A 144179-nucleotide genomic window follows, 5' to 3' on the forward strand; every position below is an offset into this window, starting at 1 on the left:
TTCAAAATCTTGTGTTGCTACTTAACACAATATCTCATTTAGGCTTGATTCATTACATCTGGAATAATAAAGATTATGTTATCTGTTAAAACTGCCCAGATATTTAGGTTTCAAGAAGACGATTCTCTTGAACAGACGAGTTTTGGTACTCTCAGCTTATGTAAGAGAAGCTCATTTGGAAGACTAAATGGGGAGTCCAAGGAAGCATGTTGTCATAGATAATAGACTAAGGAATAAGATTACTTCTATGCCGAAGACCGAAAGGGTTTTATGTTTGATTAACCCCTTGTTCTGAACTTATGGGTATTTGAAATGCAAATGCTTAAAATTTGGACATTTTTAGTCTACTTCTGCTGTACAGAGTGTCAAAATCACTACATGTAGGTAGCTTTGATACTTTATCTCATTATTTTTGCTTAACCATGTTGGTTCTGACTTTATTTTATTTGTTTAACTTTTAAGGCTTCATATGTTTCATTTCTTTTGCTCTTTCTAGTAAGTTTGTTTTAATTCTCGGGCTACTCATGTTTGATAGTAGAACTGCAGATTATGAGTCTTGTTAACTTTTTAAGAGTTTTAGATTTTCTGATGATTTGTTACGACCATGCTTTTCCTGGTTTGAAACATTTTGCAGATCATTATCTGAATATTTTACCACTACTTTCACATTTTTAGTGATGTAGTATATTAAATGTAACTGTGATTAACTAAATCAATCGTTAGCCTGCTGTTCGAAACTTGAACTGTAATGTTTGTACTTCTTCCATGCAAATGTGAGATGGGTTCTTTTTAGTGATTCCTGCGTGCACTTTACAGGTACCGACTGTATGAAGAAAAGGCTGATTGGATTGGATTATTTATGTAACTGATGTTGGCCAAGATGAGCACTTCGAAATGTTCTTCATAGTAAGTTTGAACGTTTGGTTTCTGGTTTGTGTTCTGTCCATATCATTAGCACTCTGTTCTCATTTTTCCTGTATTAGAGTTTAAGTCTACATAGCTTTATTGACTGGTCTTTCAGGCTACCAGACAAGCTAGTTGGCTTCCAGGGAAAGATGATGGATAGCCTAAAGCTAGTCATGTAGAGTTTGGGCTTGTTTCGGGAGTGGGTGGAAAACAAATCCGTAGTCAAAGTTCTGGAATGGTCAAACTAGTTGATTTACTCGAGATTGTTCAGATTGTGAAGGATTTACGCTCTGAAGAACAACGTTGGTTTCTGTTGTTATTATTAAGTCATTTTATTTTTTTGTACTTAGCTTATTGTTACATTATGAGAAGGCAAGGTAGTTTGTTGATGTATTATGAGAATGTTGTATGAATTTTATGTATCTCAACTTTGGTTGTTAATATATTGTGTTTTTATATTGTGTTTATTAAGTGTTTCAATAAATTTCAATAATTTATAATTTTTAGAATTTTGAGTTGCTTTTACATATTGAATTTTTTTTATGTATTTAAAAAAAATATTAAAAGATATAAATGACCTAAAAATTTGTAATGCATTTACATATATGAAAAGATGACATTTATAAATGTCATTATAAATCTTATAGTGTATTTATATATATGAAAAGATGACATTTACAAATGTCGTTACAAATCTTATTGTGACACTTTTTTGTCATTATAGCAATTATTCATGACATTAGTGGTGTAACTATTTTTATGTTATAATGACACTAGAAAATGTCACAAACCTTTGGACGACATCACTATAGACGACATTTTAACTTAATGTCACTATATAAAAAATGTCAGGATAAATAGTATACAATGACACTTTTAAATGTCATTAAACGCATATTTTCTAGTAGTGCTTGTAACACACGCTGCCATGCCTTTTCATCAATCGATTTAATGTAGACATGCATCCTAACTTTCCAGATAGAATAGTTGGATCCATCCAAGATTGGAGGGCGTTGAGCAGTTCCTGAATAAGGCATCTCCATTGTGATGTCCTGTCAAACACAAAAACAGAATCACACTTAGTATCGTCAAGTGAATGTCTCTGACGCCAATTGTAAGGTTTGGACAGTCTGAAATCACAGAAATACCAGAAAACTTTTCGAGTGTGTGTTATCTTTCAGTGTTGTCAACACTTCACGATAACACTATGCAGCAGAATAATGAACTAACAGTAAAAGTAAATAACACACAAATATTTATGCACAAGTACTAAGTACTTGTACTATGCCTCATGGCGAAATAATCACTAGAAAATCAAATCAATTTACAAAAACCAACTAGCGATTGTTTTACGAAAAATCTATTTTTTTCAACAGATTGAGAAAATAAACGACTTCTTAAAAACTAGTAAAAACTAGAATAAAACATCAATAGGAAGTTCTAAACCGAAAAACAAAAACCAAAGAAATACTTTCTGAACAACACTTCACTCGTGTGTTCTTCAGTATTTCCAACACTACTCGGCAACACAACGTAGCAGTAGTATCTCTTCAGAAATTTTTCAATGATAGATCTTCAACACTCTAGAATTTCTTCAGTAATTTCTCTATGTATTTGCTTTCTACGTTTCACTCTCTTGATCTCTCTATCTCGTTTATCGTCTGTTGTTCTTTTTTTTTTTTCATCTGATCGGTCCAAGCACTCCTATAAATAGATCTTCAATATGTTTTCACAAATAAGAACCTACAAAGCTTGAAAACAATATATCATCAGAAATCAAATATTTCGAATCAAAAAAAATAAAGATTACCAATTTTAAAAATTGTCTAAGAAAGACAAAACTATAACTATAGAATTTGAATGCAAATAAAAAAATAATTTAAAAAACATGTGCACAGCATGTTCTTTCAAGTATGAAAACCTTTCATTTGCCTGTATATTACGAATTTACTATAATTCTTGCAAGAGTTCATTAAAATAATATATATCAAATTAAGAAGAATTATTAATTTGACTTGGAAACAATATTGAATATAGAAAACGTCAAGTGGCCGTTAATCAAGAAAAAAAAAAGTCAATACGCCATATTTATTGAATTTAAATCTCATATATACATTCTGAAAGAATCCATATTTTTATAGAGAAAACAATAATTCAAAGTCAACCGTAATTTAATCAATGCGCCGTCTATCTATCTTTTGTGCAAAAGGCATAAGGCAAAAGGCCAATTTGATCTCGTAAGTCGGTTTATATGTTATTTTCGAGCATTTCAATTGATAAAAATTTGGTGTTGGTGCCTCATTTTTCCCCCCACATTTAGTGTTATTTTAGGTGGAGTTTTCTCATGATGAACAAAATATATTAACAATATTCCAAGTCAATTAATTAGTATCGACCGAAAATATAATTAAATGTGTGGAAAAACAATTTATTACGTTATATATATAAAACCAAAAATATCAGTTTGCCCTCTGTAAAGTACATAAATCTAGGTCCATTATTTGTCTTACATAATGCAAACTATGAAATTAATTTATTTTATTGAATTTAAATAATGGAATATCCCCTTGTCCAGTTATTTTCATATTAAGGAGTGTCACATCAAATTAATTTAATTTATTAGAAATACAATAATAATCCTATAAATAGAAATGTTTTTGCAAAACCCTTGCAAGCAAAAAAAAAATGGCATTTCTTGAAATCTTCCTACTAAGTCTGTTGTGCATCGTTTTTCTCCCCTTTTTTCTTTCACGGAAATGGCCTTTTTTGCAAATGATGCCAACAATGTACCTTAAACCCCACGAAGTTTACGACAAAATCACACATCTTTTAGCAGAAAACAATGCCACTCTTCTATTCAAAACCTCCTGGGTTACAAAGGTCGACATTTTAGTCACCAGTGATCCAGCCAACGTTCAGCATATCATGAATTCCAGGTTCCCAATCTACCAAAGAGGATCCGAGTTCCGGAACGTCTTCGATTTCCTCGGCGAAGCAGTCTTCAACAAGGATCTTGATGAATGGAAGCAAGAAAAGAAGTTCACTCATGCATTCTTTAAAGAAAACCAGTACCACGATTCCACTCCAAAGATAATTCATCATACTTTGGAGAAAACCCTAATCCCAGTTCTTGATCACATGTCACGAGAAAACCAAGTGTTTGACATGCAAGAATTGTTCAACAGGTACATGCTTGATGCAACATGCATCATGGTCGTGGGATCCGACCCGGGTTCTCTTCGAGTCGGGTTTCCCGAAAACCCATTGTTGAATGCCATGGATGATATCGGCGAGGCTGTGTTCTACCGGCATATCTTGCCCGAGAAAGTGTGGAAGTTACAGCGGTGGTTGAATATCGGAAAGGAGAAGAAACTGGCTCATGCTGCTACAACTTTTGGTCGAATACTTGATGGTTACGTATCCGAAAAACGCATCGCACTCACTAAGAATAATCAAGAAAGTGAATATTTTGATGTGCTGAAGTTTTATTTAACTAGTAATGATGATTTCATGAAAGGATCCAGCTCCAAACAAGAAGAAAAATCTTTTTTAGCTTCAAATCTAATGACCCTTTTCTTTGCTGGAAGAGACACTTCTGGAGCACTACTAACCTGGTTCTTTTACCTCATTGCAAGAAACCCTTTAGCAGAAAACAAGATTTTACAGGAAATCAAAGGAGTTCTACTCGAAAACGCTTCGAAAAAGCACATATTCTCCAATGTGGATGAACTAAGCAAACTGGTTTATCTCCACAGTGCCATATGTGAGAGCCTGAGACTTTTTCCAACAGGTCCATTTCTTTTAAGGGTTCCAAATCAAGAAGATGTGCTCCCGAGTGGGCATAAAGTGAACCAAACCACAAAAGTCATGCTTTGCTCTTATTCAATGGGGCGAATGCCGGAGATATGGGGAGACGATTGCCATGAGTTCAAGCCCGAGAGATGGCTATCGGAGAAAGGAGGCATGAAGCACGTGGCATCAAGTAATTTTCTGGCTTTTAGCTCGGGACCGTGGACTTGTCCCGGCAGGGAACTGGCTTTTACTAGAATGAAAGCTGTTGCGGCTACGATTCTGCATAACTTTCGTGTATCTGTTTTGGATGGGCAGAATGTTTGTCCGAGTGTTTCTGCTATTCTTACGATGAAGCATGGCTTGAAGGCCAAAATTTCCCACAAATGGATGTAAACGTAACTGGTCATGAATTAATCTTAAAGTTAGTATTATATGTTTCTGTTAAAATCTTCAAATGGAATAAATGCTCTGAACACTATTTTCCCTTTTTTTTTTTTGAATAAATTTATTTTTCGTTTTTAATTAAATAAATTCTTACAATTATATGTTTTTTTTGCCTATTTTTCTTTTTTACTATATATTCTATTCACCCTCGATATATTTTGTTCGACGCATGTCATGATAATTAGTAAATATATATATATAGAGTTTTGATCCCACGCACTTTAAGGTACGTGGGGGTTTCACGTGAACCCGTGCCCAAAATAAATCCGATTCTCTTTAAATTTTTACGGTAGGATCGTCTTGAAAATACGAATCAATCGATATATCATATGATAAAAAGTTCAACCTCAGTGTTCGGAAATAGGAAGATGATCGGAAATTGCATATTTTAACCTAATTTTCGATCATCGTCCCATTTTCGACTACCGAAATTAAAATTTGTATCATATGATATATTGTTGGATTCGTATTTTTGAGACGATCTAATTGTGAAAATTTCAATACAATAGGAGTTGTTTTGGGCATGGGTGCACGTGGATATATAGAGTTTTGATCTCAATCACCTTAGGGTGCGTGAGGTTTCACGTGCATCCGTGTCCAAAACAACTCCGATTATCTTGAAATTTTTACTGTAAGATCGTCTCGAAAGTGCGAATCCATCAATATATCATATGATAAAAAGTTCAACCTCAGTGTTCGAAAATAGGAAGATGACCGGAAATTGCATATATATATATATATATATGAACCATATAATTTTTCTCAAACATAAGATTATTAAATGACGGATTTTTTGTTTGCTAAAAAATGTTTAGAAACATGAATGAATCAAGATATGTGTAAATTGAGAGTGAAGAAGGCATTATCATGATAAACAAATTAAAGGCACGTGAAAAAAAATCCAAATTAAAGCATCGATTTATAGAGAGAATTAACACTTTTATACTTATGATAAAGTAATTAATGCACTATAAGCTTAATTTAATTAGCAAGAATAAAGTAAATCGTGAAAATCGCATGTTTGTTGTTTCATATAATCTAAATATAATTTTTTAGTTAAGTGTATTTTTTTTACATAGTAAAGATGAATTAATTTAAGCTCGTGACTCATGCTGGCCACATTATCAATGGGCCCAGATTAAAGCCCAAAAAAACGGCCCAAATATGACTCAAGCTCACATGTGCGACGGCCCTCTTGGGAAACTATGGTGGCTGCTTGCTTGATTCTGTGTGTGTGGCACTCAAAAATCTGAATGGAGCTTCGCACATTCTCCACGCCTTCATCTTGTGCCGGTAAATCATAAATTTCGTCCTTTTCAAATAATTTTCAGCTTGGATTACCCGTTGTTGAGTTGAATTTCTTGTTATCAAGGAGTTGGATATTTTTTTGCTGTGGCGTGTCTCAGCATGCTAGCTTTTGAGATGTAATGGTTCATTTTTTAGGGATTTAAGAGAACAAGCTTGAATAGAGCTCCCTTTATTCGGGTTATCCTATTTGTTTATATCATGTTTGTAATGGTGTTTACTGTTTAGATTTGATCCTGTTGGGCTTTTGTGTGACATTTTTATGCAAGTCATATTTTTTTTTCCAGTTCTGAACTGTTGAACATGTATTGGGATGCTGTTTATATGTCTTCTTTACCGTCCCATTTGGTCATGTAGGCGATGTATTCTCCTGGTTCAGGAATCGCGTGATTTTGTGGAAGAAGCATCGCTTTTATGGTCTTGATATGAGTTTGAATAACAAGAATGTATATATGGAGAATTATGTGAAACATGGAAAGAAACATTGTTCGCGAAAACACGGGAGTTTCATTTTTTGTTTGAGTTCTGATGATGTTCCTTCTGCACCTTCGAAAGTGGAGTTGCTCAGCAGCAGAGTGATCTATTCAGTTGCTCCTGCCATGGGCCATAACAAGGTATGAGTATCTGTGACATCGAATTTTTAGTCGGTGCTGATTATCTTTCGAAATAGATTTGTGGAGATCGTGGTGTCTTTTAAACATGAAGTGGAATTAGAATCACCTGGAATTATATTTGTGTTCTTTAAGTATTCCAACTGAAATTAAATGCCGATGTACAAGAGTTATTCATCTAATGAATGAGTGATGTCTAGTTGTTCTTACTTCTTAGTTCATCAAATGCCACAATTTCTAGCTGGTCAATTGCTATTTTCAATTCACTGAATTTATATTTTCTTTTACCTTATGAACTCCTTCCTTCAGGATGCTCATCCTGAATGTAATTCTAGAGTTCCTGCCATAACCACTGCGCTTGCAACCATGGGGTTGACTCCAGAGGTGCGAAACATTTGCTTTTGCCATTTTCATAAAAAGTGCTGCCGATAATTTCTTATATTTCATGACACTTCTTTCTATGCATGCCACATGGTGATTTTGATGCCCACATTCTCGTGGCACAAATTATTTGATCTCAATGAATCAAAGTATTTCACGATATTCTGAAAACAGGAAAAAAAATTACTGTTAAACTTCTATTGATGTCAACATTTGCTCCAACTCTTTAAACTTTAATATTGAAAAAAAAAGGATGAAAAATTTGCAAACATCCCCTACAAAATGTAAAAAGTTTTGAGGAAAATTACAATCATATGGTGTAACTTAATTTTCTTCAACCAGGTCTTCACAAATCCCTTTGGGAATTTTATATGCTTTGCACATCAATTTTGGCAGTGGTCTGGGTTTGATAATTGCATTGCTTGTCTGGTTTACGGAAGTGTTAAAGATTTTGATTTGCTTCGAGGAGGGAAAAACTCCCTTTCTTTCAAGCGAAGCCTACTACTGTAGCTTTCTGGTTTTTTCTCTTTTACTTTTAATCATACACCTTTAAATGTGCATGGAAGCAGTTTAATTTAAATGATTTCTTTGATTACTGAAAAGCATTATTGTCACATTATTTTGTTTTGACACTTGATATAACACTTTCTTGTTCATTATTCTCTCTGTGCTTCAGTTCAGGAGCTCAGAGATTATAGAACTTCAAAAATTCAAACCTGCTAGTTCCGATGATATAGCTAGCGCTCATGAAAGGGCTTATGTATCCGGACTTGAGAAGGTATGAATACTATAACTCTTTTTAATTATGTCTCTTCTTGGTAGCATTTTTTTTTTGTGGGTTGTTGAGTGACTTTATTCATATGTAACTATTACATTTGGCTGACGAAAGTTTTATACTTTACATTGTTTTTAATATTTCCATGCCAAGACTTTAACTTTCCTAAAAGAAATGTCTCTGATTGTTTTCCATTTTGTAGTTATATTATTTGCTCACTGGTTGCTTATTTTGATGTTTTTGTCAATGAAGTTCTGAATTCTGATGTCACTCCTTTTCCTTTCCCTTTTCACCAGTACTAGTCAACTAACCGGTAAATGAGAAAAAAATAACGCTTGTTTAAGGCTTCATATTGGGCTTCAGGCTTCAGTTGCCTTTGGCATTCTGAGGTCGAAAATGCAAACTATAATTCAAACTCGACTCTTTTGTGTTACATGTGTGGACTGATTTAGAAATGGAAAATGTTTTTTTGTCCATTTTGTCTAATTTTGGGTTTAGTCCACCAAGTTTCAAAGTTTGGTTTTTGTACATTAATTTTTAATTGTCGGTTATTTTGGTCAAATTGCTAACGTGACATATAACAATTCGGCAATTTTTTATATCACGTGAACATTTTCCTGTGCCACCTCAGCATTTTGTCCAAAATAGCAAAAAATTAAAAATTAGTGTACCAAAACCAAACTTTGAAAACTTAGTAGACCAAAACCCAAAATTGGACAAGACAATGGACCAGAAAAACTATTTTCCCGTATAGAAATTTGATTGTGTGATTTTGTCAAAAGTAAGATGTCTGGACGGTTGGATAGTAAGAAGCCAAAAAATGGGGAGCTGAAACCAAATTACGTGGCAATAACTTTTGGATATTAAAAAACTAATGACTTTGTTTTCCTGTTCTAGTCATTTTTCTTCTGTCTTGCAGAAGCTTTAAGCTTATTTGTTTCCTTAATTTTTAATGATGCTGAATATAGTTGATTTTTTTATTTAAATATTATTGACAACAATTCAAAATATAAATATTATAGATCCTTGCGGATGTATATCCACGGATTCATGTTTATCCAAGGTCTCAGACAAGTGTTTTTTTTAATTAAAAAAAAAACAGACAAGTTTCAATTATGCCTAAAAAATAGATAAATACGGCCATTCATGGAAAAAAAAGGGGAATGTGGGGGGTTTTTGGGGATTTTCTTTTTTTAAGCTGGGAAGATGTTTGTTACAATTATGTCTAGAACCTGAGAGAATTCGTCCCAAATTTAGGATTTTGGTGTCAGGCGTGCTATAAATCATTGGCGATTTTTTTAATAATCTAAAAAAGTTGCAATTATTAATTGAATTAAAAATTGGTATAAATCATTGGCGATTTTTTTAATAATCTAAAAAAGTTGCAATTATTGAGCTGCCTCAATAATTTATACCAATTTTTAATTCAATTAAGGTGGAATCTGATGTTTGAGACAAGTATTCTACAGTCTACTGTGGATTATTTTTTAAAAAAGATTTCTTTGAAAATATGGCTGTATATATTTTTTTTCAATTGAATCTCTCGGTGCGTGAAAATTTTACCATCTGAAATTCTTTATCGATGGTCTATAGGCCATGTCGCAGGCCTCTGAGCAAGGGCTCATTTTGATTGAAGGCTCTGGACCAACTTACGCTACCTCCACGGTGAGGACACATTTTTGAAATAATAAGCATTTTTTACCTTTACAGATAAGTAGCAGTAATGTTTGAGTGTGAAATATTGATGGACATATATTTTGATGCAAGAATGAATTTGGCGCTATTAAATCATTTAAAATTATTCATGGCTTGGAAGTGCATCTCGTAGCATGGGAATTTCTTTTGCTTTGACATTCTCTATTTACAGACCTTCCAGGAGTCCTTATTGGCAGCTGGAGCCGGACTTTCAATAGTGGACGCAGTGGTGATGTCTCAATCTAAGGCGTCAGTCACTTTGTGATGGTCTTTCACTCACATTTTTATTTTAACTACTACTTTGTGTATAATCATCTGAGGTTTGAATTCATGTCCCAACATATGTATGAATATGATATCATTTGCAACCATTTGGAAAACTTCTCTGATTATTTCATGGGCTAAATAATGAAGGTTGCAGCATCAAAGATCAGGGAAGATCCTCCAGTTGGTTTTGCTTTGGTACGACCACCCGGTCATCATGCTGTTCCAACAGGACCCATGGGATTTTGTGTTTTCGGAAATGTGGCCATTGCAGCTCGCTATGCCCAGCGTGCACATGGGTTGAAGCGTGTGTTTATCATTGATTTTGATGTGCACCATGGGAATGGAACCAATGATGCCTTCTATGACGACCCTGACATATTTTTTCTTTCAACTCACCAAGTAAGCACTTCAATTTGTCAAACCACCCTCTATACCTTTTGTTATTTTCAGTTTTTTTTATCAATAATATTGAAGAAATGTAGCTAGATGACTACTGAATTCTTTGAAATTTGAGTTCTTTTCCCCTGAACCACGATTCCTAGAGTTTTTGAGTTGTCCAGGATCAAGCAAATGAGGGGGAAGTTTGGTTGTAAAGGTGATTCTGTCTTTGCTTAAGCAGTTGATCATTTTCAAGTTCTATGGTTATGAAGGTTATTATTATACTAATCTAAGGATAGTTCATACATAGAAATATGGAATCATAAAAAGTCCATCAATTCGTAGAACGCCTAACCCAAATCTAGAACTTTGGTTACGGTTTCATGCCTAGGATACAAGAAATGCCCTTGGTTTGAAAAATGGTTACCCTCTATTATTTCAAGCTTAGTTATTTATTTGAGTGCATGGACTTTGAAAAGAAAGCCATGTTCATACCCATGTCCAAGACTTCGAGATGACACTTGCTGCGACTTCTCAAAATGTATCCAACACTCAAGGGCCCAAAAGTTAATAAAGATGGAAAACTGAAGGGCATTTATAGCTTTTGCTGATAGATCTAAAGCGATTGACACGTCTAACATTGAATGATTAATTCCTTTTACATTTTGTAACTTACATAGGATGGGAGCTATCCAGGTACCGGCAGAATAAATCAGATAGGCTGTGGAGATGGCGAAGGATCGACTCTAAATCTGCCTTTACCCGGAGGATCAGGTGATGTAGCCATGCGAACTGTCTTTGATGAAGTCATTGTCCCTTGTGCTCAGAGGTTCAAGCCAGATATAATTCTTGTTTCGGCCGGGTGAGTATCCCCTTGATGAATTTCCTCATAAAAAGTGTCACATCTCGTTCTCATGTTTATGATTCACTCCTAGTTTAAATTCTTTTCATATATAGTTTTTGCTAATTTGCTGTAGAATCTTCTCTCCCGTAGGAGATATCATGGCAAGTGGCTAAATTTTGATGGGCACATGTTTATCGAACATGTCTTGTTTTCTTCATATAAAAAATATAAGGTTTAGATTTTCTCTTGTGATATTCTTGTTATCAAACTCCATTGTCGAAGTTGTCATGAAAATGGACGCAAATTGTAGACTTCTACTTTATATTAGCTACAGGTTTGAACAAGTATCTAATCAAACATTAGTTACCTGCATCCTATCAAGTAATGAAAAAGTAATCCTATGAATTCTGGAACTCGTTTGTTGTTATGATTGTGAACCCTGCTACATGTCGTTTTCCTTAACCGCCCTTATCGTTTATGCGCAATATTTGTGTCCAGATACGATGCACATGTGTTGGATCCACTAGCCAGTCTACAGTTCACAACAGGGACATATTACATGCTAGCCTCAAGCATCAAGCAACTCGCTAGAGATTTGTGCGGCGGCCGGTGTGTGTTTTTCTTAGAGGGAGGCTACAACCTGAGTTCTCTTTCTCATTCGGTTGCGGACTCGTTTCGGGCGTTTCTAGGCGAACCGAGCCGGGCTTCGGAGTTTGACAACCCTGCATTCCTCTATGAAGAACCTTTGAAAAGGGTGAAGGAAGCAATTCAGAAAGTCAAGAGCATTCATTCTCTGTGAAATTACCTGTCCAGTTCCTTGAAAATTAGCAAATATCTTTTCTTAAATGTATTTCAAATTATGGTTCACTCTATCATATATTTATTTGAAAGGAAAACTGCATATTTACCTCTTTATTATTTTGGTATGTCAAATTTCAGTTTTAAATTCGCATGTTCAATTTTTGATAATTTTAATTATTTTTTATTAGAAATATTGATGTGAGATTGATATATCATCATTTTGGTGCAATATGAATGTTACTTGTCGTTAAATCAGGAAAAAAAATTAAAATAGTAAAAAAAGAAAGAAGAAAAAAGATAAGAAAAGAAATATATAAATTAAGATTAAAACTTGATAAGTAAAATGCAAGATTATAAAAGAATCCGTTTTTCTTTTATTAAAATTATCCACTACATTTGACTTCCAATTATTCCATCAGACCATATCCTAGGATTGAAGACTATCATCCATTAGACACACGTGGCAGCCAAAGCCAAAGAAGGAAAGTTGACATCACTTGTACGTGGCAATCAAATCTATTTACCAATCATTCATCAAATAAGTTCCGTAAATATCTATTTTGGTTATTGGTCTGGTAAGTTATTATGACTCGGTTTTTAGTGCCATAAGTTTATACGAGTATTCCGACGTACGTATTGTGTTTATACAATCTTTTTTAATTAATTTTTTTTATATTAACATAAGATAATTTCATAATTATAAAAAAATAATTAGGGTTGATTGTGCCATATCAACATATTATTGTGTCTCTATTTACAATATTCTTAATACTAGTGTTTTGTTGTATGTATTGCGTGCTAAACAATTTATTTTTTATGATAAAATTATATTTCAATCAAAATTGTCAAATAAAATATTTGTACTATATATTAAATATAAAAATTAAGAGGAAAAACATGAGAAATAGTTAAATGAGAAAGAAAAAATATTGAGATATTGAAGGGAGGCGGTTTATGATGTGTATTTTTTTTCTTTTTATTTATTTATTTATTTTATATTAAACATATCAAGACCAACTAAAAGTTTTTAACATGATAGTAGTAATAGATAGATAATAGTAATAGATAATATATATTTTTATTTATTTATTATCCGATGTAAACCAAATTAATAATATCCAATATCAGGTTCGTCCTCATGACGAAATAAAAAGCTAAACATATAAAAGAATTAATTTATTGAGTAAGACCAAATTTATTGACTTATCATACTAAAAGCTATAATATTATAGTCATAATGCTGATTTGCTAAAGTGTAATCTACATTTGTAGTGAGAAAAAAAATCGGAAAAAAAATTTAGTGAGGCAAAAAGTAATTATTATTCGTACAATTTTTTTTATAAACATTTTTCTTTTATGTGTTTTATCCTGCTATTTTTGTGAAACAAATGATATATATATAATTGATAATTCCAAAATTTTAAATTTTATTATAATTATTAAATCATTTATCTTCTGTATCTTATATTTTAGCGTTCGTCTTTGTTCTAAGCTTGTCACAATCCAAGCTCGGAAGACTAAAATATCGAAACTCGAGAAGTTTGTTCATTGTTTGAGCTTCGTATTCACTCTCATCTTCTTGATATTTAATTAATTAATGGCGTTCTACGTTTCAAAATCTGGGAAATATTTGCGCCATTTCAATCAAAAAATTGGTTACCTCAGCTATCGGAGTTCTTGTTTTTCCCATGAACATTATTCTGTATCTGAAAACAACGGAATCCCACATCTATTATCCTGTAATAGGCCGACCCTTTTCATCTCTCGCCGTTTTGAGTCGATTAGACCCGATAAGCAATTGGATTATCTGAACGACAACGGTGGTCCTCAGGTATTCTTTTTGTTTTTGTTATATTGCTTTTGATGTTATGGACTCTGACGAATGAAAGAATATTGATGGTGTTAATTGTTAAATGAACAGATTTTGTTGTGTTTTACGAATTTAGATTTGATGCCAAGTTTGTAATTTTTGTTCTTCTTTTGAATGAACTATTGGAATTTGGAACATCCTGGAACTGTGACTAGTTATAATTGCTCAAACCAAAAAAATTACTATCCATATATGATTCTGCTATTATATTATTAACACAGCTGTTAAATGTTGTTTCTAGAATTTGGAAGTTATACTTATAGTTGTGGATATGTTGGCAACGAGCATGTATTAATTCTATGAGGGGTGAGTTAGAATCTGGCATGTTTTTAGCTCGAAACATTGATTGGTCAGTGGTTAAAGACTTTAGAAATATTATCACCGTTATCAAATATACATGTTTGTGCAATTATACCTTGAATTTCAGGTTAGATCTCTTTGTTGTGATATGCTTAGGATTTGGAATGATAAGAAGTTGCTAAAGTTTGATTGATTACGAAGTCCACTACCGCGATACACTATCTTGAAGATTCATGATATTGTTTTGCAGTTAGAACTAAACAGCATTATGCACTAATCTGCGGTGTACATTGTGAAATCTTTCCATGATGTTGAAGTATTGTGGAAAATTCGGATAGTTGAAATTGATAGACTACCGATAACTATGTCATTTCTGGATCGTATTATATAGATTGCTCGCTTGCAGGTTTCTTGTTGTTGAACTGTTGATTTGAAACATGGTCTTCAGATTTTTGGAAGGATTACCGTTTCGGGCAGTTCTTTTTCACTTAGCCTTCTGCACTTGCTATGCGCGTGTAGATTTCTTTTTGCAAGCATTACAATTAAATGTTAATTGTTTTTTTTTTGTTAAATCAGATATTAAGTTCTAGTAAAGGGTTATTTTTTTATATGGAGTGGATTCTATTTTTTCATCCTTTAGTAGTTTTCAGCAACATTATTGAACACTGAGAAGATTGAAATGTTTTTGTTTCTATATTTTTCATTCTACCAGGTTCTGAATTTCCCTGGAGGAACAGTTAAATTCACCCAAGAATTGAAATTTCTGTCCGAAGCAACAGAGAGGATTTCCTGCTACCGAGTTCTTGATGACAGAGGGCAGCTACTAAGCAATAATTGTGTACAGGTCTTCGGCTTATGATACATACTTTGCGTTATATGTTTATACTAGTGCAAAAATAAATAAATAAAGAAGAAAAGAAAAGGCTAGTTAAATATGATTTGGTATACTCAGATTGATGAGAATATTGCTGTGAAGATGTACAAAGACATGGTTATGCTTCAAACGATGGACTCTATCTTCTATGAAGCTCAAAGACAAGGAAGAATATCATTTTATGTCACTTCCATGGGAGAAGAGGCCATTAACATTGCATCTGCAGCTGCACTTACAATCGACGATTTTGTCTTTCCTCAGGTTACCATATTAAATTCATGTTTTATCTTTTATATCCTCGAGAAATGTGAAAACATGATCCGCTGTGCAGTATAGGGAGGCCGGGGTTCTGCTCTGGAGGGGATTTACAATACAAGATTTCGCTAACCAATGTTTTGGAAACAAAGTCGACAACGGAAAAGGCAGGCAGATGCCAGCACATTATGGATCCAAGAAGCACAATTATATCACTGTTGCTTCAACGGTTGGGTGAGAGACAATCTCTATGCATAAGTATTGTGCTTCAGTACATAATTTTCAATTTTATCTTACAAGTGGTGGTGGAATTGCCCCATCAGCACTCAAGTTCTCCATGCTGTTGGTGCTGCTTATGCTCTAAAGATGGACGGAAAAGATGCGTGCACTATAACTTATTTTGGAGATGGAGGCTCTAGTACGGTAAATTTACAATTTAAACCATTATCGGCACGTAGGAATATAGACTTAAAATTCCTATTTTATTTATTCTGAGGCAGATTTGATGTTAGATGTCCTATCTTTTAAATTTGATGCCAAAGATCAATCTTTAAGGTTTCGATATGTGATATAATTTTTGTTATACTGATAAATGTTAGGGAGATTTCCATGCTGCGTTAAATTTTGCCGCTGTCATGGAGGCTCCAGTCATACTTTTCTGCCGGAACAATGGATGGGCTATCAGCACACCAGTTAGCGAACAGTTTCGAAGTATATCTGATCCTATAAATCCACAAGGCATAATTACAAAAATTTCCTTGTTGGTTCTCTGACTGGATTCTTTATGTCTGTAGGTGATGGTATCGTGGTTAGAGGTCAGGCATACGGAGTACGTAGCATTCGAGTTGATGGTAATGATGCCCTTGCTGTGTTCAATGCTGTTCACGTTGCTCGCAAAATGGCCATTAATGAGTCCAGGCCTGTTTTAATCGAGGTGGGACATAGTTCTCTGTGGTTTTATGCATTACGTGAAAAAGGATTTCCATGTTATGTTTTATTTGTTTTCTCAGAGCTGATAGTTTTCGTTAACAGGCCCTCACGTACCGAGCAGGACACCACTCCACGTCTGACGATTCTTCCAAATATCGTCCTATTAAAGAGATGGAATGGTGGAGATCGGCTCAAGATCCCGTGGCAAGGTTTCGAAATTGGCTTGAAGGAGATGGTTGGTGGGATTCTCAAGCTGAGTTTGAATTACGGGAGACTGCTCGGAAAGAGGTAAACACAAGCGGACCATGTAGGCTCATAATGCTCGACTCTTTTAGACCCCCCAAAGCATCATTTTGACATTTGAATGTATGATGTCACCATTACGCCACAGGTGTTGCATGCAATTCAAGTTGCAGAGAAGATTGAGAAACCAGGTTTAGAAGAAATTTTCACAGATGTGTATGATGTTCCACCTTCCAACCTCTGTTACCAAGAAAAATCTCTGAGAGAGACGGTCGAAAAGCATCAGCAGGTCTACCCTCCTGATTTTCCGTATTAGAGCGATATTCAAATGTATATAATAGGTGAATAATCTTGAATACAATATGCTTCTTTTGCTGCATTCATTGATGCATGCACTGAAAAAATTTATGGATTAGTATTTGATATCTGTTACAAAGGGGAAAGTTATGGGGTAGGTAGTTTACTTTGCGTCTCGTCACGCACATACCGTGTTTCGTTAAGCCTTCTCTGCTTGCTAAATGCAGAAGTTATTATCTACTCAATACAACAGTAGAAGATACACTATGCCAAATATTAGGGGGCTAAGGTAGCGATCAGATCAATGAAAAGCTTCCGATTGATCTGATATTTAAGCTGATGTAAAGAAAGAGCAAATGAAAAATTATATGGCATTTAACTGGTATAATAATCAAATAGATCCGACCTAAAACGACAAAATATAAACGGTAATCCAAAAAAATCGTAAATATTAAATCCTACGAAAAAATCTAGACATAAATCCTATGCAAAAAAAATCTAAACATAAATCCTAAGAAGTAAAACAACAATAAAAAAAAATAAATCAAACTTCTTCTGGAGTAACACAAGATTGTTGTTGTTGATCCGTGAAGAAGCTACGCCAGAACCAATGTTTGTTCCAAACTCTGTCATTCATCTCATCAATGGGGATTCCTTTGGTTTCGGGCAAGAAGAATTTGGCAAAACATCCCATGACGAAGATCCAGGCAGCGAAGAAGAAGAAGATACCCGACCTCATATGGCAAAGCATGGTCAAGAAAGCTTGAGCAATTATGAAGGTGCAGATCATGTTGGTGCTGACCGCGAAGAAGAAGCCGGCAGTGCGTGTCTCCAGTGGGAATATCTCACTCGGGATCAACCAGCCGAGGGGACCCCATGACCAGGCGAAACCCATCACAAATACACAGATGAACACAATCACTACGGCCGAGAATGGTTTGGATATGGCATTTGTTGAGCCCAATTGGCTGTAAAGAATCGCTCCCGTCACAACCTGAGAAATAAGCATTTGGACTGCAGCCTCTTTGAGTAGAAACCTTCTTCCGAACCGATCGACACCAAATATTGCAACCAAAGTGGACAAAGAATTGACAAAACCAGTAACCATAGCTGACAGCAACGAAGCATTTGACCCCAGCCCCATTGTTTGAAACAACACGGGTGCATAAAACATTATCACATTGATCCCCGTAAATTGCTGGAACACTTGCAGTATGGTTCCACAGAAAAGTGGAGGAATACTGGATCTTTTCATCAAGTTTTTAAATGGGTTCCCCGCCTTTTTCGCAGCCTCTGTGGCACCAATGATTGCGTTATACTCTGCTTCAACGTCTTCCACGCCTCGGATCTTCTTGAGTACCCTTAGACCATCCTCTGTTTTGCCACGCTCGATCAGGCTAGTCGGCGTCTCGACGATGGCAAGAGATCCTAAGCCCAGGAGAATGGCCGGGAATGCAGCTACACCCAGTGATATCCTCCACCCATAAGTCTCAATTTTGGATGCCCCATAGTTTACTACATTTGCTATCAAAATGCCTAATGTGATTAGCATTTGGAAGCATATGTTTAGGCCTCCTCTGTATTTTGCTGGTGCAATTTCTGATATAAACAGTGGCACGGCCTGATTTCCAAAGCCAACTCCGGCACCTAGACAAACGCGGCCGATGATGAGCATAAGGAGATTGACGGCGGCGGCATTGAGGATGACTCCGACCAAAAAGAAGGCGGCGGCCAACTGCATGGTGCGCTTCCGGCCGAACTTTTTGCAGCAAAGGGACGCGATGAAGCTGCAAACCACCGCTGCTATGTAGAGCGACGATGTGAAGAGTTGGAGCATCTGATTGTCATATTTGCAGTAGTTATCTTCCTTTGCGCTGTGCTTCTTTTCGTAAACCTTGGGGAAGAATTTCAGCAAGAAACTATCCATGGACGTTACTCCTCCTGCATCACGTACAATTTCACGTCACTCTAATTTCTTTATGAAATACATATTATTTTCAAGAATATAATATATAAAGATTGCAGTACTATATATTTTGAACAACATGCAATATCAGAACAAGAAAAGGAATATTGTAAACATATATATATATATCGATCATATGTTTTCTTCATCAAGTTGGAATATTATTCATGAACAAGAATTAATTATGTACATGCGATATATATTTGTGATCTCTTGATTTCATGATTTCTTGAAACAAATAACAATTTTTCATTAAAATCGTGATTCTACCTGATATGCCGATATCATAGCCAAACATGAGACCTCCGCAGGCTGCTATGATGGAACAAATTACGACTTGCATAGTCAACTTCGCCGGTAAGGAGTCGCCGCCCATCTCGTTCGCGAAAACGGGTGGTGCCATCGAGATCGTAGGAAAAATTTTAAGGATTCAGTCGGGGAAGAGGAGAAGATAGATGTTCAATCAAGGCTGCGATATATGTTTAGAACAAATTAGCATGAGATATATGAGTATATATAACATGCAATCATGTAGAATCCTATTAGGATTTTATTTCTTCAAATTAGTTGTAGTAGTGGTACAACTCTATTACATCACTTATCCTATTGTTGATAATCTTCTAATTCAAGTTATATCAATATTCTATTTAATAAAAATTAAATAAGGGGAAAAATACTATATATATATATTTTATTAATTACAAAAATATTATACATCAATACATTACTATCAAATATCAATAATGATCTGTGATGGGTTATACCCAAGATTAATGTAGCCCACTAAATTTGGGCCTAATATTTAATTATTTAAGAAAGTCCATCAATTGGACCATTCAATAGGTGAGCCCAACAAGGGTCTATGCCTACAAATTCTATATATCATGTGAATATAATACAAGTGTTGTTTTCAAAACATTTCTAATTTTGTGTAATTTGTTTTTTTTAAAAAAAAAAAAAAATCAAGCTCCCTTTTGAATGTTAGAAATTTAATAACTCTGTTACAAATAAATAATTGTTTAACCCATTATGTGACATTCTCATAGATATATCCTTTATAAAAATTTTAATACGATTTTAACTCCCTTTGTTGTATACAAATAATTTTTCATCATATTTTTTGTCATATAGTTCAAAATTTAATCAATATAAATGAATATAAATCGCATTATTTTTTTGAATTTATTTTTTTTACTCAAGTTGTTGTATAAGTTTATTTATGTGGTCATTTTATAATGTCGTCATATTGCAAAAACTAGTACATTTTAATTGTAAAAATATTTATTATATGATTTTAATGACAATTTTCGTGTATTCAATCGCATAATATGAATTATAAATTTTCTGAAGTATCAAAATTCATACATTCAAAATTACGAAGTTGAGGTAATTTGAATTTCTTTTTTAAAAATTCTATGATGTTAAAAGCCTATTTATTTTTACACGATGGTCTCAACCAGGGTGGTCAAAGCGGTTCCGCGACATAGGTGGCCCGTCAGAGAGTACCTCATTTTTCAAAAATTATTTTACTAATTTTGTTATTTTTTTATAAAAAAACAATTGGGGGTATATTGGTCTATTAATTTCTAATTGGAGGTAAATATCAGTAAACCTACGTATTTAATTTATATCACAAACTGAGTCATAAAACATATTATACCAAAATGAAACAAAAACAAGAAGTTAATTAACTATATATTTTTTTCCAAAGAATGAATTATTTCCCGAATTTATTCATTTGAACACAAGATATTATTTACTATTCTGAATTCTGATGACTACTGTTACATTTCTAAACATTGTAAATAGAAGTTGTTCAAATCCTGTTTGAGATAAAACCATGATCCAAATAAGAGGAAAGAGGGAGAATTCATTAAAATATCCCCATTGTTTCAATTTAGTCCCGATTATGTCCCTCTAATATTTCAGGGGCCAATTTAGTCCTTCACAATTTATTATGTGTTCCACTCTATCCCTGCCGTTAATTGTCAAGCTTTTGGTGGGTTAATTCATTAAAATATCCTCAATGATTCAATTTAGTCCCGATTATGTCCCTCTAGTTTTTCAGGTGCCGATTTTGTCCCTTTACAATTTATTATGTGTTCCACCCTATCCCTGCCGTTAATTGTCTCGTCTTTGGCTAACGGAAAAAATTCACATGCGATAATTCCCAACAAAAGCCCGATATTGAATCCTTAGCCCTAATTCCCAAATCGCAGTCCCAATCGTCCCGATTTTCTCTCCACACCACCAACCCTTCGCCGAGGGTTGCAACGGCGTCGGGAGTACACATCGGTCTTGTTCGACTACGGTAAGTGCATTATAGTTTATTTACGTTTTATTTTAGAAATCGACCGAGACTTGCAGATATTTCAGTAAAATATTTTTCACGAAATTGCATGTGTCGATTTAATGATTTGGGAAATAAACTTTTGAACTTCTTTATATGTTTGTGAAATATTGCAAGTACAAAAATGAAATGCTGGTGCCAAAATCTTTCATCGGGCCAACTCAAACATTTACTTCACAATTGACAAATCCAATAGGCGTATGTTCAATATATATATATTTATATTTGTGTATGTATCTATACATGCTTTGATCACAAATTCTTAAACCTTTTTTTGATAATTCTAGATTATGGTGGTCGGGCTTTCGACCTTTACAGCCTTCTCCATTTGTGTTGTTGAGATTGTTTCATTATTTCAAGCTTCTTTGGTTGTTGCAATCTTTCTTACACAAGCATTACATATATATATATATATATATATATATATATATATATATATATATATATAGAGTTTTTTTATGGTGCCCAACTCATATGCCCAACTCCATGCCCACCATGTACAATATGTAAGTTGACCAACACAATTGATGAGTTGACTTATCACATATTATACATGGTGGGCATGGAGTTGGGCATATAGAGTTGGGCACCATAAAAAAACTCTATATATATATATATATATATATATAGTGATCTAACTATTACGTACTGTTGTGTTGTGAATTAGTGCTTGTTGTTTTATTTGTCCCTCATGATTGATTTTGATAATTGATATATTCTACAGGAAAATAAAATTATCTCACTGAGATTTGATGGCTAGACGAAGTACATGTTTCTTGAAATTTACCCCGGACTATGGTATTCTATTTCATATGAGAATTTACATTATATGTTGTTTACTTAGTTGCTGAATTGCACTAAAAGTTTGTTGTGTTTGCTTTTACGTGCAGGCCATCTTGGTGAACCCACATTTATTAGTTTGAAAATTTATTATAATGGAACAATGAATGTGATGACTACATCCAAGGAATATGTTGGAGGGAGTATCGAGTATTTTGACTTTGTTGATAGCCGAAAAATCCAGATGCTTCATTTGTGGGGATTTGCGGAAGAATTAGGCCTGAAAAACAAAGAAAGGATTAGATTTTGGCATAATGATAGATATCTAGAGAATGAAGAAGATGTATTGGCCATCAAAAGGCACATCCCAACTAACTATGAAGTGGAAATTTATATAGAAGATTATAATGTAGAAGCTGATGAAAGTGACACTATTTTTGATGTTAATATAGAAGCTGAAGATGATGATGAAAGTGGATCAGATTATGGTGACGATGATGTAGAAGAAGAGGAATTTTATGATAGTGGGTATGATTTTGAAGAAGATGATAGGATTTTCGATAGTCATGTTGATCATGATGTTGAAATGTTGGAGAATAGAGCGGCTATTGATTTTGGAGAAATTCCTAATAAGGTTTTAACTATTATGCAGAATGAAGAAGGTGATGCCAATTGCGTTGATATTGATGAATTGGTTAGTGATTCTGATGATGATGTTGTTGAAGCCCAGAAATTTCCTTTGTTCGACCCCGGTAAAGATTCAAAAAACCCCGACTTGCAGGTGGGAATGATTTTTAGCTCAAGAGATGAGGCTAAATTTGCTATTGAAAGTCATTGCATTAGGCGGGGGAAATCTGTTAAGTTCATTAAAGTCGATAAGAAGAGACTTAGGGGGAAGTGCAGAAATAAAGGTTGTGATTGGGTGATTCACGTATCGCCAATGGGTCATGACAGTTGCTGGCAGATAAAAACTTTTCAACCAAAACACAACAGCTGTTTTTGGGATCACAGTAATAGAACCGCAAGTTCTAGTTGGTTGAGCAAAACATTTGTCAAAAAGTTTAAATCGAACATGAAGTTGGGGACCATAGAATTCAAAGATGAGGTTAACAGCACCCTAAAATTGATTATTTCAAGAAAAAGGGCTTATTTGGCAAAGAGGAAAGCTCTTGAGATGGTTCAAGGCACTATTCAACAACAATTTTGTAGAATTAGAAATTACTGTGCAGAGTTGACCAGGGTAGATCCGAGTGCCACAGTCATTTTAAAATTGACTGAGGATGATGATGGTCCAAGGTTCCAGCGTATGTACGTCTGTTTTTCAGCATGCAAAGAAGGCTTTAAGAAAGCATGTAGACCTGTAATTGGTGTCGATGGATGTTTTCTTAAGAGTAAGAATGGTGGACAATTGTTAGCAGCTGTTGGGCTAGATCCCAACAATAATATCTTTCCGATTTGCTATGCAATGGTTGAGAGAGAAACAAAAGATAGTTGGATGTGGTTTCTGCAGTTATTGGCCACTGATATAGGCATTGGAGATGGATATGGATGGACTTTCATGTCAGACAAACAAAAAGGGTTGATTCCTGCATTTGAAAGTTTGTTTCCTATCGCTGAGAATCGATTTTGTGTTAGGCATTTACACACAAACATGAAAAGAGATGGTTTTCGAGGTTTGTCTATTAAAAATTTACTTTGGGCAGCAGCCAAAGCAACGACGATTGCAGAATTCCGTGAAAGGATGGATGATATGAAAAAAATTGATGAGAAAGCGTATGAGTGGTTGGCCAAGAAACCAGAGGAACAGTGGTCTAAGTCACATTTTAACAGAACCCCCAAATGTGACGTACTTTTGAATAACATGTGTGAGTGCTTCAATAGTCTTATATTGGACGCAAGAGAGAAGCCAATAATTCCAATGTTTGAAACCATAAGAAATCTTTTGATGGTTCGATTTCAGCTTAACAGAGAGAAGGCTAAGAAATGGGACAACAAGATTTGTCCTAACATTAAAAAGGTTTTGGCAAACATTTACATGGATGCAGCACAACATAGTCCAATGCAAGCTGATAGTAGCCATTTCCAGATCAATGGACCATCTGGTCAACACACTGTCGACTTTGCTACAAACTCATGTAGCTGCAGAAAATGGGATTTGACCGGCATCCCATGTCAGCATGCTGTTTGTGCAATTTGGTGTAAATATCAAGATCCACAAGATTATGTGCATTCATATTATGAGGTCGAGGCTTACAAGAAATGCTACGAGAAATCTGTTTTGCCTGTTACTGGTGCTGATCTATGGCCTGAATGTGCATTGCCATCTCCATTACCACCGGTATACACAGAGAAAGTGGGCAGGCCTGCTAAATTGCGAAGGAGGGAAAGAGATGAACCGCCTAGTTCGAGCCGAACACATCTGCGTGGAGCAAGAAGAAATAACAAGTGCAAGAAGTGTGGAGAATTTGGACATAACAAGAGGACATGTAAAGCACCCAAGGAGATTGTGCATGAGCATCTCACACAACAAAGCCAAAAAACATTTGTTGCTTCGGAACAAATTAAAAGGAAAAAATTGCAGGTACCTGCTTAAACTTGTTGATGCTACCATATGTATACTAATTATATAAATTTAATTTTCTTTATACGTACAGGTGAGAAGGTCGGTTGCACAGGTTAGTATGAAAACTGGAGCTGCAAGTAATTCGACCACTATAGATGTAAGTTTAATACTATTATACATCTAATGCATACATACGTATACGCATTACTATGATTTGTTTTTTGCATGTTATTCAGGCCACAAATATGAAAAAACATGTGCTTGTCAAAGGGGGAAAAAACTTTATGACTGTTTCTAGACTCGGAGCAATCTTAAGAGATCAAAGAAAGCAGAGTCGTTTAGTTCCAGTCCATGGAGATGAGAGGGCTGTTTCAAAAAATAAATCAGCCTCAAGTGCTTCTGAAGCTTCCACTGTCAAGACTTGAACTTGGTTTCTTATGATCTTGACTAGATGTGGGGTAGTTAGTTGTGTTATGAACCAAATATTTGGACTTCCAGACTTGGCTTTAGGAAATTGTATGCATTAGTTTTTTGCTGGAATATTTTTATCTTGGAGTTGATGTTACTGGAATATTTATGTCTTGGTTGATGTTGGTTCATGCAACAATTTTAAAAAAGTACCAGTTTTTTTTGCTTGAACATGCTTCGTTTTCAATGTTGGTTCATGTTGTACAATTCTGGTCATTCGACAAATGAACTTTTGTTCAAGCTTTTGAATTGAAATAGTGTATTATTATTTAATTACTTGTTTGCGTGGAATTGTATTTTACAGATTGGTTTTTGAATTCAACAAGTACGTTTCTTTTTTAATTTTCTTCCCTATATAGTCAAATTCATGTTTGAATAAGCAGAGAATAAACCTTTTAACTTTAATAGGACAAAAATATATATGAAATAATAAGAATACACTATAATATGCACTCAAAAATGTATATGAAATAATAAAATACACTATAATGTGCACTCACACGTATTATTCGACATAGCTCAATCGATTTATACTAGTATGTTTCAATATATGATCAGAGATTTGGTTCAAATGATCCTTTATTCACGTTACACCAATAAGTAAGACAAAAACAATTTCATACATATTTGGTTTTACTAATGTCATCCATACACCAAACAATTAAAACAATTACATGCTTGCGATGCTCAATGTGTTAATTCTAACTGGACATCTATCAGTTTAGCTAGTTTTTCAGATTTGTTGGATTGACTAGAACTTGACTTGGCAATTGAACTTGGCAACGAAGTTGAGCTCGGAGATTTTTGGCAAACAAGGTGAAAGAAGCACATTGTACTCCATGTATGTATTAAATGATGTCACAACTTCCTCTGTAGTTCTATACGACTTGTGCACAATACCGCCAAATTTGTAACTTGTGTATGCGTTTCTTCCCAACTATTATAACGCCAGGGGTTCCGTCGAACAAAAACAACATATCTCTTGTCCTATTAACAAAAATTTCAAACTCGTTTACTGTATAAAATAGAATGGGATAGAATAAATCTTTGAATTTTAAAAAACCACGGACCTGTTTCAATTGATATCAGTGTAAAAAAATGTAAGAAGGCAAATAATAAATATACGATGGGGATTGATCACGAAGAAATCTGACCAAAAATTAATATACTTAACTGAATTCATGTAGAAATTATGATTTACAAAGCTCCTGGACCTCTTTTTTTTTTCATCTCATCCATGTCTTAGTCTAGTTGATTTGATCATACCAAGAAAAACTAGTGGCTGGAAAAATCGTTTATTAGATGCAAGGAAAAATAAACTTTATTTACGAAGACATAAATTTTTTATTAGATATTCTAAAGATGAAGACATTTTTTGTTATTAGATGCAAGGAAAAAAAACTTTATTTTTGAGGCCCTCACCTAAACTGCATGCATTTTCTTCGTGCTCATCACCATCATTTTATTTTGTACTTAGAATTTTTCATAAACATATAAAATTTTTCCAATCCATTTCTCAAATCACTAAATCAACATATGCAATTTTGTGAAAATCAATCTCCCAAAATATGTGCAAGTCGATTTCCAAAATCAAATATAAATAAAATTAACGAACTTACAGTGGTCGAACAAGGCCGATGTGTGCTCCCGACGCAGTTGAAACCTGCCGATGCATGCTCCCGACACGGTTGAAACCTATTATCAGCGAGAGATTGACGTTGTGGAGGGAAAATGGGACGATTGTTACACTGGGATTTGGGAATTAGGGCTAAGGATTCAATATCAGGCTTTTAATTGGGAATAGAAAACTCTCGTGAGATGCACGTGAGTATTTCCGTTAACCAAAAGCGGGAGAATTCATTAAAATATCCCCATTGTTTCAATTTAGTCCCGATTATGTCCCTCTAATATTTCAGGGGCCAATTTAGTCCTTCACAATTTATTATGTGTTCCACTCTATCCCTGCCGTTAATTGTCAAGCTTTTGGTTAACGGAAATACTCACGTGCATCTCACGAGAGTTTTCTATTCCCAATTAAAAGCCTGATATTGAATCCTTAGCCCTAATTCCCAAATCCCAGTGTAACAATCGTCCCATTTTCCCTCCACAACGTCAATCTCTCGCTGATAATAGGTTTCAACCGTGTCGGGAGCATGCATCGGCAGGTTTCAACTGCGTCGGGAGCACACATCGGCCTTGTTCGACCACTGTAAGTTCGTTAATTTTATTTATATTTGATTTTGGAAATCGACTTGCACATATTTTGGGAGATTGATTTTCACAAAATTGCATATGTTGATTTAGTGATTTGAGAAATGGATTGGAAAAATTTTATATGTTTATGAAAAATTCTAAGTACAAAATAAAATGATGGTGATGAGCACGAAGAAAATGCATGCAGTTTAGGTGAGGGCCTCAAAAATAAAGTTTTTTTTCCTTGCATCTAATAACAAAAAATGTCTTCATCTTTAGAATATCTAATAAAAAATTTATGTCTTCGTAAATAAAGTTTATTTTTCCTTGCATCTAATAAACGATTTTTCCAGCCACTAGTTTTTCTTGGTATGATCAAATCAACTAGACTAAGACATGGATGAGATGAAAAAAAAAGAGGTCCAGGAGCTTTGTAAATCATAATTTCTACATGAATTCAGTTAAGTATATTAATTTTTGGTCAGATTTCTTCGTGATCAATCCCCATCGTATATTTATTATTTGCCTTCTTACATTTTTTTACACTGATATCAATTGAAACAGGTCCGTGGTTTTTTAAAATTCAAAGATTTTATTCTATCCCATTCTATTTTATACAGTAAACGAGTTTGAAATTTTTGTTAATAGGACAAGAGATATGTTGTTTTTGTTCGACGGAACCCCTGGCGTTATAATAGTTGGGAAGAAACGCATACACAAGTTACAAATTTGGCGGTATTGTGCACAAGTCGTATAGAACTACAGAGGAAGTTGTGACATCATTTAATACATACATGGAGTACAATGTGCTTCTTTCACCTTGTTTGCCAAAAATCTCCGAGCTCAACTTCGTTGCCAAGTTCAATTGCCAAGTCAAGTTCTAGTCAATCCAACAAATCTGAAAAACTAGCTAAACTGATAGATGTCCAGTTAGAATTAACACATTGAGCATCGCAAGCATGTAATTGTTTTAATTGTTTGGTGTATGGATGACATTAGTAAAACCAAATATGTATGAAATTGTTTTTGTCTTACTTATTGGTGTAACGTGAATAAAGGATCATTTGAACCAAATCTCTGATCATATATTGAAACATACTAGTATAAATCGATTGAGCTATGTCGAATAATACGTGTGAGTGCACATTATAGTGTATTTTATTATTTCATATACATTTTTGAGTGCATATTATAGTGTATTCTTATTATTTCATATATATTTTTGTCCTATTAAAGTTAAAAGGTTTATTCTCTGCTTATTCAAACATGAATTTGACTATATAGGGAAGAAAATTAAAAAAGAAACGTACTTGTTGAATTCAAAAACCAATCTGTAAAATACAATTCCACGCAAACAAGTAATTAAATAATAATACACTATTTCAATTCAAAAGCTTGAACAAAAGTTCATTTGTCGAATGACCAGAATTGTACAACATGAACCAACATTGAAAACGAAGCATGTTCAAGCAAAAAAAACTGGTACTTTTTTAAAATTGTTGCATGAACCAACATCAACCAAGACATAAATATTCCAGTAACATCAACTCCAAGATAAAAATATTCCAGCAAAAAACTAATGCATACAATTTCCTAAAGCCAAGTCTGGAAGTCCAAATATTTGGTTCATAACACAACTAACTACCCCACATCTAGTCAAGATCATAAGAAACCAAGTTCAAGTCTTGACAGTGGAAGCTTCAGAAGCACTTGAGGCTGATTTATTTTTTGAAACAGCCCTCTCATCTCCATGGACTGGAACTAAACGACTCTGCTTTCTTTGATCTCTTAAGATTGCTCCGAGTCTAGAAACAGTCATAAAGTTTTTTCCCCCTTTGACAAGCACATGTTTTTTCATATTTGTGGCCTGAATAACATGCAAAAAACAAATCATAGTAATGCGTATACGTATGTATGCATTAGATGTATAATAGTATTAAACTTACATCTATAGTGGTCGAATTACTTGCAGCTCCAGTTTTCATACTAACCTGTGCAACCGACCTTCTCACCTGTACGTATAAAGAAAATTAAATTTATATAATTAGTATACATATGGTAGCATCAACAAGTTTAAGCAGGTACCTGCAATTTTTTCCTTTTAATTTGTTCCGAAGCAACAAATGTTTTTTGGCTTTGTTGTGTGAGATGCTCATGCACAATCTCCTTGGGTGCTTTACATGTCCTCTTGTTATGTCCAAATTCTCCACACTTCTTGCACTTGTTATTTCTTCTTGCTCCACGCAGATGTGTTCGGCTCGAACTAGGCGGTTCATCTCTTTCCCTCCTTCGCAATTTAGCAGGCCTGCCCACTTTCTCTGTGTATACCGGTGGTAATGGAGATGGCAATGCACATTCAGGCCATAGATCAGCACCAGTAACAGGCAAAACAGATTTCTCGTAGCATTTCTTTTAAGCCTCGACCTCATAATATGAATGCACATAATCTTGTGGATCTTGATATTTACACCAAATTGCACAAACAGCATGCTGACATGGGATGCCGGTCAAATCCCATTTTCTGCAGCTACATGAGTTTGTAGCAAAGTCGACAGTGTGTTGACCAGATGGTCCATTGATCTGGAAATGGCTACTATCAGCTTGCATTGGACTATGTTGTGCTGCATCCATGTAAATGTTTGCCAAAACCTTTTTAATGTTAGGACAAATCTTGTTGTCCCATTTCTTAGCCTTCTCTCTGTTAAGCTGAAATCGAACCATCAAAAGATTTCTTATGGTTTCAAACATTGGAATTATTGGCTTCTCTCTTGCGTCCAATATAAGACTATTGAAGCACTCACACATGTTATTCAAAAGTACGTCACATTTGGGGGTTCTGTTAAAATGTGACTTAGACCACTGTTCCTCTGGTTTCTTGGCCAACCACTCATACGCTTTTTCATCAATTTTTTTCATATCATCCATCCTTTCACGGAATTCTGCAATCGTCGTTGCTTTGGCTGCTGCCCAAAGTAAATTTTTAATAGACAAACCTCGAAAACCATCTCTTTTCATGTTTGTGTGTAAATGCCTAACACAAAATCGATTCTCAGCGATAGGAAACAAACTTTCAAATGCAGGAATCAACCCTTTTTGTTTGTCTGACATGAAAGTCCATCCATATCCATCTCCAATGCCTATATCAGTGGCCAATAACTGCAGAAACCACATCCAACTATCTTTTGTTTCTCTCTCAACCATTGCATAGCAAATCGGAAAGATATTATTGTTGGGATCTAGCCCAACAGCTGCTAACAATTGTCCACCATTCTTACTCTTAATAAAACATCCATCGACACCAATTACAGGTCTACATGCTTTCTTAAAGCCTTCTTTGCATGCTGAAAAACAGACGTACATACGCTGGAACCTTGGACCATCATCATCCTCAGTCAATTTTAAAATGACTGTGGCACTCGGATCTACCCTGGTCAACTCTGCACAGTAATTTCTAATTCTACAAAATTGTTGTTGAATAGTGCCTTGAACCATCTCAAGAGCTTTCCTCTTTGCCAAATAAGCCCTTTTTCTTGAAATAATCAATTTTAGGGTGCTGTTAACCTCATCTTTGAATTCTATGGTCCCCAACTTCATGTTCGATTTAAACTTTTTGACAAATGTTTTGCTCAACCAACTAGAACTTGCGGTTCTATTACTGTGATCCCAAAAACAGCTGTTGTGTTTTGGTTGAAAAGTTTTTATCTGCCAGCAACTGTCATGACCCATTGGCGATACGTGAATCACCCAATCACAACCTTTATTTCTGCACTTCCCCCTAAGTCTCTTCTTATCGACTTTAATGAACTTAACAGATTTCCCCCGCCTAATGCAATGACTTTCAATAGCAAATTTAGCCTCATCTCTTGAGCTAAAAATCATTCCCACCTGCAAGTCGGGGTTTTTTGAATCTTTACCGGGGTCGAACAAAGGAAATTTCTGGGCTTCAACAACATCATCATCAGAATCACTAACCAATTCATCAATATCAACGCAATTGGCATCACCTTCTTCATTCTGCATAATAGTTAAAACCTTATTAGGAATTTCTCCAAAATCAATAGCCGCTCTATTCTCCAACATTTCAACATCATGATCAACATGACTATCGAAAATCCTATCATCTTCTTCAAAATCATACCCACTATCATAAAATTCCTCTTCTTCTACATCATCGTCACCATAATCTGATCCACTTTCATCATCATCTTCAGCTTCTATATTAACATCAAAAATAGTGTCACTTTCATCAGCTTCTACATTATAATCTTCTATATAAATTTCCACTTCATAGTTAGTTGGGATGTGCCTTTTGATGGCCAATACATCTTCTTCATTCTCTAGATATCTATCATTATGCCAAAATCTAATCCTTTCTTTGTTTTTCAGGCCTAATTCTTCCGCAAATCCCCACAAATGAAGCATCTGGATTTTTCGGCTATCAACAAAGTCAAAATACTCGATACTCCCTCCAACATATTCCTTGGATGTAGTCATCACATTCATTGTTCCATTATAATAAATTTTCAAACTAATAAATGTGGGTTCACCAAGATGGCCTGCACGTAAAAGCAAACACAACAAACTTTTAGTGCAATTCAGCAACTAAGTAAACAACATATAATGTAAATTCTCATATGAAATAGAATACCATAGTCCGGGGTAAATTTCAAGAAACATGTACTTCGTCTAGCCATCAAATCTCAGTGAGATAATTTTATTTTCCTGTAGAATATATCAATTATCAAAATCAATCATGAGGGACAAATAAAACAACAAGCACTAATTCACAACACAACAGTACGTAATAGTTAGATCACTATATATATATATATATATATATAGAGTTTTTTTATGGTGCCCAACTCTATATGCCCAACTCCATGCCCACCATGTATAATATGTGATAAGTCAACTCATCAATTGTGTTGGTCAACTTACATATTGTACATGGTGGGCATGGAGTTGGGCATATGAGTTGGGCACCATAAAAAAACTCTATATATATATATATATATATATATATATATATATATAATATATATATATATGTAATGCTTGTGTAAGAAAGATTGCAACAACCAAAGAAGCTTGAAATAATGAAACAATCTCAACAACACAAATGGAGAAGGCTGTAAAGGTCGAAAGCCCGACCACCATAATCTAGAATTATCAAAAAAAGGTTTAAGAATTTGTGATCAAAGCATGTATAGATACATACACAAATATAAATATATATATTGAACATACGCCTATTGGATTTGTCAATTGTGAAGTAAATGTTTGAGTTGGCCCGATGAAAGATTTTGGCACCAGCATTTCATTTTTGTACTTGCAATATTTCACAAACATATAAAGAAGTTCAAAAGTTTATTTCCCAAATCATTAAATCGACACATGCAATTTCGTGAAAAATATTTTACTGAAATATCTGCAAGTCTCGGTCGATTTCTAAAATAAAACGTAAATAAACTATAATGCACTTACCGTAGTCGAACAAGACCGATGTGTACTCCCGACGCCGTTGCAACCCTCGGCGAAGGGTTGGTGGTGTGGAGAGAAAATCGGGACGATTGGGACTGCGATTTGGGAATTAGGGCTAAGGATTCAATATCGGGCTTTTGTTGGGAATTATCGCATGTGAATTTTTTCCGTTAGCCAAAGACGAGACAATTAACGGCAGGGATAGGGTGGAACACATAATAAATTGTAAAGGGACAAAATCGGCACCTGAAAAACTAGAGGGACATAATCGGGACTAAATTGAATCATTGAGGATATTTTAATGAATTAACCCGATAAATACATTAGCTATGATTACAGATGAGAGTGAATTTCTAGGGGGAAAAAAATTACTGAAAACCTTTTATAACTATATAACTCTTTTTCTTTTCAAATTTTGACACACATACCCCTAAAAATGGGGTGTTCATCGGTCGGTTCGGTCCGGTTTTCGGTTTTTTATTTCGGTTTTTTCGGTTTTCGGTTTTAGAAATATATAATCCGATATCCGAACCGTTTTACTTCGGTTCGGTTCGGTTTTTTACTAAATCGGTTCGATTATTTCGGTCGGTTATTTCGGTTTTGATATAATTATTTTAATTAATATTATAAATATATTTTAAAATATAATATGTTATCTTTTAAATGATTTTTTTGTAAAATATTTAAATTCAAAGTCTAAATAACTTAAATAAACAACAATCAACTAAAAATTATTTAAAATAATTCTTTATTCATTAGGTATCATCTCATAAAATATATAATATAAACAATTATATAAATAAAATTATTAATTTAATAAAATTTCGGTTTTTTCGGTCGGTTCGGTTTTGAGATATATAATCCGAAACCGAACCAAATAAATTTCGGTTTTAACATTTATATCCGAATTTCAAATTTCGGTTTTCGGTTCGGTTCGGTGTTTGGTTTTTCCGGTTTGGATTTCCGGTTTTTTCGGTTTTATCCGAAGTTTGAACACCCCTAAAAATGGGTATGGACAAGGGGTGTATGCTTAAATTTTAGAAACACAAAGATAAATGTGCTTGATATTTAAAAACATAGAAAGTTAGCATATTATTCTTTTTTCATAGAGAACTTCAGCAATATGGAGATTTCACAAAAATATTATATGATGCAAATAACCCTTTTTATTTCGATGTAATGATGTTTATTATTAATAATGTAGAATATAATGTTTTTCATTATTATAAATCTCAGTTTTGTTATCACCCTTTGATCAGTATGCACACAGCAACAACAGAATATAGCGAGCCGAGAGTTTAACTCTCCATCTTTAAGACAAATTTGTCCGCCTAGGTGCTTACGGGTTGATCAAAATGTCTTTCAAGATAGAACGCTAATCACCAACTTCGATTAGTAGCACTACAAAAATCGAAGAATCTTTTGAACACTCAAAGTGCTTAAGAAACTTAGACACAACTCAGAAATATGAGTATGCAAGAAGAAGAGAAGAATCAAATGAGCGAGTATGAATGATCACAGACGGGGTCTATTTATAGATGTTGGAAGGATGCCTCGGACAGTCGCACCACTTCGATGCATGCATGGCCGAAAAGTTGCAATGGTTAGGACCGAAAGGACGCACTCTTTCAGCCGAAAAGACGCACTGGTTCAGACCAAAACGTTTCACTGATTCGGGCTGAAGAGTCGCATACTTTCATCTGAAAATGCATTCAGATTGTAAATAATTAATAAAATAATTAATTTATTTTGTCCAAAAAGTTTATATTCATGTTAAAGCCAGCCCACGCCCACGGTCCGTGCCGAGCCGGCAGGACGGATGGCGGCGGCGCGCGTGTGGCTAATGGTTCGAACCTAGCCTAGACTAGGTCCGCTCCCTTTAACAAACATGGGTACCCCTTGGGGCCCCAACCCATTGTCTAAACTTTGACATTATATAGTGTCATTCATTCCCACATTTTATCAATGTGGGACAATGAGTATAAAGCTTCATTCACCATCTCATTTACCATCTATTTTTCCAAAATTTGTCCAAACAAATTTTCCTACAATTCCCCACATGAATGTGATTTATGCGAATATGTATGCATATGCTAAAACAGAGTTTCTTGCGAAAAATTATTGCATGGGGATAGGTAGCTTGCGGCTTTGAACCTTCCTTAGTGAAATACTATCGAATTTACTAGGCTGCCTAGTGAACGTGATGTCTTGAACTATTCAGTCGTTGATGTAAACCAAGACAACAGTATTCACACAATAATTTTTCTCACACTTTATTTGTTCTCATGGTTTTGTCCGTTTTGGCCCTGGACAACATCTTGGATTCTTAAGTGTTTCGTTGAAGCGGCCCATCTTCACACTTAAATAGGTGACCTCCTATTATATGAGTATCCTGTCATACTCTATTTCTTAAAGAAATATAGGAATCATTAAAAGTTTAAAACTTAACCTCACTACTTGCACAGGTTGCATTTTTATCCTAGGAATGAGAATAGAACGAAGTTCTAAGTGCAAGCGAACATTCATAACTTGATTTTCCCATTGAACCAAGATCTTGGGATCTCCAATCTATAAGGTTGGGTTTCCGCTATGAATATTCTTTAATTTTTAGGTTTTAATCTCATTCCTCTTGATAAGCAGTTTACTTGATCTCTCCCTAAACCTTTTGTCAATGGATCCGCTAAGTTATCTTTTGATTTTACATAATCAACTGCGATAACACCATTTGAGATCAACTGCCTAATGGTATTATGTCTTCGACGTATGTGTCTTAACTTACCATTATACATACTACTTTGTGCCCTACCTATAGCCGACTGACTATCGCAATGTATCATTATTGTTGGCACTGGTTTCGTCCAACACGGAATATATTCTAGGAAATTACGAAGTCATTTCGCTTTTTCTCCCGCTTTGTCTAAAGCTATGAATTCCGATTCCATTGTTGAACGAGCTATACACATTTGTTTAGAGGATTTTCACGACACAGCTCCTCCACCGATGGTGAACACATATCCACTTGTGGACTTCGAGTCTTTTGTGTCTGAAATCCAATTTGCGTCACAATATCCTTCAAGTACAGAAGGATATGTTGTATAATGTAATCCATAGTCCATTGAATACTTTAAGTATTTAAATACTCTTTTCAATGCTTTCCAATGATCATGACTAGGATTACTTGTGAATCTACTCAATTTATTTATTGAGTAAGCAATATCAGGACGAGTACAATTTGTAATATACATTAGACTTCCAATAATCCTTGCATATTGCTATTGAGATACAGGTTCACCTCGATTTTTAGATAAATGTAAATTTAAATCTACGGGTGATCTTAACGGCATAACATCATACGCATTGAATTTCCTAAGTACTTTCTCAATATAATGAGATTGTGTTAGGATAATTCCTTCAGGTGTTTTTACAATCTTAATTCCTAAGATAACGTCTGCTTTTCCCATATCTTTCATATCAAAATGTCTTGTCAACATTTTCTTAGTTTTCATGATAATATCATGATTACTACCCATTATGAGCATGTCGTCTACATATAGACAGACAATTACATACGAGTCATGTGTGTTTTTTATATAAACACATTTATCATACTCATTAATCTTGAATTCATTTGACATCATTGTTTTGTCAAATTTTTCATGTCATTGTTTAGGAGCTTGTTTTAGCCCATACAATGATTTAATGAGTCGATACACTTTTCTTTCTTGACCGGGAGCAATGAATCCTTCAGGTTGTGCCATATATATTTCTTCCTCTAACTTACCATTTAAAAAGGTCATTTTTACATCCATTTGATGAATTTCGAGATTATTTAAAGCAGCAATTGCTATAAGTACTCGAATAGACGTTATTCTCGTAACAGGTGAATATGTGTCGAATAAATCCAATCCTTCTTTTTGTCTAAATCCTTTTGCCACTAACCTTGCTTTGTATTTTTTCACCGTTCCATCAGCTTTGTATTTCCTTTTTAAGATTCATTTGCATCCTAAAGGTTTGCTTCCCGGTGGGAGATCTACTAACTCCCAAGTATGATTTTGCATGATGGAATCTATTTCGCTTTTTATGGCCTCTTTCCAAAGTGGAGCATCAGGACTGGATAGTGCTTCACTTAAAGTTCTTGGATCATTTTCTATAGCATAACTAAGAAAATCAGGACCAAGTGTTTTAGCTATCTTAGCTCTTTTGCTACGCCTTGGTTCTTCGTTTTCATGAGTTTCATCATTTGTGGGTTCATGACCTCTTTTAATAGAGCTATTCTCTTTTCCTTCCTTACAAGGAAAGATGTTTTCAAAAAATGCAGCATTCCTTGATTCAATAATAGTATTTTCATGTATATCAGGAATCACTGACTTGTGCAATAGGAATCTATATGCACTACTATTGTTTGCATATCCAATAAAAATGCAATCCACGGTCTTAGGTCCAATCTTCACTTGTTTTGGCTTTGGTATTTCTACTTTCGCCAAACACCCCCACACTTTCAAGTATTTGTATGAGGGCTTATGTCCTTTCCACAATTCGTAAGGAGTTTCATTCTTATTTTTATGTGAAATTTTGTTAAGAATATGATTTGCCGAAAGTATTGCTTCCCCCCACAAGTTTTGGGGTAGTCCAAAACTTATTAGCATGACATTTATCATTTCTTTCAGAGTACGGTTTTTTCTTTTCGCAATACCATTAGATTGTAGTGAATAAGGAGCAGTTGTTTGATGAATAATGCCAGATTCATTGCAAAATTTTTCAAACGGAGCAACATATTCACCTCCTCTATCACTACGAATTTTCTTGATTCGTTTGCCTAATTGATTTTCAACTTCATTTTTATAGGTCTTAAATGCTTCAAGAGCTTCATCTTTGCTTCTTAAAAGAAACACATAACAGAATCTTGTGCAATCAACTATGAATGTAATAAAGTACTTTTTTCCACCTCTAGTTTGTACAACTTTAAATCACAAACATCGGTGTGAATTAGTTCTAGAGGTATTGTACTTCTTTCCACTGTGTGAAAAGGTACTTTAGTTAATTTAGATTCAACACATACTTCACATTTGTAGTTTGAATCAATCTTAGTCATTGGAATAAGATTTAATTTTTCAAGTTTTCTCAAAGTGTTGAATTTAACATGTCCTAATCTAGTATGCCATAAATTAGAACATTCAACCAAGTAATTCAAAGCATTAACTTTATTACTTTCAAGATCACGAAGTACAGTCATTACATTCATCTTATCTTGAACAGTCTCTTTTCTATATATCATTTTCCTAGGAAATGCCCATTTTTCATGATTACAACTTTTCCAGCTTCAAAAACTATTCTAAATCCGGCCTTAACCAGCCTAGAACCGGATACAAGATTCTTCCTTATGTCCGGAACATGAAGACATCAATAAGAGTAAGCTTTTTTCCCGAAGTCATCTTGATCACCACTTTGCCTAAGCCAACGATCTTAGAAGTCGCATTGTTACCCATATAGAGCTCTCTTCCACTTATAGGAGTATACTTCGATAATAACTCCTTGTCAGCACAGACATGTCGCGTCTCTCCGGTGTCGATAAACCATTCTTTAGGATGATCAACCATGTTAGCCTCGAAGACTACTGCTGGCAGATCTAACTCGGAAAAGTCAATAGGCACAGATTTGTGTTGAACAACATTTACTCGACTTTGATTGTCCTTCTTAGGTAAGCGACAATCCTTGGCTTTATGGTTCGACTTTCCACAGTCCAGCAGGTTCCTTTCCATTTCTTGTTCTTCCTTTGCTTCACATCTTTTCCAAAATGCTTTCTTTTCTTCATAGCGTTTGGCTCTACCAAATTTGCCTTCGCTTCCATCGGTATCTTACCAGCTTTGTTCTCCGACTTGCGATTGTCTTCCTCAATTCGCAGCCTTACTATCAAGTCCTCGAGCCCCATTTTCTTGCGTTTATGCTTCAAATAATTCTTGAAGTCTTTCCATAAAGGAGGAAGCTTCTCGATTATAGCAACAACTTGGAAGGACTCACTGATCATCATCCCTTCAGCCATTATATCATGGATGATGATTTGGAACTCTTGCACTTGGCTAATCACTGTCTTGGTATCAACCATTTTAAATTCGAGAAACTTTTCGACTACGAACTTCTTCGTGCCAGCATCCTCTGTCTTGTATTTTTTCTCTAAGGATTTCCATAGTTCCTTAGCAGTCTTGGTTGCAGAATATACACTATACAACGTATTTTCCAACCCATTCAGTATGTAGTTTCGGCACAAGAAGTCACTGTGAGACCATGCATCAAAAGCAGACCTTGCTTGTGTGTCAGCATTTGGTGCCGGAACAGCAACAACTTCCTTTAAAAACCTCGCAAGATGAAGTGTTGTGAGGTAAAACAATATCTTCTGCTGCCATGTTTTGAAGTCAGTACCGGAGAACTTCTCAGGTTTCTCGGCATGTGCAGTAGATGCAGGGGCCGTAGGTGGCGGCGGTGTAACATGTGATGGTGGCGGCGTAACAGGGGGCGATGATGGGAGCGTAACAGAAGGCGGCGTGACACTGGCAGATGGATCAGTAGCCATCATACAAAATTTGTCTTAAACTTGTTATCACCCTTTGATCAGTATGCACACAGCAACAACAGAATATAGCGAGCCGAGAGTTTAACTCTCTATCTTTAAGACAAATTTATCCGCCTAGGTGCTTACGGGTTGATCAAAATGTCTCCCAAGATAGAACACTAATCACCAACTTCGGTTAGTAGCACTACAAAAACCGAAGAATCTTTTGAACACTCAAAGTGCTTAAGAAACTCAGACACAACTCAGAAATATGAGTATGCAAGAAGAAAAGAAGAATCAAATGAGCGAGTATGAATGATCAATGACGGGGTCTATTTATAGATGTTGGAAGGATGCCTCGGACAGTCGCACCACTTCGATGAAAAGACGCACTGGTTCGGACCAAAAAGTTGCACTGATTCGGGCTTAAGAGTCGCATACTTTCATCTGAAAATGCACTCAGATTGTAAATAATTAATAAAATAATTAATTTCTTTTGTCCAAAAAGTTTATATTCATGTTAAAGCCAGCCCACGCCCACGGTCCGTGTCGGCCGGCCGGACGGTGGCGGCGCGCGTGTGGCTAATGGTTCGAACCTAGCCTAGACTAGGTTCGCTCCCTTTAACAAATTTGGCGCGGGCTAATTTGGTGTTGTACTTTTATTTTTTTTTAATTTTTTTAATAGCTTTTATTTGTTTTTTTATAAATATAATTATTAATTAAATATTTTTTGTATTATTTTAATAACTAAATATTAGAAAAAAAAATAGTTTATAACTATTTAATTTAATGAATAAATATTTTATTATTAATTTAATTTAATTTTAAATTTTTAAATAATTACTAAATAATTAAGGATAAAATATATTTTTAATATAAATCTTAATTTTATAATTTTTATAAATATATTGAATAATAATAATAATTAATATATGTAAACTAAAAGAAATATTTCAAGAATATTCTTTTTGGTGCAAGATTTAGTGTGAATGAGTTGGAGATCGATGTTGTGTTTGGTGCAAAATTTATACTATTTTAGTGCAAAACTTGCACCAAAATAGTGTTTAGGGTTGGAGATGGCCTAAGGTTGTATTTACTTGGTGAGATCGATTATATATATATAAGGACTTTTCAGCTGCCCAACAATATTTTCTCATCTCATCTCCGAATTTTAGTTGTTTTTTTTTATTTTTCGCATAACTAAAACACGATACCGGTTTTTAGTGGTCGGGGACGAGTTGAGCATCATTGGTTGGACAACTAAAAATTATATACTATCGACAAAAGCACACTCAGTTGCGTGTGTGATATAATATATGTTATTTTATGATTTTTTATTTATTAAATAATATATTATTTAGTAGTTGAAAATTATTTATTGAAAATATAATATAAATTTAATATACTACTATATTCAAAAAGGTAGAAGAGAAAAAAGTGGGAAAAAATGTAGATAAAAGGGTAAAATTGAAAGATATTTTTGGTTCAACTTTTATATAATAGTATATATATATATATAGTTTCTTTCAAGTGCCCACCTATCATGCCCACTACCATGCCCACCAATAATGGGCACTATTTTATTGGATGTGATAAAGATGTGGTCCAATAAAATAGTGCCACATCATTAGTGGGCATGGTAGTGGGCATGATAAGTGGGCACTTGAAATAAACTCTATATATATATATATATATATATATATATATATATATATATATAACTGAGACTATTAATATATAAACTAATTTTATGAGATGTGGAATAGTGATGGATAAACAATAACGTGTTTATTTTGATTAATCAATTTTGTGATTGAAATTATGATTTAGTGATGAGTTACAATTTTGTCCTCTGCTTATAATATATAATCATATTTTTAGTTTGTATTTATAAAATTGAGAGGGTGATTTTTATTAAAAAATTTAAATTATTATTAATCCATTGTAACCTATTTAATTCACCAAAATTATTGAGAATAAATATTATTTATTTTTTAAAACAAATTGAGTAAAAAAAATTTATGAATAAGGATAAAATCAAATGAAATGTATTAATCATTTAAATTATTAGAATTTTTATTCATGCTTTATAATTTTTAAATGGATTTTTCATATATTAAAATATCTTAAATTATTTGAATTTTATTCATGTTTTCAATTTTATCATTTTTTAAATTGTTTTTCATATATTATTTTTTGAGAAATAAATGATATTAATGTAATTTTTCTCAGTTGAATTTTTTTTTAATAATGATTATTAATCACACCTTTTATTTGTGACAAATAATCAAAGTTTAGAGTTTAAATTAGGTAAATATTGATGAGTTTTATGAGTTAATATGACCAAAAATAAGTAAACATGAGATTGATAAGATTATTAATATAATCATATCCTTATCATAACAAGTAAACGTAGTCCACGTAACGCCTTCATTTTCGCATACTATCCATTAGACTATATTTTTTTGTTTGTTTTTATTTTTTGTGTTTATTTTTAAAAAAATAAAATTGAAATATTTGTTAGAAAACTTTGAAATTATTTTGGATAAGTTTGAAGAGATTTAAAAAAATATTTATTTGAGATTTTCAAAATATTTGGGTTAGTTTTTGAAATATTTTGTTTAGATTACATAAAGCTGAATATTTTTTAAAGATTATGTTTAGATTACATAAAGCTGAATATTTTTGAAAGATTATGTTTAGATTACATAAAGACGATGATTTTTGAAAGATTATGTTTAGATTACATAAAGCTGAATATTTTTGGAAGATTATGTTTAGATTACATAAAGACAAATATTTTTGAAAGATTATGTTTAAATTACATAAAAACGAATATTTTTGAAAGATTATGTTTAGATTACATAAAGATGAAGATTGGAAAATCAATATTTCTTTAATTTTGAAATTCTGTGAACATGATTTTTGTTATTTCAATTAATAGTTTTTTTCATATTTTTTATTGTGGGAGATACAACCTTAAAATATAAATTTTTTTTAAGCTACCTTAAAATATAGATAAAGTAAGGGTTCAATTGAAAAATATAAATAAATATAAGAATTTAAAAGAAATAATATTTTAATAAAATAAAATAAAACATTTCATAAATAATATTGTATAGTTAGGGTATAATTGTAATTTTAAGTAAGATTTCACCAAAAGAAAAGTTACTTATAGAAACTTCTGACGTCATGAATGAATCGGACCGAGTTGTTTCAAAATGGATCCGAAACTGTTTTAATTCGGTCCGGTTGAATCCGGTATCAGAAGACCGGTTTGGATCTTGGTATTGGCCTCGGTGGTTTCTCCCGGCTCCAAAGGGATGATTTTATTCCGTATAATTGCCTTGTCACTCCAGCAATGCATGCATGCAGCACTCCCGAATGGACATGTTTGTGGAACTATGTTTCAACGGATGAAAAACATTAATCTAATGCTTTTTGTTTTTTTTTTTTAATCAAACGATGCAAAAGTATTGATAATAAACAATAGTTTTAACACCAAAGCATAATATAATGTATCAGTAAAAGTCCTTAGAATTTGAAGAATCAAATGATAACTTAAGGTTCGATGTGCCGCATGGTGCGCTTTGTGATCGAGAGATTTCAAACAAACTATCGCAACAACATTGCTATTTTTGAAAATTTTGTAAAGAAAAACTCATAATCACTGGTTTTGCAACATTTATTGCGGCCAACGATCTACTGCGTTCTTGTTGGCCGGGGTCTTTAATTTTTTTTTATTCCTTATTCATTCAGCATAATGGGAACGTTGGTGTTTGCATCATAGATACGTTTAATTTTCTTAGATTTGATGAAAGCAAATTCTTGAATTGAGAAGTCAGATATGTGGTATTTTTGTGTTTTCCCATAAAAAAAATACGGGTTGAGTTAACGAATTTAGCATCTGTTTTGCCCCACGCACGGCGGCATTTGACAAAAATCTTGCCTGTCCAAAAATATTTCCAATGCCAAACGATATCTTCCTAGGAATTCTTATGTCATCATCAATGCCTCAACGGATGGACCAGCCAGTGTGGCCGGTACAAATGTACCAGTTAAAGAACAGCGGACAGGGTACATCGAAATCTGGTTCGATCCCATGTCATTAGAAACGGGGGCTTGCGTAAAACAGATAGAAGCCAAGACAGTAACTGGAAAACGGAAACAGTTTTTATTTATAAACTCAAACAGACCCAAATCAAACGACAGACTGACTCAAAGCATAAACTCAAACAGGATGACACTTCCTGATGTACTCGGTTCATTACTAAAACAACACACACAGACTCATAAAAAGCATTAAAACAACACACAAACAGACTCATAAAAAGCTTTAAAAACAACACACAAACAAACAGACTCATAAAAAGAAAGTACGAAAAGCGAATTTATCAGCGCTTTTCCATCCCCAAGAAGTCGATGAACTGAGGATCATTGGCATATCCTTGCTGGGAAGGAGTCACAATAGGAAGATTCAGGAGTTCAGTATAGCTGACATCAGAATTCATCGCGTCATCCCAGATTGCATTCGGATCGGAACCGATGTATCCTAGATTAGCGTTGTTAAAAGAATGAGGATCAATCATGCCCGGATTCGAGCCACTTGCAGCAAACCACATTTCATCCTTGCCATACACAGAAGGTCCGTTGTCAATAAACGGCACCTCAACCCTATAAGGTGTGACATCAGAAGATGGATCAAAGCCAATGTTGTTGCCTATGTTATATGAAACATTTGAAACTTGAGAACCAGATGCCATTGCTGATGCATTCTCAAAGTGAGACAAATTCATAGATTCTTCTTTAGGAGTGCCTTCTGGTTTGTCACTGGATGGTGAGCCGGAGTCTCTTATGGTTCGACTTCCAACAAGTACATGGTATTGATTCTTCACTTGATTATCTGTTCGGCCATTGAAATGTTTAGAAATGATAGCCCACTTTTTACCATAGAGTTCATGAAGATCAAGGAGCCTTCGCTTCTCCTCTAAAGTAAAAGGCGTCTTAACAATTTCGGGATGCAATTGATTCACCCACCTTAAGCGACAACTCTTCCCTGCGAATAAAATAAAATGGACAAGCTGTGATTTTTAGTTATGAAATTGGAAAGAACATACGATTTCACAGAGAACGGATATGGATACCTGTTCTTCCTTCAAATTTGTTTGCAATCAATTCCCAATTGTTGGGACCAATCGTTTTGACAAGATACGTTAGCTGTGCATCTTCTTCAGGCTTCCAATGAAATTTGTTGCATGTAAACTTCTTTTTGTTTGCCCCATTCCCTGTTTTAGAGACCTCCATTGCCCGAAATTCATAGATTATCGAGCTCTATCGCATGGGTTCTCCCACTAAGCAACCCGCACCGAGATATAAATAGGTACAGAAACAACTATCATAGACGTATTGCAGGTGAGATTATATTAATTCGAATCAGATTATTAAAGTGAAACTGATTTTGTCGATGTGATTACACTGACCGAATCCACCACCTAATATTCAACAAACTCCAGCCGTAACGTAAACACATTTATTGGAACAATAAATTAGTCCAACGCCCTCGATATCTCTTTTCCACGCGTCAATACAAGGTTAAGTACTTCAAAAGAAAGACATGCGAAGGGAATATTTGCTAAAGCAATGCTAAAAAGTAATGCGAAAAAGAATTCAAAAGAACGTTTTTTTCCCTCATAATCATAATTGTAAGTTAGTAGATGTGAATAGTCAAGATGGTGTGATTTTTCCTCTTTCTAACAAGAATGGAGAGCAGAGAGTTTGAGGAACTTCTCTGATATTAACTGGCACATTACTTCTATTTGGGGAGACTAGTAGACCACCAAAATATGCAGGTCACTAGATCATGGGCTGTGTCAACTCAGCCAGACATATATCCCAACAAAAGCACCAGAATTATATCCCAACGAAAGTGGGTTACGATACAAACATCTAGTTTTCTAAGATAACCGAGTACAAAAGTACACAGCACAGTAAACTCTTAATGATATTGGGAGTCTTGAACTATTTTTCCTCTTTTGGCACTTCCAGTCATCCAGTGACATCTCGTGGTTGATCTTGTAAATAATAGAAAGAATAACGTATATTTATCAAAATTAAACAATATGTCAGTTTAGTAATGAATACAACTCCAAAATTGGGTCAGGAAGGCACTCAACCAAAAAAACAAACCGACCAACTGAAAACTGAACAGTTAACCAGATTGATTCTAGAGTAATAACAGATTTATCTAAACCAGATACGATGTCATTTACTTATTTCTTTGTTTACTTAATTTCTTCATTTTCATCCCATTAAATAGTCAACCCCCAAAGCGATGAATTTTCTTCTCCATTTCTCTGGATTTGTCTCATCACACAAATGCACAATTTAGTAAACATTACTTTCTCACATGAAACGTAAAAATATTATGAGTAAGTTGCCACGGCCAGTTCAAGAATACAAGTTGTGTCTCAAAAGGTGAAACCTTATGGAAAACAAGAGCACAAAATGTCATATCGTATAACAAATAGAAAATAACTACCTATGATGCCATAAACCACAATACTTGAAAATGAAGATATCTTGCATGCCACCTTATGTTTACACTGATATTCAACAAAACTAATTGACGAGTAGATCACATACAGTGGTGACACTAACGTCTAACAACAAGTATTTGCTTGTAGATCACTGCCTCATATTTGTACATCCGCAAATATGATCAATTAGTGATGGCCAAAGAAAGTTCATATAGATTAAAGGGATTCATACAATTCTGAGATAAAAACAAGAAATATTTTTGGTGTAAACGTCAAATATAAATTGCCAATGATTCAACGGTTGTTGAACAATCTTTTACAAAATTATCAAGTGAAAAAGAGATGCAGGATGCTATCAAGAAGTAGTGTCTGAATATTGAACAATTGGGTAATGTCAAATTGATTGTGAATTAGGGAATCAATGACTTGTTCTAAGAAGCTTTTGTGTACACATCATTGTTCAATTGTTTCTCCCCAGTTATTTGGACAATCACTTCGCTAGTTATGTGGAGTAAATTGGCATAATTAGAACTTAGAAGACATCATTCTTTACTGTTTTTTTATTCTACCTGTTATAGTATCTTTACATTTGGTTCATATATCTTTGGGGTTATCTCTATAACCGTGAAGATTATAAGCTTCTAAATCACTTTAGAAGCATTGATATCACTCAAAGATCCAAGTTCCTCAAAACAAATGATCCACCACCTTCATAGGTTTTTGTACATTTTGGCATCTTATACATTTCATTATTGGTTTTCTGATAAATATGCACTCGGGATAGGAGCTCAAAGTTGGCATCATTTTTCATGATCCCATACACTCACACCGTACAATTTAAGATAGCACCAGAAAAAAGCACTATATAAAATATAAACTCCAGTCTCCACCAACAGAAAGTGTAATGGATACTTTTTCGTAGGGTACAACAATTCAGCAATAAAAAATTAGCATCAAATTGTTCTCAGAAGGAATACATACTTTATTCATGATATTAATGACATAGAGACCAGGATCTAAATCCATCCTGTCAAGCCATATCTGTCAGCAACGTTGTACATTACCAAATTATCCCAAACATTTCCAAACAGATGCTCCCCTCCAATGGCAAAAGTAAGGGCCCAAGAGGTTAGAATAGCTGTGAACACCAGAAAACCAATTGCAGACCCAACAAGATCTGCAGAAAGGAGGAAATGTATTATATTTAGATTCTTAGAATAACTTGAAAGCCAACTTACAAAACTGAAACCAAAGTGACAGGCTCTCAAGTGCACAGAGCAATTATAGAAAATGTCAAACACTGAAGTTATATACAGGAAATTCTTGGGTTTCCTTTACCAGACCTATGATGATAATGAGGAGATTTTACACTTTCCGCGTCACAAATTCACACTTCAGAGTAACCAGGTAAAAAATCAATGGTCACGTGACGGTCGTGTGCCAATGAGGCATGAGAAGAAAAAATGGGGTGCCTCACTGCTCAAAAAAATGAATTAATATGGATGCTATTAATGTATGATGTCTATACACCATTAACATCAGTCACAGGCGACCTCACAAAAGGTCAGGCAGCTCTTTTTGTACTGCCTTGAGGTGATAATTGGCAGTCCATTTCATTCTTTTCTCTGGATTTGTTCCCAGAACACAAAGTGTCTTTTCTCAGTAGATGAATTGTTTGGTTTTCAAATTATGTAGCTCCACACGAGACATTTTTACATTCAAATGATTAGAAGGACAAGTCAAAGCTCTTGAGATTTCAGGTAAAGTTCTCAACGGCAGCCTGAAAGACAGAAATATCATGGCAAGAAACTCAAGATTGTTTCAAACAATACAATATAACATTCATATCAAACTCAGGATTGTTTCCAACAATAAAATATAACATTCTTAAATATATCTAAAATGAGCAAAACGCTGCCTTGAAATCCTTGAAAACAAAGAACTTACAGTGACGGAGAAGGGGGTCCGAATGACGAGAATGTGGCCGGCGAAGGACTGGCCAGAAGTAGAAGCAATTCACGGCCCAGAGGAACGGCAGGCAGAAAAAACCCCACTTGAAGAATCTTCGTGCGTAGGTGAGCGATTCATCATGTGACAGGCCGAGCGGGCCATCGATGGTGGGCCAATCGGCCCGTCCAGATCTTCTCGAAGACGCGGTCGACGAGTCGCCAACATCCCCCGCGGCGGCGACGGCGGCTGGATTGGGGTGTCTAACGGGGAGAGGATTCCTCGATTCGTCTTCCATGATAATTGATATCAACACTGGGAACACTTGCGTTCAGCCGGCTGATTAGATATTTATATTTTTTAATTTTGAAATAAATTTTTATTTTGTTTATTTGCATTTGTTTAAGGAAACAATTACATTATTTAGACATGAAAATTAATTGTTATGTAAACTATTAAATTAACTAATAATATAAGCACGTTTTGGTTTGTAGATGAGATATTATAGAATGTATAATACAACAATATTTAACTCGATATAGAATCGTGAAAAAATTTAACGAAAAAAAAAATGTAAAAATAACGGACTTCTTATTCATAGCGCCAAATAATAACTGAAAAATAACGGTCAAAACAAATTGTTTGATAACATATAAGTTTTTTTTAAAAAAATGATTATTCTCGACTTATTTTTAAGCTTTTTCAATGAAATATTCTAAATTTGGATTTTTCTGTTGAAAAAAAATCAAGTTGTATATCCTCAATTGGTGGAAAAAAATATGGGATTTTTAATTTTTCTACTTAAGTTTAATTTCTTTTAGATGTGTAATATGTATATAATTAACTCTTGTAGTGATATATAAAATAAAAGTGTGATAGGATAGAGCCATAGAGGTGTAAGTTAGACTATTAACCACTTAAGTAATAAATTATGCAAAACGATATATTTAATTTATGTACTTTATTTTATTTTTCATTTCGATTTTCTAGGAGTTAATTTAAAATTTTATTTGCTATGAAAGAATAATATATGGTTGCTTGCACTTAGATTTACTTTCTATAAAAATAAAAACTTAAATAAATAATTGATTAACATTATTTAATATTTTAAAAGTGTCATTTTACGGTGGAATAAAAAAAAAACTTTAAAAGTGAAAAAAAATGTCAAACTTAAAGCTTATTTAACAGCTTCTAGTGTAAATATCATCTTCTGGTAGAGGGAGCCTTTGGTACAATTGTTGGAAATCTAGACGATCGTAATCAAATTTGAAAATTTTCAAAGTGCAGAGTTATGTGTATATTAGGCCTAACATCGGGGTAAGTGATCTGATCAAAACATGAAATCAAAGAGGACTCCATGCTTCAACTCAAGGCTGAGAAAGTAACATTCTTCAGCAATAAGTGTTACGATTAATTAGCATGTGATCTACACTCCAACAGCATACAACAGTAAATCTATGTTCTATTTACAGGGGAGCATCAAGTACCGTGATTACAAAATAAGATGAAACCGTAACGGATCCAGATTACGCTACTCCCACTAAAACCCGCAGGATCTTTCAAGGCAACAGTCAACTGCAACCTGCTTGGACGAGCCACGCTGAAATGGGTTTTTCAGGTAAAAAGATTCTTTGTATCATTTTTAAAATCCTATGGCATGGTTCTTGTCGGGGATCTAGCTGAGGTAATAGCTCTAAATTGAGGCATTTCAAGAAATGGATCGAGCGTGCCTCTCGAGTTGTGTTGTCTGAACGGAAAGACGGATTGCTCACTATAATTATGATTGTTTTGACCAACCGTATAAGAAGGGTGTGGTGGAGAAAGGAAAGAGTTCCTATACGCTGGTGCATCTCGTCGTAATGGGCTTGAGGTGGGAGAGACGGGCAATGAAGTTATGGTTCGTGCATTATCCCTGTAGAAATAATAAGAAATTAGAAATTACTTCCTGACTAGCTATAGTGATTCAGTAATATGCACAGTGATGAACAATCCAGTAACACGTCGGCTGTCGCCCTCTCTCCCGAATTCCTGGATTTGCCATCCCACGATGTATACATGAATAACAAATAGCTTACCTCGGACTTATCAAGGTTCTAGGCACTGCGAATCTCAATGTGTCATCTCTGTCCAAAGAATTGTTCTTTCTGTTGGACTGTAGCTCTAGGGCCGTCTGTAAGAAGAAGACAAGTTTATAAAAAATAATCATAAAAACAAAACCCCATGAAATTTGCACCGGTTTCTAATTCTAACTACCCTTTACAAGAAGCAATGAAGTTGACAAAATGGAAATTTACCGGAGTGCGGCTCCCATCAAAGGCACGAGGAAATGCTTCTCGCGTTATATTGGCATTGGTTGCTCTTTGTGTAGTTTGGTTTTTAACAAAAGGGTGACAGAGTAGTTGAGACGCAGTAGGCCTCACAGATGGTTCACGCTGCAAACATAGCCTTATAAAGCTTTTCAGATCGGCAGATAAGTGATCGGGAATTTCTGGGGCATCTCTACTATTTCCGATCTTGAATATAGCAGCAACCTGTTAAATAATAAATTCAAAACTCTTAATTATATGAGTAATTTCATTGCTACAATTCGAAAACTTTGGAATCAACAGCGTGAGTTTAAAAGGCGAACCCCTTCATATTGGCTCCATGGTGGTTTTGACGTAGCCATTTCAAGAACCGTGCATCCTAAGCTCCAAATATCCACTGGAAGGCTGTAACCATTTGTATTCATTACAACCTGAAGGCCAATAGCATATGCTTGTTTAGGAAAAAGAACACACAGAATAAAATCCTCATATATCTATCTAGAGAGAGAGAGAGAGAGACCTCAGGGGCCATCCAGTAAGGGCTGCCTTTGAAGGATAACATCGACGAACAGGTAGTAATCTGTAAAATTTGGAGGGGAAATTGCACTAGAGTGTAAGAACCAATATTTTATTCAGATTATCCATAAATCTGTAGAAAAAAAAAAGACCAAAATATTACTCCTTTCCAGCCCAAAAAATTCAAGAAATCAGTTTGTGTTCATGTAATGTTCTATCATCTATGTTTAGCTAATTATTTACTTGGAGAAATTCATTAATTTAAAATGTGTTTAATTTCATATGACAGACAAGTAAATAATGAAAACGAGAAAGAAGACACATACATGTTTTGCCATTCCAAAATCAGCAAGTTTTATTTCACCATTGGGATCCACTAAAATGTTTGCTCCTTTTATATCCCTGCAGAGAAGAGACCAAATTGGAGGGAAAAAAACTCAAGGAGGAAAAAGGAAAAAAGAAACACCCACGCACAATATTTCACGCAAATTAATATACTTAGCATCAGGGGAGGGCGTTGGGAGTCACCTGTGAACTGTGTTTTTTCCATGTAAGTAAGAGAGGCCAGATAGAATCTGCCTGGTGTAATTTTGAATAACAGGTTCCCCAAAAGCTCCATATTCTTGCAATAGTTTATGGATCGAACCTCCCGAAACATACTCCAAATAAACAGATAACCTTTCTTCGTTCTGTAAGAGAAAAGGGGCATCATAACAAGGTTCATGAGTCTGAGTGCCAATTATTGGATTGAAAACTAAAATAATATTTGACTCTTACCAAATCACTTCCATAGTACTGAACGACGTTTGGATGTGAAAGCTGACTAAGCAAGGTTATCTCCTGTTGTAATAACCAAACATGTCATAACCAAAAAAAATCAGTTAAACGCCTTTGAGTTATATGCACGAAACTAAAAATATCCGAAAATACCTGATTCAGTTGCCTGAGGCTTTCTTTTGATGATTGATCATCTGAAACGACCCTAACTTCTTTTATCGCGCACATTTGGCCATTCTCACTGCAAATATAGACAATACATGATAATAAAAACAGGCCAAAAGGTGTAAGCCATAAAAGATAGTAGTAAATGACCCTTTTTTTTTTTTCCAAATTCGTCCATATGGTAATGGCAATAATCTTTGTTACCTATTAAAACCGAGGTAAACATGACCAAAAGTGCCTCTCCCAAGAAGCCTCCCTTTCCTCCATTTTGTCGAATTAACACCCGAGCTTTCGGGTATTCCGGGACTTCTTGGAGGAGTAGGTAACGCAGAAGGGCTAACAGGAGTACAAGGTGGAAGGGGCAACCTGTGGCACTCACCTTTTACATCTTCTAGTTTACCATTTGGCGAGTCCAAATTAATACCATTAATTCGAGCATGAAGAGGAGAAGTGACAACCGTAGTACACCGTGATCCTCGACCTGGGCTTCGTGACAATGGACTTAACACTTTGTTCTCCCCATTTCCTCTGCCACATAACCAGGAATTCTTTGAGGGATAACCAAAACTCAAAATAGATAATAGTAATTTATTGGCTCTCTGAATTTTATCAAACTTATAGAGATAATACTGTTGTGATATCTGATTCTTCAAGTTTACAGGTTTACTCTTTCCAATAAGTCAACGGCTTAGTATAGCATGGATGGACACAAAACCAGAGAGAATACAATAAAAAGAACCCCGAGCCTGATTGAATTGACTTTTTTTACCAGCTTCCTAAATTAAAAAGAAATCGTATAAGCTATGAAATGAATCAAGAAAAGATTGATCTATGAGCAAAATGAACCAAAATTTTCAATCTTTATGCCAAAACTCCGAGAATCAAATTAGATCCAACCACTACACATATCCAAGAGTAAGATTTAATTCATGAAAAAAAAGAGTAATATCTAAAATCATCAGCCGAAAATTCAACAAACCTTAAACCAGGCATATCAGCAACATGAGCTGGATCATCGGACGACCCAGATGAACTAACACTGGAAGCAGAAGCCGACCCGTGCCCCAACCCGACACCATGGGCATGACCCGGATTCTCTGTCGGTGATTCTAAAGGCCTAGGCAAAGGGTGCCCCCTCTCCAAAGATGAAGCCGAATCAAAACCCGAAAACCCGGAACACCCTCCTCCCACAGGGGAAAACTCCCGACTACTTCTCGGAGAATTTCTCGATTGCTTCAGCACAAGAACCTCATCAAAGCTCCGAGCTTTACTGTCTCTGTTATTCCCATTCTCTCTCCCCTTCTTCTTCAAACTTTTCAGCGACGAACCCTCTGAAGAAGAATTCTCAGGCCTGGTTTCCGAATCTCTGCTCCTGCCGGATAACTTATCCCACCAAGCTGGCATTTTTTTCACAAAAAAGGTAGATAAAAACACCAGAATAAAGCTTATCTACGTGTGTATCTGTACATTTACACACCTATATATGTGTTTCTATGTGTGTGCTGGCTATCTGTATATCTATCCGCTATGCGTGAAAAAGAAAGAGGAAGAAGTCTGGAAATTGGATTTTTGGGCTGAATTTATATGAGGAAAGAAGAGGTGCTGAAGAAGACAAGTTGAAGAAGAAAGGACCCATTTCTTGTATTCACCTCTCTCTCTCTCTCTCTCTCTCTCTCTCTCTCTCTCCATTACATACATATGCACACACGTATAATATATATTATATCTATTTCCTATTTAATTTGCGGTGGTGTTATCTTTTTATTTAATTTTTTGTATTTATATATAAATTTAAGTGGAGAGTGGCGAGGGGTGGTGGGGGCCTCGGATAAAAAGCCAATGGGAAAGGCCACAGTGATAAACAGCTCAGCCAGTTGCGGGACGGCAGCCGGTGGTTGGATCGAACCAGCTGCATGACGTGTTTATTATTAATCGTAGCTTTAAGTGTAGCATAGATTGATCTCAAACTGTAGCGACATGGTTTTCTCATATATCTTTCAAATTTTATATCGAAATGACGATACATCATACATATACGAAGCGGAAGATGGTAGTTCTCATTTCGGAAATTTTATTCTTCAAATCAATTATTTTTTTTATCCAAACTTGTTTGGAAGCTATAATTGTCGTTATCAAGAGAACGATGAAGATATAGCCGTCGCCAATCAGCAGGTGAATATTAGAGTATCGGGCAGTTGTTATGTAATTATTTTTTAATCTGAATAATATATATATATATATATATATAGTTGGATTTATTTAAAATTAATATGATGGAAAAAAAAATGTCTGCGTGTGAGTGAATGCATGTATCTGGTTAAGGGAAAATGATGTGCCACTGGCCTACTTCTACTGCTGCCTAACCCAATCCCTAATTATCAAAGGGTTTTTTTCTTTTCTTTTTTTTAAATATCGTAGATGACTTTTTAACAATAGACAAGCACAATTAGTATAATTACTAAGACAATATAGAGTCTAGAATCTAGATCCTAGGTTTACATACTCGTGCCCGTCTCTCCCAATTAAGATTAATTTATCTATCTATCTATATCTCCATTTTATATTGTATGAAAGGATTAATTTTTTTGGAAAAAAATTGTGACATTCATTTGATATGTTAGCATGTTTGTAATTTTGGTGTTTTATATTATTAATATTAGGTCTTAGTCATGTTTCTTAAGATTTTTGTGTAATTTTAGTCTTTTTTTGGTAATTTTGACCCAGCACATTAGCTTTGTTTTTGCGTCATTTTAGTATTTTTTTTTTTTGTAATTTTGGCCTGATACATTAGTTTCGTGTTAGAGCGTCATCTCAATACTCACTCGGGGAAAATAATTATGAGGAAAATAAAGTAGTGAAATCGAAAAACAAACAAATACAAATAAAAATATTAGGTCTCTTTTGAGAATGTCTCGCGAATTTTTATCGGTGAGACTGATCAATCCTACTCATATTTATAATTAAAAATAATAATTTTTTTCATTGATTATTCAAATAAGATATTCGTATCACAAAATTGACACATCGTCTTAGAGAAATTTGACTGCTTAAAAACCAAAATCATAATAAAGTATGGTGACATATATCACTTTTTCATGTTACATAAAATTATCTTTATCAAGTTAGATTATTTATATAAAATAAATATGTCAAAATAATATTTATACACGGACCGAATATAACATGTTATCTATCAAAGAGACTTGAAATCACATAGGCTTGGTTTGATCAAACCCTCTCAGTATTGGAAACGTGCTATAACGCTTTTGCCTAATAATTACATGAAGCATATAATTGGTTTAATTTGATCAGTGTTGTTTTTATTTTATTTTAAATTTTTTTTAGAGTTGATCAGTATTGTTATTATAATCCTATTCGACAATTTTATAATTTGTTAATTCAAAAATATTATATTACACGAATATTTGTAAAAAAAAAAATTTGACAACACAAGCATGCGTGTAAAAAAACACTAATATAAAATTTGATATATGAATGAATCACTAATTTATCATATAATCATATATGATATATAATAAAAAATTAGATGATTTTTCTATTATCAGATATGATTATATATTATTATATTATTAAATAAGAGCACCACTTAGTAACTAAATTAAAATTAATTTGGTAAAGCCAAAGACAATATCTAAAATACTCTTAAAAAAATAACAAAATATATATCTCTATATCTATTTTAAATTTCATTTTTCAATTATTTCTTATATTTTTGTGCTTTCATTTTATTTTCAAATTTAAATTTATTTGAAACAAATATATAATGTATTTTTACAATAAATAATATTCATATTTTAATCACACACGCAACTTATATTTTCAAATTTAAATTGATTTGAAACAAAAATATAATATATGTTAAAATAAATAATTTTCATATTTTAATCACAAGCGCAACTCATTTTATTTTCAGTTTTAAATTGATTTGAAACAAAAAATATAATATATGTTTACAATAAAAAAAATATTCATATTTTAATCACGTACATATGCAACGCGTATGCAAGCGCGACTAGTAATAAATTAATGATTCATTCATATATAAAATCTTTTTTTTTTAGTTACTCATATATCAAAATCTGGTACTAATGTCTTTTTGCACACATGCGACATGCTTGTGTTGTAATTTTTTTTTTTTACAAGTGTTCTTGTAATATATAATATTTTTGAATTATCCAAATATAAATTTTAATAAATGAGTTGATTTATTATTATTATTACTCCCTATATATAAAGAATTTCATCCTTAGACAACATTTTTATTTTGCCAAAATTGTCCTTATGTGATATAAATATTATAATTTTGTTTTTTTTTGTTTTTTTAATTTCGATATTTCAAATTGCAGATTAGTCCCTAAATACTTTTTACAACTATGATATTTTTCCTATTTGTATATAAATTAAATTAATTACAAAAATATTATAGAAGCACATAACAGACTTTTTATAACTATGATATTTCTTCTATTTGAATATAAATCAAATTAATTAAAAAAATATTATAGAAGCACACAATGCGTACACCAATACACTAGTTATTATACTATTGGGGATAAGATCAGTAGGTATTGGATTCGAGATTTGTCTCGTTTTCTTGGACATATAATAACACTAACTCCATAAACCCCAAACCTACTTTTTTCTCTTTTTTTTTTTTCATTTAAAAGATAGGGGAATATAATTTATTTTATTTGTTTGTTACTAAATTTGTATCACTGCGTGTGCAGGTTAAAAGAAGGAATAAAGTGAGAATCCATATCGACATTTGTGCTGCGACAAACGCGTCTATATGCGCTTTTTGCATGTTTGAGTTATTTCTCTATGATTATTATTAAAAATAAAAGTTCATAAAAAAAAGAGTAGATTGCCCTAAAAAAGGACAAAAGTTTAAATTATATATACACAGTTAGCATTATTATTATTATATCATTAAATATAAAATATTGAGTCTTGTTAAGTATTAAACATTTTTATAAAAACAAGTTTTTAAAAAATTATAAAATGTTTTGAAAAAGTTTAAATTGTTTGTACAATTATTATATAAATAATTTTTTAGTTAAAAATAAAAAAAAAGTGTTTCAACTATAATTTTTAAATATCTTTAAGTAAAACTTTCTTCATATTTTGTTGTCATTTTTTTCTCAATTTACCCACATTAAAATAATCATAGTCAAATAAAAAATTAAACTAAAATAAAAATTACACATACGCACATATATATTGAGAATAGAAATCATGTTTGTCATATTGCTTTCTTTTTAACGCACTTATAAATTATGGTTTTCATTTTTTTTGTTTCCATTGTAACTATTAAATATTTGAATATGGTTTGTTTGTTCGTGGTGTGATTAAAAAAAGAGGAAAAAGACAAATACTTAACATCCCTAATTTAAAATAAAAAGATATTATAAAAGACCATAAGAAAAATTTTTTAAACTTTCGTGATTACTAATTATTTGAACTAATCTTCCCTAAAAAAATTATTTGAACTAATCTCAGCACTTTCATATAAAAGAATCAGATTCGACCCGATTTAACGAATTGACTCAATCCGAGAACAAAACCAAATTGAGCTCAATAAAATTCAATTTTTTTAAAAAAAAACCATCAAATATTAACTTAAAAAATTACTTAAACTTCAATATATTTCACAAAAAAAATTAATTTTCGTGCAAATATTTTATAGTGTATATTATGAGCCCTATTATTAGAATATGTTAATTATTTATGTGAAGAAATTCACAACATTCTATAAAAGAAATTTATGTCAATTTGTTATAATTGGATTTCGAGTCGGAGAGGTCGTGATTTGAGATGGGAGTGGGGCCCTGGTTATTGGAAGGATTGATTTATAATTTTAGTTATTGGAAGGATAGATTTGTAATAATTTTAAAAATATTACAAAGGGAAAAAAACGTGAGGATTAGTTGGGAGTTGGGACCGTGTGCGCGTATTGCGATCCGATGGAATTCAAGTGACGACAGCGATGGCCATTCTTTGTCTCTTTTTTAAAATAAATATATTAATAAATAAATTTGTTTTTGTTTTAAATATTTAATTTCTTGTCGGTAAAAATGCACCAATTCAATTTCCTCCATTAAAATAAAATTAACTCGGTAAATTTGTTGCCCGCAGGCAGGGTCGGGAAAATTAGTATATACTAATACAAATGATTTGATTTATAATATTTATTATAATTTAAGTATCTCTGGTAAGTGGTAACAGAAATTTAAATTTCGAAAAATATGTAAAAATTATAGAGAAAAAAATGCAAACATGATCGAGTCGACTTGTTTTATAGAGATGGATCCGTAAACTCATCTTACAAAAGATTCATTCTATAATTTGGACTTGACTTGAGTTCGACTCGAATTCGATAAATTAGATTATAAACAAAATATTTTTCGAGCCGACTCACAAACCGACTTGGTTCAGTTACAACCCTATATCACCGGAGACAAAGAAATTATTTTAGAAAGATTCGATCATATATCCCATGAGATAGGTGAAAGTATGTGATTGGTGCAAATTATGTGGGTCCCACATAATCATGTGGAGCCCACATGATTTGCACTAATCACAAAAGTCCACACCATCCATGGGGGTATTGGAGTAATACCCCATGGGTAGGACCAAATTTCCCATGATTTTATTCAACCAAAGAGAACGAACTAAAGACGTTTTTTTTTAAAGCATAATATGTCTTCTTTTTTTATTACTGAATAAATTTTAAATTGGGTGCAAATGGGATTGCTTGACACTTTGCGCCCCATGTGGATCGTTAAGTTTAAGTTTTTCGAAATAAATAATTAAGTAATTAGTTTTTGTTTAAATAACATGAGATATTGACGTGTCTGGTTCCCTATTTTTCGTCGTATATATTGGATTCATTCGTAGAAATTAACACAACTCTCGAACTAAACAACATTAATATAATCTATTAATCTACCCAAACCTTAGACACACAAAATGTCCAAAAATTAAGATTAAAATCTCTAAAGTTCTTGTAATATTAATGTGGTGGCGTCTTTCATATACCATATGTTCAATTCATTATCATTATCGTCGAAATTAGTAAATTATTCCCAAATTTAACCAAGTTTTATTTATCTCGGCGATTAGATGCTCATAGGTGTATCTTCAATGGGGATGATAATTAAACTATTTTGTTAAATTAAAGAAGAGTAGTATAATTCTTAATCCTCGGTAAGTATGGCAAACATAAATCGAGAAATAAACCAAATATAACTCCAACTCAAAATTTAAAATCTCACTCTTCAAATGTGTCATTGTATATTTGAATCAAAAGAGACCATGATCTCTAAATCATTTAATATCATATCAAATAACTAAAGAGTAAATACTTTTTGAGAATGATCGTTTTTACTTATATTTACAAAATGAAAATTAATATTTTTTTCATGAACGATATAAATATGAAAATCATTTTACAAAATTAATTTATAAAATCGTTTCACATAAGGTTTTGTGATAACTAAATATCAAGTAAATTTCTCTTATTTTTTCAAGAAAAAACGTATCAAGTTAGTTTCTAATTTCACTTTTATTTGATAAAGTCACGTTAGACCAATTCAACTATTTTCACTTTAATCGAGGGAAATCATCTTTTCCATCATTGCCCTTTTCATGGGCAAACCTAAATAAAATTTTCAAATAAAAAACATTTGACCCTCTAAAAAGCAAATGGGGTAGGACTACGGTCTTGGAGCAACCTTTGAGAATTAGAACAAGTCAAATGTCATAATTTGAACATTTTTACGAAATTTTGGTGAGGGATGGATCGAGTCCAAGGATAGTTTGGACATTTCGCAAGTATTTAGAGCAAGCCTAAGGGATTGTTTGGGCATTTTCTGATTTTAGTTGAAAGAGCCAGTCCATCGAATAAATCAAATGAAAAAAACTTTTACTAGGGAAAACAAACAATAAAAAAATCAAAGATAATAAATCTTTAAATGAAAGAGATGCATGAATGATTTAGTCGGTGTAAAACCACTCAACTAACAACCTAATTTTTCTCTGTTTTTTTTTAAAAAACTTATTAAAAAAATATAACCTAATTCAAAAAAAAAACTTATTAAAAAAATATAACCTAATTCCTAACAATTTTGTGTATTTTGGAATAATTTGAGGCCCATACAAACCTTTATTTATGCTTTTCTCTTCCACATAATATTATTCTCTCTCGTATATATATATATATACGTTCATCATCAATACCAACCTTGTTGTAAGTAGTAACATACTCTCATATAACACAAAAAAAAAAAAAAAAACAAAACAAAGAAGGTAGTAGTTAGTAAATTTTTCAAAAAAAAAGAAAGAAGAAGTGAAATTCATCAATTTTTTGATTTGAAATGGTACAAAGATTTGTCTCATACAATTAAAGCTGTGAGATAATATGACAAGAGTTTTAGTGAAACAACATAAAAATAATAACGTTAGGCAACATATTATTTCATTTGATAATTAACACTGAACATTAGCTAATTCATTAAAATATATAATGGAATGATACAACTTAAATATTTTAAATTATATAACATTGCATCATATTATGTTTCGATTGCATAAATAACAAAGTTTTAGATGTTTCACGAGGTCTCTAAAATTAACGACTATTTTTAAAAAAATTACTTGTCATTTAAATTGTATCACTAAATGTATACCAAGTCTTTGGCAAATTTTTTTAACGTCCCCATCAATTGAAAAAGGTTTTTGTTGTTTCAACTTTCAAGTGAGGATTGAAAAGTTATTTGCCTTGTCTTCTTTATGAGATTTCAAGTCTCCACACTCTTTTAAAGAAACCCAAAGTTCCAAACTCCGAGCTTACTAAAAGAATATATAGCAGTCATTTTTGGGAGTCTCCATAATTTAGTAAATTATTTTCTCAAATATTGGATTAGACTGAGTCCTGTTTTGACATTTTCTTGGCCACAAACCTTCCAGATTTATATTCTAATACAATTGAGAGACAAGAATTAGATACTAATAGAGATTATCAGATAAAAACAAATTTCGAATCCCATAAATTTTTTGGTTTTTACCATGTACGGGTATATTTCAATGAAGTGGATTTTGACATTCATCTCTTAACTAGAGGCGATTCTAAGAAAAATGAGATCATAGGCAAAACTTAAAATATGAGCTCTTTCGTATTAACTTGAAAACTCAAATATATATATATATATATATATTAAAAAAATCCGAATAACATAATCAAAATAAATAAAAATACATAAATCAAGAAAATACACATATGAAAGAAGGTTTACATATTTCTTTGAAATAATTTAATCAACAATAAATATTATTTAAAATTGGCTCTTCTTGCATTTTTTGTAGCAAAATCATCAATTATGTCGTCATATGATATATCTTCCAATATGTCTTTTTCGATGCAGAGGATCGCCAAATCATTCAATCTCTCTTGACTCATTGTGGTTCTCAAATAAGATTTCAATAATTTTAACTTGAAAAAATTTCTCTCACTGATGCTACGTTCACATGAATAGTAAATAAAATTTGATACACAAACACGATCATATGAAAATATCCATTTTAATACAAACTATAAAATTTTAATTGATGTCCAAGATTTATATGTGTCATATGCTTCCAGAGGTAGCATCTCTTGCAATATTTGTAGTTCTAAAAACAGCTCATGAACATCGATATCACATAACCGCGAGCACAAAACCACAAACTGACAAAAGGTACAAAGTGTTATCGAAACTCTCAAAATTAAAAACTCAAACCCTTATTTTGTGTGTATGAATTTTGTATGAGAGCATTATATATAATATTTATATATAAATATATATAATAATTTATTTAAATTTTTTTTGGAGCCCCATACAATGGTGGGGCCCTGGGCACGTGCCCTGGCTGCCCAGGGCCAGGGCCGCCCCTGCTCTTAACTATACCATAATAAAAAACAGAAAAACTTTTATGAAATCGCGTTATGATCAATTTTATGAGATAAATCGTTTATACTACCTGACTCAAGTATGTCAAAAATATTATTTCTCCTTGCAGATATGAATCGAAACGACATGTTTCATGAATATAATCCGCAATGTCGTATTTCAAGATGCCTAAATAAAAATTGTTGGAGCTAAAGAAGGCGTCAATTTGTTGTGGAAAGGGGAGGCAAAAATGTTTTTTTAAGACCTTAAAAATTGGTAAAGTTAAAATTTTGACTTGTGATTTCAAAACGGTAGCTATATATGTATTACAAAATATTGACTTTTTACAATATCATTTTGATTTGATTGAACTTAATATATACGAAACTTGCTTTTATCAAAAAGTCAACTTTTAAAATATCCAATGAAAATAATTTCCTTTACATTATACATACGCTCCTTTCACTTAATTACTTTTCTAATATCACATTAATTTATAACAACCATTTTTTATCATTCAGTATTTTTCTCTTGTACTTAAGTAGTTAGATATATTATTGTTGTGGAAAATCCTCTAGAAGGTTTCAAGTTGCAGCTTCCCAAAGACGACCAGCTGATAGATATTTTTGGTGCAAATAATTTGGGGCAGAGTTGAAGTGGTAGAAATTTGGAATACCTAATATCTACACATTATTTAATCATCAAGATACATTATTTAATCATCAAGATACATTATTTAATCATCCAGAAGGATGATTAAATAATGTTTAGAAGCAGCCATCCATACTAAATCTTCTATACTAACTATCCATATATAATGTTAGAATCCATGTTGTCAACTAGGGTACGAGTGAGTCAAACCACTTGCTAACAGTTTGATCGAGCTTCACTCGAATTCAACTTTGAGCGGCGATGTGAGTATCATGTATCATTTTCAGGCAATCCCCAATTTGGTATATCATGTTTCAAGTATTTGTCACGAACTTGAGTAGAAGTACTGGTTCAAATTGCCACATTCTCGTTAACCATAAGTTAAGTTAGGGTTATCTTTGAATAGATCAAATCAGAGCAGTATTTGTGTTCGATGGGAGATGAGATAAGACGAGAAGTAAAATATGGGTCATGATCTAATTGTGGTAAATAATTGTAAAATTCAGTTCGCAAATAACAGATACAATAAATAATGCATAAATACATGAATAAACAATGTATTAAATCAATAACAAGTCATCAAACATTTGAATTAATTGCATAAATACTAGTCGTTTGGCTTTTTTATATGTGAGAATATTTATAAAATATGTAAATTCTAGTTATCGGACCATAATTTTGTCAATCGACAACTTAACTAACTTATTTATCATATCTCATTGTCTTGTTGGTTGAAGATAATTATCGATTAACTTCAATTTCAAAAAATCTTTTTTTCCTCTATCTTTTTAAAGACTCATTCTTTAACTTCTCTAAATTTAACAAATCTCAAAAAACCGAACTTGTAGAGAAAGTCGAGCCTGATCAATTATAAACAAAAACTATTCAAATTGGTTTTCTTGTTATTTAATATTATATTGAGCTAGGTTTTTTTCCCCGAGGACCCGCCAACTCGATACATACATTTTTTTTGGAGCATTCTCGATACATACATTGATACTACGTACATGGGCACATTGGGCAGCAAATGCTAGGATGGGCTCTGCCAGTTTAGTGTTTTTTTTTTTTTTTTTTTTCCGGATTAGCAGTAATATATATGTGATTTTTTTTAGGCCCAATAATGATGATTAATTTTTATTTAGCCCAAAATTTGTTTCAACCTATTTTGTGAAATATATTTATGTAGACCTGGTTCAGCTTATTTTCTTAAATATATTTATCATATTTGATTTATAAAATTGATTTTGAAAGAAAATGAAAGCATATGAAGTACATCATTTTACTCACGTCCCTTTTCTATTAAAGTTTCTTTTCATTCGCTCCAAAATTTCAATATTTATTTGGATTTTGGTGTTTCTTTAAATTATATTTTTAAGTGTTTGATATCATTTATGTGTGCATTTGTGACTTGTGAGTTTCTTAGAAATAATTGTGAAGTGGTTTTCTGATATTTTTAAACATTATTTCATTAAGATTCTATGATTTTCTATGCAATTTTTATGTGTGTTCGAATTATTCACTTGTAAGAGTTAAAAATATTTCTCGTTTCATTTAGGAAATGGAAATAAAAATTTTAGCATTTTAAAGTTCCATTCGCTTCTTTTAGCAAAAATGAGGTGTTTTTTTAATGGCTCACGAGTAATTTTTTTCATGTTGTGTTCTATTACTTAAAACATCATATATATATATATATTTTTTTTTTTTTGCAAATATACATATTTAAGAAGAAAATTTTATATATTATATATGTCAAACTGATATTTTTAACAAGTACCAAGATTTTTGGAGTCAACACACTTGAAACATTATGTCTTAAATAGTTTATATATTTTTTTTCATGTCAGCATATAATTTTGTAGTTATCTTTAAATGTTTTGCAAATATTTCTTAATTATAAATTAGTGTTATATTATATTTTAAATTTAAATATGTATTTTATGTCAATTAAATTTTTTTACATATGAGTTTTTTAGCTACGCCCCTGCATGCATGCATACATACATACAGGTTCTAAGGCCATAGCCTTCCTAGCCTTGTAGAAGGTCCGACTCTAGATCGAACTTGTGAAGCTCAAGTCATGCGAGTTGAGCTCGAGTATCAGGGCTCTAGATGAACCAATCTGCTTGTCACAGACTTAGTCGGAGAATAATCTCTCTCCAAGTGAACTTGCAATTGAGTCCATTGCAATTCATTTGACGAAAATAATGCTCTACATGTTTCAATATCCTTGGGCATTTCACAGAAAAAAAAAAAAAACTCTAAAGTGAGCATCGAATGCAAAACTTTGCGAAAATAGTAAGCTACTAAAATTTAAAAGCATCGAGAATCGAACTTCAATTGTTCAGCGTAGACATCGAATAAAGCGACATAACATATATCAAGAAACAAGAATGAAAAATCGAATTTTAAGATGCGTGATTATGGCCTTCCTCTGCAGCAGCTTCAAACGTCTCACCTTCAACAAGATCTGGGACTTCATCACCATCATCTTCTGGTGCTCCAGTGCCAGAAATGGGAGCTTCTTTCTGAAACTGTTCTGCTAATTTCTTCAAATTCTCCAAGTTATCTGGACCTGTGTGTGAAAATTAATTGTCCGAGTAAAATCCTTGGAGTTGGTTGAATGAAAAATCATACATATGGAGAACATGGATGAACAAAAACTTACCCAATTGGTGAATAATTTGAGGAAGAATGTCTTGTAAATCTGGAAAAAATAGAGAAACAACATTTTAAACTTAAATGATGAAAAACAGCACAGCAGGAAACAATCAACTAAAAAAGGCTTCCCTCCGAACTATTACCAGATATAGGAAAAGAGATGGCCAGTACTAGGTGCTCAAAAACAAAGGGGACAAGTATATTATGCCCATTTTTTTAACAGAAGGCAACCCTAATTATGATAGATCAAATGCATGCCACATAAAGATAATACGATAGTTGCAGAGAGTGAGAACACATTAAACTAAAGGAATAAGTGAACGCCATAGCAAGAAAAAAAAATTGGACGTAACAGCTACTTGTGCACTGTTGGGTTAGAAGAATGGGATTATGAAGAGTGTATGATATATGTATATAATTCAATATGTAAGGATAAACATAATGTATTGCAACTCTAGTCCTTTAAGAACTTGAATCAGACACATTGAATGCAACAAGAATGCATAATCAATCAATCTCTTATCTTTCACAAGAATTTGAATCAAGAAAAGAAAACATACTCTTGGTCTGGGGAGTTCCACTGACAACCCAAGTGTTTGCAGCAACAGAAGCTTGAACTGAAAACAAAAGAAAATGAAACAATCGACCGCAATAAAAAAAGGTGAAGAAAGTGCATAGAATGAAATGGAAATACCGGTACATATATAGTACCTTTTGGGTTAAGGAACTGGATAACCACACCCTCCTTAAAGATGTTGACTTCTTCAATTCCAGGTATGGGGTTCACCCCTATTCTTTTCAAGGTGCTTTGTAACCTTTTGTCATCTGTTGTGGTTGTCTTGTGAACAGCCTTCTTCTTCCTGAATTTGAAGATAACTATTTGATAACCCCGTAGAGAGTTGCAATTGAAAGTAGCACAAATTCAAATTATACTTTCATGTTACACCAAAAAACAAAAATCTCAGATTTACTCATCACAGCTTAAAAATATCTCAAGCAACAGAAGGACAATACCTTCTCACAGTACCCTTCCCTCCGGTCCGGACTGAACCAGCCATCTTCTTCAATTTCTCCACATTCATCTGCATTCAAATGCAAAAGAAAACTGGAGTTATATCAAGACTTTTAAATATTTCCACCCCTAATGTCATAGATATGCAAAAAAACACAAGGTAAAATAAAACAGCATTACACAAGATTCTACCAACCACAGTCACTAAAAAACTTTCCCTTTAATGTTATATAATCAAAGAAAAGCATGACCATTTTGAATTTCTCAACATACACCAGAGGCCAGATTTATCTTAAACCTGCTCCAGTAAATCTTGGAAAAGTAGATAAATCATGTTCCAGTAAATCTTGGAAATTAGCAATGCACATGGCACTTTAAGTCTTTAACCAAGCAAAACTAAAATTAAATTCAAGTTCCGTATACCTCAGTTTAAGAAGCTGCTTTCTTAAACATAAAATCAATTAAAGAGAACACAGACTAACTAAAACAACCCGAAAACCGAATCCTTGAAGAATAAACCCATAGAACTACAGATTCAAAGGTTCAAAATTCGATAAAACCCTTTGTATCCGCACAAAATCAAGCATCGAGAACATATTAATACCAAATACACAATCATCCCACGAACACACACCGAGCATATTACACCCATTTAAAAATTCCGAAAAAAAAAGAGAAAAATGGCGTCAAGAACTCACATTCCGAAGTGAATGGAAAATTACAAAGACAATGGCGTTTCGTGAATTACCTTCGCGAGCTGTAAGAACTGTGGTTTTCGAGATTGAAGTAGAGAGAGAAAGGAAGGTTGGGGACTGGAGGTAGGGATAAACAATTGCAAAACCCTAAAATTGAAAAGGGAAGAAGAACAGCAGGCCAATTCGGGAATTCCAGAGATGCATTGGGGGCTACGACAGTAAATTCACACCTTTCATACAATTTCCGCTTTCACCCCAGTTATTTTCTGTTTTCTACAATTTAATCCATATGTTGAATTTTTGTAAATTTTTTGAATGTTTTACTATCTCAGAATCAGGTCGGTCTATTCTGGCATATGGTACCCGTCGGCCGTCTTCCAGGGTCAATGGACCAAATGAGTCAATGGACCAAATCATCTTTGCAAATCACATCAATATCATTATAGAGATCTGGTCCATCCGATTGTCCTTCGGACAGGATACCCAAAGGCAGCATAAACAGGTTTCTCAGAATTAGAATAACAATGTTTTCAAGAAAAAAAAATGGAAAAGAATAAATGATTCATTGTTTCATAATTTATAAATCAATAACTTCATATATGAGTAATTTTGATTACTTGGTCCAACAAAATAAGTTTAATCCTTAATAGCCCAAAATGCCAATTTGCTTTGCGTCGATCGAGATATCTATAAATACATCACTTATTTATGTTTCAAATGAGTTCACATTTTAACATTTTTAAGTTTCTTTTATTTGCTCGGGTTGCTGGGTATCGTTGTTAGAGGATTTCACCGAGTAAACCCTGATAACTCTAACACTTCGTTCGTGACGCAAGTGACAAGCAATAATTTTTTTTAGGATTCGCATCAATTACGTTTGAATGTGAGAACCAGACACTCCTACACCCCTCGACAGTCGACATCGCCGTGACATATTATTTTGGTTAAATCAATTTTGGTGAATTAAAAATTGAAATAAAGATTTCTTCAAAAAAATTCATTAGCAAAGAACAAAATATATTTAGGATTATAGTTAAGTTTTTATTTTAAAAAATTTGTTTTCTGGTTCAGAAACTATTCGTCTTAATTGAGTCGCCCTTCCTGTCTTCCAGGATTTTTCAGTAAAAAAGACGTACCATATATTCTAATGGACAATTTATATTTTAGCTTACTTTAGCCTTTCCCCTTTCAACTTTGCGTTCAGGTTTGCTGCAACAGAAATGTGATTAATAAAGAGACAGATGTATAATTAATATGGGAAACCTGAATTATTTCAAGGAATTGTTCGTTGACATGATATCAAAATAATTTATGTGACAGAAGCTACCAAATGAACAATATGTCAAACATACTTTATAGTAAGTTTGATATTAATATAATTGTCACATATGCTCCTGAAGAAAGGGAAAAAAACTCATCTCGTACTTGATCTCTAGAAGTAAGAGATGGATATACAGAAATTTAGGTGCCATGTTCAGAGCATTTTTTTACAAAGAGTGAAGGTAATCAATCCAGAAACAACAAAGCATATGGTCATAGCAATATCTTTGGCAGAAATTTTATTTTAGGATTTCATATAGGCCATCAAAGTCTACGAATTCTTCAAGGAGGTTATCATCAAATTCTGGCGATAGGTACTTGACATCGGCATTGCGAGGGAACACGTCCATGTCCATAAAATTGCTCAGAGTCATTTCGTTACTCGGAGCAGAAAAACAAATCTCATTGTTCTTTACCTCGCAATTCTCAATATCAATATACACGACCTCGTCTGATGCAGCTGGATCGCCACCACTGCTTTTGTCACCATTTGCCCTGCTAGAAGTTGGCATAATCGCATTTACATTTTCAACACCATTGTAGGATTGAGCTGCCATTACCCTTTGAACGATTTTATTAGCGGTGCTTGGGGGCTTAATAGGATCTGTTAAGTTTGAGTGATGATCTTGCTGCAACAGCGGTGACATTTGGTGTTCCAAGAGCATTCCTTTGGCAATCGATTCTTCTCTTAACTTGCCATGAAAAGAACGAGACCCTTGAGGATGACTGCTTAATAATGGAGTTGATGCAGCATGTGCAGGGAAGTTAAATTGGCTGGCAGCGATGGCTGAGAATCCAAGAGATGTCATCTCTACTGGGGTTTGACTGTTCAAATCATTACGCTGCCGTTTCTGGCCATTTAATCCCTTCGAAGTATAAACACCAGCGCTACCAAATCCATTGTGGCACAAGCCAGTCCCAGTTCCAGCACTGGTAAAATAGGAAAACCGAGGTGGCAAGGAAGTTTCAGGAGGTGAATGCTGCTGCTCAAGTCGCTGATCCAAATTTCCCCCAGAAAGTGAAGTGTTGGAGCCACTTAGTAGAAACTTAGTCATACATTCTGAAAGATAGTAACACAAGTGAGCAGCTGGCTGTAGTGTTTAATCACCTCCACAATAATCCAACATTCCATAATTAAAGCCATAACTAATATTGGGCAAGAAAGGTAAAAAGCTCCTATTGTAGAGTTTTTGGGGAGGACATTATCCAACAAATCTCTCACTTATTATTGTGGAAGACAGACAAACGTGAAAAGATAGTTATTTGATTTCTTGCCAAAGTGTCATATATTTTAAACTTCTCCTACATTAGCAGAACAATTATTCTTAACAGCCTGTCATTCCTCAGATGTCATCTTACGGGTTAGGCCAATGGAATAAAATGTTTGCCACATGCCTAAAATGCCAATATGGTTTGGACCAGGTTGGTCCAAAACTGATCTGGTTTAAGTCGAACCAAATCCGATATTTTAATTGATTATTTTTAGAAATTTGATCCGGAACCAGATCCAACACGGTAAAAAACTGAATCCAATCTAGTCTCAAGCCGATTTATATTATCTATTATTATTTCACTATAATTATATGATAGTAGTTAACTGTGATACATTGTTTATACACAGACAAAATATGATACATCAATATTTAATGATTTGAAAATAAATAGAATTTCACATATAGCAATATCAATAAAATCTGGTCAATCAAATCACAGACTTTGAAATGATAATATAATAGATTATGGGGAAATTGCATATATTACCCCTGTGAAATTCCGGGTTTGCTAATAACTCCCTATGAAATTTTTTTAAGCTAATAACTCCCTGTGATTCTAGATTTGTAGCATACACACCCTTTTCAGTTAAAAATTGACAAAAATACCCTTGCTTAAATAAATAATTAAATTAATTTTGTTTTATAATTCTATAATTAATTGAGTAAAATAATCAAATATTATTTAAATAAATATGAAAATTATATATAATTATTTGATCATAATATTTGTCATACACGAAATATATTTTAATATTAAATTATCTTATAATATTAAGGGCATTTTAGTCATTTTTTAGCCAGAAGGGGGCTACAAATTTAGAATCATAAGGGGCTTCTAGCTCAAAAAATTTTGATAGGGGGTTATCAGCAAGCATGCGATTTCACAGGGATGATATATGCAATTTACCCTAGATTAAGTAAAGTGTGACGTTTGACAAGTTCCTCAGCATTTTTTACCAATCCTACACTCTTTTATATATATATATATATATATATATATATATATATATTTGCTTAAAATGACAAATGATAAAAATAAATTTAGAGTGTTAACTAAAAAATCATTCCAATTTGGTCAACAATAAAAACAACCCAGTTCTGGAACTGGTAAAAATTCTGATATGCCCACTAAAACGATCCATTTCCCTAAAACAACGTGATAATATGATTTACCACACCCAAAGTGGTAATAAGAAGCTTGAGCAATATATGGAAATAGCATCATGAAGAAAACATAGAATACAGTAGTTAATCTAGTATTTGGCACTGTTGTGATAAAGTCATGTATGCTAATGTCGCACGGTTAATTCTGTATTTCCATATCCACTGACTATATCCTGTCTACGGCTATATGCTGAAGTAAATACTCACTGCATGATAACAATATTGAGTAAGGCAAACATAATATTGTGAACCAAGGCGAACTGATAAATACAAACTTACCCATTGGCCTAATCCCATGTGCACGGCTATAAAGCATCAAATCGTTCATTATATTGAGCACCTCTGATATCTGTCATTCAGGGAAAGAAAACACCAATTGATGAACTAATAATCAGATACTTTCAATTTATTCTAAAGAGCATGAGCCTATTTTTCCTTATTGCAATTATATTTTTCCTCCTGACCACAAAATGTTAGGACTCAGCCAGTTTTGACGTTGCTGGTTTCACAGTAGTTAATATTTCTGGAATAATACATCACACAGAGCAACCATGCTTTACTCAACAGTCAATATTTTTCTGCAAGTTATTCGACAAATTGTATTTCGCTTTTAAGTTATCATAAGTGATACAAAGAATTATTTGATCTCCTTTTGCATAGTGGAGAAACTATCATTACTCCTTACGTGCTTTGAAGTACTAACCTTTTGAAAAATATGGGCATGTCATGTCCCAGCAGAGTGTACCCTTCTGGACCAAAAAGTATTATGTATTCAACATTTTCTGAAATGTGGCCATTCTTTGGCTACGTTATAAAACTTGGATGTATACTAACTGTGGTAGCCTAAAGTCAATCACCTTGAAATAATGAAGGGAGGAATTTGGGCTTTTCCCCAAATTAGAACAAAGAATAAATTCACAAAGATGCTTCTATGAAGAAAAACTTTTGGTAAAGTAGTGTCCTCTTAAATTTATGTTTATATATACTTTATAAGCGGCTGGGTTCAGGTTCCACACAATGCATTAGAAATCACACGTTCAGCCAATAAGGTAGACTTCAAATCCGCTAACGTGGCTGGGCAGTTGGAGCCAGACAGTTTCAATTAATGTGCTTACCCAATGTTGGGCAGGGATTTTGTGATTTATGAAAGCACGCATATTGCATTTTACACAGTTTCGTCTCAAATATAATGGTAAACCTTGGTTAATCATGACACACTGTTATACCTACCATATCTTGCCAGACTAGTTTTGGCAATAAATATACTGGTGAAGAATGCTTGAAAGACTGAACATGGAAAGCTCATAAGATGGAACTAGAACCAACTATTGCTTCAAATATAGCTGGAATGGCAGTTCCCCCAACTGGAGAATCATGATTGAATCCCAATTTTAGAATCAGCAGAACAGGAAGTTCGAATTCTAACTAGGAGAGCTGGAAGTTTGCATTCTAACAAAAAAAACATGCATTAGGGTAGACAGTCGAACACCTGGATGAGATAAAACTCATGAGGGTTCAAATGCAACCCTAAAGTTCTGCCTAAGTGGAAAAACACATAAATGAACGAGACATGCCATATTCATGCTTCAAACCAAGCCTATCGTTTGACACGAGTCATCTACTGCATTTGGGTAAAGGTGGCTGAAGAGGTGGCATCTTGATGTGAACTGTGAAGCATTATGAGTCTGGATCAGCTCCCAGTTTATATCACGAATCAACAAGAAGAAACCACAGCTGATCTTCCAAATAGTGGGAGCAAGTCAAATGGATAGGAAAATAGCTCTATATGATACACGAGTAGTTTGTGGAATATAAGTAAGGGTTTAGTTTGCCTTAGTCCTCAGTTAAAGGACCATAGAACGTTTTAGTAATATATTTCTGTTTATGAAGATGGGTTTGCCAGAATGATCAACGCAAGATGCAAGATTGGGGAGCACCCACCTCTTATCAGGGGGCTAGGAGCAGAACTTGGTACGACACTTTATGCATTGAACTTGAGTTAACTTCGGCAACATTCATTTTGCTCTTAAAAATTAGATCTATTTGTAGTGGCAGCCTTATGTAACCGGAGCCTTCCAAATGCGCTCTTTGTGGGCAACGAAGCAAGTTGTGAATTTTAGAAACTGATGAACACTTTACCTCATGGAATGATGATTTAGTTCAATGTTTTGGAAGAAGAAATTTGTTTTCTTGATTATCTGATTTCTTAAATTAGAAACAAGATTTGTGCTGGGTAGAGCAATCGAAGCGTAGCGCTTCAGCTGCTATACGGTCTAAAAGATTCGACTTGCACCATTACCACCAGCTATAACTTTTGATAAAGCGATAAGCGCTCAGTCCTACGATTTGTTTTCCCAAAGTTTTGTTGCTTTAAAGTTTCTTCACAATATATTATGCGGTAGAAAATTGTATGGTTTTAACACACGTTAAATTTGGACTTCTAATTCATCGTGACAAGTTTTCCTTTTCAGGGGGTTAGTGTCACAACATTGTCAGATGATATCTTCCAAGTTTCCTTAAAGTGCACTTATGACTAGAATCATATGAAATGAAAGCAGAGAACAAGAGTATGTCAAGTGTCTGGGACGATGATTGTGAAGCGGACGGGGTTTTCTTGGAGATTAATAATTGAACAAAGGATTTATTGTGGGTAACTCCGAGGTCAACAAATGATTTATTTGCGGATGATCTAGGCTGCGAACTTCGTAGGAGGGGGCGACTACTTTCGAGGGTGGTGATTCATTGTATTTGCTGACACGCTTGGCTGGAGAGGAACAAAAGAATTTTTTAAGATAAAGCAGAATCGGGAGTTATGTGTTGGGAAAAGATCAAACTGAAGTCCTCTACGTGGATTAGGAATCATAAAGAGTTTGATATGTTATCGATTATAGATTTATATGTTGTTGGTATTTTGTGGGTAATAAGGGTTCCATATGCGGATTTCTTATCCGCTCTTTGTAATTGTCACATGATTTTTTATATATATAATATGATCTCGTTTCTTATTAAAAGAAAAATTGAACAAACATGATTCTCAATCAAATCTTTCGTAATAAAACATTTAATGATGTAGTTTAAACATGTTAAATACGAACATCTAATTTATCAATGACGCTTGATCAAATTTTATGGATTAAGAATCCGAACATTGTCAAAAATATCTTCCATGCACCTTCGAGAGCGATTAGATCATCACATGATGACAATATGGAAATTGGAAGGGTGTAGCTTAAGGTTGATTCGGATTAGGATGCCGAATTCTTTGCAATCATTTTCCCCATGTGATAGGCTTTTGCTGAATTTTTCAGCTCCAGAGAAATTTATTGCATTACGAACCTTCATTTTTGGAGGAGAATCTCTCCATGGAAATTGAAGTAAAGTCACGATTTTCATGCACAAAGGAATCGACAGGCACCACTTGGCTTTTGAGATGGGATAATAAATGATGTATACCATAGGGATAATAAATTGAAATATATAGATAATATAACTATTTTTAATCAGCTAAATAACTCAAGCCAAAAAAATGGAAGAATCAACAATGAGGAGTCTCAACTCTCATCCTTCACACCAAACGGTCTGTCAAAAGTAGGAAGTTGAATCATTAGAAATGGCTGGCTATAGGAAAGAAGAATGCTCATTTTCACGTGAATCGCTTGTGCTCGCTCTTGTTGATAACCCCTCCACCTTCTCATACAAATTCATATCCACATTTGGAAAACTCGGATTCCTTCCAAGTACAAGGATTTAACTTGGTATTGTCATTCAATAAATTGAAAACCACAATCTTTAGAAAGGAAAAAATAATCCTAAGGTGACTTTGACGTATCTACTATGATAGAGATTCGTATAATTTAGCATAAGCATGTTAAATACGATATCTAATTCATCACTGGTATCTATTATGATACTAAGGAGTATTCAAACATTGACAAGTAATATCTTCCACTCCCAAGAGAATCGTTAGGTTATGTTTGGATTGATGAGTTTGGATTTGTGGAATAATTTCAAATCAAGCCTTCAATCGAAAAATATTCGAAGAACACCATGCACTGATGGATGGTGACGGCCCATGTTACTATCGCGAGGTCTTTTCCGAATTTGTATCTGGGTTTTTGTATATGAAAAATAGAAGAATTGGTGAATCGATTTCATATTATTGATAAAAGAATCAAATATTCATTAATCAAATCATCTACTCCACGGTCCGAAAGATAAAAAAAAATTTGAAATTCATGGATTTGAAATTGAAGCAAAAATGTAATTATCTACATAAGATATTTCAAATATTTCTTTCTAATTTCGAACAATATCTTCCCATGTTTTTAGAGAGCAATCAGGGCATTATGAGACAAATTCCAGAATCATACGGAGTGAAATTAAAGGATGGTAATTGGGAGTTGGGACGGATACTCTTTTCTTTGAGAGGTTTCCAAATAATTTCAATTATCTTCTTTAAGTCACAAACCTTTCTTGAACTTTTGAGTTGATGATAACCATAAAGTTTTTGAGAACCTCAGATACTTGGGGTTTGCAAAAGATTTCTAAGAAATATATTCTAGAGAATAAATTGGTGATTTGGATTAATGTTTTGCCTGGTTTAATCAAAGAGACGTTTCATTCCATAAATATCACGCTGTGTAAAACTGTGCAGACTTATTTAATTATAATAAATACTGGAATATTTTAAAGTACGAGAAATGTATAATTTATTGAATTTTCCAAGTAAAGAAAAGATACATCGAAAATGATGATTGTATAGATACATGTGAAATAAGACGGAAATGTGTTTTGAATTGAAAAAGAAATCATCTCTTAATAAACTAAATGGCCACAATGGTTAATAAAGGGGGAAAAACTTACTTGATGTTAAACCTAGTTCGTCTGTGTTTTTCAAAGATTATAATGAAACTAAAAATAAATGTTTCCCCTCTTTGCATTTTCACAGCTATCTGGCATAAAACTATGAAGGAATTCAATTTATACTAGGTTTGGCCACATAAACCAACAAATTTATGGGAAATTTGACCATAAGGTTGGAGGAGAAGAAAATGCAAAATTTGATGGAAATTTGTGTTACTTGACCTTAGTAGGGAAGCCGTGTAAATAAAGGAATGTGATGATTTTCAAATAACTCCAAGGGAAAATAACTCCAACATGGAGAGAGACAAGTATCAATAAGTTAACTAAAAAATATACATGGCAATAACTCCTTGTTGAACATCTTTAGAAAATGATTAATCTTGTTGTTAATACATTTCACGGCCATACTCATATGTGATTTTTTCCTTTTTTCTTGAAACGATTTTTATTTGTTTTTAACAAAGAGAAGTGTGCATAACCTGTTCATTTGGATACAAGTAGGTTTAAAAATTATACATTTTTATGCCAACTATATCCCTATCAAATCATACAGGGACACCCTTGTAATTTTCACCACAAGTTTTTTGTTTTCCTATTTAGTGAATTGGGTATGGACGTGCATGTCTACATGGATGAAAAGATGTCTACAAACATAAAGATATGTTTTCACATACGTGTACCACATGGCTGTGAGGATCCTACTAACAAAATCACATATTTCATGTTCATTGCAACATCATCAGCTGTAAGACATCAAAGTACAGCATAAATGATTAGATAGTTACATAATCCTTTTACCACAATTAAACACAGATGAGCACTCTCTACATGTTGCGTTATTCAGAATTCACAGAAAATGTTTTATAGGACTCTGATAAATGCTACGCAAAACATGTGCTCATAGGACAGAAAATCTGACACTAGTATTTATCCTGGTAATTCATGAAGCAATTACTGTGCAGTCCTTAACCACGAAATACTAAATAAGGGAAGTTATCTGTGCTATATGGAAATAGGTTTAAAATATAAAAATTCCTCGAAACAAATATTTAAAATACCTGAAGACATCGCACAAATCGCTTTACCATTCCTATTTGACTAATAAATGGCATTTTGAGAGCATCCACCATTTGATAAGCAGACGTAACAAACCTGAAAAAGGAAAAAATATAAACTGAAACCCAGTTTTGATGATACCGAGAACATGAAACAAAAGGACAAAAAGAAGATTGAGATTTCAGATCCACAAGTCCACAAAGTGGAAATAAAAAAATATTCACATAAATCATCAAGATTTCCAAGTAGCAAAATGAGAGGCAGAAGCAAGGATTGACAATTGACGATGTTAAGTCGAACATTATGATGCCAAAAATTTCTACCGGAACACAGCAGAACATCACTAAGCTTCAAGAATATAGTGACAGGTTTGGCTTGCTGTGCAGGAATCTTCAACTGACGGGAACATTCACGAACCAAAGGACCATAAAAATTATTGTTTCTGTAATTTTTACAATTCAACATAATTTTGCTCTGATGAGTATGACAACCTTCAATTATATGCCAATAACTATAACTATCTATAAATGCTCAAATAAGATTTGTCTCAAAACGAACTATGATGAAATAGCATTAATGATGCTTGGAAATAAGTTCTTATCCAAGTGTGTTTTAGCAAATGTAGACATTAAAACCAAAATTGCTATTCAAAGCAATACAAACATCATTCTAACCAGCAATTTGAATAATTCTAAAATCTCAAGATAGAGGCAGTAGCTTATCCACTACTAAGATTTGACCACCAGATCTACGGAACAAGAAAATAGAGCTACATGTACTAGATATAAACTTACATGTCAGAATTTTGTCGCAGTTCTCCCAGAGGAACCGAAGAAACATCTTGAGCAGAAATCTGGTAATTTTGAACTGCAGCTCCAAGCTGATGAACCTAAGCAAAACAGACTTAACTACGTGCTCGAGCGAGAATTTTATTCCACGTTTATCACATATAGTAATACCATTAACACAATGTGGCTATTCATGTTTCGGCATTCGACCTCAAAAATTGTAAAACATGTTGTCCCAAGCTAATGAAATGAAAAGGGGAAGGGGAAAAAAAAAAAGACTCCAACTTTCTAACACTTTTTAAAATCTTGAACGACGACGTTCCCCACGATTGAATCAATCGGGAGAGGGAAAACATACCTGAGAAGATAGGGAGTCGCGGCGTATAAACTCTTCGTGATTCCGGGCACAGAAATCCCAAGAACAAATCTTTCAGAGCAAAATCGCAACAAATTAAAACACAGGAACGCCCACTGAAAAAATCAACAACAGAAATGGAAAAGTAGCTGAAACCTTAAGGTCCGGGGAGAAAACAACGCGAAGCTGACCGTAGCGAACGATACGAACTTGCTGGTATTCCGTCTCTTCGACTGCCTCAGAATAGCGCACGAAAATGTGACCAGATTCATCTCGAAGCTCGCTGGGCGCACCAGTCCGAAAATGTTCTTCGGAGACACCAGTATCGAATTTGATTTTGTACAGCCGTGCCAGAGGCTCTCCACTGATTTCTGTAATATATATGAATCTTCAAGACATAAAAAGTGCATGGCCACCCAAGGATTATCAATTATTAATAGGATTGGGCCCCGAATGAATGTAAATTAGAATAGATCTTACTTGCACGACTACTATTTAAAAATAATATATAAAAACGGAGATTTATGGATACATACGAGTAAATACATTATTAAGATAGTGTTTGCACAGACATATAAATTTTCTTCAAATCAGATCAGGTATGGTCCGGTTCGATCCATCAGGTGAGCAGTTCTATTAACCAGAGTCGAGCTCGGCCCATGCCGCTAAGGGTTTGGCTTCTCCCAACCCTTGAACCGACGGTTAAACTTGTTGGTGCGGACTAATAATCACATCGAACCTAGTTTAGATTATATATTTTGTTCTTAAAATAATAATAATTATTTATTTATTTATTAAAAGAGTTTATTTGACTTGCCAGTCCCTTCCTAGTTTCTTTCAAAAGGGTTGACCCCGAAGGGACCCCATTCCAACAATATTTCAGCAGGGAATATGCTTCACACGAGGATCAAACCCACACAAGGGATCTCTTCCCAAATCACCCCAAGCCTTATCAACTCCCCTATACCCGTGTGAGCACCCTTCCACGTTTCTGGTTGTCTATGTATCCACTGTAAGCTTTCTCGTCTCAACTCTCAACATCAACATTTATGGTAGAGTTCAAATTTTAAAACATTGAAAGGAGCTTTAAAAAATTGAAATGTTGACATTTCAAAATAATAATAATAATAATAATAATAATAATAATAATAATAATAATAATAATAATAATAATAATAATTGAAAAGTTGAATTGATGCGCGACCATTTTTATTTTTTAAATTTTTGTATCAATGATATATTTTCACTATTTAGCGTAGATTAATTACAAATTATTTTTTTATGGAATTGTAATCACTAACAAATTATATTTATATATATATTTTGCATATGAAAATAATGTCGACATTTTTTGGGAATGACTAGAGATCAACACGAAGAAATATTAAAGAAACATACCAAATCCACAACCTGCCTTCTCCTTGCACAAGTCACATTTCCAAACTGCCTGCAACGATTAATGGATTCAAGAAAACCAAGATAAGGCAGCAACAATTACTTGGGAAAAAATTGCAACATTCGTTTCGTTTGTTTGCCTCTTTATAATTTTGATAATTGGTATTGTTAAAAACAAAAATTAATCTCATATCTTTTCAACTTTGTGAAATTTTAATTTTTTTCCCACATAGTACTATTGATTTGGTGTTGAAAATGTACCGCAAAATGACTAAAATTATAATACAAATGAAACTAGCTACACCGTAAAGAACAAAAAAACACAAAGATAATAGACTAAAACTGAATTTCGACCACTCAATGGACCAAAATGGTATTGACACCAACCTATAAGACCAAAATTGCACATGTTCCTTGATTTCTTATCATCCCAAAAGTACAATTTTAGTGCAATCAATTATGAACTAAAGGAAAAGCAGCAAACCTTGGAGAAAAGAGTCTCAATCTGCTTATCTTTTCTGTAAAGAGACAAACACCATCTTTTCTTAGCAGAGGTAACAAAGAAATCAGCAACAAGTTTCTTCCAAAACTCAATATTATTGTCCTGCATGTACAAAAGATTTTTAAGCTGGTTAAATCTAGAAGTGCTTGTCTCACATATTTTTTCCTCAAAAATTCAATCATAAAAAACAGCATGTATATACTTTGGGTCTGTTGCGCAGCTCCAACACGAATTCGTTCACGCGTTGGGCGCCACTTCCTGGTTTATATTCAGAATTGGATCCATGTTTCTCATGTGGAACGTCTTGTTTTTCAATCATAATCTGTTTCTCATTATGATCAATTCGATTTCTTTCAATCTGTCGAACCAGGTTCATCTGAGCCAATGTAGTCATTGGAGAGACTGAAGAAAATGTAGGGGCCTGGAGTGGCTTAACTTCAGTAGCATACCCCTGGTTCAGGCCAAGCTTTTGTGGAGCAGTGCTGGAATTCCTAGACAAACCCGAAAACTTCGCGGGACCGTTTAGTCTAGTCGTAGTTGCGGTCCACGGGGAGTTGAACATGATCAATCCACAATCTTTTTGAGTTGCAGTACTTCTCTGCTGATCCAAGATGGACTGATCCCTCATTCCTTGCATGTTTGGAACAGATGAGTATCCTGGTTTCCCTCCATCGTTAAACGACGAGTGTTTCCACAGACCGCGAGTCTGGATTCCCTGAACAAAGGGAGACAAACCGGTGTTTTCTTGATACTGCAGCAGCTCAGGAGATTGAAAATCAGGGGCTTGGTTCCCATTTTCAAGAAATCCTCCTCTTGTATGCATATTGCTGGATGACGCGTTCGGAGTTCGAGTGGTGCAGTGGGGGATGTTGTGGGGGAATGAAGCCTTTCTCGCTTGCTTAGGCACAGGAACACTTGTTAGTTTCAAACCTTCGGAGCTCAGCTGCAGAAGCACTGCTGATAGGGGCTCGGATCCGCCGATCGGGATTGGTAGACCGCTGAACTCCATAGCCTCGAAATGAATGTGTGGATGTGTATAGTACTGCTGCAAAGGAATGGATTCGTCCACAGTCTTAAATAAATATTTGAAACTAATATTCATGTTGAAAATACATTGGCATTAAATTTTGTTTTCCGAAAAATGGATTTCATACCTTCTCGTAAATTTTTCAACAAAATCCTAAAAACAAACGTAATCCAAACACAATCTGCCCCATTAATTTCTCCACATACACATTACTTTCGTATCACTCTTTTCATTTTTTCCATTTTCAATACAAATTAAAAACTAAACACACACACACACACAAATGAAAAAAAAATGAAAAAATAAAAGAAGAAAGGAACTCAAACACAAATGATGGCAAGAAACAGACGCAACTTTAAATCTTCATATGAACAAGATTACACATCTTGTCCTAAACTTTACTAAAACAGAAACAAATTTGCTCGATTGCATGAATTCCAAAAAAATAATAACAATAATAATGGATAGTTTGAAATATTACATCCATCAAACCTCTTTAATTTTCATATATAACCCTTCTTAAATTTCATTTTCCAGAACGACCTTCAAACATACAGGAAAAACAAAGAGCCTACGAAGTTTAAATACCGGAGGTCGTATATATATTTCAAAATCTTATAAGTCAAAAAAAGGTTACATTTACCATAAACAAATTAACATGATCAGAAGAAATCCAATATCATCTGCAGTAAAAAAACTAAACGACTTAATTTGAGACACAACAACTCAACACATGCAAATTCAAGAAAGGATAATTAAACAAATAAACAAAAGCAAGAAAGTTTTCAGATCACAAAATAATGCTTGCCAACATCTCATGAGAAACCAACTTACAGAAGTACTTCTTTTCTTGTTCAGCGAAAACCTTGGAAAGTTCGCAAAATCTTTATGAATCAAACATTCATGCTAACATTAATATATGTAAAAAAAAAAAAATTGTGGGATTTCCGAAAAACTAAGCAAGAAACTGACCTATAGATATATATATAGACCCTTGTACTCACACGCGCGCGCACACGCACGCACTTTTTCTTTTGCATGCACAGAATTGTAACCGAAGCTAAAAATTAAAAGGGATGATGAATTCTAGGCAGCGGGGATTATATAGGAGACCGTGAAGAGGTTGAGGATGGGATTCTGCTTCGGTGTGCAACTTTGTTTTGTAGCATGAAACAATTGACGTGTGGAGGAAAAGACAGTAAATTAAAGTGGCCTTTTCTCATACTTCTTTTTTATTTTTATTTTATTTTTTTATTTACTTCTCTCGAGTTTTCTTGAATTGGATGTCAAGATTTTTCTTGACTTTGAAAAAGATGAAGATGGGAAAATATTATCGGCACGAGTTGAATTTCTTGAATGCTGACTATATTGTCAGCATTACGGTAGTATTTATGGAATCCCACGTTTTCTTTTTCAGAAGTCAAAACAATATTACATTTGGACTTCTGTTTTTGGACTTTTTTTAAAAAGTTTCTTTTTTTTGGTAATGCTATATGTACACGGAAGGTTACACATTGGGTTACATAATGTAGTTGAAATTACATGATTATCCTACATGCATTTTTGAAAGATTTTTTCCAAATAAAGTGCAGGGATAATCATGTAATTTCAAGTGCATTGTGTAATCCAACGTGTAACCCTCCGTATACATGTAGCATTATCCATTTATATCTCAAAATCAAAACTGTTTTCTGCGTAAAAAAAAAATTAAAATAAAATGTTTCTGCTTTTTATTTAGGAAAAAGAAAGAATAAGAAGAAGAAAACTTGAAAACTTAGTATGGAATAATAAAAAAATTAAATAAACCGAGTTAACTTTAAATATGAAATTTTTCCTACATCTATATTGAAGTCAAGTCTCAAGACTGTCAAGTAATGTATCTTATATTTCATTCATGGTCCATAGATTTTGACACCGAGTCAACTATCTATTAGAAGTCAAAACAATTTTTTTAGGGAAAAAAAAGTTTTTCTTAACATGATTTATGGAATCGGTTTATCTTTATAATTGGATAATACATAATCAAGAAAAATAAAGATATTGCATTAGTCCGGGGTTTATCTGACTAATATAGATGTAGTTTGCAGGTATTGCGTTAGTTCGGGGGTTTACCCAGTGCGCATCAAAGATAGCGGCTGCGAGTTCCCACGTCACCAAAAAAAATAAAAATAAAGATATATACACATAATATTAAGAGAAAACAACAAGTTAGTCCTTTAAGTCGTCATGTTTAGGGGTGGTTCGGTACAATATACCGCATATCGTACCGAAAATTTCGGTATACAAAAATTTCGATATGACATAAATCCATACCGATACCGTACCGAATACTGAAATTCGGCACGGTATCTGTATACCGATTTTTTTAAACTGTTTTTTTAAAAAAAAATATCGGTATACGCGGTATCATATCGATACCGTGTATATCGATTTTTTTTGGTATACCGAAATACCAAAAATTTGAAAATCTTATACCGATACCGATACAGAAAATTTTAGTACGATATCATACCATACCAAAATTTTCGGTATATACGATTTTTTTCGATACGATAAGGGCGGTATGACGGCATTTCGATATTTTTCACCAGCCCTAGTCATGTTTGCTTTTTTGATATTCTAATTTAATTTGTTAAAATTGCGTTATAGTCATGTAACTTTACTTTTTGTTAGTTTTTAGTTCTATTTCATCGACGCACTCATTTTACAATGGAAAAATATTTTTTTTAAAATAAATGCTTTTAATAACAAAGTAAAATTTTAAAAAATATTTTTTTAAAAAAAATAAAAGCATACGTAATATGGGTTTTGTCTGTGCTATCCGAATGGGGATCCAACGGCTCATTTTGGTTGCATTTGAGATGTTCACATGAACATCTCAAGTGCAAAAAAATATGAGCCGATGCACCACATGGGCACTGTGAACATCTAAGTGCAAAAAAATATGAGCCGTCAGATAGTATAGACAAGACCCGTATTATGATAAGTTTATTAAAGGTATAAATGTCAACTTATAATTTTATATTTAAAACAAAAAAACAAAAACAAAAAAAATCAAATTTTTGCTTATTGCTTTTGGGTAAAAGTTGGAGAAGCTAAAACAGAATTTAACATTCACAAATACTCACAAACACTTCCATGCATCTAGAAGCTAAGAAGCACTTTGTAGAAACTCTACCAAACTCCCTTAGAAATTTATACTGACTTAATATAGAGCAAGATGATGATGCCAAGAGTGCCTTAAAACAGATCTAACTGTAGAACGACAATGTATCAAATTCCAGGGGTTTTGAGTTTTGACAGGTGAAAAGGGTGTTATGTTTTCGCGGAAAGAAGATCAAAACCCTTATTTTTGTATCTGTAGATTTGGATAATTGGAAACAACTGAAAAGGGAGAATAGAGAAAATGTGACTAGGTATATGCCTGGAAAAGAGTAGATACTTTGTAAAAACGTGAGCCCAAAGGTTCATGGATCATGAGACAGAAATAAGACTGTATGACAGTTTGAGTGGTAACCAGAAAATATCGATGTTACACGTTGAGGTATTGGATGAATGATCAGTATCTATTTCGGATCAAATCCAAAACAGCGGAATCAGTTCTTACCAAACAGACTTAAAAATAAACCATGTCCCAAATAAGGCAGCAATACCATAGAGAATTAAAACCTTCAGTCCACAAAATAAATCCCAAGTCAAAGTCATAATTCATGAAAATCTGCTGGAGATAGTCCCCCCAGCTGCTAAATAGGTTGACTCCACCAGCAGAGATGGAGTGAATCCACATAAAATAACAATAAATTTAAATTTCCTTTTTTTCCCCAACTGCTCATGGTCCCAAAATAAGAAATGTGAAGGCAAGGTCCAAATGCAAAAGGCATTCCAGTTTTCGAAGCCAAGATGTGCTTGCGAAAAACATCTATGCTCACCAGAACTGCCAAGTTCTGATAATTTCTTGAGTAGATGTGATCCAAGCTCATAGTCATCACATAATAAGCAGTCATTACTGATTGTCATCATACCCACATGTCTCCATGTCCTGATAGAAAAGGCCCTCATTGTGCAGTTGTCCATAAGAGGAGTCCAAGCTACACATAGCATTAGATCCATGGTAATAATTATCTTTTTCCTACGTTTAAAAGGTTAAAGTATAAGCATTAAAGCAAAAACACATTGGAATGTGAAGAATGGAGGAATACTGAGTGGAGTTCTACAATTTGAAAAAGCAAGTTACTGGTCTCACCATCTGAACCACATTCAGAAAACTGTCTGCCATGTTTGATTCTTCGGGTGGCACAGGTGGTTGACTTAAGAAGTCTGAGGCATATGCGGCATTAGATCCATGGTAATAACCATCATCTTCCTGTATTTTAAAGTTAATTTATTAATGTTAAAGGTATAAAACATTAAAATACAGGAATGAACATCTATGGGAATTCATTTAAAATTTGAAAAATCAAATCAATGGTCTCACCATCTGAGCCACATTTAAAAAACCTTCAGTCTCAGATTCTTCGGGAAGCAATGGTAGCTGACCCATGCAAGAAGGATAATTGGCTGCTCCAGGTAAATTGCCTCCTTGCAGATTCTCGTTAAAGTAGGATCCAACTCGGTCACACATTTGAAATTGTTCGGTTCCACCAACTGCAGCATAGAAATTCAATGGAGCTACAAGACCATCTTTTTGCATAACTGGGAAATCAATTCCAGCTTCACTTATCTGTGTATGATATGCTTGGACATTGGTGCTGGTGATTATATCATTCCCACCAAAACAAGGCAAGACAATATTCTTTCCCTTGCCAATGAGATGATCAGCCTGCTAAGCACAATATACTTCAGCACATCTTCAAAAATCAAGGCATAAAATCGGATGTAATTCAATTTCATTTAAAAATATGGAGATCTTATCTTAATATTTCAAGTTGTGGCAACTGCAGACTGAAAACTAGTTTGCCATAAGGATCATCAAACGTTCAAATATTTGAAACAAAAAAAGAACAAAGTATATGCCGATGACATAGCATTTCTATACATTAACAAGGGAATAAGCATAAACAAACACATTTAACGAATAATAATAACAATAAAAATAAGAAGAAACCTCGAACCTCTTTCCCATAACTTTTGGTTATTAGCGGTTAAAAAGTTGAACTTTAATTTACACTCACAAATCTCAGTAGAGGAGCGTCGCTCATAAACCACAAGAATCTTCAAGATATTGGTAGGACCCTCATGATTCATATGCAATTTTGGAAATACCTCAAGAAGGATTTTTGACAATATAGAAGAGTTGGTTGAAGAGTGTTGGGGCAAGATTAAGATTGGGGAATCTACATGGATAAGTAAGCATAAGAAGTTTAGAACAGTCTCGAATTCAGATTCATTAAGGGATTGAAGTTTTATTTGTTGCTAATATGTTCCGAGCTTCAGTTATTAAGTGTGCGGATCACTTGTCCGCTTTTTGTAATTAATATATGTTTATTATATAATATTTTCCTCAAAAAAGTATTTTTGATATATTTTCCACATGCTTGGTTTGAAAAATTCAACATAATGATGGCAAATGTCAGATTTCATCAGTGCCATTCGGATTGATCAATATATTTTTGATGATGCTAGTTTATTACATGTGGTGATACAAACAATTTATGTACATAGTATTTAATAGCATGTAGTGACGTCAAAGTTGAAAACCATTTAAAACATGTTATGACAGAAAATAAGACTACATACTTTCTTTGAACAGAGATTGCTCCGAGTAACTTGAATTATTTTCCAAGTGTTTGGTTTAAAAATTCAAAAGGATGATGACATATTTCAGATTTCAGCAATGTTACTAGGATTCCTCAATCAATTTTTGCTGATGGTAGTTCATTACATGTAGTACCTATGGAGACAGTATGCTGACAGCAATAGTGCCATCAAAGTTAGTTAATACCTAAAACAGCATTTTATGACCGAAGATACGAAACTAGATAGTTTCTTAAACACAGATTGCTCAGCAACTTCGGTGTTGCTATATCTCAAACTAGACATGCCCTTGACCTTCCATGAGAGACTGGATTACACCATAACCTAATTGAAACTGTATTCATAAAGTTCTGTTCTGATTGTACCTTTCACTGGAACCAGAACTCCCAATTTTAAAATCACGGTCATGATTACAAGAATCTATTTTCGTAGTTCCAGCCTTCCAGGTCTTAACTGGCTAAGGAAATAAATACATTTTATTTTGGCTCACAACAAAATTGAGCATAAATGAACAAAGATCTTAACCAGGATTGCTTCAAAATTGAAATTTGGTTCATTTTGGTTTATGGGGGGAAACAAAAAATATTTATTTTAATCCAAAAATAACATATGATGCTTGCCACAGCACTCACTCAAATATTACCACACTGAAGCAGTCCAGATAAAAACATGAACACAAGGACACCAAGCAACAGTTGGCAGTCCAAATCAAATTATTTAAGAATTCTTCTTTCTAGTATTTAAAAAAGGGATGCACATAAGGGGACAAACTGATGATTGACTGTATGATTACTATAGAACTTAAAGTCTTACACCAGCTCACACCATTTATGTGGCTAACCAATCAATTAGGCATATATGAACAGACCCAAAAATGATGATACAAAAATAAACAACAATTTTGAAAATCCAAAATGATTAAAAATGCCACAATCATGTAGTTGATAGCATTCACATGACTGTGATAAGCAAAGACGTAGCATCTGTTTCATAGATCATATTTTATCTTTCTAAATGATACAGGAGGCAACAAAACAGGAGGACAAAACAATCAAATCTATATTCAACTAAAAGGATATAATGGGATCAAAAGAGCAAATTCAACTTGATAGAAAATATACATACCTCGAGATTTCCATTATCTTTCAAAGGCAACATAGTGTCATTCATGTTGCAATCCAAGAACCAGGCTAATAAACGCTCCATTTCAGCACCTGGTTCATCCACAAGCAACTGGCTAGTAGAAGGACCCGTTGGGGATAGTGGACAATACACAGAAGTACTCCCAGTATCATTTATGCCTGGTCCAACTGAAAGGCTTTGCTTTTCAGGCAAAACTAATGCAAAAGTTGGACCATTACATTGAGAAGATATGATATGATTTTGAGCAATATCAATATCATCACTAGCCCAATCTGCCTCATCAAATATGGCTCCAACAAATGAACCATTTCTTGGACCCAAGCCGTTCTTCTTAAAGACTTTACAAAGAACATAGTTGTCCTGCAAAATTGGCAGGACTTAAAAAGAAAATTTATAACTTTCATGTCGAACATATATCAAACAGCTCGGGTCAAGCAAAAATCACTCTCTGATACCACTTGTTAGGATCGAAAATGTGTTTAGAGTTTGTGATAAAGAATCTGAGTTACCAGCTTGGTTACTAATTTTGGTTAACAGATAAGTTTGTGAAAGAACTGAGCTGGTCAGTGCGGAAAAGTCTTGCAACAAAAATTGATCTGATTATTGTGTAAAGATCAAAATGCAGTAAATAAAAGAACACATAGATTTTTTATTGAAGTTCGAACCCTAAGCTTCTACGTCTCCCTTTCTTCTGTTTCCAGAAGGATTTCCACTGTTTCCGAAAGGATTTCCACTAAGAGACTTTGATTTATACAACTCCTTCCACAAACCCAATCCTAATGACTCTTGATTAGAACAAAGCCAAGTGTAGATTATTATCAGACAGGGAGAGAAAGAAATAAAACCAAATAATCTTAATCCTCCACTTGATTTCCATGCCTTTAGTAGGAAACAGTTTTGTCAAAAGAGTAAGAATAAAAAAACTATCCTTACACAAGTTCAATCACTTCTGGAATTGGGTCATTTGGACACTCAAACTTCTCACTTTTCCTGTTTTCCCTTGCTCTAAATACCTTACTTCCTTTTGACCATGATATACCTATAGCAATTGGGAAAGTGTTCGAACGTCTGTTAAACATCCTATTGCCTCATATTTGTCATGCCAAAGGCTTTCCAATTATCATAGGGCATTCATCTCAAATATTAATCACCTGTTTGTGCCAAGAAACATTCAGAAGCTCTAGATCATCCAGATTAGAAGTGAAATTTCTGGAAGAGATAAATCTCCTTTGGAGAAACGACATTTGGAGGCTGTTGACCAGCTGGGGAAAAAAATTATAGGTTGTAGATGAGCATTTACAGTTAAATACAGGGCCGGCAATAGCGTCGAGAGGCACAATGTGAGACTCGTAGCTAACGGATTTACACAGACACAAGGAATCTATTATCAAGAGACTTTTGCTTCAATTGAAAAAAAAACTCGATCTTAGCTCTTATCCTGCTAGCGTTACACTTTGATTGGCCCTTACAAAAACTGGATGTGAAGAATGGCTTCTTAATTGGAGACTCCGAAGAAATGTTCATGGAGTCACCACAAGGTTTTGAGGAGAAATTTGGCACGTGTAAAGCATGTTGCTTAAAGAAATATTTTATGGACTTCAGCAGTCTCCCAAAGCTTAATTTGAATGATTTAGGAAGGTTTTTAGAAGCCAGGGGTATTGTCAATCCCAAGAGGATCACATCATGTTTTCAGACGCTTTAAAGGAGGTACAATTATAATCGTGATTGTTTGTGTTGATGAAACCATCTCCAGTAGCGATGATCATGCTGAACCTACAAGATCGAAAGAAGTGTTTGTTAATGAATTCATGATCAAAGATCTAGGAGCATTGGAATACTTTTGTGGTACAGAGTTCACATCATCCGGAGAGGATGTATTTGTTTCTCAAAGGAAATATATCCTAAACCGTCTGAAGGAAAGGGGCTTAATAGGCTGCAAAGCAACTGAGGCACCAGTGGATTCTAATGTGAAGCTCCATCCAGTCCAGCCTAAAGAAGTAGTAGAAGAGAAAGATACCAATGACTTGTTGGAAGACTAATCCATGTTCGACATACATGCCCTGATATAGCTTTTGCAGTTGTCAATTTACTCCCAATGCCCAACACACTTAAATTTTAAGGTATTTGAAAGGAACTCCGGGAAAAAGGTTTATTACTCAAAAAACATGGGCAACTTGAACTCGAAGTTTACATCAATTCAGATTGGACTGTTGTCACATATAGAGAGAGATTCTAGCTATTGTACATTTGTTTGGGGTAATTTGGATTGGGCTGGAAATGTCACATATTGAGAGAGATTCTAGCTATTGTACATTTGTTCGGGGTAATTTGGTACGTGGGAAACAAGAAGCAACTTGTGGTGGCTAGCATTGCGGGACTGAGTTTTGAGATCTTGCTCTAGGTGTTTGTGAGGTAACGCAGATCAAGAGATTATTGGAAAAAATAGGAGTCTCTCATTCTATGCCTATGAAAGTGAATATGTGACAATTAATGAACCATCTCCATTTCACACAATTCAGTTCTTCACGATAGAATGAAGTGTGATGAGATTGTATGCACGTTATCAAGCAAAAACTGCATAATGGCATGCCTCACACTCCAAGTACTCATAAGGTTGCAAATATACTAACTACAGGACAGGACTATCATCAAGAGAACTCGGGTACTTGATCTGTAATATTCAAGCTGTACAAATCTGTATTTTTAGTAAATATAGTCTATCGTAATTAGTTTAAATTTGGGTTTCCTTTTATGGTCACTTTGCACATCATTGAACACAACTACACAAGGCATGTAAATTAATTTTACATAGCAATGAGAAAAACAATTTTGATATCAGTTTTCAACATTATTTTTACAACGACGTTCAACTTAATTGAATTGTAATTGTAAACCTTAAATATCTTAATCGGTGATTAGTTTGCCAGAATACCTGAGTGCCTGTTGCTGCCAATTCTTCATCAATGATCATGTACTCATGAATAATCCAGTCAGTTCTTTTCCCAGCCGGTGCATGGCCTAGGTGGAATACCAAGGTTTTCACAGTTCCAACAATTTTATTCTTGTAAAAGATGTTTCTGTCCTTTCCCGTTACTTTCCAATATCCATCGTCTGTAGCACGTTTCACTCGGAATCCACTTGCATACTTCTTCTCTCTAGGGCAAAAGAAAAACCATTCCAGGTCCTTACCTTTTAAACAAGCTTTTTCTGCAGAAGAACCCATAAACCATTATGACTCTAAAAATTGTTGACACGTCAACAACAATGGGAAATTGAGACTAAACAAACATTAAAATGCTTAAATAAGTATCAAAAGTTGTAGGCAGCCAAACCTCAATCCTCCAGTTCTAAATACGGTTTAAGGCCTAGGAAAAATAGGAATTAAATTGTAATTTTTAGGTTCTTATTTTTAATTTTCTAGATTATTTAGGTTGATCCTCAATATACGAATAAAATTGGAGGTTGTATGGCACCGGTTGGTGCGTTTCAGTTGTACTAAAGCTTGGACTACACCACATCCACCCTATATTGTTTAAATTGATATCAATGAAATAAAATAAATGGCATAGTGCCATCTTGATTAAAAATCATAAAATAAAGTATCAAAATTAACATGCATATTCCTTGGAATGTTTTAGAAACAAGAAAACTGACCATTATTGCGCCTGTAAATTCATTCCCAGAAAATTAAGAGATTCTATTTAAGTCAAACTCATTTGGTAGAGTATAACTTTTACTAAGATAAAAACAGACAAATGCCACGTAGAGTGAAGGGGAAAAAACAAATGCAATACATTTACCTGGAAGATCCCATGGCGCAAAATTATGAATGTTGATCTCCGAAATAGCTTCAAAATGAAGCTTCTTTCCCATAACCTTCCTCTTGAGATAGTACATCACCAGCTCAACATCAGTGGGATGAAATCGAAAACCCGGGGGTAGGGTGAGGGACATCCTTGCCATTGAAAGACAAGAAAAGGACACACGGAATCCAACTTATTTAACTTTACAACAAAATTTATCCTGCACTCAACTTTTATCTAACCTTTTCCATGGGAAAACACCCCTATAGCAATCAAAAACAAAGAAAATAAAATATTAAAATGTAAATACACCACAATTTTCTGGACGGCAAACCTTCCACTAAACTACAAGAATGATGGTCAGGTCCAACGACGAAATAAGACATTGGTGGAGCACCAAATCCAATCTTGGTTCTTGAAATAGAAAGTACTCCCGATTAACCATTGATGCTTCTTGTTGGGATCAAAACGCATTTGGTGTGCAAAACAAGCCCTACCATTTTCACTACACAAGTTTATAACACAAAAACACTGATAAAACACTTCCAAAAAAAACACCAATAAAACCCTCTTCAAATAAATAAAGACGTGTCATATGACTCATACATGCTAAAATCGATTCATGGCCAAAAGGAATGAGATTTACTTATATGTGGGCACAAGATATAATGAGATACAGTAATCAAGATGCAATTTATGTGTACAAAAACCTTAGCAAACTAAAAACAACAAGCATTTAAAGAAGATACATAATAGAATTTTGAGGAACCACAACAAAATAGCATTTTGAGGAACCACATCAAATTAAATAAACGCAAGCGTAACAAATCCAATAATAAACAGACCACAAAATAAATGTTGATTTGAAATACTACATTTGGAACTCGACCACAAGGAAAAGAAGCCAAATCTAATCGGAACCATAGACAGGTTTTTGAAAGGTGACCGATTCAACAAGAAAGCACGGAAAAAAAAAACTATTATATAGCACCAAGAAAAAACAAACAAACCTTGAAGAAAGCTCTGCAATCTGCACAGAAACAAAGACGGGAGGTTGGATCAAAAAGGACTAATGTATAGAAATCTTACAAGCGAGCAAAATTCTAGGTAGCATAGGATTTTATATAGAGGAGCATGGGAAAATGGTTTAGAGAAAGTGAGTACCACACGAAAATTTGCGATGACTTCTGGGAGAAGCTTGGCTTCTCATTGGTTGATTTATGCAATTGTTATACTTTTTATGCAGATGAAATCGAAATTATTAGTATTTGCGGATTTGAGTTCACTAGATTACATCGAATTAATGACCTGCATTATCTTTTAGCGAGTTAGCTATACGCGTCGCAATTGATTATCCAACTGGTTGGTGGTTAGCATATAGAAAGTGCTTCTTTGGGGAAAAAAATTCAGTTAATAATAACACCTACGTATAGTTCTACAGCGCAGTGTGTGCATGATTTTTAAAAAAATAGTCTTGCTACAAATCTACCTGGATATGGTCATTGTTTGGTAGTCTACGCCATAGCAGCCACTTGACTTTTGTGAAAGATACAAACATTCCATGGAATTTGGAAGTCATGGATCAGTAAATTTAGTGCAAACTTTTGTGATTTCCATTACAATGAACCGAATCCAGATGACAAAAATTTTGCTTTCCCTGCAACTACATTCTCATGTCATTAAATGGAAAATTAGTGACGCGAAGGAACCACTAGAATGCAGATAAAAATAGAACAAGAGAGAATAAAGTAAGTGAACGTGCCTTAAAATAGAATTCTTAGTGTGCAGTCTTAGTGTAGTTTAAATTCTGGATGCCAATTGCAGCCATATTAGTTTGAAAACACTGGCGTAATTCAGTAAAAGTTAGAGCCTGGGAAACATTGTTAAACACAAGCTATCAAATTATATTCCTTCACTAACAAACATTATAATATCATAGTAGTAAATGAACAAAATAAAAATGGAAGAATATTATCTTTACAAATATTGAGAAGCCTTGAGATCCCCCTTGAATCCAATTCATGATAAAATACACCAATACACTCAATTTGAGAATGAGTTACCGAAAATGTTCACACCTGAAGAGCGAACTTTTAAGTTTTAACATAACATCAAATACAAAATTTTGACAAAATGTGAATCATGAAAAAATATGGAGATGGTTTAAAATGTAAGCAGTACGCTAAAAGCAGCATATATTGCATATAGATGTGAATATGCACCCAAAATTGCCTACACAGAAAAAAATAGCATGCATCAACTATCATTGATTTTAATAAAAAAATATATGGGATACTGTTGTCAGTTTTATTTAACATTGCCAATGAATTTTTATCGTCCTGATTTCATGCTTTAGTAGAAATGCATGTTGCAACTTTTGAAAATTTTCAAAAATTATTCATCATAGACACAATTGTTTGCACAATACTTTTAATCATTCAATGTGTAAATATAAGAATATATTCTGTCAGGTGTACTTTAATTGCTATGTTGTTCTTTCTTTCTATCTAATTAATAAGATATAATTTTCTATCATTTTTCAGTGAATGCACGATACGCTAATTAAGCCAAATAGTTCAGCATTTTTGCCAAAACAGTTATTAACATAAGTACATAACGCCCATCCGCAGGAACATAAGACAAATTTAACTTCAAATGATGCATACTTCATTATCATACAATCAATAAAATTTTTAATCATAACATTACTATCAATTGCTCTCGGCTTATCAAACATATCACAGTCAACCACATGAAATTTTGAGATTTCAGTGTCATACTCTGAAAATTCCACTCAAAACTCAAGTCCAGATTACGGGAGTGAGCATTAAAATTCATCAAGCATTAGCAACTAACATTTGTCAGCATAACGAAACCAATTAAGCATGCTCAATCCATAAAATTCATGCTAATTAGTAGCCTCCAAAATTCTCGAACAATTTATTTCCATGTTTCGCAAAAAATTATGAGAAACAACATTATAAGATAAAATAATACTCTAGCAAACTCAAAGATAATATAAGATCCAATCACATTTAAAATTCATTCAACTCACAAAATAACTTAGAAGATTATATATGACGATTACATGTTCCAAAGCCTAACAAAAACTCACGCTCACAACCATATGCCCAAACACTTTACATACTAAGTTGAAGTCAATTCAATGCAATGCATAAAATAACACATACAATATTTAATCAACAGTGGTGAACTGCCCCTAGAAAACATCTAAAAGGAAACTTTTTGATGAATAATCATCTATTTATATCAGATGATGCTGACATCTGGAACATAATATAAACAAGGACAATTTTCATTCTTGATTCTGTAATGGAACAGGAGCATACCTGGTATATCTCCTGTTAAGTAATGACCATCCCAAACAATCATGCGCGCTCAAATCAACACTTAAAATCATTAGACCATGAAGCAACCAATTCAAAACTCTTGGCTATACGAAGAGGAGCAACTGGCCATGTGGACTGGGAGCAGCAGTCTGGTCCCATTCCAGCAATACACACAGTTCGCACGAGTCAACAAAATGGAACATAGTCTGAAAATAAACAAAGTGAATCGAATAATGAAATGATTTTCAAACCGCAACTATATTACAGAGACTGATCCTAACAAGATCTGTAAACAGATTGTTTTTAGTTTGAAATACGGACACTATTCATAGAACTTAATTCCTTCCAGCTAAGGATATACCAAATTTTATTTGTGGACTCTCACAATGAAGTTGCTTCAGAATGAATTAATGCTAGAAATGAGCACAGAATAAGTACCATGAGGCACATGCATGGTATAAAGTTTAGCCAAATCTCATCCTCCTTCAAAACCATTGATAGATTCAGAAGATCCCTTAAAATGTACTCTTATATTTTTCCATTAAATAAAAGTGCAAAATTCTTCCAAAAGCGAGTTCATTATTAAAAGTAATTTAATACCACTAATTCACACCCATTACATTAAAGGTCCGGGAAAAAAATGTACTGTCCCACTCAGACATCTACAGTTTCAAGAAAAGAAACTTCATTCCAGCCAGCTGAACTGCTGAACAAATTTTCTAAGAACAGCAGAAAGTTTAGAGTACAAAAAAGGGAATTTGTAAAGTGTTCTTCCATCAGATACGCCTCCACATATCAGTGTTGCTGACGTGGTCACAAAGTGTTGTTGGGACCTGTTGGATTTGACAATATCTTTGCACAAGACCAGTTATCGAGAATGTGACTTTCATCATATCCTCAAGCAGAATCATCGCTCTGTAATCACAAATCTTCAAGCATATCAATCTGCACATATATTGCCATCTCCATGTCTGTCGTGAACAAGAGATTACAAATTTCATCCGTTCATGCTAGTCTATGTCCCACTTAAGCACCTCTAAAGGTAGTCATAATGAAGTGTTCCCAATGCATCCCAGCAGCTGCTCTTTGGGGAGAGGACAAAGGATAAAGTAAACTGCTACAGAGACCATAATTTTAGCAAAGTCAAGCACAAAAACATTGAATAGTAAAATAAGAGCGAGGAAAAAAGGATCAAACATCTTAAACTAAGATGGAACTTTTCCTCCCATCTTGCATTTTTCCCAGGAAAGGAAACCAGAATCCTGAGCAAAGCAAATATTTCAAATCTGAAATGTATTCATGCTGGCATCAACTAATGACCTATTCATCTATGCTAATTTCGGTTGGCTCATGCTATGAGAAAGGAGATTTTTTCCCAGTCATCCATCTTCAAGCACATATACCGCAGAATACTTATATTCACATTAACACTTGTACTCATTTCTAGAACAAAATTCTAACATGTAACTGAATGCATTTCCTCATGAAGTTTTCAGTGTTGATGTATCATAGATTCGTAGGTGGTATAAAAGGCTAGAGCATGACACTTACCCTGAATCCCCGGTTATCTTCCACATACTCCAACTCAGCCACCAAAAACCATCGGGTTTTGAGCAAACATGGTTAACAAACTTATCGAGCTAGGGGCCAGACTGGTGCATAATATGCAGTGTATCCGAAACACGAAAATTTTTCGACCGTAGTAAGCGGAAGATGCATACAATTGCACGAATAGTTGCCAGCATGGTGCTTGTGGAAGAAGGCAGAGTAAGAGAATTGCACCAATATTGCTTCCATTAATCGAAAACGTCAGAGTTAACTCGCGGGATAAGTATGACAAATCGCCGAAGCCCGCTGCAACGCCACCATGTTCAAAATCCATAGAATCCTAAAATTGAAATTCCAAGGCCAAACCCCAAAATCCATAATTATTTCGTATTTTCAGAGATAAGTACATGCTTCAGGTTAGTTTAGGGCTAGAAATGGCAGATTGGGAAATCGGGATCCCTGAACGACGCCGTATGTTATGCTATTGGACAATGGTAGTGTGATTTTTTATTTATTTATTTTTTTTGAATCAGTAGTGTGATTTTTTATAAAAAGAAATAATATATAATTTGACAATTTATTGTTATTATTATTTTTTACAATGAAAATTCTTGTAATTTTATTGAACAATAGCAAAGAATGTAATTGACTGTTAGTTATAATTATTATATTTATTTATCTATATCTGTTTATTATCTAAGAAAGATATATATAAGCACTATGACCTTTTAATATGCTCAATCCTAATTACAAAATAAACTTACAAATTATCAAAATGCAAATATATATATATAGTAAAATCAAATATTAATGTTAAAAATAAATATTATGTTTTATGCATACAACACATAATATCTATATATTATGTTGCACATTCAATGTATGTGTACATGTTTTCGCTAGTCACAATTATAATTTTGGAAAATACATATATATATATATATGAGAGTTCTTTTATGGTACCCAACAATATACGACCACTTCATGCCCACCATTTACAAGTCAACTCACCTATTGTACCGGTCAACTCACCTATTGTACATGGTGGGCATGAAGTGGGCATATAGTGTTGGGCACCATAAAAGAACTCTATATATATATTGTCTGGGTTATTTTATTTTTTCCATTTCTTTATTTTATTATTTAAAATTGCAATATGAATTTTTATTAATGTTTACAATTTCATTTTATCATGTCAAATTGCAGTATAATTTTTTATAATTACTAACTCATTTGTCTCTATTATCTAAATTAATTTTTTAGAATTTCTATCATGATTTAACCTGCAACAAATTAATTTCTATCAAAAACTATTTTAACTTGACACGGGTGCACAGGTTGTATGAAAATAATAGCAATAAAATCAATGTAATATTTGTTCATTGAAAAAATAATAATCTGATCTTAGTATTATTAACATAATTAAATCATTATAAGTATTGTTCCACATTAAAATATTATTTTTCACACAGTGCACATACCTTTTTATTTGAATGAACAACAATAAGAACGCCGAAATAAAGAAGAGAAAAAAAACAGTCTTAAATCAATTATTTCGCACAAAAAGTTGTGAGATCGTCTCATGGATTAATTTTGTGAGATAGATTTTTTTTATTTAAATCACCAATGAAAAAATATTAGTTTTTATTTTAAAAATATTATTTTTAATATAAATATATGCAAGTTAACCCTGTGTGACAACACATCCAAGAAAATATTGATAAGAAAATCAAACTTCGAACTATTGATCTAATGTTCATATATAATCCACCGACTCGACCACTTTATAAGAATACATTTACCAATTGAATAGATGGTAGATTAAATAAATAAAATTAACATCGATATCTATATATATATATATATATATATCAACTATAAATTTTGATCACATAGGCAATTACGTAAACAACAATTGACGTGACAATCACTCGTTGAATGGTCTCACGTCATTGTTGTCACGCAAATGTTAATGTGATCGAAAGTCTACCAAGTATATGTACTAATTAGTATTATATATGCTTACTTGAATTATTAACCAAGAAATCCTGCGTTTTCTTCTCATAATAATAACCATTCGAAGCAGAAGCATCCGCAGAGAAAATCATCGCCCCCTTCACCTCAAACCCATTCTCTTCCAAAACCCTCAAAGCCTCAAAGAAAGCGTCCCCTTGGATCCCTCTTCCATGCACTTCGTAGCTAGGCAAAACCTTATCTTCATCGAAAATCTCCGTCCTATTCTTAAAAGCCTGCAAGTACGCTTCCGGGGTCTCGATTCTATCAGTATAGAACTGATAATTCACGTAATCAATGACACCCCCGTATCTCTTATACAGCTCGACGTACGGCGGAACAGTGAAGTAAAATGGCGCCACGGTGGCCACCGTTATTACACTTTGATTCTTCAAGAGAGTGATGAGTTCTCCTATGCAGTAGGCGAAGGTACGTATACTTCCGTTGCTGTGTTTCGGGAATCTCTCGTAATCTACGTCGATTCCATCTAAATGGTAGGTGGCGATGAGGGATTTGAGGGATGAGAATGCGTTGGAGATCCAGAGGCGTTGGTCTCGTGGGTCGTACCAGGAGAGGACTTTGGGACCGAGGCTCCAGCCGGAGAGGCTGGCCATGGCCTTGACGTTGGGGTGGCGGCGCTTGGTGGCTGCCACCGCGTGCGGGGTGAGGGTGGAGGACCAGTAGGGTGAGAATACGCCGTTCTGGGGGCTGCCGGAGGAGTTGGCGTCGATGGCGAAGCTGAGCAAGAAGTGGAAATCTATGGCCGGGGAAATGGGGACGTTGCGGAACTTGACCGGGGCGCCGGTGGCTCCGATGTACTCCATCATCACCTTTCCATCTAGCAAAAAAAAAAAGAGTTTTATTTTTTGATTATTTATTGTTTTATATTAATTTTTGAAAAATATAAATATTTAGTGTTATCTAATTTGAGTTTTAATTTTTTATTTTTTTTAATTTTTTTTTGGTATATTTTTAGTCTTTCATTGGGAGTGCAAATTAATATGACACAACAGACGTCAACGCCAAAATAAGAAAAAAAAATAAGGAAAAAATAAAACAAAATGCCAAAAAAAAAAAACAACAGAGTAAAATCGAAATTTGATAATCAAAAATATCAAAAACGCAAAGTGATAAAAATACGAAAGAGATGAACCTGAAACAAGAGTATACATAAATGTGTGCGTGTGTGTTTTGAAACTTACCACCAAGTTGCTGGAGACTGAGGCCAAAGGTGATGATGAAAAACACATGGATTAGCTTATTCATAATTCCTGTGTTTCGTGTTTTCTTCCCTTGTTGGCAAACAAAGAATTAATTAGTATTCACTCATGATATATATATACACAAGAGCTTGCTAGAATTAATAGAAAGCTCTGGCCTCTTGGTTGTGATATTAAATTCTTATTATATAGAGGTTCTAGTTTTTAAATAATTTCTTGATTAATTTAGCCGGCAAAAAAAGGACAAAATGTACAAAATCCTCGGTGATACACAGGACAAGTTTCTTGTGATTGGTAATATAAATATATAATATTGGGGGCAAGCTTTCGATGTATATTAGGACAAATCTTGAACTGCGGGGCAAAGGCTAGCTAAGGAACATGTTTGGTTTTCATGGCATGTTTGTTTCTTCCAGTGCGGCAATATTAGCATATAATTACCAAGCTTTAATTTTTATTTTAATTTATAACTTACATGAATGAATGAGCTGGGATTTTTAAAAATTTTAACTTGAATCGGCCGGGGGCGATTATGAACTCATCATATATGAAGTATGAATCATAGGAATAGTGAAAAGTTGTAACTCAATATGGGGATTAATCGGTGTTTATCGAAAGATAACGACAAACATGTCCCAATTAACTTCGTGATGGAAAAAAAATCAAATTTTCCGTTTTGGAATTTTATCAAATCTTTCAGTTCGATGAAATTGCCAATGAATTTGTCTTGAAAAGTTTTTAATATTTATAACAATTTTGAGAATATTTATATTGGGCACAGACACGACGACGGTCGTGAATCGTGATTTTCAAGTAAAATGAATTTTATAATTTTTAAGACTTTGCCACGAGGGACGTCGGCGGGTGGTTGTGAAAATACTATATATATTTATATTTTGATTTTTTTTAATGATGAATTATTTTGGGGGAGACGAAAAAATTAAAATCTTCCCTTGAAAAAATATCTAGCATCGTTCCTGTTTGGCAATCTAATTATCACAAATTTATGATGATAGCAATTTTGTCTAAATTTTCAAGCATATAATATAATGAATTGAATGTGTTTTCTTAAAAAAAAAAAAAAAAATCTTAAAACCAAGTTAACGGTCATAAAAAAAAAGTTGTAATGCTGACATTTTCATAGGTTCGTCCAGTCCTCTGTAGATATCTGATCTGTACTTTAACAAAACACACCAAAGGCTCACATACTATCCAGAATATAAGAACATATTATGATCGATAATGAAATCGAAATCCAATTTTTACCGTACAGAATATATCACACAACTTTTTGAAAAAACATCAGTTTCTATTCGTCGTCCAGATGTTATTTCAAATGACTTCAAAATCCGATCTTCATTGTTCAGAATATACAACACGATGCTTGAATATGTGTTGTCCAAATTTCAGCTCAATCCAAGAATTATAGAACCTACTCTTGTTTATGTTTTTTACGTTTGCTAAAGTAAACTTATAACAAAAATTTGGATCTTACAATGAAAGGGACGGTTGATTCTGATTATTATTAGTTTTTTTAGGATGATTTTTTATTTTAATATAAATGGTTGGTAAAATATTTTTTTTGTCCATTAACTTATCTATTTTTTGGTTTTGGTCCATTAACTTTTCAAAATTTTTTTTGGTACACTAACTTTTAGTTTTCTAGTATTTTGGTCCAACTGCTGATGTGGCACCGGAAAATGCTGATGTGGCATCGGAAAATGATGATGTAACACAGAAAAATGCTGATGTGTCTAGCTTCCACGTCAGCAATTTGACCAAAATTAATGAATATTAAAAATTAGTGCACCAAAACGAAAATTTGAAAAATTAATGGACCAAAACAAAAAAATGGACAACTTATTTAACCAAAATGATTGCTGCTTAATTGTATTTTCTACGCACCCGGTAGGGAATATATATATATACCATGATATCTGAAAACATGGTTTATTTTCTATAAAATGCTAATTGTTGGGGGCATATAATTTCCAACACTAAATTCATAGCATATCTTGATGTGGAAATTGTGTGTTAATGAATTTTGTCTTTTTACATAACAAATAACGCTCTATGTTTAGTTTATGGAGTGTTTGCAATCACTAAAAAAAAGTGATTGTTAGATTTTGACTTTAAAAAAATCATTTTTGTGTGTTTCTTATACCCAAATTACGTGTTAGCTTATGCTTAACTTAATTAAAATCCAAAAGCTAGTCTTCAAAAGTGATTCTAATAAAAAAAGTTAATGTTAAAATAACTCTAATAACTTATTTATCAAATACTACTCAACTTTGATTTTTCAGATTTTCACATTTGTTTTCAAACACTACCAACTTTTGATTTTTTTAACTTTTTTATAATTTATAAATTTAATCACTTCTAAAAAACATAATTTTTTGTAAACACTCCCTTAATCTCCGTATTCAATTTACTTTTGTATCTTCTAATAATTAGAGAGAAACGTAAGTTTGAGCTCAAGTTAAAACGTAAAATAATCTCCCACTCCAGTTTGAATATATAATTCAATCGATATTGGGAGACGAGAAAAAAATATAAAAGATATTTCTTTGTTTTTTATATTATTATTTTGAAAATATAACAAACCTTCGCCAATAACTAAAATATCTCTGAAAATGGGCATTTCTCGTCTCGTGACTCTATTTTGGTTGCTTGCTAGTTTCCAAATACACTAATGAGTGTCTCCTTTAATATATATCTTGCATTCTTGCTAAGCAGATACTTCCATTCAATTTCCAGAGAACAACAAAAACATACATTAATATATATTCAAAGTAAATGGACCAGTCAAGTCAATGCCCAATTGATATTGGATTCCAATTATTATTCGTAAAACCCGCGTGTACAAGAAACTTGCATGTGAACCATTGTCATTTGTTAATTCTTCCGCGTTTGTATCGTGTCATCATCATCGTCATCATCGATACTAAAAGAAAAAAATGAATAATAAATGAATTTTAGTGAGATTTTTTTTAATATATCAATAATCCCACTTAGGTTTAGTTTTTGTTTTCCAATATTTGATTTACTTTTTGGTATTTATATAAATAAATCTTCTAATCCTATAATTACAAAATTAAATTAAAAACAGAATCTAGCGCGTACTCTGATACACTAGTTAGTAAAACTAACATTTTGCGAAGCCTCGTTCAAAATCCCAAATTTGTCCTATATACACACATTTTAGATTTAATTAATAGTGAATTATAGGAAAAACTGCAAATTTGGTTCGGTATGTTTGTCACTTTGCGATTTTGATCCTCTATATTTTCATATTTCAGTTTTAGTCCTGCATATTCCAATTTTTGGCAATTTCGGTCCTTTTTATTCGAAAATGTTTACGTGGCAGTGCACACGTCAGCTCCACATCAGCACTGAATTGATGCCACGTCAGTGCCACGTCGGAAAAAAGACTAAAATTTCCAAAAAAAACTAAAAATAGCTGACTAAAACTGAAATTTAAAAATATAAAAAACTGAAATCGCAAAATGATAAACATACATGACCAAAAAAATAATTTATCCTAAATTATAATTTGTTTTAAAACTTAACCTCACAAAAAGGAAAAACTCATTAAAAAGAATTTTAAAAACAAAATATTCATATAATTATATCACACACAAAAAAAAAAGTCTTCATAGCGACTAGTATATGTACATGTGTGTGTCTATAAATATATTATCATTGGCTTCGATACTCTCAAAAAAGGAAAACCACATATGGGATATTATTCTTGGTTTTTGCCCCTCTTCGTTCTCCAAATTTCTTTTTTATATCCAATAATTTCATTTGCCGATGCAAACCCAAACTTAATTCAAGAAACTTGCAAGAAAACCAAGTACTACGATCTCTGCGTATCGTTGCTCGAATCGGATTCATCGGGTCCGAAATCAGACACAAAAGAGTTGGCTCTGATCATGATAAGATATGGGATAGCTAAAGCAACGGACACGAACTCTTACCTATCGAATCAAATTCAAGGTGTGGCAAATGACACATTGATGAAGACAGCCATGAGAGAATGTGCAGACAAGTATGCTTCTGCGAATGATGCGCTCCAAAATTCAGTTCAAGTTTTGAGTGTAAATATGTATGATTATGCCTATTTGCATGTGATGGCGGCCGGGGATTACCCCAATGGTTGTCGAACGGCGTTCAACCGGGGGCCCGGGATGGGTTATCCGTCGGAGCTTGCTGTGAGGGAAGATGGATTGAAGCGTATTTGCGATGTGGTTTTAGGGATTATTGATAGTCTTGATTGGTGAGGTAGTCTAGTCCCCCTGTAATTCAGGCTTTCAATTATTATTTGAAAAAAAAAATGTTTTTTTGGTCTAATGTGTTTGTGCGATTTCGGTGCTACGTATTTTCTGATTTCAGTTTTAGTTCGTTATTTTTGTTTTTTGTTTTTTTTTTTGGAAATTTTAATCTTTTTTTCGATGTGGCGCTGATGTGACACTAATACAGTGTTGATGTAGAGCTGACGTGTATAGTGCCACGTAAGCATTTTCGAAGAAAAATGACTAAAATTGCCAAAAATCGAAAAATGTTAGACTAAAACTGAAATATAAAAACATAGAAAACCGAAATCGCAAAGTGACAAACATACAAGATCAAAATTGTAATTTTTCAAAATTATTATTATTATGATTATTTTATTATGAAAGGGAGGGGAAATCTCGATTCAACGCCGATAATTTAGGCTTTCAAATATTATTATTATTTTATTACGAAAGGAAGGGAAGAACTCGAGTCAACGTTTATTGACGGACATGTAAGACGAATTAAACTACAAGACTTGTCTCAGCTTTCAAGGCTTTGGCTTTGCTGATTTGGTAAAATAAAAAAGATGGATTGTAGGATACATATTAATGAGTATTAATATTTTTTCTTACAAATCTACACATGAGCTAATATTAGTTTATATTATGATATTGTTTGTGGGAAGTTTTCTATTCGAATTTTTTTATGGTGTATTAATATTCGGTAATGATTAATACAAAATTAATGGAGCATGCATACCGGAGTAAATATTTTTCTATATTTTCTGGGCTTTATGCTACGAAATTTGGGCTTCCATTCTAATAGAAAATTCAATGTGTTGAAGCTTGAATTTGAACATTATATTCCTCCCAAAGATGAGCATTTCTTAACAAAAATCTCGCACTAAATCTCATTGTTCTAAAACGCCGTGTCTAGGACCACCTAGACGCTAGACAGTTGCTCACCGCCTCGATTTTTAGACAGTTGAAGTTTTTGGAAGTCATTACATTAATTGGCCTTCTAGGCCGCCTAATCACAGTCTAAACGTCTCAAAATCCATCTAGATTAACACATAATATTTTGTATTTTTTTATTTTAATTTTTTTTAAAAAAGATTATTTGACATATTTTTCCATCAATTTGTATCGGATGAAAACGAGAAATGCATATGTCATGTATTTCGAGTTGAATTCGATAACGATGAATTATTGGAGAAATATTAAGATGAACAAGAATAATTAGATATTTAGACATGAAAAACACCACTTAGACAGGTAAATTAGATAAATAAGAATTATTGGAAAAATATTAAGATGTATCGAACTAGAATAATTAAATATTTAGACTAAAAAAAAAATCGTCTAGGCCCGCCTAAGCATCTAGGCGCTAGGCGGTGGTGACCGCTTGCCAACCACCTATCGCCTACCATTTTTTAGAACATTGTTAAATCTTATGTTCCACTTTAACTTGTTTTCTAGAATAGAGGATTTTGTGTTTTTGGGATGGTTTAGGATTATGGATTGTATGTGTATTTATAAGTGAGGTTTAACGAAGAAACAAAATTAAGTAATGTGTTAATGCTTACACAATCAATCCATCAATTTTGACTAACTCAAAATATGAGTTAATTAGTAATTACTTATCAAAGATTCTGTTTGAATTCAAGAAATGGTTATGATGCGTCATAAATTTATTAATCTCAATACGACCCGAGTCCGCTCTAAGCCCTATTAAGTCCCTAGATTTGTGGATGATTTTGGGCACCAATTTTATTCACTCAGCACTATTATATGTTGCACTCTTTAGATAGAGTATGATTAAATTTTAATATGAACAAACATACATCTTAATTTGTGTCTACTAGCCGGACCGTATAAAATAAATGATTAGTTGAATTGTTAATTTCTCAATATACCAGTACCGTTTGGTACATTTGATGAGAGTGGGATGATCCATAAATTTTTAATCATCTCATATTTGTCTTATTTTTTGGTTAACCTAATTATATCTAATGGCCCGTTATAATGTTTGATGAGGGCTTGATGAAAAATAACTTCTAGCCCATGGTATTAATGATGGATGATTATCCTATTGGTGAAATTTTACCAATTTACCCCTCTTCCCACGCCAAAACCCAAGCAAAGCGAGAAAACTCTGCACAACGCTGCAGCCGATGGGAGATTGAGGTATCGATTCAAAATTTAATTGTGCCCTTTCATTGATATTTTTTCACGATTTCTTTCCCATCAACTTCAGATTTAAAAATTAATAAAATCTAAAAACATACAGACAATGGTTTTGTGAAAAATATTTTTATTTATTTAATATAATAATAAAAATAAATCGAGACTTTATTTTTGTAGGAAAAATCACCTCCCACATAAATGATTTCATATAGATAAAAAAAAATTTACTCGGTTCTACAAAAAAATTTATCATTCGCAAGAAATGACATTTTTATATAATTAAGCATGTAATTGTGTGAAATTGGCAAGGGCAATTAAAAAAATAAACATAATAATCCTACAAAACTAAAAACATACAAAACAACATATTATTCATATCTATGTATTAGTTATACACATCTCATCATGTTTTTATCATAATTTCACTCATCTCTCATATATCACATCCATGATACCAAACGGTATCCAAAATGACGAGTAATCCCATCAAATTATACACAAAATTGGAATGGTACGCCGGACAAGTCCTTCCCCGGTCCCCCTATCTTAATAGGTGGGTTAGGCGGGTCATTCCCAACTCATCTCATCCGGCCTATTGGTAGGAAGGTGTTCTATGCTATTTCGGGTGAGGAGCTTCTCATGTTCTTTAATTGACATCTGTCGTACTTTTTGATTGACACGTCCCACTTTTGTCTCTTTTTTTTTTCCTTTTTTTCCCCCTTTTTTCTCTTTCCTTTTTTTTTAAATGATTTTTGTTATTATTTAACCCGATAGTGCATGTATAAATTAAAAATAATATGGAACGAGCTTCTGTTAAATTTTTTGTAGTGTTTTTTTAAATTTTTTTAAATTTTTAATGGAAGGTTTGTTTAGTGTTTTTTTAAATGTCTTTTGTTTCATTATTTTGGACATAGATTTTATTTTCGTGCTATATTACTCTCTCCATTTATGTAGATGAACAAAATATTAATATAATAAATAAAATGAGATTCCTATAACACAATATTGAAAGATTGCAGGAATAATTTTTAAAATATCTTGCTTGTTTGCATCTAGGAATATGAAAGATAGAAGATTATGTCAATTTGATTTTTTTAGATTGTTATATACTCGTATTAAAAATATAAAAAATTTGAATAATTATTTTTTTGTAAAATTTGAGAGTCATGATATATATATATATTTATATATATATATTTATCTGTTGCAGAATTGAGTTTTATCATCTTTATTAGAACATGTTAGATACTAATGTGTGAATATTACGAAAAATTTCATGATTGAACAAAATATAAATACCTTATAATATTTAAACAAAAAAATCAATTTACCACTAGTGGTAAAATAAAAAATAAATAATAAACAGACACTAAGAAAATTAAAAAAAAATATTTTCAAAAAAATATTAGGAAAGAACGATAAATTAAAAAATTCCAAAGAAAAAAATAAGAAAAGAAAGAGAAGGAAGAACCATGGATAATTCAATTCAAAGTGAAAAAAAGAAGTAAAAATTTATTTTAAAAAAAACACAGGAAAGATAAAATAATAAAAAAGAACAACATGTCAATTAAAGGCATGTGAAGCTCCTCACCAAGAGTAGTATAAAAGTAGAACCACTCGTAGGAGGATGCAGGATGACCCCTTGACAGTAAGCCCCTTTTGCATATCGATCTCTTATCATGACTTCATTCATTGGGCCGTGCTAATAACTTTTAAAAGATTTTTAGTGGTCGCTTACAAATTTCCTGCATCCTAGGGGCAGGAAATCAATTATATATATATATATATATATATATATATATATATATATATAAAAGTAAGTTTTCAGCTGCCCAACAAATTCATATCCACTCCATCCCCAATCATTAAAACACGGTGATGGATTTTAGTTGTTTTTGTTTTTTGATTTTTTGCACCATTAAAACTCACCACCGAGCTTTAATGGTCGAACATGAAATCATGAAATGATTAAGAATTATTTAACAGCTAAAAATTTATATATATATATGTTTACGTAACAAGTGTGCGTTACATGGCTCATATGTAATATATATTATATAATAAACATGAATATGAATTGTATGAATAATATTGAATTTATTTATTATATAATTGCATCTAATTTCTGTTGAGAATTTACATCATTTTTATGAATTTAAAATTTCGATTACACTATAATTAAGTAGTTTTTATTTCTCTTGAGATTCAACAAGTAACTACTAGTGGACTACTGTCGACAAATTATTTTTCTCATTACCTTAATTATAAGTCTCTCGTGTGACGATATCATAGATTTATATTGGTGAGATGAGCCGAATTCTGATCTCTTCTTGGAATGAAAAATAGTGCTTTTGACATAAAAAATAACAAATTTTCATGTGCTAAAGTCGGATTTATATAGATTCGCATTATAAAATTAAGCCATGAAACTGTTTCACATGAGTTTTTGTATTACATTACACATTTAATTTTTGTTTATTTAACTGATCAAATATTTAAATTCGATAAGGAAGTTTAAGAAAAAAGAAATCTAACTTAATTAAAGAAAGACGTCTGTTAAATTTTAGGGTAAAGTAGTAAAAAATATTGGTGTGATTTAACACTCAAAATGGTTATTATGAAGTGTGCAACTATAATTGTGCCTTTACGTGCTCGTATGATCATGATTTTGTTGTTAATTTATTTTTGTTTCATAAATTTTGTAATTAAATTTTGTAGAATAAGAAGACACGTTAAAAAAAACGTAAATTAAAGTTTGGAAAAAAAAACCCAACTAAAGACATTATTGATATATTAAAAAAAACTCATCAAAATTTAGTTACTAATATCTACTTCTCTCTCTTAATTAATAATATAAATATATCCAAGAACATCACAATATATTTGTCTATATATATATAGTTTTGCTATGTTGTCCACAAACCATGCCAACCTCTGTACCCACCATGTATAAAACGCTAAACTATTGTATATGGTGGACGCAGGGTTGAAACGTTTGGTGGGTAACATAACAAAACTCTATATATATATATATATATATATATACAATTTTGCTATCCTGCCCACTTAATGTGCCCACCATGAGGTGTCACTCAACTATTGGATGTGATGAATTGTGCGTCCAATAGTTGAGTGCCACCTCATGGTGGGCATATTAGGTGGGCACGATGGGTGGGTAGGATAGCAAAACTCTATATATATATATATATATATATATTATATATTACAACATGAGTCCTTTCTTATGTTGAACTCACTTTTCGTTCGCCCTAGTTAAAACTTAAAACTACTGCTTTCTTATGTGTGACATACAAATAAATTAAAAATAACATATTTAAGTCTCACTTTAATAAAATTAGGTTAAAACATAATGAAAAATGATCCTAGCAAAGGTTTGTAATTGATTTTGTTCACGCTACCCATGTTAGATAAAAATAAAATTAACTATTGAGGAATATTAATGGATCTGCTTGCGACGGAGCCCAGAGTGTATCTAAAAATCAACATTTATAAATATTTTAAAATGATCTCATATGTATTAATAAATTTTATTGCTAGATACAATGAATAATAACTTAGGGTAACATGAAATTTCCATCCAACTGTCAGTTTGGTGTTTACCCCATTGATCGAACTTTCCAATTTCACCACCCTAGTAAATTAATCTCTCCATTAATAAATATTTGCCGACAAAAAGTCGTAATTAGTAATTATCCACCTTTGTCTTACTTTTTAATTGTCTTTGAAAACTTTTAAGTTATTTTAACAATTACCATGGCCACTCGCCATAATCACAAGTCAATTATACTAATAGTTTATCATCGAACCTTCTTCCACTTTTCCGACATCGCGTCCAAGTAATTTACCAAGTCTGGCCAAGTAACTTGCCAGTATATATTTTATTGTTAACTTTTACAACTACTCGAGACATCGTTTGGTATCATGGATGAGATGTATGTGAGATGAATATAAGTGTGATAAAAACATGATAAAATATGAATAAGTAATACATAGATATGAGTAATATGTTGTTTTGTATGTTTTTAATTTTGTAGGATTATGTTGTTTATTATTATAGAATATCTTAATTGCCCTTGCCAATTTCACATATATGACACTCATCATCCACTAATACCATGAGTTGGAAGATATTTTTCATCAAACCAACATCTAATGTCATATCGGGCCATGAGATGACATTGAGTTAACAAAAAAAATGAAAGAAACATGAGATGAGTAAAAATTTATGGATCATCTAACTTTCATTCAATGTACCAAACGGTATATATATCAGAGTATATTAAATTTAAAATTAAGACAAATATGCATAATAATAGGATATTATTAATTATCAATAGAAGTAAGGGAAAATTGCCATTTTTGTCAATTATATTTGTTTTGTTTTTTTATATATAATTATGGTCCATTATATTCTCAAAATTGAGCTAGTCATAGTCTTAGCTTGTATTTCAATTTTTGTCTCTTAAATCTCTTAATTTCAATTCATTTTCATTAATGTGTTTGGAGTCAAGGATTTTCATGGGATTTGAAATTATAAATACCTTTTTGGTGTTTGGTAAAATGAGATTTCGAAACGAAATTGGTGTTTGATGGGATTTCATTTAACTGAATGAAATTCTTATGAAATTGGTCGGATTTCGTAGGATTTGGGTTTAAAAAATAATTTTTTTTCCAAAAATTATATTATAATATTTACTCGTAGATTTCAAGTATTCTTTGCAAATTTTTCAAAATATCATTTATTAAAAAATTTATATCATCAATTCATGTTGTTATATTTTAATTTTTTACCAAACACCAAAATAAAATTCCAATTTCATGAATTTGAAATCCAAATTCAATTCCAATTCCAATTCCAAATCCAAATCCGATTCCAAATTCTATTTTTTGAAATCCAAACACACTGACATGAAGAACCACATCTGTATCAAATCGTTAATATGTTAGCATCACATCAGTGTCAAGTAAGAAAAATGATGGAAATTGAAAAAAAAAATGCATATATGGTAGAGTACTTAAATAAACACATTTCATTTCACGTAAATGTATCAGACGTAAATATATCAGGACAAATTTGTAATTTGTCGTGTTAATTATGAAGGAAGTGATCTCGTGAAAGGGATTATTAATTTTTATAAGTAACCCAAAACCAACGACATATTTCATTTCACGTCACTATTAATTTATTTTAGTTCTTTCTTGTGACAATGGCAAAAGAGGAAGCCTCGTATTATGTACTCTCATATTATAAAGAATTATAATATGTTCAACTTCTCGAAACTAATCTTGCGATCAAGAGCTATAATAATAATAATAATAATAATAATAATAATAATAATAATAATAATAATAATAATAATAATAAGTTAATATTATTTTTTTATATTTTTTTCCAAATAATAATATAAAAATAATAATAATTTAAAAATGATAAGAATAATAAAATATGTATATATATTTGTAGGTAGAGATTTATTGCTTTAAAGACGTACTTAAACGTATTACCTTCCTAGCTAATAAAACCAGTCTCTCTCACAAGTCACAAGTATCCACAAATTTTTTAAATTGTAAATATACATGCACACTGAACAAGCCAAATGGCAAGTAACATGAGAAAATAAAATGACGTATGTAGGAGTATCTATTGCTAAGTTTTAAGCTATCCCGAGGTCATTAATCTCAGGATAGATAGATCTAATGGTTATCATTGAACCAATTAATGTTTTTTTTTTCCTATGGGGTCAAACATGAACCCGATATATTTTGGTTAATGAAATGATATCCCATTGTAGTATCTCATTAGCTAATATGTACATCGATCGATGGTATAGTTAAGAATTTGTGTATGTATTGTGAATGAATTTAGCTAGCTAGGCATGTAGTCCCAAGCAACCTGATCATCTTCCATATCCATAGAGTTTACACTACAACCATTGTATAGTGTGGGAGAAGGCAATGGCAAAGAATCAATGAACTCAAAATCGAATAACGTCGAAATATTCCTGCAGCTATGATCCTCAAGATTTCCAGAGAGCGGTTCATCAGAAATATAGTTATGCTGTTGCGCTTGCAATTTTATTGGATCATAATCTTGTTCTGCTACCTGTTTATGAAATGGAAACTCGACGTGAATGGCGCTATGATGATCATGATCCCAATCATCAGTATTAATGTTGTGGTCAATATTTAGGATTCCATAGGCCGGGGCTGATGAGGAGTAGTACATCATACAGTTCGAAGTAGCAGCAGCAGCAGTATCAGCAGCAGCAGTAGTAGTAGTAGTAGTACCGACATCACACGAGATGAGCGGGGTGCAGCTTGATGGGTGCTGCTGCTGATCATGATTTGATATCGTAAATCTTGCATTAGAAGCAGTACCATTTGTGAAGTTAGAAGACGAGCTTCGCGCGTTGTGATCGGAATAATCGTTGTAAGGTTGTTGAGGATATTGGCATTTACTGTTAGCAGTAGTAGAATTAGAGAGGAGATTGTGAGTGTTGGGATCGAAGCCTCGAGCAATAAGCTTTTTCTTGATGCAAGAATTCCAGAAATTCTTGACTTCGTTGTCGGTCCGGCCGGGCAAGTGCTTGGCTATTTGAGCCCATCTGTTGCCTAAGATCCTGTGAACATCTATGATTGTTGTCTCCTCTTGCTCTGTGAAGGATCCTCTCTTGAGGTCGGGTCTCAGGTAATTTATCCACCTCAATCTGCAACTCTTCCCACACCTTTGCAACCCTGAATAATTTGCACATGTTGTCTATATATGTTTAATCAATCAATATTATTGTCAAAAATCATGTCTTAGCTAGTCTCCTATTTCATTTCCTCGGGAATGCTGATCGAGGCAGAACGCAACAACAATGGATGGTACCACGTCATCAGTTTCCAAATTAAAAAAAAAAGACTGCAAATTGCAAAATCCGTACAAGATAACAGACAAAAACTGAAACTTCGACAACACAGTCCCTAGACGAAAAATGAATGGGTGGCAGTACAATTACCTGCTAATCTTGGAATGGAACTCCAGCAAGCGTGGCCGTGTTTAGTGATATGCGCGACGAGCTTCTCGTCCTCTTCGGGAGACCATAACCCTCTCTTGACTCTCTGCTTGTTGCAACACTGATGACCCATTCCTCCCAGTCCTAAGTACTATCACAGCTTCACCAAAATCATCAGCATGACCAATATATGTGATATATCACATACTCTTGATGACAATATATATATGTGTACAATTATTCCATGCTTTATTTCTGGCTGGCTAATATTGCCCATCACGCCTTTATACAGACAGACATGTTGATTGGCAATATGGTGAAGTGTAAGTAATTCTATAAAATGTTTTGTATAACAAATTAGCGACTAATTAAATATACAAATGTGCATATAATATTTTATTTACTTATGCTACACTCATTACTGCAGGCCCCCCTTTGATTTTGAGTGCTTCAGCAGTTGGCTTCTATTTTCCTCCTCTCTCAATGTAAATGCATATATGTACTCACACATATATACATACATATATATATATATATATATACACACATACAATATACATTCTACACATATTTATACAGTTATACTATACTATATTATGATAATTGAGATGGTTAAAAAAATCGTTTGTTTGAGGACACCAACTTTTCTTTCTCATTTTATCCATCTTTTCATATTTCTTTCACATGTTGGCTAACTTCTCCCCACGTAAATATAACTTCCCTCATAACTTCATTTTCATATTTCTTTCACATATTGGCTAACTTCCTCCATGTTTGCTTGCCTTTAATTAGTTGTTTTCTTTTAATCATATACAGTTCATTTCAGTATGAAATATATAAATATTTTGAGTAACATTACGTATGAAATCATGTTGTGATCATTATTATATACACGCAACGCGTGTATATCATTTACCAGTATATATATAAAGTGACAACGCAACTTTAATTTCTTGTGAAATTGATATTACGTACCTTGCAGCAACGCCGTATACATTATATACATGTATATATAAAGTGACACACACACATATTCCAACTTTTGGGTTCATTTCAACCAACCTATACAGGTATTACCCCCATTATAGATCTAAGGGTCCTCATTTATCAATATACACGGGGTCCACTAAAAAATAATAGATCTCACATTTATTGATAAATGTCCAAAGTTAGATATTCTACCTCAAGGCAGTGCCTGTATAGGTATAATCTAACTTACCCAATTTTTAACAACCTCTCTCACTCCACGTTTATGTGTTAATAACTATCAATTTAGTTAATAATCTAGCATTTTTCATGCCAATAAACCTAATTATGGATTGGTATGATTCCTGACGGCCGGATAAAACTGCGCAATAACCTGCAAACAAAATTAAATGATAAATTTGTTCAAAAAGATATTGATAGTGAGCATCGAACTATTGTGACTTGTATTCCTAATTAATTAAGGAAAAGCTTATCATGACTCATGAGAGCAAATTGACCAGTAATATATTATCGAGACTTCTTCCACGTACTTTTTCCAACAATGAATCCTGGAAATTTACCAAGCCTGACCAGGTAACTTGTGTATATTTTATTTATACTTTTTTTATATAGTTATATTTTATTTATACTTTTACAACAACTAGTTGTTGTATAATAAAAGACAAATAATAATTAATTGTAGTAATTATGGTCTTGTGAAAGTGATTATTCATTTTTATAAGAAACCCACACCACCAGCTCATTCTACTCACAAAACCCAAGTCCAACGGCATCTTTCGTTTCACGTCACTATTTATTTTATTTCTTTCTTGTGCCTATGGCAAAAGAGGAAACCACAATTTATGTACTCTCATTTTCCACCTAAATATGTTCACAAATATTGAATCTTATTACTACGGAAGTGGTCATAATATTATACAAAAATATTGGAAATTACGTCGTTCTCGTACCTGATAATTTTTAGGTTTCAAACGAAATTAAAAAGGGGATCCCTCAAACAATAAAGTACACATTTTTTTATAAATAAGTTCTATAGAATATAAATTAAATATTAAAGAATATATATTATTCAAGATATTTGTAAAATAAAATTGTAACTTTGGTAAAGTAATTTACATTTTTCTATTTTTGTTCAGGTTAACGGTGAATTTGCATTAACGGTGAATTTGCATTTTAATTTAGTCTTATAATTAACTTAGATTTTGTTTTCATTTCTAGTCATTTTTTTTTATCTGAGTCCAGCATGTTGGGAAATTGTTCATGTGACCAACACGGATACTAGCATGGATTTTTGGAAAGAAAATTGCATGTGTTGTGATACAGCATGGATTTTTGGAAAGAAAATTGCATGTGTTGTTGTAAGAAAATAATGGTTGCACATAAACAGATTGAGGTGTTGTCACAAGGTGTTGACAACACCTACTATAACATCTTGAGTAATTTGCAGCGGAAAATAATTTTAAGCGTGTATAAAAAATAAGCAACCAAATGAATAGACTCAAATAAATTAAGCAAGAGTATAAAATACTCTTGCAGCGCCTCAGGGCAAAACTTCACTAGAAAATTTTTCAAAGAGTTTTACAACCCTAAAAACTAGTGATTATTGTAAAAATTCAATTTCTCAAAATAATTGAAAAATAAAGAGTAAACATTCTCCTAAAAATTCTATGTGGAATAGAATAAAGAAAACGAAATAAGGAGAAGAAAATCTTTATTGCCAAAACTCGTGTTCATCACACTTTTCGATTATTGATCTTCAAGTGTTCTTCAATGCTTCAAGGAAACACACGACCGATACAAGCTTTTCCAAAGATCTTCAGAATTCTCTCGTGTACTTCAAGTTCTTTTTGTAAATCTCACGGTCTCTCTCTGTCTATCTCTCTCTTTTCCTTGTGCACGCATCTTCAATAAAAAGACCAAGAATCCTTCTTTAGAATATTTTTTTGTAGGCGTAGGACTCTAGATCTTGATCAAGATAAATCTACACAATAAAGAATTAAATCAATAGATATACGATAATACCATAATCTGATAAACTTAATCATATTTCAAATCAAGTTAATCAAAGAAATAAATAACTTCATGTCCAAGAAAGGCAAAATATAATAAATAAATTTTTTTCAAAATAGGATGATTTTAAGGAATAAAATATTCCTTTCAATCTCCCCTTTTTTGCCTTTCTGGACAAAATACAACGAAACTCTCCCTTAATCAAAACTCCCCCTGAATAGATTCTCCCCCTAAGTATAAGCAGAGGTGTTGTCATAAGATGTTGGCAACATATAGCTATGAAACCTCAAATCAGAAAACATAAGTGCAAGGAGAAATAATCATACGAAACAACAGAGCAAACACCAAAACAGTTTTGATTAGGGTCAGAGCAAATTAGAGCAAAAGCAACAAAACTTTTAACCTACAATAAAAATAATTAAACTAGTAAAACCAAAAACTACGATTCACTTCCTTCTCCCCCTTTTTGTTCAGAAGGGCCAGCTCTACTTAAAAGAGACTCATAGTGAGCCTTTAACCCTTCGTAGTAGGCAAGGTCAGCCTTTGCTTGTGCAATCTTCTGCTCAGAATGCTCCAATTGAGCTTGAATGAACGTCGAATCAACAGCTTGAGCAGCAGAAGGGGGTACAAAAATAGCAGCAGCAGAGGAGGTGTTGGCAGCACCTGCCATGACACCTGCATAATCAGCAGTCTCAGACCAAGGAAGGTCTATCTTCCTATTTCCTTTGAGCAATGCCAGTGCAATCCTTAGCAACTCCCCAGGCTCAATAAGTACTTCATCATCATCCTTCTCAATTTCTTGAGACAGCAACATAGAGTAAATGAGTGATGGATAAGGCAACTTCAAAGTAGGTTGAGCGCCGTCTGCAAATGCCATGACTGTGTCAAACACGAGTCGGCCATAATTGAAAGCAATTTCAGTACCAATAGCATACAAGACAGGGGCTTGATGCTTGGTAACCACACTGGAATTTCCAGATGGAGTCCAGGTCTTCACGGCAGTTTTATGAAGAACAGAGTAAAAAGACGTAAGCTTGGCTGCTGACAATTTCTTAGGATGTGCTGGGTACGCAGTGACATGCCCCCCAGTGATGACAGATATCATCTCATTCATGGTTAGTAGAGCAGCATCATCAGAGGCAGGAGTCTGAAGGAATCCATTTATAATGGCAGGGCTGAAAGAGAAGATCTGCCCTCGCACATAGACTTTCCCATACTTCATGTATCTTGGATCCCTCACAGCTTCAGTGAGATTGCAGTAAAACTCACGCACAATCTCTCTGCAATACGAACCAGCAGTAGTAACAGTAGACAGAAGGTTCCTTACCTCAAAACATTTCACCATATTTTGAGCTCCATAGCTCTCCATATCAATGTTATGCTCTTCCAGAAACTCTCTATCAGCATAATTCTCCCAGCGATCAGCAATTTCCTTGGAATAAAAAGCAGATGAATAGGACGAATTTACCCGATACTCTTCTCCTAAGGTGTTGTCCAGGGTATCGGCAACACTTTCCTCAGCACCTTACTTTTCTTCTTCAGAGTCATCAGAACCTGACTCTTCTTCCAACTCATTCTCAGCATCTGAATCTTCACTCGAATCAGAGCTGGAACTATCAGAAGGTTGAGGGCGATTGTCAGCATATTCCTGAAGCATCTCTTCATCAGGATCATCCTCGGATTCTGGAACAGGAGCAGTAGTAGTGGATATAGGTTTCTTGCCTTTTGACTTCTTCATTTTAGCCATAAACTGGGCTATAGAAATTTTTTCATCATCGGACGGAGCAGGATGAGCAGTAGATGTCTTCTCAAAATTAGCAGCAGATGCGGATGCATCTTCAGCAGCAACAGGGGATTCTGACTCTGAAGAGTCACTATTAGATGATGAACTCCCCTTTGATTTTTCTTCAGATTCAAATGGAACGGGAATGGTTGGAACAGAGGGTTCCATTGCACTTGTTTTTCCCCTCTTTCGATGTACCAACTTAAAATCTTCATCAGAGCTCGCATCACCAGATGAAAATTCGGTGTCAACCAAAGAAGGTCTTGATGGTTGACCCTTCCCACGAAAACGCTTCGATGCCGTGTAATCAGGATTGTAGCCTGCTTGTCTCTTCGATCTACGGGTTAAGGGTTTCGTAGGAAACAACTTATTCAGCACAGACATATCAGGCAAAATTTCTACATCGATTTCATTGTCTGGCTCTCCTGGAGCGATGGAGTCCAAAGGCACTGGTTCTTCGGCAACAGGGACAATTGCTTGTTCAACCACGGGGTGTGGTGATGTAGGTGTTGTGACACCTTCTGCAGCATCTTCAGTGTATCCCATCTCAGAACGGATATCGTGTGAATCAAAACTTTTTCCTGTCATTTGAATACATGAGAACGAAAGGCAAAGAATGACAACTAGGACACAAGAATCAGAGAGTCAGAATATTGAGGTACAAGACAAAACAAGGAGATAACTTATTTCCAAAAACAGATAAGAACATAAATATAAAAGGCACAAAATCTTTCCTATTCTTAATCGGAATCTGAGTAGGCCCCAACGGTAACAAAGTTCCTAACGGTAACAAAAAAAGGAACGGTAACAAATCTGATTTAATTAGGCAATAAATCCCTTTGGTTTCCTCCGATAATTTTGGCCCAAATATTTCACCAAATATTTCCAACTTTAACTCTTCATCAAAATTTAACACCACTGAAACAAAATCTAATCACATTCAAATTCAAAAATTCAGAGGATAGGGCAAAAATCACAAATTTTGTTCGATCGGAATTCATAAACTTTTGGCCAAAGATATTCACAAATCAAAATATGCATGTCCTAATTATGTCTAAAACAGAATGCGACATAAACTTAAAATGCAATTATGTGCACAAATAATATGTTGACAAGCGAGGTGTTATTCACGATGTTGGCAACATCTTCCAGCAATACTTCAGGATTCAAAAAACTTAACTTTAGCCTGCACACTAAAGGAACGATCTTCAATGGACTCCTTTAGGTAGCTTTTTCCATTTGCTTCTGATTTTCAATCAAATTTGATGATTGAATTGATTATGGTGATTTTTTTTTTTTTTTTTTGTTATTTTGAGTTTCTGAATTTGCGAAATCACTTTTCACTTGGGACGGGATCATGGAATACATGAACATCCCTCCACTACTTCGTGATTTAGTCAGAACTCTTCTTCAATTTGTCCATATTAAGCTGTAAAATATTTTGCACATAATCCTGAGTGAAAACCAGTCAATGGTTACAAAGTATCCAACACATCACTAAACAGAATGAATGCATGTATGCAAAAATGCCTAAGATCCTAAGAGTGCTCATGCATGAAAAGGTGTTGTCACAGGGTGTTGGCAACACTCCTTACAACATCTAAGTTCTGTCTATAATGCACACATACTGAGAGAATTCCTTAGACTGGAAAATCTCTCGAAATCCAAAGCTTTTGTGAATATATCAGCTAATTGGTTATTAGTTCCAACAAACTCAATTAAGATTATGCTTTTCTTGACCAAATCTCGAATCAAGTGATGTCTAATGTCAATGTGTTTGGTTCGAGAGTGTTGTATTAGATTTTTGGATATATCAATGGCACTAGAATTATCACAGTACACAATAGGAGTATCACTCTTAATTCCATAATCATTGAACATTTGATTCATCCATAGGAGTTGAGAGCAACAACTACCAACAGCAACATACTCAGACTCGGCAGTAGAGAGTGAAACACAGTTTTGTTTCTTACTGTACCATGACACTAAGTTATTCCCCAAATAGAAACATCCTCCCGAAGTACTCTTCCTCTCATCTAAATCCCCAGCCCAATCAGCATCACTAAACCCTACCAAATTCGAATTGGTTTCTTTAGTGTACCACAAACCCAAATTCAAAGTTCCAGCCACATACTTCAGTATACGTTTTACGGCCTTTAGGTGAGTGATTTTTGGGTTAGACTGGTATCTAGCACACAAATAAACACTATACATGATATCTGGTCTAGTAGCACTCAAATACAAAAGACTACCAATCATGCTTCTATAGAGGGTGTTGTCAACACCTTCGGCAACATCCTCCTTAGATAGCTTTTCATTAGACCCCATAGGTGTGCGCATGTGCTTAGTGTTATCATTCAGAAACTTTTTCACGAGATTTTTAGCATACTTGCTTTGACACAGAAATATACCATCATGCATTTGTTTTACTTGCAAGCCCAAGAAGTAAGTTAACTCTCCACCCATGCTCATCTCAAATGTAGAAGACATGCACTTCACAAAATTATCAACTAGTTTATCATTTGAAGCACAAAATATTATATCATCCACATAAATTTGGAAAATTAAGATATTACCTTGAGACTTTTGCACAAACAAGGTCTTATCAACTTCACCTCTTTTAAAACCAATATTGAGCAAGTACTCAGTAAGTCTCCCATACCATGCACGTGGTGCTTGCTTCAATCCATAAAATGCCTTTTTCAACTTATATACATAGTCAAGATGATTAGGATCCTCAAAACCCTTAGGTTGTTTCACATAAACTTCTTCATTTAGGATCCCATTTAAAAAGATATTTTTTACATCCATTTGAAAAAGTTTCATTCCCATGTAACATGAAACAGCAAGCAAAAGTCGGACAGACTCAATGCGGGCTACAGGAGCAAAGGTTTCATCAAAATCCACCCCTTCAACCTGTGTATACCCTTGAGCTACCAACCTAGTTTTATTTCTAATGATGTTTCCCGACTCATCAGTTTTATTTTTGAAAATCCATTTAGTTCCTATGACATTTTCATGAGCAGGACACGGTACCAGGTACCAAACATCATTCCTCACAAATTGTTCTAACTCTTCGTGCATAGCATTGACCCAAAATTCATCTTTTAATGCTTCTTCAACCTTTTTGGGTTCAATGTTTGACACAAAGCAGGAAAAACGTACCTGAGAATACGTAAAACTCATGCATAACAAACCTGCCATCTTTCGATAATCCACTTTCTCTTTCCTTCGAGTTTGCAAGTCTCCATGCACATCTCCAATAACCTGTGAGGTTGGGTGATTCTTCTGAATTCTGCTTGGAACATTCTTTCCAGTTTCATTTACCTCACTGTTTTCATCAATATTCTCATCAGTAGTCTTTTCAACTATTGATTCTGGATTTTCTGTTGGAGGTGTTGTCGGAGGTGTTGGCAACACTCCTTTGACAACTTCTATATTTCCAGAATTATCCAGCAGATCATCAACATCATCCTCAGCTGTTTTCTTCTTTAGATCTGCAGAATCATCAAAAACAACATTAATTGACTCAAAAATAGTCCTTGTTCTCAAGTTAAACATCCTATAAGCTCGGCTATTTGATGAATATCCTAGGAACATGCACTTATCACTCTTTGCATCAAATTTAGCAAGATGATCTCTATCATTCAAAACGTGACATACACATCCAAAAACATGAAAATATTTAAGGTTTGGCCTCTTTTCCATGAGAATTTCATAGGAGGTCATAGTATTACCATTCCTCAAATAGACTCTATTTGAAATATGACATGCAGTATTCAAGGCTTCAGCCCAAAAACGTTTTGAAATATTTTTAGAACTTAGAATCACTCTTGCCATTTCTTGCAAAGTCCTATTTTTTCTTTCGGCAATCCCATTTTGTTGTGGAGTTTTAGGGGCAGAAAATTCATGAGAAATATCTTTCTTATCACACAAGCTAGCAAAAGAAGAGTTTTCGAACTCCTTACCATGATCAGTACGAATTCTGATTACCTTTAGATTGTATAGGTTCGAAATCTTAGTGAGCAGCTTCTTGAATGCATCATATGTGTCCGATTTTTCTCTCAAAAAGTTTACCCAAGTATATCGTAAAAAATCATCCACACAAACAAAAGAGTATTTCTTACCACCGAAACTTTCAGCATCCATTGGACCCATCAAGTCCATATGTAAAAGTTCAAGGCAGCGTGTTGTCACAGATGTTGGCAACACCTCGTGTGACACCCTAGTCTGCTTCCCTTTCTGACATGCTTCACACACAAATGGAATACCAGATTTTAAGTTAGGCATACCTCTCACAGAATCTAATTTACTCAAGTTCTTTAATGTCTTGAAATTTGCATGACCCAATTTTTGATGCCACAAATCAAACTCATTAACTTTGATGTGTCTACAAGCCATCTCTTCTCCGAGTTGATAGCAGTTGTCGGATGACCTAGTACCTGTCATGACACAGAGATTTGATTCATCAAAAACTTTGCATAATTTCTTATCAAATTGCACATGCAAATTATCATCACAAAGTTGGCTTATGCTTATTAGATTCGTGGTTAATCCTTCAACATGAAGCACATTGCGAAGCTTAGGTAGACCAGCAACATTCAGAGTCCCTTTTCCGACAATGTTTCCCTTTGAACCTCCTCCATAGCTTACTTTTCCACTTTTCTGTTCAACATAATCAAAGAGAAACTTCTTGGAACCTGTCATGTGACGAGAGCTACCGCTATCAAAGTACCATGCATCTGAAATGTTAGTTCTCAAAGCAGTATAAATCATATGACATTGAATATCAGCTTTTGGTACCCAAATCTTTCTTACATAAGATCTGTTTCTAGGGATGTTGTGGGAAGGTGTTGCCAACACCTTAGGTAACACCTTAGATGGAGATCTATACCTGTAGTCTTCCTGCAGCTTAAAACAGTATGGTTTAATGTGACCAGGTCTATGACAGTAGTGACAAATGTACTTACGTTTCCTTCTAGGCTTTGAAGGGGCAGTAGGTTGTGGCTTCGATTTTGGAGGATTAACTGGTAAGACCTTTTTGCTTGAGCTTTCTGTACTGCTACTTTTTTTGACAAACACAGGCCCTTTCGAACTTTCTCCAATCTCAAATATGCTGTTTTCAAAACCTAAACCAGTCGTACCATCTTTTTCCATCATGAGTAGAGAATCAAGCTTGGAGGTGCTTGAGTTGAACTTAGCCAATGTAGATTTTGCCTTTCCGAGTTCTTCCTTCATTTGGCTTAACTCGATGTCTTTCTTACTCAGCATGACTTTCAGCCTTGACACATCAGCCTTTAAATCAGAATTTTCCTTTGAAAGGATAGTATTCACTTTATTCCTTTCGATCCAATCAGTATGTAATTCTTCAAACATCATCCGAGCTTCTTCTATGGACATTGTCTCTTCACCTGTATCATTATCACACATATTATCAGTAATGGAGGAATTCAAACAAACTGATCTTTGGGAGATTTTGCCGCCAGGTGTGGCAACTCCTGCGGCAACACCTAAAGGATTTACTTGAAATTTCTTCTTGCTATCCAATAAGACAGATAAGGCAGTGTGACTCTCTTCATATTCATGTTATTCTTCTTCTGACTCCTCATCACTTAAATACGTGTTCATCCCTTTCCTAAGCGTGTTGGCACACTCGTTTGCATAATGTTCAAATTCTTGACATGCATGACATTGAACAGTGTCCAACTTCTTTGGAACAACCTTCTTTTTCTCTTCCGACGTAATTCGAGGCTTAGGAGTATCAGTAGGCTTCCTTGGTGACTGTTCTGGTCCAGTAATCATTAGGGGCTTGTTGGAGAACATTGGAGTCTTGAGTTTTTGATCCGTCTTTCTTGACTCTTTCATCCTCTTCAAATAATCATTGAATTTCCTAGTCATGAGAGAGATCGAATCATCTTCTAAATCAGATTGATGAACTTCTTGATGGAATTGAATATATTCCTCATATGAAGGCTTTGAAGCTTGAAGAGCTATTGACTTTCCTTTATCCTTCTCTTGCCCTTTATTGTTCATCTCGAAAACTTGAATAATGCTTATCAGTTCAGTCATCTTCATCTTTGAAGTGTCTTTTACTTTTTCAAGCGCCCAAATCTTCCCATTGAATCTTTTAGGCAAGGAACGAAGAACCTTGTTCACCATGGCTTCACTAGCAATAGGTCCTTCAAGAGCATGCGCCTCTGTAGCTATCTCCCTAAGTTTTTTTTTATCATAATCAGCAATAGTCTCATTTTCATCCATCCTGATATTTTCAAATCTTGTGTTTAAACAGTCTCAATCTTGTTCTTCTCACGCTATCAGTTCCTTCATAGTGTTCTTGAAGAGCATCACATGCATCCTTAGCAATAGTACAGTCAGATATGATCCCATACATCCTCATATCTACAGTTGCAAAAATTGCATTGAGTGCTTTAGTATTGTAGCTTGAACTTTGTGTTTCCTCGGTAGTCCAAGTTTCTTATTTCTTGATGATATAGTCTCCATCTTCATCTTGCGTCATTGGAGGAGTCCAACCAGTCAGAATACTTTGCCAAGCACGAACATCCATAGCCTTAATAGTATATCGCATCCTATTCTTTCATAGTGCATAATTCGTGCCATCAAGAACTGGAGGTTTCAAGAACGAGTTCGCAACAGACGATGAGTCCATCTTTTTCTCGTAATAAAATAAGCAAACCAAGATCAGTTCTTAGTGTATCAAGAAGATGGATCTGATGCCACTTGTAAGAAAATAATGGTTGCACATAAACAGATTGAAGTATTGTCACAAGGTGTTGACAACACCTACTATAACACATTGAGTAATTTGCAGCGAAAAATAATTTTAAGCGTGTATAAAAAATAAGCAACCAAATAAATAGACTCAAATAAATTAAGCAAGAGTATAAAATACTCTTGCAGCGCCTCAGGGCAAAACTTCACTAGAAAATTTTTCAAAGAGTTTTACAACCCTAAAAACTAGTGATTATTATAAAAATTCAATTTCTCAAAACAATTGAGAAATAAAGAGTAAACATTTTCCTAAAAATTCTATGTGGAATAGAATAAAGAAAACGAAATAAGGAGAAGAAAATCTTTGTTGCCAAAACTCATGTTCATCACACTTTTCGATTATTGATCTTCAAGTGTTCTTCAATGCTTCAAGGCAACACACGACCGATACAAGCTTTTCCAAAGATCTTCAGAATTCTCTCGTGTACTTCAAGTTCTTTTTGTAAATCTCACGGTCTCTCTCTGTCTATCTCTCTCTTTTCCTTGTGCACGCATCTTCAATAAAAAGACCAAGAATCCTTCTTTAGAATGTTTCCTTGTAGGCGTAGGACTCTAGATCTTGATCAAGATAAATCTACACAATAAGGAATTAAATCAATAGATATACGATAATACCATAATCTGATAAACTTAATCATATTTCAAATCAAGTTAATCAAAGAAATAAATAACTTCATGTCCAAGAAAGACAAAAGATAATAAATAAAATCTTTTTCAAAATAGGATGATTTTAAGGAATAAAATATTCCTTTCAGTTGTGATACCCATTTTCCGAGTAGACAATAAACTTAAAAAATGAACCAATCCCAAATGCCATATAATTAATATCCTGAAAATTCATGATACATAATTTTCTTTAAGGCTCCGCTTGGATGGAAGTATTTCAAATGTATTTTTTTTGTTTAGAGAAGTAGCACCACAAACATCAAATCAACTTCTTTTATGTTTATATGGTAATTCATGGTAGTTATGATGGATTTTAAATTCATCCGATAAATTGGTGATTTAGAATCCTTTTTAATCAATCTACATAATGTGTAAATAATTAAGCGATGAATTTGAGATTTCTCTATGTTTCATGGTTAATACTAAAATTATAATTAAAATCCATGGATTTGAAATACTTCAATCCAAACGCAACCTTAAAGAATCTATGACATTTACTACAACTACAGAAGTAATTTTTGATAGACATGATGAATTTTAATTAAAAAAAACCAAAAATGAAAAAAAAATTGTCAATTGCAATACCAAAAAGACGTACAAATTTACCATTAATTTGACCAAAAATAGAAAAATATCAAATTACGGGACAAAAATATATTTTCCCTATTAATATACAATACATTCAAAGAGTATAACAAAACCAATAATTAATATTCTATATAATCACCCGTTTATTATACCTATTGCCGTTTTGGCAGCAAAAACATTAACTACCGTACCGAGCCGACGTGCATTTACTTTGGTATTTATACATTATTAGTGATCACATACATCCATATTTACAATAAAGAGTTAATACTTTATATAAAAGTAATACGTTATCATGAGTGACCCAATTAAGAAATCTGTTTTACAAAATTTATTCGTGGGCAAGGCCGTCTCCGAAAAATTGGAGGCCCTAGGCTAAGTTAACGTCAATATAATTTTTTTTTTTTGTAAAATATATAAAATATTACGTACGAACTGATAATAAAATGAACATATTAATTACCAACATCTAATTTAATATACGAATTTTATCATTGAAGCTTCTACCTTGGTCATTAACCGGATACACGATATTCATAACTCATTTTGGGCATTTCTCTATTAACAAATCTATTTTTCTTTGAGGCATATTATTCTCCGAATTTCTCAATCGAACAAATCATATAATCCTTCACCACTCATATCTAAATTTTCATTCAAATTTCTAGTATAATCTACATCTCCCATTCCATTATTATTATTTTCTTCAATTTCACGACTATTGTTTACTTGAATCTCATCATTCATAACTATATTCTCAATTAAAATTTGATATGCAACTACATTCTCACGATTCAAATTTTGATAATTGACACTCTAAATAAAGATTGGATCCATACCCACTACAACATCATCCAAATCCGAATTTTTTTCTTTTGTATGCAAAGAAAGGGGAGGAGCAACAACACAAATATTGACAATGTTTAATATTTTTTAAACAAATAATTAAAAGCACGTGACCTATATAGGATTTAATAGAATATTAAATATATATATATATATATATACACTATATATATAAATATATTTTAAAAAAAAATTTGAGGCCCCACCAAAGGGGAGGCCCTAGGCAGCCGTCTAGATGGCCTCCCCTAGAGCCGACTCTACTCATGAGACCGTTTCACAAGAATTTTTATGTTTGGCTTAAACAAATACGTATAAAACCTCCTAGAGCCGGCTCTACTCATCAAAAAATGCTGACGTGACATTTAAAAATGCTTAAGTGACATCGAGAAATGATGATGTGTCTATTGTGACATCAACAATTAAATGCTATGTTTTTAAAATCGGACTGTAACAATCGGTTCGACCCGGAACCGATCATTGATTTATCCGAAACAGTCCCAAAAACCGTTCTAACGATTGAACCGACAGAACTGGTCAAGAACCGAAAAATTGGTTTTTCGGTTTTTTTTTTGAAAAATTAGTTTTTTTTTATTTTAAAATCTTAATTTAATATTTTATTATGTATACATGATTATTTGAAATTTTTTTCTTCGTTAAAAATATTATTTATTAATATTAGAGTTTATAATTTTTTGAATATATTTATATAGTTATTTAGTTTTAAACTACGATAAATATATATAATTTTCTATTTATATAAAGTTTTTAGGTTTTTATATTTTAAAGTATATTATTAATTATATTATATTATATAAACGGTTTTCCGATCTGACCATCTGGTTAAAACAATCCAACCGGTTGGATCGTTTTTTTTAAGTTAGATCCGTTTGATCACTGGTTCGGTTATAAAAACATTGCTTAAATAAAAAAGGACTAAAAACAAAAATATAACTAAACTTACAGGACCAAAACCCAAAATTGAATACTTATAGGATCAAATCACAAAACAAACAAACTTACAAGACTATTTTAACTATTATCCCTTGTAGTTGTAATATAAATATGGTGTACAGTTTCTAAAAATATATATATATATGGTGTACACTGTACAGTGTAGACCCCAAGCCCAAGCCTAAAACCAAGACCAAGACCAAGACCAAGCCCATTATGTAGCTCACCAGCTCTTTATTGTTGGCGTGGCAGGAACTAGAAAGATGTATTAAAACTTTATTTGTTTTTTTTACAGTATGTATTTATGTTAAAATTTGACAAAAGTATTTCATGGGTAGATTATTCCCTTCAATAGAAATACGTGTAAAGTATGTATACTACTTTTAGAAAATTACAATTTTCATCTTATCGATATGTTTCTCTATTTGCAATTTTACTCATCTATTTTGTTAAAATGAGATCTAATCTTATATTTTTCAATTTATTTGAAGTTTTAGTTCTTTTCATCTGATTGTTGAAGTTAATCATTTTGTTTTCAAATCTCGAATAATTATATCCTGAATACATGTACGGATAAGTGTGCATACTCAAAATTCGAAAAGATAAAAATATGCGCTCAAGATTTGAAATCTTTGGAACTTAATAGGTCATTGTTTCATGATTTTTTTTAACAATTTCAAAATTAATTTTACGAAGATACCATATATATATATGCAACTAACTCAAAATTTAAAATGGGATCTGTGACAACGTAACGGCATAACATCGGAAACAAAAAAAAAACCTGTAAAATAATCCGCCGTTATATTGACCATTACTATTTTGTCAGTTATTTAGTTGAACAAAGGTACGATTTATACGGTAATTAAATGCCTAAAATTCTAGTGGTGCATTTCTACATCTCTAACAAAAATTAAAATTTTTGTTTTGTGTTTATAATTTTTAATAATTTATATTGTCAAGATTGAATCATAATCCTTTATTTTTTTTAATCTTTGATAAATTTTAATAATTTTTCAATGGATATCTCAAATTACACTATTAATGTGATTATCATGTCGGCTCCGCATTAACATCATATTAGAGAATGAAAAAAAAACAAAATAAATATATGAAAAGACATAAATTTGACAACATAAAAAACTAAAATATCAAATAAAGTTGCAATTTTCCCCCCAAAAAATATAAATATATTATTGCATATTAGGTACGTATTAGCAATTAATGTGATACCAAAACCAAGAAATATGCAAATTATAAAGTTGCTAACAAATTTTACTTGTCCACCCATGAGGTTTCTCGGTTTCCAAATTCCAAGGGGTTAATTCTAATTTGAAAAAAAGATTCCCAATATCCACCCCTCTTAAAATGAATCAACTACAAAATGAAACTCATAGAACGTGAATAAAAAAATAAAGCATAATCTATATTGATAAAAAAAAATTAATACGATAATATGTGTAACTGATCTCAAGGCACTACTCTCTGCAGCACTCTACCCATAGCTTGTCTCCCTCACGCAAACAATATTCTCCCTATATTTCGTATCAACATGTTTTTTGGGGTTTTGCTATTCCCAATACATGTTTTAATTAAGTTTATGTATCTATCTTTTTGTGACCAATAATTTCGAAATTGTTATCAGAATCTTGTTTGTGGATCCTAAACCATCAATTAAATAAAGGGTAAATTGCATATATCATCCCTGTGAAATCGCGTGTTTGCTGATAACCCCCTATGAAATTTTTTTGAGCTAAAAACCCCTTATGATTCTAAATTTGTAGCATACACCCCATTCTGGCAAAAAAATGACTAAAATGCCCTTAATGTCATAAGATAATTTAATATTAAAATATATTTCGTGTATGACAAATATTATGATAAAATAATTATATATAATTTTCATAGTTATTTAAATAAAATTTGATTATTTTACTCAATTAAATATAGAATTATAAACAAAATTATTTTAATTATTTATTTAAGCAAGGGTATTTTTGTCAATTTTTAACTGAAAAGGATGTTTATGCTACAAATCTAAAATCACATGGAGTTATTAGCTTTAAAAAATTTCATAGGAAATTATTAGCAAACTCGAGATTTCACAGGGGTGATATATGCAATTTTCCCTTAAATAAATCATACAAATCTCATCTACAGCCCCTCTGTCGAATATAGCACCGAATCAGATATATATTCCTTGTGGCATGAGATTATTGTTGTGTTCCTCGTCACCTAAACACTTAAACACGAAATAAGATTAAAAACCAAAAATTGTCGAAAGAAAAAAAAATTTCACAAGATCAAAATTTTTAAAAATTATATGACGAAAAACCCAAAACACGGCAACGTAGAGAGGAATAAATTAGCTATTTTTTTCTTTAGAAAATATAGAATTTGTACGTGTACTTGTTTCTGAAAATTTACGTTTTGTTCAATGAATACGTTACATCATACTGCATTAGCTTCTTTCACCAATTCTTCCTATGTATATCTTAACTGGATCCACCCTTTGGGATCTCCAACTTGCAGCAGTACTTCCACACAATATATCACATATTCAAGCACTGCATTTCTCAACCTATATATACATGTAATTATCTATATACTCCATGCACCAAACATCGAAGTGTAAGTGATAATATAAATTTGGGCAGTTGGGCTTATATATATATGTTGAGCACACAAAACGATAATGTTGAGTCTAAGCTGATAAAGATAGTATAATAATTAGCGTGTTCAAACGGCTGCATAATGATTTTAGGTGATGATTTACTCTAGCAACTTCTTTGTATCTTATTCACTTTACAAATAATAATAATAATAATAATAATAATAATAATAATAATAATAATAATAATAATAATAATAATAATAATAATAATAATAAACTCAAATTATCATAGGAGATTAGTAATGTAATAATATCATCACAAATTCTCGACTTGAGAAAAATTACAATTTGGTAATTTAACTTGCTTGTTTTCATTTTCTATTATGTTAATGGTTAATTTACGGTCTTAGTCTACTTAGTTTCATTTTTTTGATTTAATATTTTTCATGAGAATGATGACGTGTAATCGGATATTATTGACGTGGCAAAAGGGATAATTAGCAGAATGAACTGGGTAAGTTTTTTTTTTTTTTTTGAAAATTCTTTAGTCTATTTAAAAAAATACTTCAAATGCACTTGGACAAAGTCTTTTTTTTTTTCAAATAAATAGTTTGACCAAGGTCATTTATTAAAATATTTCTCGTGGCGACATATATCGTTTGCGTGTTCGATGCCACGTCAATATTTTAGTGAAAATGACTGAAATTGAAAAGAAAAAGTTGCTAGTTAATACTCTAAGACCATGGATTGAGTAATAACATAACTAAAAATGAAAAAAAAAAACATACAAATTACATATAAAAAATATAATTTTCCCGACCCAGCTTCTTAATTTCCCACCTTTATCACAATTGAAATCTAAATATATGTTTTCTCACCTAATATATACTCTTTTAATATCCCCTTGCATAAAATCCCTCTAACTCATTATCCTGGCCCTTTATAATATAAACTCATAAAAACTCTGCTAACCATGCCACTTTCTTTCTTCGGTTCTTTAAACAAAAAACAAGACAAAAGCTATTAGAAACACCTTGATCAACTTATCCGATCCGGAGAACCAAGTTTACATGGCTAGCTAGCTATACTTCAAGGCAACTGCAACACACCTAAAATAATCAAAAATTTCACCGTATTCGTGTATATATATATATATATATATATATATATATATATATATATATATATATATATAGTCATGATCCACTGCACACCAATGTGCAGAGATTTTGTGTGCACCGCGGGATGTTCGCGCAAACATCTAAAAAAAAAATCAGATGTTCGCGAGAACATCTCAGATGTTCCCGCAAACATCACAGGGTGTACACAAAATCCCTGCACACTGGTGTGCAGAGAAACAAGATTATATATATATATATTGCGCTGATAGATGATCCATAAAAGAAACTTTAGACCAAAGAAACGACGGTAATCAAATTTTAAGCACTTATATAATCTAAGAAAGTTATGCCATGTTCCCTACACTTAGAAAATAACACAAATCAAACATTAATAAGTACTGAAACCACAATTTGTAATGCGCATCATATCCACTATAAAAACTTGATAAATCATGCATGATTTAATACAATGTAATGCAAAATAAATGTGATATTCAACACCCCCAACCCAAAATTCACATACATGTAGAAGTATTAGTATATGATATGTTAATTATATAATAGCAAGATTTTTCGAGTTCCAAGGAATTAGTTAATAAGAAGAAGCTGTACATTGGACCCTCATCATTCAACTAAAAGCCTATTTCTAGATGACAAGCAGCACATGATGAAATCCTATGCATTGCTCCATAGGTTGCATGCTTCATTAATTAAACTCATATTTATATATATATACACATACAACTTTCTCCAGCAACCCATAAAACTTTTTACATATCTATATACACCAAGATTTGGAGAATCCCTATGATAATTTTGTACGCAGAGGCCATCGAGAAAATTAATGATTATATGGTAAGATCACTGACAAAAATCCCACAAATAAAAGCTTATTGCAGTTTTTGGAGCACAGGGTTTCGAAGAAATGATGATCACTGATGATTTTCTTCTGCAAAACCATCATATTTTTTTTTTGGGTTGATACCATGAAGTCTCATCATATGATCACATAAAAGCGTGCAAGAAACACGCACAAACATGTGTACGTGCGTGTGTGTGATGCATATATATATATTATAAGTTGTCTCACGTCATTGGTATTTTAATATTCCGGGGAGGGAATTAAGACAAAGGAACTTTCAGAACAGAGAGCCAGAAAGCCTTTGTTTTATAATACTAAAATATTATCCAATATAACCGTTTTTTGATTATTACGATTTCCCCTTGGTCAACTATATCCTAACAAACCTTTTTCTTGTTCTTTGGTATAATCATCACATGCATCACAGATTTTGGATGTTATTATGTCAAATTGCATCAAATCCCACCATTAATTTGATATAGATATACACACAATTGTTGCATTTGTGTTGAAGAAATTTTATATATATATATATATATAATTATTGGCCAATAAACTTAGGGTTGTAACACATGGGATGATGCTCCTCATGACCTCCCCCATGATCACTAGTATTATTGTTACCTCCAAACAAGTACGAGGATGTTCCACCTAGCGCCACCCAGTCCGCGTCCGTCGGAGTGGCGGCGGCGGCGAGACCGACGCACGGTTGCTGATGGTGGCTTCCACCACCTTGGAGGAGCCTGATTTGTCTTTTCAAGAACTTGACATATCGAATGGCTTCATCCAGCATCGAGGCAGTGTCCATTTTGGTCCCACCTGGCACAAGCCTCTGCAAGATTCGGATCTTCTCGCTGATCCTCTCACGGCGGTGGCGAGCGGCGACGCTTTGCGGGTCTTCACTGATCCGGACGTTGCGCCTTTTAGGTTTACGGATCGTGGCCGGGTCGATGTCCACCGGCTGCATTGCTGCTATCTTGAACATCATTTCTTTCATGGCTCCCAGCTCTTCATCTGGCTCTTCAGATTCTTGATCTGCCTCTAGCTTGAAATTCCCAGCCTGATCTTCGACCCCGACGAAACTCGGAGCAGCTAGAAACTGGCTTGGTGGCGAATCATTCGATGTTTCTTGGAGAATCGCAGGATAATTCGACCATTGTGTGTGATTATCAAAGAGGGTTTGATGATCTTGAAGATGAAGTGCTTGATCTTCCATTGCCATGTTGAATGGCTCCCCCCAAGTGCTACAGTTTCTCAATTTATGATGGCTTGTATCCATATATAATCTTGTGTGAAATTTATGTGAAACTTCTACACAAGATTGCAAGAAACTTGATGATATATATAGATATGTTTATAAATCTAGCAATATATATGCTTCTTTCTTGGGTGAAAAAATGGAAATTAATAATTCCTCAGAATAATCCACTCATATATGATCGGAAATTCCAAATTTTTCTCAGAGAAAAATTAGAGAGGAAAAATTAAAAAAAAAATTGATTTTAGCTAACTGAGAAATTCTCTGCAACTTTTGGAAGCTCATAGCATTTAAATACAGCCTGCAAGTGTGTGTGTTGTGTGTGAGAGATATGTGATATTTAGACAGAGGGGAACAACGTAGGGAAATTGATCAATGTTGTAATAAGGGACCACTTTTTTTTTTTTTTCTTTTTTTTTTTTACATCATATAAATAAAACTAAATAAAGGGTTATGAAAATTTCTCTGTCAATCGTGATTCGTGTGTAGCAGGCAATTATTAGGGTTTGTATTTTTTTCAAACCCTCTTTCCATTGCAAGTATATTTTCACAAAATTTCAAAATGATTATGATCGTTCTTTGGAGGGCTTGTTTGTATGTAATTATGTAAAATGTGAGTTAAATTATGTATTGTCACATCTTTATGGGACAACTAAAATATAATCAACCCATTAATCAAGGGGATTTAAGAGTTCAATTCTAATCATATATTTGGATTTACGTTGTGGATAAGAATGATATGTAGGAATAAAATAGGGAAATTATGATTTTTTTCTCATGCAACTTATATATTTTTCATTTTTGTTCATATTGCATGTCTCACGGTCTTAATTAGTTCACTAATTTCTTTTTTTTTAGTTCTAATCATTATTTTATCGGAGTATCGACATTACATTGAATACATCAATAATGTCTGACATCACATGAACGTCAAGAATTTTGGTGTCACGTTATCTTTTCTGGCGTCACCTCAGGATTTGATGGAAAACACTAAAACTACTCATAATAATAAGGGTTCTAATGAATTGGTTTTATTTAAAAAAACAAAATAAGGTTTCAAATTATTGAATTAACATGAATAAAAACAGGAGACGTGTAAGGTAATAACCAAAAAATAATAATAATAATAATTCCCGAATAAAATATATGCTTTAATCTTGGCGCGGACACTGTACGTAGGATGTGCAGAGGAAATTGATTTCCACCACTGTGCATTAAATTACTTGCTCATCAAATATTTAAATCCGCTTGTCTACAAAAATTAAATGTTAAATGTCATTCAAACGCAACGATTTGTTAAAAATAGTCAAAGTCATGAATGTTACGTCGCAATAATTTAATATTTTTAAATACAATAGGATATAAATAATTTCAAGTTTATCAAAAAATTCTGAAATTTTCCTCTGAAAAATCATGGGCATCAAATTTATGTACTTGTACCCTTAAATTATAATATCCATACATTATTTTAGCCATAATTTGCCTCTGCACAATTAATAATATTACGTTAAAAAAAGGTTTTGTTTATATCTATATATCTATAAAAATATAAATAATTGTAATACTTAATGTTTTATACACTCCTAGGATAGTGTTTGGAAGGGCTTCTAGGAAGCACTTCTCCGCTTTTCGTTAACAACATTTTGAAACTTTGTTAAGAAAAAAATGAGAAATACTTTCTAAAAGCTCTCCCAAACACTGCTTAGATGAGTAGTAGTACGACTAGCTTTTGCATGCTTATAAGCTGGAATTCGAAATATTAACTAATTTGGAGTAGGCTATGCAAGTGCAACAACTGTAGGAAGGACACATTACACATATAACAATTGCTTCCTCCTCGTCCTCGTTTTGTTAAAATAGCTATCACGAGTTGTTATAAAAGTCTATTGTATGTATCTCAATGTATGTGAACTCATTTCAACACCTACGTACATACTTTTTACTCATATGGGATGATGTACTACATATATAATTCATCCCAAAATTGATTTAATTAATTCCCAAATAATTTACCTAGCTGCAAGATACAAAACCGATGACATGAAGTTCAAGTCAATAACTCACAAGTTTAACTGATTATCTTACAGGAAAAATTAGCTATATATATACTGTTGGATTAATCATATGATTTATTTAATTCTACATTCATGTCATACAAATTTTGCCTGCAAATTTATACGGCGTAACACTTTTAATTAATCATGTAAACATTTTCTTGAAAAATAATGCAAAATTAATGACCAATTCTATCATATATATAAAGATTTGTTTAACAATATGAAAGTAAGCACAAACTGGAGCACAGGATTTCGTCTTGTGCAAATACGTGCAAAAACAAAAGAGGGATGTAGGTGCAAACTGCAAAGTCCAAGGGCGGAGCCACACTCGTGGCCACCCGGCCTATAGCCTGGGTGGCCCGAAATTTTTTCAAATTTTTGTATATATAAATTTTGAAAAATTTTGGATTAATTTGGTATTAGCTCGGGTAGCTCAATTGAAAATATTAAAGGATTCGGGAGCTCAAAGTTTTATCCCGGGCAGATCAGAAATTCTGGCTCCGCCACTGCTGCAAACTCTATGTTTATATCTTCAATTTTCGGTTCGATTATTTCAGGTTCAAAAGTTTTTAATCAATATAGACAGCCTTAGGAGAAGGTGTCCCTTGAGTACACACCTCCCATACTTGCTTGTTTTCAATTCTGCAAGGAAAGATCCATTTGTTTTCAATTCATGTGGGGTAATTGAAATTAGACACAATAATTTTAATTTGATTATTGCACATGGAAGCACTTGTTACTACAAATGGGCAAATCAAAAGCATTTGATGTAGAACATTAGTCATATAATCAATGCAAGTATCAAAGTCATGTTCTAGCAAGTTTATATATGTACATAATATCGGATTTGTGTCCAAGTCTCATGTCATCGGAGAAATTTTGAGAAATAATCTTAGTCAAATGATCCTTTTGAAAATAACCATCTCCAAAATGTTTTTGGAAGAATTTCATGCTGTCGTTTGGGCCTTGGCCGCACTACTCGAATGGTGCATATAAAGGTACTAATATTTATCAATACATATGGAGTCCACGTTATCTTGAGGTACCTAATGCTCTAAGAATAGAATCTCATTAACTGGTGCATGCATTCAAATACACTTGGGAGAGTTATTTTTTTCAAGAAAATTATATTACCAAATCGTTGATGATGAATTTATAGCTTTGCGAGATTCGGTTACAAGTCAATTAAGAATGTTTTAGAATACAGTAATAAATTAATTACCAAAGCAAGGATCGTTTGGATTAATGGCAGCTATATATATTGGATAGGAAATATACCAAATCCAACTTTTTTAATATCATATAATTTATTCATTTAAATAAAATTATACGCACGAAATATATGATTGCTTTGGCATCGGTAGCTAGTTTTTTTTTTCCATGCAAATTACACACATAAAAAGTTGGGGTGGGTCAGTTACAAAACTAGGTCAGTGAAATTTTTTTTTTTAAAAAAAATATATTTAATAATCGAAAATCACAAGGTCCTATATGTAGGACCACGTGTTTGATCTATTGTGAAAAATGTATTTGTGCAAATCTTCCGAAACATAGGAAGCTATAACCAATTCAACTAGTCATTTATTAATCAATAACGTGAAAAGACATGACCAAATCATATAAAAACTAGTACTTCAACGCACACAGTTTGTGCAAAAGAAATTTAAATTGACTTAAAATATAATTTCAAAAAGAGCAAATGAGCAGATCACCTGTGAGACGTTCTCACAGACTATCTATAAGACGAGTCGATTCGACTCATATTTACAATGAAACATAATATTTTTGACATAAAAATAATATTTTTTCATGTATCGGTCAAATATAAGATATATAAGTCTCACAAAATTGATCCACGTGACCTTCTTATAAGAGTTTTTGTATTTAAAATTAACTACTTATCTTATCTCTTTAATAATAATTAAAAGATTCAAATTATAAGTTATTTTAGGAAAATAAAATCAGAAGTGATATAATGTGCGTTATATACGAAAATTTAGTTTAATGTTATAAAGACACGACAAATTCGATTAGTAAAAGGATCTCTCGCTTAATATATAACACACACGTATCTATGTATGTATAAACTTTACAACATTTTTTGAATACATTATTGACAAAATACAAACAAAAAATTCTATGAGACCACGGTTCAATTTTGTGAGATATGTATTCGACATGACCCGACTCATGATTTTTTCATGTTAAAAATATATATACGTATCTCACGAATATAGATCCGTGAGATTGTCTCATAAAAGACATGCTCATATCTATGTATATATGATGTAGCCAAAAATAACTTGTATATGACACGTTGCTTCCGCAAAGTTTGGAGTATCAACGGATCCTTGTATGTTCCCGGTGAAGATCTTTAATGGGTTGTTCCTACGTTACAAAACAAAGTCAGAGGAGCCGGGAGGGTTCCCGGCGAAGGCACTCCGACGCTCAAGTCAGCGATTACTCAAGGAATAATAATCAAGAATAGAGCGTTATAGTGCTAAAGAAAGTGTGTACCTTAATAATGAGGTGACTTGATCTATTTATAGATATTCAGAGAGTTTCATGGGCTTGAGCCTCTTATGGGCTTGTGTAGAATTCAGGGCCTGCTTGAATTAAATATATATAATATTTAAATAAGCTTGAGCCTCAAAACTATTTGAAGTTGACCTTCATGATTGGGTTCAGGCCCAGTTGAACTTTTAGGTGTAACCTATCAATATATAATTAACTTTTGATTGATTGTTAACATGCATTTGTTTGGAGAATGGATGTACGCAGAGAGTACGTACTTGTATGGAAAGGCAGAGACGGAAGATAGAGAGATAGAGATAGAATATATGGTTTCGGCAAAATGCAGAGAGAGAAAGAGAGAGAGGAGTGACAGTGTGGTTAAATATAAAGGAAATTAATTGTGAAAAACAAAGACACATAAAAGGCAGAACACGAAGCTACACAAGTATGCATTTCGTGAATTTGAATTTTGGAATTGCTGACGTCCCAATGAGAAAAGCAGACATCTGAAACATTACCACAGGCCAAAACGTATACATTAACCCCATATATGCATACACACAACCTGCAGGATGGATATTCTTCATCATTTTTTTTTTATCTAATGTATATATTCATCATCCAGTTTGATTGTAAAAGTTGTAATATTCGTCCCGTATCTTTCAACTTTTTTGTAGTTTTAACTTTCCTTTGTCTCACAATTTTAATCATTTTTCGGTTTTTTTCTTTAAGGAGTCACGTCACCAAAAAAGACTAAAAGTGTAAGGAATAATTATCTTGTAATTTGTATTTTTTCTATTTTTTTATGTTAACGATGAATAAATATTTTTTTAATACAATAATTTGCATGTTTTTTTTTAAAAAAATTGGTCATATTAATTGTAAATTGCATTTTTAGTTATGTACCTTGCATTAATTTTTTTTTTTTTTTCGTTTTTGGTCTTCTTTTTATTAGAGTCAATCGTGTCTGCCGAAGATTAACTGCTTATGAGGCATATGTAGATGCTGATAGATTTTTGAAAGGAAACTTACATATGTATCGTGATTTTTTTTTTTAGAATATTATGTGACAATACAAAAAACAATGTCAATATCTGCGATAGCTACATAAGAAATTTCCAAGCATGTCGGACTCTAGTAAGAAAGTGCAAAATTTTTTTAAAAAATGCAAGTTACATGACTAAAATGCAAGTTCATCGGTTATGAGATCAAAATCGAAAAAAATGCAAATTAAAGGAAAAAAAACTTTCAAAAATTGTAAATATGACTAAAATTGCGAAAAAAGAGAAAGATAATTAAGTAATATCGAAATTTGAGAAGTTACGTTAAATAAGAAAATGGCAAAAGACTATCATACTCATTACATGACTAAAATGCAATTTTTTTTTCGGTTACATGTGCATGAGTTATAGCTACCTATGCATAGATAAATATATGTGTGGGTGCGCGCGCGGAAGCCGATATATAGCACTGTGTTATTATTATTTTATAATTCATCACCTTCTTATAGTAACTATCTTGATCATTTTAATGGGTGAACAAAAACACCTATTCTTTTAATTCAATGAAAATAATTTTAACTTTTAAGAACTTATTTTTATTAAAATTCTAAATAACTAAGGCAGTGCATGGATGCAAGGATTTTAAATCTATGGATTCAAAATATATTAAAATATATTTTTGTTTAGAGAAATAACTCCATAAACTTCAAATAAACTTCTTTCATGTTTATATGATATTTCATGGAATTAAGATGTATTTCAAGTTCACTAAATAATAGTGTCATTTGAAATCCATTCTACTTTACATAAGCAATGTGTAAATTATAAGTAATGTATGTATTTAAGATTTGATTTATTGTTTTATTATTAACAATAAAATAATAATCAAAACTCATGTATTTAAAATACCTCCATCCAAGAGCAACCTAAATTATTTGTTAATCATAATATAACATAAATGTACTATAAAAATCAATAATTTAAATAATTTTAAAAAGAAAAAATGAGTTTTTTTTGGTCCATTAACTTAAATATTTTTTGATTTTGGTTCATTAATCTTTCAAACTTTGGTTTTGGGTACTACACTAACTTTTGATTTTTGGCTATTTTGGTCCAATTGCTTATTTGTCATCGAAGAATACTGACATGTCACCTTAAAATGATGATCTGGCGTCGAAAAATGCTGATTTATCAAACTGTCACGTAAGCAATTGTACCAAAATAGCCTAAAATTAAAAGTTAGTATCTCAAATCTAAACTTTGAAAAATTAGTGGACCAAAACCCAAAAATAAACAAGTTAGTGCATAAAAAATCATTTTCTCTTTTAAAAATAATTAATTGCGCATGAATCATCATGTGCGTGGTTTGCTAGTTTATTTAATACCTACAAGTTGGGTGTACAAACATTGTTCATATCATGTAATTTACCGTGTATATATATATATATATATATAAATAAGAGTTCATATTTACACTCCATTATGTGTTATCTACACTCCACTTCATGTGTAAAATATGTGTCCAATTTACTCACAAGTGGAGTGCAAATAACAAAAAATAGAGTGTAAATATCAGCTCTCATATATTAATCTGTTTGTATATATTTAAACATATATTATAAGTTTTTTTTTAACTTTATTAAAATTTGAATGGGTTTTTTGTTCAAATTTGTTTCTGTTTATAGATTGGCAAAATGTTGTACTATAAAGACGTACAATATGCAGGAGAATATAAAAATATTAAATACACGCTAATTATTCATCTATTGGTCTACAATTAAATGACTATTATTCATTTTACAGCTTATCTAGGTGAAAATTAACGATTTGAGGCGCAAATTTAATTTCCATTATGAACTTAATTTTTTATTGGGCATGTAATTAAAGATATGCATGCACTAGTAGGTGTTTCACAAGGTTTCCCTATAAAAATTGTTTAAAATTGTCAAAATCCGAAATGTATATGACTAAGACTCAATTTTGACAATATAAAGTACAAAAATTACAAAGAACCAAATATACACGATTAAAATTTTATTTTTCACAATTTTAAAAAAGGTAGGAGAAGTTGGAATAGTTTTGGATCGGATATTACAAATAAACCCATATAATTGAATTTACATTGCAAATGATGTTAGACCAAAATTGGAAGCATATTTATTGTGATTACACATAAGGACAGTTTTTATAATACACTCCATTGTTATAAAATAATAGCTAGATATTGATTTAATTATTGTGAATAATACTGTTAGCGAATCAAAGTAAAATTAAAATACAAATCACGTCTTAATTGAACTCACAAATCAGCAGTGATATTACTTCTGTAGCATTTATTCATTCTATTAGCAAAAATAGCGTCCAACCCCCTAAGAAAAGTCAAAGTTGCATAAAACCCCTATACATGATAATAAGCATAAAATGTGTAATTAATACATATTATCAGAAGCAATTAATTAGAGTGCAAAAATCTACAACTACATCTTTTAATATTAATTTAAAGTTGGGCATGGTAAATTAACTAAATAATGTATTCGTCTGTTTTTTGAAATACTTAAATTACTGATCTCACTCCACCTCTCCACATTTTCACGATTCCAACTTCCAGTCAGTTCACATTCTTTGTTTCACTCCCAAATCCCAAACGTAGAGAGAATCTAAATCTTCATTCATATTTCTTATTTTTAGATCTAGGTAAAATCTTTTTTTCAATCCAATCCAATCCAAAAATTCTACTAAAATTTCTTTAATTAATGACACAAACAATTGTCGTGCAAAGAAATATAAAAAACTCCAGCCCTTAAACACATCGAAAATCCGATCAATTTTTGGCGAATTTAGAACAACTATTTTTTTATTGTTTTCATTAATGTCTTTTAATGTGCTTATTTGCTAGTACTTGATTGAGGTTATCTGATGCGTGAGCCGAAAATAAAAATGAAATCATTAATTAAATTGACCCTCGAGTTTTTCAGACATTGCACGCAAATATGATTTTATAGCCTGAATTATTTGTTGACGTCAATGCGTCATGAGACAAACCCGATCCATATATTGAGTGAAAATTAATATTTTTTGCATTTAAAATATATTTTTTAATGAGTTGAATCGAATAAAAGACCCATATGATAAAATTAACTCGCGATATGACCTCAAATTTTTTTTTTGTGTATACGAAAAATTATATTTTCACAATAAATTAAATAATCTCTTCTGGATTCTTTCAGGTTTATTATGACATGCTTTCAATCAAATCTCTGGTTCGAATAGGGGTGCAAATGAATCGAACATGTTCGTGAGCTTTACGAGCCCGCTCGATAAATATTTGATTCGTATTTGAGCTTATCGAACTCGAGCCGAATTCGAACATGTTCGAACTTTTTTTCGAGCCGAGCTCGAGCCGAAATTAATCTGTTCGATAGTTCGCGAATAGTTCGCGAACCTTAATATTTAATTAATATAATATAATTATATAATAAATATATATACATTTCGAACTTTTTCGAGATTTTCGAACCATAATATCCGAATAGTTCACGAATAGATTCGAATATTTCGAACCGAACTCGAACTTCATTTCGAGCCGAGCTCGAGCCAAAATATTTGAAATTATCGAACTTCGAATCGAGCTCGAACTCGAATATACTCTTATCGAGCCGAATTTGAGTCTTAAAATTTATCATTATTCGGCTCGATTCGGTTCGTTTGCACCCTAGTTTTGAATACTATTTCTTCTTTTATTATATTTGTGAATTTCTGAAAACTGATATGACATAAAGAGACATAATTTATTCCTTTATTTTTATATAAAAAGAAAGAGAACACAATTGTGAATCAAATTAAAGGATCTGGCCAATTTGCCAATCATACGATGCAATTAATTACTCACGGTTAAAAAGCAGCAGGTCCTCTTTTGAACAAAGAAATTTATGATAAAATAGCAGAGAAGAGGAAAAGAATTGACCTTTTCTTGAACTCTAGAAGTCATAAATTTACCACTATTTACATCTGATTTTGTAAATAAATTAGTAGGATGAAGTTTAGAGCACCAAGTCATGAAAATATTGTTTTATATAGTGATACAAAAAAAATATTTAAATTAATAATTCAGCATTATATAATTACCGGAAAAATTGCGATTATAAATACTATGTTGAACTAAAGGTCTTTTACGTACAACAAAGTGTTCATTTGCCCTAGCTAGTAGTAGAGGGTTTTAGACCTGATTTTTAAAAACACTGGGCTTTAAAATATCATTAATTTCCTACAAAATGGTTAATTATATGTTTTTTTTTGGTTTTCATAGGGGCGCCAACTCGTTGACACAAATACAATGTGATACATATATTATGTGTTTTTCTTAATTTTTTGCTTAAAAAATTAAATTAGGGGTGTAAATTTATTACTATGATTTAGGAGAAAATTGCAATAAAGCTAATATATTCAGGTGCAGCATAGTGTCAACTGTCAATCATCATCGTACCACATATCATGGTCTGATTAATCAAATGTTAATCATTGATTGGAAGTTTCGGTTTGACGAAAATAAGTTAGACAAACACTACAATTTGGTATTCAAATTCATCGTCTCATTGACTTTATAACTTTCTAGATTGATTAGTTTTTTTCACTTAATATTATTCTTCATATCTTGTTGTCGGTTTAGTTCAACCTATCTTAAAGATATTATCCTAATAGCAGATCTAACAACCCATGATTTTTCATGTCAACCCATCTGCTATAACCCAAAATTTAACGTAAGACACAGATTAATATATATACTTATTATAAAAAAATACATTTTTTGAAAAAAATGAACACAAAATTTAAAGAAAATGATTTTATTCAAGATGATGAGTTCATTATTCATATATATTCATACCATTGAATCCACCTCGAGTACTATTTTCATCGAGTACTAATGTAGTTACGCGATCGAAAATACGAAAGATAATCGAAATAAATTTAGGGGTACTTGGATCTCAAAGAAAAAAATAAAATCTAAACCAGCAATGGTCCATACACTAACAAAAGAAGTGCATAGTTATGCCCTCATCCCAAGACACTTACTTTATCAAAAGTTTCCAAAAATAGAAAGCCACTTTTAGCCGAAAGGACATTAATAGGCCTGAGCACTCTCATTCAATTCCACCATACAAAGGAGAAGAAAATTAAAGGGAGGCCTTAAAATTCAACACCACCCCTTCATTGCTCCTCAGAGTCTGCATTTAACAGTGACTAGTATAGCTTTGTGAGATTAAATTTTTCAACTTTCCATAAATGGAAAAAGGGTTAAAAAAGTGAATTCTACATTTGTTGGGGCTAAAAATGGGAATTAGGCAATGGTCATTGTAGTGTTAGGTCATGCAAAGTGAGGACTGGTTCATTTAAGTGTCGTTGGAATGTGTAATGAGAAGAAGGCAAAAAAAAAAGGCTATTATTGTAACTTTGTTGCTATATACTTTTTTAATTTTGTGGATTGAGTGAGGCTTTGGAGTATCAAGTCTCTTCTAATCATATGAAAAACAATCAATGGATGCATATGTGT

General features: G+C 33.2%; 16 protein-coding genes across 29 annotated transcripts; 5 read left to right on the forward strand and 11 right to left on the reverse strand.

Moving 5' to 3' along the window:
• The first annotated feature begins 3591 nt into the window (after positions 1-3591).
• Positions 3592-5091, forward strand: LOC140860824 (alkane hydroxylase MAH1-like). Its single transcript, XM_073263828.1, has one exon. It carries the CDS (start codon positions 3592-3594, stop codon positions 5089-5091), a length of 1500 nt encoding a protein of 499 aa, XP_073119929.1.
• Positions 5092-6345: 1254 nt separating this feature from the next.
• Positions 6346-12326, forward strand: LOC140864831 (histone deacetylase 14, chloroplastic). The gene is made up of 9 exons (XM_073269215.1): positions 6346-6435; positions 6805-7061; positions 7368-7442; positions 8116-8217; positions 9808-9879; positions 10082-10138; positions 10324-10575; positions 11235-11416; positions 11897-12326. Exons 1-9 carry the CDS (start codon positions 6396-6398, stop codon positions 12195-12197), a joined length of 1338 nt encoding a protein of 445 aa, XP_073125316.1. The 5' UTR covers positions 6346-6395; the 3' UTR covers positions 12198-12326.
• A 1301-nt stretch (positions 12327-13627) lies between these two features.
• Positions 13628-17096, forward strand: LOC140860043 (2-oxoisovalerate dehydrogenase subunit alpha 2, mitochondrial-like). The gene is made up of 9 exons (XM_073262800.1): positions 13628-14030; positions 15082-15213; positions 15322-15504; positions 15575-15732; positions 15822-15921; positions 16098-16209; positions 16293-16432; positions 16531-16716; positions 16820-17096. The coding sequence occupies exons 1-9, from the start codon at positions 13797-13799 to the stop codon at positions 16985-16987; spliced, it is 1413 nt and encodes a 470-aa protein (XP_073118901.1). The 5' UTR covers positions 13628-13796; the 3' UTR covers positions 16988-17096.
• Positions 17097-17402: 306 nt separating this feature from the next.
• On the reverse strand, positions 17403-19290 carry LOC140860042 (sugar transport protein 8-like). The gene is made up of 2 exons (XM_073262798.1): positions 19205-19290; positions 17403-18909 (listed from the first exon to the last, which is right to left on the reverse strand). The coding sequence occupies exons 1-2, from the start codon at positions 19275-19277 to the stop codon at positions 17513-17515; spliced, it is 1470 nt and encodes a 489-aa protein (XP_073118899.1). The 5' UTR covers positions 19278-19290; the 3' UTR covers positions 17403-17512.
• A 2660-nt stretch (positions 19291-21950) lies between these two features.
• LOC140866590 (uncharacterized) lies at positions 21951-25243 on the forward strand. The gene is made up of 4 exons (XM_073271618.1): positions 21951-22082; positions 22175-24645; positions 24719-24784; positions 24864-25243. The coding sequence occupies exons 1-4, from the start codon at positions 22037-22039 to the stop codon at positions 25050-25052; spliced, it is 2772 nt and encodes a 923-aa protein (XP_073127719.1). The 5' UTR covers positions 21951-22036; the 3' UTR covers positions 25053-25243.
• A 3532-nt stretch (positions 25244-28775) lies between these two features.
• LOC140860825 (uncharacterized) lies at positions 28776-32068 on the reverse strand. Its single transcript, XM_073263829.1, has 5 exons — positions 31937-32068; positions 29773-31844; positions 29374-29697; positions 29235-29300; positions 28776-29155 (listed from the first exon to the last, which is right to left on the reverse strand). The coding sequence occupies exons 1-5, from the start codon at positions 31980-31982 to the stop codon at positions 28967-28969; spliced, it is 2697 nt and encodes an 898-aa protein (XP_073119930.1). The 5' UTR covers positions 31983-32068; the 3' UTR covers positions 28776-28966.
• Positions 32069-43480: 11412 nt separating this feature from the next.
• Positions 43481-44620, reverse strand: LOC140864250 (uncharacterized). The gene is made up of 2 exons (XM_073268301.1): positions 44461-44620; positions 43481-44372 (listed from the first exon to the last, which is right to left on the reverse strand). The coding sequence occupies exons 1-2, from the start codon at positions 44618-44620 to the stop codon at positions 43711-43713; spliced, it is 822 nt and encodes a 273-aa protein (XP_073124402.1). The 3' UTR covers positions 43481-43710.
• A 2247-nt stretch (positions 44621-46867) lies between these two features.
• On the reverse strand, positions 46868-48138 carry LOC140864251 (probable gamma-secretase subunit PEN-2). Its single transcript, XM_073268302.1, has 2 exons — positions 47800-48138; positions 46868-47029 (listed from the first exon to the last, which is right to left on the reverse strand). The coding sequence occupies exons 1-2, from the start codon at positions 48095-48097 to the stop codon at positions 46869-46871; spliced, it is 459 nt and encodes a 152-aa protein (XP_073124403.1). The 5' UTR covers positions 48098-48138; the 3' UTR covers position 46868.
• Positions 48139-49160: 1022 nt separating this feature from the next.
• On the reverse strand, positions 49161-53232 carry LOC140894766 (mitogen-activated protein kinase kinase kinase 3-like). The gene is made up of 11 exons (XM_073303380.1): positions 52543-53232; positions 51768-52091; positions 51552-51639; positions 51399-51461; positions 51150-51310; positions 50948-51023; positions 50626-50685; positions 50429-50536; positions 50094-50330; positions 49875-49969; positions 49161-49711 (listed from the first exon to the last, which is right to left on the reverse strand). The coding sequence occupies exons 1-11, from the start codon at positions 52965-52967 to the stop codon at positions 49450-49452; spliced, it is 1899 nt and encodes a 632-aa protein (XP_073159481.1). The 5' UTR covers positions 52968-53232; the 3' UTR covers positions 49161-49449.
• An 11201-nt stretch (positions 53233-64433) lies between these two features.
• Positions 64434-66726, reverse strand: LOC140865352 (nascent polypeptide-associated complex subunit beta-like). The gene is made up of 6 exons (XM_073269960.1): positions 66580-66726; positions 65834-65901; positions 65531-65679; positions 65380-65436; positions 64827-64865; positions 64434-64733 (listed from the first exon to the last, which is right to left on the reverse strand). Exons 2-6 carry the CDS (start codon positions 65899-65901, stop codon positions 64567-64569), a joined length of 480 nt encoding a protein of 159 aa, XP_073126061.1. The 5' UTR covers positions 66580-66726; the 3' UTR covers positions 64434-64566.
• A 1197-nt stretch (positions 66727-67923) lies between these two features.
• LOC140863959 (probable transcriptional regulator SLK3) lies at positions 67924-81321 on the reverse strand. Its single transcript, XM_073267775.1, has 10 exons — positions 81243-81321; positions 79446-80285; positions 79226-79345; positions 78745-78793; positions 77503-77717; positions 77350-77418; positions 76998-77092; positions 76206-76299; positions 70564-70633; positions 67924-68906 (listed from the first exon to the last, which is right to left on the reverse strand). The coding sequence occupies exons 2-10, from the start codon at positions 80250-80252 to the stop codon at positions 68086-68088; spliced, it is 2340 nt and encodes a 779-aa protein (XP_073123876.1). The 5' UTR covers positions 80253-80285; positions 81243-81321; the 3' UTR covers positions 67924-68085.
• A 2586-nt stretch (positions 81322-83907) lies between these two features.
• Positions 83908-96324, reverse strand: LOC140863847 (uncharacterized). 14 transcript variants are annotated; one of them, XM_073267594.1, is made up of 10 exons: positions 95872-96324; positions 94321-95434; positions 92460-93048; positions 91981-92000; positions 90968-91233; positions 90100-90374; positions 87150-87527; positions 84745-85089; positions 84514-84633; positions 83908-84399 (listed from the first exon to the last, which is right to left on the reverse strand). In XM_073267594.1, exons 5-10 carry the CDS (start codon positions 91128-91130, stop codon positions 84274-84276), a joined length of 1407 nt encoding a protein of 468 aa, XP_073123695.1. In that variant the 5' UTR covers positions 91131-91233; positions 91981-92000; positions 92460-93048; positions 94321-95434; positions 95872-96324; the 3' UTR covers positions 83908-84273. The 14 variants fall into 14 exon arrangements, with proteins under 14 accessions (XP_073123695.1, XP_073123692.1, XP_073123690.1 ...); XM_073267591.1 differs by having other exon boundaries at positions 90968-91463; XM_073267589.1 differs by having other exon boundaries at positions 90968-91475.
• Positions 96325-97643: 1319 nt separating this feature from the next.
• On the reverse strand, positions 97644-99213 carry LOC140867523 (chitinase 2-like). The gene is made up of 2 exons (XM_073272598.1): positions 99084-99213; positions 97644-98719 (listed from the first exon to the last, which is right to left on the reverse strand). The coding sequence occupies exons 1-2, from the start codon at positions 99145-99147 to the stop codon at positions 97881-97883; spliced, it is 903 nt and encodes a 300-aa protein (XP_073128699.1). The 5' UTR covers positions 99148-99213; the 3' UTR covers positions 97644-97880.
• A 3592-nt stretch (positions 99214-102805) lies between these two features.
• On the forward strand, positions 102806-103501 carry LOC140862747 (cell wall / vacuolar inhibitor of fructosidase 2-like). Its single transcript, XM_073265783.1, has one exon. It carries the CDS (start codon positions 102839-102841, stop codon positions 103382-103384), a length of 546 nt encoding a protein of 181 aa, XP_073121884.1. The 5' UTR covers positions 102806-102838; the 3' UTR covers positions 103385-103501.
• Positions 103502-111452: 7951 nt separating this feature from the next.
• On the reverse strand, positions 111453-112728 carry LOC140860826 (uncharacterized). The gene is made up of 2 exons (XM_073263831.1): positions 112588-112728; positions 111453-112321 (listed from the first exon to the last, which is right to left on the reverse strand). The coding sequence occupies exons 1-2, from the start codon at positions 112715-112717 to the stop codon at positions 111453-111455; spliced, it is 999 nt and encodes a 332-aa protein (XP_073119932.1). The 5' UTR covers positions 112718-112728.
• A 19390-nt stretch (positions 112729-132118) lies between these two features.
• On the reverse strand, positions 132119-133263 carry LOC140867554 (uncharacterized). Its single transcript, XM_073272626.1, has one exon. The coding sequence runs from the start codon at positions 133078-133080 to the stop codon at positions 132343-132345; it is 738 nt and encodes a 245-aa protein (XP_073128727.1). The 5' UTR covers positions 133081-133263; the 3' UTR covers positions 132119-132342.
• Between the last annotated feature and the right edge of the window lie 10916 nt (positions 133264-144179).

This window comes from Henckelia pumila, chromosome 4 (genome assembly GCF_033568475.1).
Source record: "Henckelia pumila isolate YLH828 chromosome 4, ASM3356847v2, whole genome shotgun sequence".
Taxonomy (NCBI): Eukaryota; Viridiplantae; Streptophyta; class Magnoliopsida; order Lamiales; family Gesneriaceae; genus Henckelia; species Henckelia pumila.

What these genes read in the sequence shown, in the direction of transcription:
- LOC140860824 (XM_073263828.1), top strand. Translation starts at nt 3,592, where the DNA reads ATGGCATTTCTTGAAATCTTCCTACTAAGTCTGTTGTGCATCGTTTTT.
- LOC140864831 (XM_073269215.1), top strand. Translation starts at nt 6,396, where the DNA reads ATGGAGCTTCGCACATTCTCCACGCCTTCATCTTGTGCCG. An exon ending in CTGCCATGGGCCATAACAAG is followed by an intron (nt 7,062 to 7,367) that starts GTATGAGTATCT and finishes TCCTTCCTTCAG; the next exon opens with GATGCTCATCCTGAATGTAA. An exon ending in CAACTTACGCTACCTCCACG is followed by an intron (nt 9,880 to 10,081) that starts GTGAGGACACAT and finishes CTCTATTTACAG; the next exon opens with ACCTTCCAGGAGTCCTTATT.
- LOC140860043 (XM_073262800.1), top strand. Translation starts at nt 13,797, where the DNA reads ATGGCGTTCTACGTTTCAAAATCTGGGAAATATTTGCGCCATTTCAAT. An exon ending in ACTGTTGCTTCAACGGTTGG is followed by an intron (nt 15,733 to 15,821) that starts GTGAGAGACAAT and finishes TTGCCCCATCAG; the next exon opens with CACTCAAGTTCTCCATGCTG. An exon ending in AGTTAGCGAACAGTTTCGAA is followed by an intron (nt 16,210 to 16,292) that starts GTATATCTGATC and finishes TTATGTCTGTAG; the next exon opens with GTGATGGTATCGTGGTTAGA.
- LOC140860042 (XM_073262798.1), bottom strand. Translation starts at nt 19,277, where the DNA reads ATGCAAGTCGTAATTTGTTCCATCATAGCAGCCTGCGGAGGTCTCATG. An exon ending in CTATGATATCGGCATATCAG is followed by an intron (nt 18,910 to 19,204) that starts GTAGAATCACGA and finishes TACGTGATGCAG; the next exon opens with GAGGAGTAACGTCCATGGAT.
- LOC140866590 (XM_073271618.1), top strand. Translation starts at nt 22,037, where the DNA reads ATGGCTAGACGAAGTACATGTTTCTTGAAATTTACCCCGGACTATG. An exon ending in GAAATTTACCCCGGACTATG is followed by an intron (nt 22,083 to 22,174) that starts GTATTCTATTTC and finishes TTTTACGTGCAG; the next exon opens with GCCATCTTGGTGAACCCACA. An exon ending in TTAAAAGGAAAAAATTGCAG is followed by an intron (nt 24,646 to 24,718) that starts GTACCTGCTTAA and finishes TTATACGTACAG; the next exon opens with GTGAGAAGGTCGGTTGCACA.
- LOC140860825 (XM_073263829.1), bottom strand. Translation starts at nt 31,982, where the DNA reads ATGGCTAGACGAAGTACATGTTTCTTGAAATTTACCCCGGACTATG. An exon ending in GCATCCCATGTCAGCATGCT is followed by an intron (nt 29,698 to 29,772) that starts GTTTGTGCAATT and finishes GAGGCTTAAAAG; the next exon opens with AAATGCTACGAGAAATCTGT. An exon ending in TTAAAAGGAAAAAATTGCAG is followed by an intron (nt 29,301 to 29,373) that starts GTACCTGCTTAA and finishes TTATACGTACAG; the next exon opens with GTGAGAAGGTCGGTTGCACA.
- LOC140864250 (XM_073268301.1), bottom strand. Translation starts at nt 44,620, where the DNA reads ATGGAGGTCTCTAAAACAGGGAATGGGGCAAACAAAAAGAAGTTTACA. An exon ending in CAAATTTGAAGGAAGAACAG is followed by an intron (nt 44,373 to 44,460) that starts GTATCCATATCC and finishes TTTTATTCGCAG; the next exon opens with GGAAGAGTTGTCGCTTAAGG.
- LOC140864251 (XM_073268302.1), bottom strand. Translation starts at nt 48,097, where the DNA reads ATGGAAGACGAATCGAGGAATCCTCTCCCCGTTAGACACCCCAATCCA. An exon ending in GGACCCCCTTCTCCGTCACT is followed by an intron (nt 47,030 to 47,799) that starts GTAAGTTCTTTG and finishes TCCTTTCTGCAG; the next exon opens with ATCTTGTTGGGTCTGCAATT.
- LOC140894766 (XM_073303380.1), bottom strand. Translation starts at nt 52,967, where the DNA reads ATGCCAGCTTGGTGGGATAAGTTATCCGGCAGGAGCAGAGATTCGGAA. An exon ending in GTTTACCTCGGTTTTAATAG is followed by an intron (nt 51,640 to 51,767) that starts GTAACAAAGATT and finishes CTATATTTGCAG; the next exon opens with TGAGAATGGCCAAATGTGCG. An exon ending in TTGATGGGAGCCGCACTCCG is followed by an intron (nt 49,970 to 50,093) that starts GTAAATTTCCAT and finishes TTCTTCTTACAG; the next exon opens with ACGGCCCTAGAGCTACAGTC.
- LOC140865352 (XM_073269960.1), bottom strand. Translation starts at nt 65,901, where the DNA reads ATGAATGTGGAGAAATTGAAGAAGATGGCTGGTTCAGTCCGGACCGGA. An exon ending in GGGAAGGGTACTGTGAGAAG is followed by an intron (nt 65,680 to 65,833) that starts GTATTGTCCTTC and finishes CTTCAAATTCAG; the next exon opens with GAAGAAGAAGGCTGTTCACA. An exon ending in TGGAACTCCCCAGACCAAGA is followed by an intron (nt 64,866 to 65,379) that starts GTATGTTTTCTT and finishes TATTTTTTCCAG; the next exon opens with ATTTACAAGACATTCTTCCT.
- LOC140863959 (XM_073267775.1), bottom strand. Translation starts at nt 80,252, where the DNA reads ATGGAGTTCAGCGGTCTACCAATCCCGATCGGCGGATCCGAGCCCCTA. An exon ending in TTGAGACTCTTTTCTCCAAG is followed by an intron (nt 78,794 to 79,225) that starts GTTTGCTGCTTT and finishes TAATCGTTGCAG; the next exon opens with GCAGTTTGGAAATGTGACTT. An exon ending in ACATGGGATTAGGCCAATGG is followed by an intron (nt 68,907 to 70,563) that starts GTAAGTTTGTAT and finishes ACTATCTTTCAG; the next exon opens with AATGTATGACTAAGTTTCTA.
- LOC140863847 (XM_073267587.1), bottom strand. Translation starts at nt 91,130, where the DNA reads ATGGCAAGGATGTCCCTCACCCTACCCCCGGGTTTTCGATTTCATCCC. An exon ending in TGGCAGCAACAGGCACTCAG is followed by an intron (nt 87,528 to 90,099) that starts GTATTCTGGCAA and finishes CCAATTTTGCAG; the next exon opens with GACAACTATGTTCTTTGTAA. An exon ending in TTCTGAATGTGGTTCAGATG is followed by an intron (nt 84,400 to 84,513) that starts GTGAGACCAGTA and finishes TTTTAAACGTAG; the next exon opens with GAAAAAGATAATTATTACCA.
- LOC140867523 (XM_073272598.1), bottom strand. Translation starts at nt 99,147, where the DNA reads ATGAATAAGCTAATCCATGTGTTTTTCATCATCACCTTTGGCCTCAGT. An exon ending in CAGTCTCCAGCAACTTGGTG is followed by an intron (nt 98,720 to 99,083) that starts GTAAGTTTCAAA and finishes TTTTTTTGCTAG; the next exon opens with ATGGAAAGGTGATGATGGAG.
- LOC140862747 (XM_073265783.1), top strand. Translation starts at nt 102,839, where the DNA reads ATGGGATATTATTCTTGGTTTTTGCCCCTCTTCGTTCTCCAAATTTCT.
- LOC140860826 (XM_073263831.1), bottom strand. Translation starts at nt 112,717, where the DNA reads ATGGGTCATCAGTGTTGCAACAAGCAGAGAGTCAAGAGAGGGTTATGG. An exon ending in TTCCATTCCAAGATTAGCAG is followed by an intron (nt 112,322 to 112,587) that starts GTAATTGTACTG and finishes CAAATTATTCAG; the next exon opens with GGTTGCAAAGGTGTGGGAAG.
- LOC140867554 (XM_073272626.1), bottom strand. Translation starts at nt 133,080, where the DNA reads ATGGATACAAGCCATCATAAATTGAGAAACTGTAGCACTTGGGGGGAG.